This window comes from Mercenaria mercenaria, chromosome 11, assembly GCF_021730395.1.
Source record: "Mercenaria mercenaria strain notata chromosome 11, MADL_Memer_1, whole genome shotgun sequence".
In the NCBI taxonomy this organism is placed as follows: Eukaryota; Metazoa; Mollusca; class Bivalvia; order Venerida; family Veneridae; genus Mercenaria; species Mercenaria mercenaria.
In genome coordinates, this window is record NC_069371.1 from 76647355 (window position 1) to 76785578 (window position 138224).

Sequence of the window (138224 nt, forward strand, 5' to 3'; positions counted from 1 at the left end):
CCGACAAAGAGGGATAAAATAACTTGGAAAAGGAGATTATACACAGTACAGTTAATATGCATAAACTTGTTAATTTTATGTTTACATGATCTATATGTACTATTCGTTCATGCTTTCAAACATGAAATTTGGGTCAAGTATACCTTTAAAGACATTTCAAACATGAAATTTGGGTCAAGTATACCTTTAAAGACAAATCAGAAAGATCATGCTTTAAGCCAACTGCCAGCCATCTATACTAAAGCAAAGTTGAACAAGATACTTTGAGGTCGTATATTTTATTTCCAAACAGAGTGATTATCTGAAACAAATCTCTTCTATAAAACTGTACAAAAATAAATGTTTGTGACTTATACAGAATAAAAACCACAATATCTTAGTATGTATATCACAGGTTTTGTCAATTCAACAGTGAACAGTATCAGTAAAATAAATGACCAAGTTTGATACAATCTGTATTTTCTTTTTCCAGTTAAAGGAAACTGAGCAAAAAGTGGACCCCTGACGAAAACACGTGTCCTGTCTTTCAAATTCATACTTTCTTATACAACCAATATACAATCAATACATTTCTTAACTGCTTATACCAACTAATTTACAATTCATAGCTCCTTATACCACTCATATACAATCCATACTTCCTTACACCACTCATATACAATCCATACTTCCTTATACCACTCATATACAATCCATACTTCCTTATACAACTAATATACAATCCATACTTCCTTATACCACTAATATACAATCCATACTTCCTTATACCACTAATATACAATTCATACTTCCTTATACCACTAATATACAATTCATACTTCCTTATACCACTAATATACAATCCATACTTCCTTATACCACTCATATACAATCCATACTTCCTTATACCACTCATATACAATTCATACTTCCTTATACAACTAATATACAATTCATACTTCCTTATACCACTCATATACAATTCATACTTCCTTATACAACTAATATACAATTCATACTTCCTTATACCACTAATATACAATCCATACTTCCTTATACCACTAATATACAATTCATACTTCCTTATACCACTAATATACAATCCATACTTCCTTATACCATTCATATACAATTCATACTTCCTTATACCACTAATATACAATTCATACTTCCTTATACCACTCATATACAATTCATACTTCCTTATGCCACTAATATACAATCCATACTGCCTTCTACCACTCATATACAATTCATACTTCCTTATGCCACTCTAATATACAATCCATAGCTCCTTATACCACTCATATACAATCCATACTTCCTTACAACACTCATATACAATCCATACTTCCTTATACCACTCATATACAATCCATACTTCCTTATACCACTAATATACAATTCATACTTCCTTATACCACTAATATACAATTCATACTTCCTTATACCACTCATATACAATTCATACTTCCTTATACCACTCATATACAATCCATACTGCCTTCTGCCACTCATATACAATTCATACTTCCTTATACCACTCATATACAATTCATACTTCCTTATGCCACTAATATACAATCCATAGCTCCTTACACCACTAATATACAATCCATACTGCCTTATACCACTCATATACAATTCATACTTCCTTATATCAATACTTCCTTCTATACAAAAACACAACTTTTTTATAACAGCATGCTGGACTTCACAATATCAAAATTGTGACAATGTCTCTTCAGAATAACAAAAAACAACTTAAAACTTTATCAGTAAGTAAGTGCAGAATTCCAAAACCGTCTCATGTCAAGAAGCAACTTGATTTACATTTTCTACATTTTACCCTGTTTAATCACTTGCCTTGTGCATGGGGTAAATTAAATTCTAAATAATGCAATTAAGAAAAACATCGCTAAATTCTTAAACATAATTAAATTCTTCGTAAAGAATCAATTAAGCACTGTGAATGAGGTAAAGCACACAGTTTGTTTCTTAAAAACTAAACAAGATAAACAAACACAGTTATAAAAAAAAAAGAGGTAAACAACATAATTACCTACAGCCTAATAACAAAACCTCTCCGGAATGTCTCTTTGGTATATTAACAATTATCTCTCTGACATAAATAAAAGTTTTTAAGCTTCGTCCTTGCATGTCAGGCGCACTCGCTTACAAGACGTACCTCAACATCTGACACATAGTTTTTTGGTAAACATAAAATTATCACAATCATTTTTATAAATTATGTTTATTATAAGTGATCTTTAATTATCAACTTGACATGCAATATTCTGACATAATAAAGTAAAAATCCTTGTTTAGGAGGGATGAATTACAAGCAAAATCAACATTCTAAATTTTATGTCTTCATTCCATTGTATTCCTCTATATAGAAATAAAATAAATTTCATGTCAAATCAGGCGTATACAGTAGCTACCTGCTTGGCAAAAATGCCAAGGCTCGCCCAAGTTTGTCATGACAACGGTTTACAGCATTAACAATTTCGAAGCAGGTTAGGTTACATCTCCAAATAGATATGCCAAAATACATAAGATATATGTTCTACAATTTAATCATTTCCAGGCAGACTGTGGCCCCCTTAAACCCCACTTATTTGTGCCCACAAATCCATTAGGAGCTGGCTACATCCCTGACAGAACCTCCTGAGTAGCTTTAATGTACAGAAAGAATTCCAATTGCATCGCCATAGCCACGTAAACTTGAAGTAGTTTTTTTTTTGTTGGGTTTAAAGTTGCACGGACACAGTTATAGGTCATCTGGTAGAGGAAGACCTAAGGTGCCCCTCTGTGCATAACTTTATCATGGGGGGACACTTGCCTAGAACCTAAATTCCGTAAGCCAGTTGAATGGTTTCCTCGCATGAACAATTCAACATCCAAGAGCGAGGCTTGAACCCATAATGGTGAGGGGCAAGTGATTTGAAGTCAGCAACCTAAAACAACTCGGCCATGGGGACCCCGTGCGCTTGAAGTGGGCCAATGATGACATTAAACACGAGCCAAGAGACAGTGAGGTACTGGCGGTATCCCCAGTATGGGTGAATCTGCCCCAGAAAAAAATCAAGGATGCATATTGTGCAATGTAACATATACTTGAGAACTAAATTAAACTACTATATGAACAGACACAAAAGTATATTTAAACAAATGCAGTAACTTTTGAAATATACCAGGTACAAGTTTTTGAGTGAAGCATCTACAAAAAACATCTCTTAAAAATTTTCTGTAAAAATACTAATACATAAAATCATAATCTTGAAAAGAACTTAATACAGATACACTGGTACTTTCAAATAATATCTGGAAATGAACTAAAAATGCTACAAATGTGTAAACATTAAAACCTGAATAATTAATAATTGATAAATTCCCAACACATATATTAACAACAGTCTGAAAATCTTGATTATTTCATAAACATACACAAACCCTCTCATAGAAAAAACATTCAAGATAAAACTAACAACCTTCAATCAAAGGTCCAAGCTTGTCTTTCGATGCAAGAAAAAAATGACTGTCTAATTATTCTAAAGTGAGTATTGCTAAGAACATAGAACACTGGTATAAGGCTATTTCTGGTGCATACATTCCCCCATCTCTACAAAATAGATCTCTGACAATAAATTCAACTTAAACAATCACTTTTTTCTACAAACACTGCACAATTTTTTAAAAAAAGAGCTGCAGAAATGATTTAATGTAATATCCCTTTATTTGCGGCAGGAAATTACATGTCTTTAAAAACATACCACTATTCGGTGCCGTAACTCCTGTGGCCTGTTGAGTAATATTACTGTACTTTTGAGATATTTTTGCACGGTCCTATTTTGAATGATTAAACACAGAAACAGTACAGTCAGTCAGGCTTAGCTAGTGTAATATTTGCAAATTAAACGTACAGTTGGAGTTTTATATCTCTCATATTCCCAGGGACCTAGTGTTTTTCTTTGAGACTGAAATTATATGCTGTGCATGTATGTTTTGCTGAATGTTTTGTCACAGCCTTAAATACATTTACATGTGAACACGACATATATAGAGAGTATTACACGAGTGTCTTTTCATATTGAATTTGTTAAGAGTTGAATATATAATAATAAAATGCGAGACTCTGCGAAGCATTTTATCGATTTTTTTCATCAAGATTAACAAATTCAATATGGAAAGGTACAAACATATTATTCTTTTCATCACATGCTAGCTCATCAAAATTTCTTCTTTCTTTACCTATTATAGACCAAGTGAATTTGACCAACATCTCCTATACTAGTAACAACATCAACATAATTTTGGTTAAGTTTGATGCACTTTCTCTATATCTTTGTCACTTCTCAATTGATCTGATTCAAACTTATAATAGCTGCTCAACATCATCACCTGCACAAATACATGAATTATGCCCCTTTTTTTACTTTTATTTTCAGGTTTGAGTTTGATGCACTTTCACTCTGTTTCTTTTATAACTTAATGGATTTGATTCAAATTGTACATAGTTGTTACACATCATCACCCACATCATACGACACAAGGTCCATAACTGTGATGTCAGTTTTTCTTGAATTATGCCCCTTTTTTACATAGAAGTTTAGTTTTTGATAAATTTTCACTATAAATTATTTCAACAGGGATTTGATTACTTATATTATACTTGCTGCACATTATTAGTCACAATATATGACACATGGTGCATAACTCTTGCAGAATTATTCCATGTGTTCCTTTTATAATAAATTAATGTACCTCTATTTCTGTTATTATTACATTCATTTGACACAGACTCAAGCCATTGTCCAATATCGTCATCCACATTGGAGTCATTAACACTCAAGATATCTCTCCAGTTTCCTCTGATGTGCCGTTTCCCTATCCAGCATCAAAATAATCAAGTGTGCTGTCTCCTGTGACAGATCTTAATAGCTCTGGCGGCCCTTAAAAGGGCCCAAGTAGATCTATATGAATGAACTGTAGAGATGGCCATGCCAAGGTGATACTGACCTGGTTTGGAGTACCGTAATTCTGACCAGTAGTTTCAGAGAAAATGTTGTAGGACAATGGACAATGGACCATCCATCTATACCAATAGCTGGTCCTGAACAAAGTAAAGGTAAGCTAAAAATAATATATGAGCCACACCATGAGATATCCAACATAATGCATTTGCGACCAGAATAGATCCAGACCAGCCTGCGCATCCGCGCAGTCTCGTCAGGATCAATGCTGTTTGCTTTCAAAGCCTATTGCAATTAAAGAAACCAATAGCAAACAGCATTGCTCCTGACTGGATCCATGCTGGTCGCTAATGCACTATGTTGGTTTTCTCATGGTGTGGCTCAAATATATTAACTGAACGTTATCAATCATGAGGTAATCATGTGTTTGCACTGGTTTTTAATTTGAGCCGTGTCATGGGAAAATCAACATAGTGGCTTTGCGACCAGCATGGATCCAGACCAGCCTGCACATCCGCGCAGTCTGGTCAGGATCCATGCTGTTCGCTAACAGTTTCTCCAATTCCAATAGGCTTTAAAAGCGAACAGCATGGAGCCTGACCAGACTGCGCAGATGCGCAGGCTGGTCTGGATCCATGCTGGTCGCAAAGCCATTATGTTGGTTTTCTCATGGCACGGCTCATTTGTACTGTGTTATTGCATTGTTTGTAACAATGCTGTAGCAACATGGCAGTTATCATGTCCTTAACCTTTAGCCTGCTGATGGCAAGTGATTTTACTTTTGTGACCGGTGCAGTCCAAGATGAGCCTATCCATACAGGCTCTTCTTGGTCTGTACTGTTCGTTGTTTAGTCAGTAAATTTTGAGTGAACACTCCTTCGAATAATAAATGGTCTTGTCCAAATTGAATGAAGGACCAGTCCATTTTAGAAATTTAGCAGGGTAAAGGTTAAGATGTCTGTCAAGTATAAACATATTCTCAACAATTTCTCAACATTTCACAAAGGTGGAGAATGAGTAAAGGTTTAATTTGTATGAATTTATTACAGTATGACTGTGATGAACAGCTGAACCTTATTTTGATCACTCTTGAGCCTGCTTCCTGGAAAAACCAAATTTGGGCATCATTTGATAACGTACAGTCGTGACCCCAGTGCAGCTGGAACACACAACTTCTGAGATGATAGGCTAATATCTTAACCATGTGACCTCCACTCCCTGCATATGTGTTTCTAGGCGCTCCTTACCGAACTCGCCCAATGGAAATAAACCTACCTACAAACTTTGCCTGTCCATTTCATTATATCCCATTATGTTAAGTATACAGGCTAAATTTTATCCAGAAATGTAAAATTAGTCACTGCAAAACAAAATGCAGTGGGAATATTAAGAAAAAAAATCAGAGTATAATTTTGAAAGCAACTGTATCAAAAAATTCTATTTAGCATTGTGTTCACATGTTTCAACTGTATGCAAATTATCTGTATGCAAATTAATACACAACCGCTGTCATTATAACACTGGCCAGATAGTTTTAATAATACCTGGGAAAAAATAATATGTGTCTGCATGTATTGTACTGTAAAACTGGAAAGTTTCGAATAGTTTATTTTTTGAACACAAATCAGTCCTTTAGCCCCACACTTCAAAATGCCATTTTTGTTTTTTGCAGAAATAAAGATGTTTTAAAAAGTCATATATTTACTTTAAGCAATAGTAAAGATTTTGAAAGCAAAATTACAGAACAAAAAATAAACAAATATTACAAATAAATACAAAAAGATATGACCTGTGATTCTATGAAAAATTTCTTAAATTATTCAATGACTAGTTATGAAAACCCCTATGGGCACCCCTGCCCATATTTGAGTCTCTTCCCCTCCCAGGCCGATTGTCCCTTTGAAAATTCCCATAATGCTTTCCTGACCTTTGACTGTACCCCCTACCTCTACTAAATTCAGTATCATGATGGTCCCTCCTATATGAAAAATCATCTTGAGAACCAGTCACATGTTTTTTCTTCTTGTGATCAACATGTGTCCAGTTCTCACCTGGTGACTGATTCTCATTGTTATTCGATTCATGCAAGCTGTCAGATTTGTTACGAGATATAGCCTGATCAGACTGCTCTGAAGTCACAACATTGTCATTTATAGTCATTTTAACCATTAAACTTGGGCAGGTTTTATTATGATTATCATCGTCCGACTCTGGTTTCACATTGTCTGAATATTCCTTTTTAGGAATATTTTTATTATCACCTGTATTAAATCGGAAATGAGTATATTCTTTATCGTAAGTTTTATCAGGGGAGCTAACTGAACGTCTAACAGGCAATGTCGAACGATTAGTCTCCCTTTCAATTACATGTTCGCTACTAGCACCTTTACTTTCATTTTCATATCTATTTCTAAAATTTCTGTTTTCATGGTAATGACCTCTCTGATCTCTTCTTGGAAAACGACCTTGACCTCTACCTCTCTGGTAATTATCGTTTCTTCTTTCATGATAATGTTCTTTATTATTATTCTTCTTTGATATGTCGCTTTTTACATTGCCCCTATTATCAGTGTTCCAACTCCCGCTTCTATTCCTATTTTCGTATCCCCTATTATCATGGTCTCCATAGTGATATCTGTGACCCCTAAATCCACGACCTTGGCCTCTTGCACCAGCATCAGACCAACTTCTAGTCCTACTTCCATCATGTACAAATTTATATCCTCTATTTCTATTCTTTTCTCTTTCAGAAGAATTAAAACCTTTGTTTCCATGGTTACCAAGTTCATCTAAAGAAGCTTTACATTTTGTACAAACTGAAGCATATGTCTCTGTGGACTTAGCAACATGTTCACTGAAACCACTCTCAGTACTTTTTGATGATGATGAATCTGTCAAAGAAAAAGTGACCTTTGACTTTTGGCCTCCAGTCAAGTCTGATGTTCCAATATTAGGATCTTGTTGTTCAACATTTTCTTCTGCATCGGGTAAAACAGCTAGTGGTGTATGACTAGAATGGGGTATCTGTCCTGGAGATAAATAACCTGAAGTTTGACCTTGTAACAGATGACCTTCACTTGCACTTGAATGACCTCCCTGATACCATGGATACATGTGTTGCCCTGGTGACACCTGACCAGGAGACTGGTATGAATTCTTACTACCAATAGAAGCAGGAGAGGAAGGTGATTTTGTAATGGTTGCTGGTGACAACGGTTGCCCAGTCTGCACTGACTGACCCTGTTGCCATGATGATAGCTGCCCTGGATTCTGATGATTTAAGGGAGCATGTAGTGTCATGGTGGTACCAGGAACATGTCTAGGTTTAGGGTTGTCAAGAAATGATGGACGTCTTCCAGCAACAATACTGGCCCAAACATCTGGAGAACCTGAAACATAAACAGAAACCGTTATCAACTGACACTAACTACCACTATGTATGTATTGTTATCATGAAGTCTTGGAAGATTCCAAATCTGGGTCATGTGGGGTCAAAAACTAGGTCACTAGAAAGCTTTTATACACTCTAGAGGCTACTTTTTTGCTCCATTCTTCCCGAAAGAATACTTTCTGCTAGCAGATTAAAAATAAAAAATAAATTCATTAAAGTTAATTAAGCTTTAGACAGGCTGACAGACTTTTGTCAAGTAATGGACTTGTATCAATTCTCATGTTTGTTCACACTTTTATATTCAGAAAGTACTTGAAAAAATTTTCTGTTAGATTTTCACTTCAGGCATTTTCAAAATTTGACTTTTTAAAACTGATTGCCTCAAATCATATTGTATTTGTAACGGCAACTGGAGAAGTGTAAGTTCCTTAACCCTTACCCTTCTAAATTTCTATAATGAACTTGTCCATCTTTCAATTTGGACAGTACCATTAGCTGTTAAAAGTAGTGCTTACCAAAAAGATACTGACTGAATGGCGATCAGTGCAGACCATGATCAGACTGCATGGATGTGCATGCTGATCTTGGTCTGCACTGGTCGCAAAGGCAGACTGAGTTGGGTTTAGTTGGGTTTTACGGCGAATTGACACAAAATGGTCATATATCGCACAGGCAGAATTACTTGCCGCCAGCAGGCTTAAGGGTTAAGTTATGATAACCTCAGTTTAGACTGAAAATCAATTAATTCTTGAGCTTGCGGCAGTTGTGAAACTTACCTAATGAATCACACAGTCTTTATCAAATGGAACTTTGAAAGAGGAAGATTTATTATCAAAACAGCATTTTAAAATATTTTTACCTTAAAGGGTGTAATAACATTTTTGTAAGACAATAAAACATAAATTTTTAACAGGGATCAAGCTCCTTGTTTTCTTAACTAAATCTCTTACAGAATATATGAAAAGTGAACAAGAGCTGCTATAAGAAAGCAACATTCAACTATTCAAGAACTTATTACTAAAAAGGTTAACTGAAAAAAAATGGAGCATAACTTTATACAAATGCAAAACAGAGTTATGGAACTTGTGCAGTGCATGTCAGATCATCACAATGAACAATTGTACGAAGTTCCAATTCATTCTCAAAAGCGGTTACCTAGATACCAGCCAGCTTACAAAAAAAAACTTAAAACAATCAGAATGTTGATACAGATGCCGATGAATAAGTACGAGCAAAAGCTCCATTCTCAGAAAAATTCCAAATATCTGAGCTAAAAATGTGAAAAAATATTGTGTTAACCCTTATCATGCTGGACACGATTGATTCTGCCTTTGCGACCAGTGTAGATCATGATCAGCCTGCACATCTGTGCAGTCTGATCATGATCTGCACTGTTCGCCATTTAGTCAGTATCTTTTTGGTAAGCACCCCTTTTAACAGTTAATGGTACTATCCAAATTTAAAGATAGACAAGTTCATTATAGAAATTTAGCAGGGTAAGGGTTAATGTGATGAACAACCATTAAGTGTACCGTATTCAAATCATACTACATGAAACTTCATCATCATATTTCTATTATGCCTGTAATTCTTGCTCCGATACAAGTATCCGGCATCACTCTGGAAAACAGTCGGGGTTTCTACAGAAATAGACTGAGGGCTTAATTAATCATGTCATCACATTTATATCCTTAGATATGTCAAATTACGTGAATAATTATCTCAGAACCTGGGTTTATCGTTGATCCCTCTCAGTATGTATCCACTCAAGTTGTTTCTGAGATTACGGGAGAAACTTTAAGGACCTTAGCTCCAGGATTCTATGCTATAAAACTTGAAATAAAAACATGGCTGCTGAATATTTCATACAATGTAAGGTAGAAGTTTACCACAGTTCATGTTTCTTCATGTCAAAATGTAACAAGCTTCATCATAAAAATCTGACTCTTTACATTGTCACCACTTTAAAGAGTACAACAAATAACTAAATGCTTTAAACTTTGCTTCTCTTAAATATCTGTATTATGTTTAAATGAAACTTTGAACTTTTGTATTTCTAGAATCCTCTAGGGTGTCTGTGGCTAAAAACTGAATTTGGTTCCTGAAATAGTGTGACATTTATTTCATGTTCACTATTATGGTCACTGTAAAAATACTGGAGTTCATTGCACTCTCACCAACCTCCCAAGTGGAAAAATGGCAGGTGCTTCTTCAAAATACAGCTCTCTGATTGGCAAGTTAGAAATCTTGATGCCATGATGTTAAAATTATAAATATATATTATCAATCACATTTTGACCATACCAAAAAATAATAAGATAGTTATGAATCATAGACACTGACTGTTCATGTCTCCATTTCATACAAAGCTGTAACAATTGAGATGCAAATTATATTATTTCAACAGGTATCCAGACACCTTAACATGTACAGGGAACACTAATTCCACACTAATCTATGCAGGATGTATATTATAATATCTTGTACCAAACATAAAGTCTTCATTTTGGGAAACCCCTCGGTTTTAATCTGCCTGAATTAGTGAAGACATATTCAAGATGCTGGTTAGAGACTAACTTCTTGCCGTGTACAAGCTACTCCAGGGTACTGCCTACTTATTGCTAGACTTGATGGCTTTGTATTCTAAGTAGAAGCACTATAGGAGGATTACTGGAGATTTTCCGCAGTCTACACTTTATCTCTAGGTATCTTTGTATCGAAAGGTCGTGAAACAAATGAAACAATTGAAGGAAGGTCTGGGGTGTATCCGGAACAAAAACACAAAAAAATGGAAAATTGTTTTTTAATACTTTTTTGTAATAAAGAGTAAATTTGAGTTTAATGATGCATTTGTAATGCATGATCATCAACCGGCTAACAGCATGCATGCAACAGATTTATGTAATTTAATTCCCTTCTGGATAAATTTATCTCAGGAAAAAAATGCTTTCTCGGTAACAATTTTGTCACTGAAATTTCATTTGTACGCTATTATTAGAAACATGCAGTTAGATTAAAGCAAAAAAAAGTTGACAGTTAATTATCCATTAAACATAAAATGCAAGCATTTCTCAAATTTCTTATTGTCTGCAAAAAATAAAAGTTCTCTAATGTTTTCTGATGTAAGTTACTTTAAACCCTTACCCTGCTAAATGTCTATATTAAACTTGTCCATGATTCAATTTGGACAGGACCGGTACTATATAATTGGCCATTAACTGTTGAAAGGGGTGCATACCAAAAAGATACTGACTGAATGGGGAACAGTGCAGGTCACGATCAGACTGCATAGATGCAGCCTGATCATGATCTGTACTGGTTGCAAAGGCAGAATCAATCGTGTCCAGCATGATAATGGTAAAAACCTCTCGTAAAGAAACAAAAATTGGAGGTATTCTGTGAATGCCTTTGGTGAATCTGTCACAGGAAATTTAGCCCTGCCAAAAGGTTCAAACTCTCATACGCCAGGACATGATGCCTTAATCTCTCACCATCCTCTTGTGCTGTACAAACTATCTTTTAATTGTTAAGCAAGTGTGTAATAGAAGTTTGAATAGGCAGAACTGTGTAACAGACCAATAGCTCGAAGTCCACAAGACCAATCATTTCAATGATCAATGGCATATTCAGAGGGGGTGCAATGCGTGCGAATGCACCCTCATTGTTTGCAAAGTCTGCAAACTTTTTTCCATTAACATACTTTTTATGCTATTTCTATGTTTTCTTTATTTTTTTCAGCTCGCTTCACACACAAACGTGAGTCATCATAATTATATGAATAGTTTGCATGACCAATGATATTTAAACTGCGGTAAAAGTCTGAAAATCAGGTGCAACCCACACCTGCAGAGAGAGAACCCCACTCTGGCACCTACTTCCCCACCCCCACATGCCCATTCACGGTTCATTATTCACACCCCCTTCCAGAAAATCCTGGCTATGATGCTGCACAGAATCTGTATTGTATAAGGAACGACCCTCCCCTCATCCAAATCCAGTAGGATCACAGAGGGCTTAGACCCCAATCTGACATGAAGTTGAACAAATCTTACAGTCTGAAAAAAGGTCATTACTCTACTGCTGATACCCTTTACTGACAGAGACACTTCATTGCCTGCTGACACTGCTCCTATATGATATATGGCAGATTCTTTGAAGAGAACAGCTTTTTTAAATAGACATGATTTTTCAATTTAGAGCTACGAAGCATAATTAAACCTCAAACATGAGACAAAGAAACATGTCAAAATTGATCCATTTCAGGATGCTATACAGCTGTATAATGACACTTAAGTATGTAACTTTATCTAAACAACAACTCAGGGGAGTTCAAACTTGTCTGAAGAAAGCATTAGTATTATTTTTAATGCAATTCCCCTAAGTATAGTCCTAAACTTCTTTCAAAACTCAACCTCAATTTTTAAAAAAAACTTTTTTGGAACAATAATAATTGAGTCAGTACTTATTTTTAGATCATTAGGGAGTACTTTGTACAGGGTTTTCCTTCAAACTTATGGCAGGCATAAGTGACATTTAAGAAGGTGAAAATAGGTTGGGAAAATGGGACTTGACTACTCAGTTTTTAACAATGTTTCTAAATGGTTGCGATCTTAGTTACTTAGAAAAACAAGAGCTGTCAGTGGACAGCCTGCTCGACTATTCTCAGTGCTTGATATTATAATATATAAGCAATGAGTAAAACTTTAACATCACAATAAGCATATTCTAAGTCGAAAAGGGGCCATAATTCAGTCAAAATGCTTGATAGAGTTGCCTCCTTTTTACAGACTGGGGTCATGATGGTAAACAAGTATGCAAAATATCAAAGCAATATCTCAATGGACTTGAAAATATTTGGGGTGGTACGCAAACTATAACATTTATTCTAAGTCGAAAAGGGGCCATAATTCAGTCAAAATGCTTGATAGAGTTGCCTCCTCTTTTTTACAGACTGGGGTCATGATGGTAAACAAGTATGCAAAATATCAAAGCAATATCTCTATGGACTTTGAAAATATTTAGGGTGGTACGCAAACTTTAACATTTATTCTAAGTCGAAACGGGGCCATAATTCAGTCAAAATGCTTGATAGAGTTGCCGTCTCCTTTTTACAGACTGGGGTCATGATGGTAAACAAGTATGCAAAATATGAAAGCAATATCTCAATGGACTTTGAAAATATTTGGGGTGTACGCAAACTTTAACATTTATTCTAAATCGAAAAGGGGCCATAATTCAGTCAAAATGCTTGATAGAGTTGCCTCCTCCTTTTTACAGACTGGGGTCATGAAGGTAAACAAGTATGCAAAATATGAAAGCAATATCTCAATGGACTTTGAAAATATTTGTGGTGGTACGCAAACTTTAACATTTATTCTAAATCGAAAAGGGGTCATAATTCAGTCAAAATGCTTGATAGAGTTGCCTCCTCCTTTTTACAGACTGGGGTCATGATAGTTAACAAGTATGCAAAATATGAAAGAAATATCTCAATGGACTTTAAAAATATTTGGGGTGGTACGCAAACTTTTACATTTGTGTGACGCTCACGCTAACGCTCATGCTCGCGCTACGCCGACGCCGGAGCGAGTAGGATAGCTCCCCTATTCTTCGAATAGGCGAGCTAAAAACTAGTCCTGTCTTGCCTTAACCCTTACCATGCTGGACAAGACTGATTCTGCCTTTGCGACCAATGCACATCATGATCAATCTGCACATCCGTACAGTCTGATCAAGATCTGCACTGTTCGTCATTCAGTCAGCATCTTTTTGGCAAGCACCCCTTTTAACATTTAATGGTACTGTCCAAACTGAAAGATGGACAAGTTCATTATAGAAATCTAGCAGGGAAAGGGTTAAAACCAAAGTAACATTCGGTGAACTTGAAGTGATGTTTTGTGACCTTACTATACAAGTAACAACTGACCTTAAATGAAAAGTTCCATAGTAAAACCCCTATTCACCACTACTGTTACCCTAGCAACCAAACTCAGCAAAACTAATTTGACATATATTTATCGCTATCAAATTCCAAATTTTGTTTATCAACTTAAATTGAATGGTAAAAACCACTTGTATAATCTTTAGAAAAGAGAAATACTTCAGCACAAAAAAAAAACCCACATCTATACAAAAGATGCAAAACATGAATGGAGTTTCAAGTCTTCAAGATCTTAATACTTGATACACCCTGCTCACTTAAAAACATGACTCAAGTATTCATTTATAAAAAAAAAATATCTGGAGTTTTACCTTACAACATTGGGAGACAGAGCTAACATAGTTGTGATAGCATCTCAAGGTTTTATAAATCATCTATCTGCCAAAGCTAGTGTAATCTCTCACTCACTCAGTGTTCTAGCATGTTCCAACATTTTAATGAACATTTTCTAAACTGCCTACTCTGCTACCTGCTGTGGCCAGATAAATTCTTTGATACATCACTGATACATCTTTTGAAACAAGCTTGCAAATAGGAAAATTGGCTAACCTAAATTTCCCTCTATTAGTTTCTCACCAAAAATAAAACTATCCAGAAAAAAAAATAGAATCACAACAGTTTTGTCTAATATGTTGGACTCGGCTGGTTTTTTTTTTCTCAACTTTATTTCAGTAGTCAGGAAACATACCTGCCTTTCTAGATCACAGACCAGTACAAGCTTGTTTTTTCCATGTAGGATGAATGACTTCATGGGTCACTGTTAAAAAAACTACCTTTTTTCAGACCAATCATGTCATTGCACAACTTCAAGACCGAGCCATGAATCAAACAGTCAAATGTTGTGGTCCAAGGTAATAAAATTGAGTTTGCGGACCAGTCTAAAACCTCTGGCATCTGATTGGCTACTTCTGAGAATAATTATGAAATTGACCAATGACAATGTTGTATTCCGAGACTGGTCTACAATTTCAGATTTTTAACCCTGGACCCAGGTAATTAAAATTGAGTTTGGAGACCAGTCCAAAAATTCAAGCATCTGATTGGTTAAAACTTCAATTTAAGGTTGGGTCATCCCAGAGAAAGCAAGTTCAGATGCTACCAAAACTGAAACTTGCAACCTCTTTATTGATGGTCTAGTGTTAACTGAGGCAGTCATGCGATACGACTGTAATGAAATAGGCAGGCTATTAAAATCATATACATAATAGGGAATAACTTAATATGCCACATGGCATGCAAAAATTGGAAGCAAAAATATTTTCATTAAAATCATGACAAAAGAAGAATGAGTTAATGAAACAGAGTCTGTAGCTGAAGTTTTATAAAAAAAAAACTTGGAATTTACCCAAGAGTCAATATGAGCCACGAGAAAACCAACATAGTAGCTTTGCAACCAGCATGGATCCGGACCAGCCTGTGCATCCGCGCAGTCTGGTCAGGATCCATGCTGTTCGCTAACAGTTTCTTTAATTGCAATAGACTTTGACAGCGAACAGTATGGATCCTGACCAGACTGTGCGGATGCGCAGGCTGGTCTGGATCCATGCTGGTCGCAAAGCCACTATGTTGGTTTTCTCATGGCACGGCTCAATATTATGTTAAAGAATCATAATGCCTTTTTCATGTGAGTGCCACAGTTTTTTATAACAGACATAAAATACCCTAATCTGTGGTTAAATTCTATTTTTCACAAAAGTTTTCTCACACACATGTCAACTGTTTGAATATTGACTGATACAGTAGACAGTTTTTCTGAATCCAGTGTTTTTATTACCTCCCTTTATGGTTCTAACTGTGTATATTCATGCACAGTATTGAAAGCAGTGTTTTTCTAACCATGTAGGTATGCAAAACATCTGTTTGGACAACTGCTTTATCTATTTTTAACATAAAATTATACAAGAGCTGTCTGTAAGACAGCACGCTTGACTTTTCTCAGTGCTTGACTGTGAATTAGAGCTTTGCCAGTAAAAACTCTAACCCAAAAATTCTAAGTTAAAAAGGGGCATAACTCTGTCAAAATTCAAATCAGAATTATGGGGATTGTTCCTCCTGGTGTAGACTTTGATAGTAAATAACTACTTTAAGTTTCAAGTCAACAGCTTTGATAGTAACAGAGATATCTGACTTTAAAAACTTTAACCAACAGCGACAGTGACGCCGACGCTGGGGCGAATGCAATAGCTCTACTTTTTCTTTGAAAAGTTGAGCTAAAAAGCCTTATGAAACATTAAATATATAAGTTTTCATCCATAATAAACCAATATTTCTAGAAGGCATAATCTCAAGCAGTTGCAGAATGGTAAATATCACATTACTGGAAAGCATTAGAATTCAAATATTTCCTGGAAAAAAAACATGCAGCATATTATGTTTTTATTTGAAAATAATTCTTTCCAATCTAAAATATTTTTAACTGCTACTTGAGATTACAAAGTTGAAAATTAATATATCTTTTATAAGCCCTACTTATCTCTACTGCATGGTTTACAAGCTAAAAATATTCTTGAGGGATAAAAATATTTAATAAGCCTGCGGCACTTACAATACACTTCAGTTCAGGGTTTGGTTTGGTTTTTCTTTCTTTTTTTTTTCTATCTTATATTAGAAGTGATTTTTTTACATGTAAAAACATATAAAATTTATAGCATAGACTCTTGGCTGTGTAAGCAAATTCATGCTATTTTGATCCATCCTTTTCTCTAGTTTTAAATATTTCTGGTATGATATACATGTTCCTCAAACTTTTTATTATAAATGTAAATTATCTTTTCTTATTTCTGGGTACTTTAACTGTTAACAGACACATGAAATTTGTAGTATGTTACAAAAGCATTCTAGAGCTTAAATCTTGCTGACACAAAATAATGTTGTCTTCCCTTACCTATGATTAAACAAAAGCGTCACAATCACCATATATTGCTCACTCAAGGTTCATAGCTTAAAACTGATAAAACAAAAAACAGTTCTGCCATTACTTACTTTGAAAACTGACCTGCAGATTCAGTGGGGAAGATATGTGAAGGTTTTCCATACAACCATATACAGAAAATAGATCTGCCTCTTGGCAGCATTTTTTGTGTATATTCAAGACGGCTTTTAAGAAATTTTGTAGTGTTGTCCAAGGAACATTTCAGTGAAACTATTTTAAATTTGGATGAGGTTTTTGAGAAGATAGTGTTTTGACTAATTTTCTATGTTTAGCTCTGGTGACCGCGTTTTTATGACAAGTAAGAGTATTATGAAAAATCTTGGTAGGCCGTCAGTCAAGGAACATTTCCATGAAATTATTCCAATATTGGACTAACAGTTGAGGAGAAGATGCTGTTTAGAGAATTTTCTATTTTAAGCTTTGGCGGCCATGTTATTATTTAATGAAATGGAATGCTTGAAACAAACTTGGTAGAACGTCACCTATATAATATTTGTATAAAGTCAGGCGAGCAATGACTTTTAGGAGTTCCACTATATACATACAGGAAAAGTGATGATGCATTCTAAGGGCCATTTTTTCATGAAGAATCTTTGTAAAAGATCACCAAAGAAACACTCTGTGTGAAATTACTTTAAAATCATCCTAACAGTTTCTGACAAGATTTTTTTAAGTTCTCACTATGTACATTTAGGGACACTGGCAGCCATGTTTTTCTACAAAACTGTATTAAATGTTTAATACTTGCCTTTCTTCTCCGGAGTTGTTACAGGAATGAATGTATTTCTGTCAACCCAAGCACCTTGTAAGTGTGGAGTACTTTGGCTTGGTTTTATTTCCTTTTTGGTAATTGTTAATGTTGGGGTTAGACTAGACTCTTCATTGACCCCGTTTAATGTCAAGGCCACAACCTTTTGACCTGCATTAGCACCACTAGTGTTAAGCTGGTGTATATATCTACAAGACTTTGGCTTCTTCACTTTGTTCTGAAAAACAGATTTAAAAACTTTGTAAAATAATGCTGAATATCTACGAAAAGAAAGGGCAATTTCAAACTGCAATGAAATTATTCCAGAAGTTCAAAATTTTGAGAATTTATTTTGTTTACAACTTTCAGTAGAATCAAGTCCTTTTGCTTTGAAATTTCATCTCAATTATGAGTTGTTAGTTTCATAAAAGGAGTTTCTGCAACAATCATCTTTGATAAAGAATACAGAACAGTGGCGCACTCAACATGTAAAGCAGATAAAATACTAACCAAGATGTATCACAATAATTACAGAATCAGTATATATATAATGTATCACACAAAATTTCAATATATAACACCTTTTTTCAAGACAAACACCTTAAAAAGGTTGTTTACATATACATGTATACAAATATATAAAGGCCGCCATTCCTGGGCACCAAATTATCCTCTACCGATGTAGATACAGAGCGATCTGACCAGAGGGACAGAGCAAGACAAAGCCATCAAAACAGAGAGACATAAGACATTTTAGATAAGGGCATGTCAGTCCAACTAGGCCTAGCTGTTTGTGAAAAGACAGCCTGGTTCTTTAACTTGCCCAGTGTAAAGCACGGATACACATAGTGCCTACTTTCTTGAAAAGAACAAGCACTGACCTCTTATTTGGATGGTAACAGTTACGAGCATCCCAGAAATTTCCAGCGCCTTGACCTGGATTTGAACCCCAAACTTTTGTAATAATGGTTCAGCCCCTTACCACCTGACCACATGAAATCTTTCATAGATATGTAACATTTCAAAGTCCACTTAGATAAAAAATTTACCTCAAAATTTACAATACACTCCACTTGCATATCTTTTTCTATCCCAACACTCCATTTCTCCATTATATACGGGGGATGGGTGACCTTGAATGACCCCTGGTGCCCTTTATATGTGAAGGTCACATCCTTTATACATGTAAGGATGTTAAAGTCTTTGTCTCCAACATCACTGTCATCGTTATCATCATCATCGTCGTCTATTTCCATGTACATCTTCCATTTATGCTCCTGCAAATAAAATAACTATACAGATAAAAAAATAAATTGTTTTTGTTATATACAGGCTCTTAGACAAAAATAACTGTTTCCATGCATTCTAATATTGTAATAATGCACTGTTCTGCAGCAGCTGCTCATTATGGGACTTAAAGGGCAAGGAATGCCTGACAATAAGTTAATTTTATATGAAAGCAATTCTCAAGCCTTTTTATAACACTGAAAGAATTTTTAAAATCGGACCACTATTGAAAAAGATATGGCAATCTAAAATTTAGGAAAATGGCTGCTCATGGAGGCAGCCATTTTAGTGTGTTTATGACGTCATTTACACACTGCTGAATTCTTTATTTAGCAAATAATCTTTTAAATAGATTAAATTCATATGCACATTTCTTGAGTGTAAGATGTAAAACATGGTAATTTTTTTCGTTATAACTGGAAAAAGTAGAGAAATTATATTACAGAAATAAGTAAATACAGTTCAATTATGTATCTAGAATTCAATAAATCTGCCATTTTGTTTTTTGTTGCCATGGAAACAAAATGGCTGCCATTTTTATCAAATATTTAAATGCTCATAACTCTCTCATTTTTAAGCCGACTTTGAAAATTCTTTCACTTCTTTAAATGATTTAAGAAATCCTAGCAGATGGAATTAACATAAGAACCAAGTTGCCTTTCCATTTAACAACTTCCTATCATAAACCAAAGGTGGAGGACAAAATCATACCATACACAAAGCAGAAGGGTGGTGTACCATTACAAATTGTATTTGACTGTTCCAACAGCCTTTTTCATGTTCTGATGACAGAGAACAAAATCTGCATGTACGACTGCCACAATGTACCAACTGTAAAGCACACCTCAACTTAATCAATATAGATCAATTACAGTAATGTTTGAGGAATGATAATAAATTGAACATTTTAAGCACTACTGTGACATCATTAATATCCATATGGGAATTATTTTCGTAGATTTCATGGTTGCATTAAATGAAGTATCTTATAATCCCAATTAAAATTCTCATTTACTTCATCTTCAAAACAATTTGAAATTTGCAAATTCATATCCTCTTAAATAGCTGTTTTGGTCAAAACCATGATATTTCATGTCCACATAATTAAAGGATTAGTTATTAATCCATGGAATGATCATTACATGACTAAGTTCCAAAACAAGCATTCACATTCTAAGTATAAATAAACGCTACAGAAGTATAGGTATGGACTTACTGTTTTTTTGTTTGTTTTGGGTTTAAAGCCATTTTTCAACAGTATTTCAGCTATGTAACGGCGGACATTTAATCTAACCTGTGTTCCTGGATTCTTTGTCAGTACTGATGTATGTTCTCCGCATGTAACTGCCAACTTCTCCACATGAATCAGCGGTGGAGGAGGAATGATTTGAGACACAATGTCTTTTATCAAATCGTCATGGAGAACATATGCCTCGCCCAGGGTTCGAACTCACGACCCCAAGATCTGTAGATCTGCGCTCTCCCTATTGAGCTAAGCGGGCGGGAAGTGAAATCATTTATTTTAGTTGGCACGGAACTTTGTGCTTTTGGCCAACGCAGCCATTTTGTGGGGATATGAATTCAATGAAACATAATATGAAGCGGAATAATAATTTTGTTTGTTGGGGTCAAATTTCGTGAACTGACCCAACCATGAAAAAAATTGTCCCCCACAAATATCAGTAATTTAACAGTAGCCACTGTTTAAAATCGTTGGCATACATAATCACCATCAAAGAGCCTAAATCACATTTATTTGTATTTAAAAATGGATCTAGAACCAGACCCCCTGCCCATTTTTATATTTGTAGCATCATCATATTGGCTAGGTTCCTGAATAGACAATTTGTTTAAAAACAACAACAACAAAAAAAACCCCCAAAAAACCCCACCCGCCATAAATTTTCAAGTCCATGGAAAAAAAGTACATAAGTATTAAGAAATTGATACAACACACTGGTGCATTATCAAGTAATTCTGAAATCATGCTTTTCAGTTAACAATAAACAGAGAAAATCAAGTTCACAAAAAACTTACTCCAGCTAAGTAATGTTTGAAATAAAATCGAAATAAAACAAACATAAAGCAGGTCATTTCAGAAGTAGATCATGTGTTTTTGATTGCCTTTGGATGCGATTCAGTCCCTTGACTTCTGCCATTATGGTTTGTAATTCCAACCCTCTTACAATAACCCTCATAGCTTTATGTTAATCAGCATGCTTAATGTCTGTTTTAATATTCGCTAATTGACTATGATGGATTGTTTCTTTCTAATGCTCTTTCACTTCAATATATTTGAAGTTATTTCTCTGTTCTGTTACAAATGTGATGTCTACAGTGTCTATAACTTGCTCACCTGAGTTACTGTGAGTTACAATGAAGGCCTGGACCCACAAACATCTATGTTTGAAGTCTCAACCTTCAACTTAGACTTTAACCCTTAGCCTGCCGGCGGCAAGTGATTCTGCCTTTGCGACCAGTGCAGACCAAGATCAGCCTGCACATCCGTGCAGTCTGATCATGGTCTGCACTGTTTGCCATTCAGTCAGTATCTTTTTGGTAAGCACCCCTTTTAACAGTTAATGGTACTGTCAAAATTGAAAGATGGACAAGTTCATTATAGAAATTTAGCAGGGTGAGGGTTAAAATTCTTATTTTTTTTGCCCTATATTAATGAAACTTGGCAAAAATATGGCACATGTGACAACAAAACACTATGCAAAGTTTCAGCAATATACATTTATTACACAGGCTTTTATAGCATATTATAGGTATTCTTAAGCAGTGGTAGCTATTTTAGAAGTTATGACCATAATGTCTTTTCCTATTGTGGGCATTTAACAGAATATAGTTATGTAAATTCATGAATGAATACTTCTGTTGAGTAAAATATGATTCTAACCTTAATTCACATGCAAAATACGTAGTTATATTCTACATTTAATTGAATTTAAAAACTAGAAGATGCTATTGTAGAAAAGCACATGTCTCCCCCAAAGCATTATAGTAATAGGCAAGAGGGGACAAGAGTGAAACTCAAAGAAACACTGATGGTTGGCTTAGTGACTGAAATGCAATAGGGATCATCTAATGGCATGTCCAATCATCCTGTGAAGTTTCAACGTTCTGGGTCAAATGGTTCTCAAGTTAAGGATCGGAAATGGTTTTTCATGTTCTGGCCTGTTTGACCTTGACCTCTGAAAGAATGGCCTCAAGATTAATAGGAGTCATCTACTAGGCATGTCCAATCATCCCATGAAGTTTCAAAGTTCTGGGTCAAGTGGTTCTCAAGTTATGGATCAGAGTTCTGGCTCTTGTGACCTTGACCTTTAATCAAGTGTCCCAAAAATCCATAGGGGTCATCTACTCTGCATGTTCAATCATTCTATGAAGTTTCAACATTCTTGGTCAAGTGGTTTTCAAGTTACTGATTGGAAATGGTTAGGAGTCATCTACTTCATAAGCCCTATCAACATATGAAGTTTGAAGATTCTAGGTCAAATGGTTCTCCAGTTATTGATCAGGAACGTTTTTCAATGTTCTGGCCCCTGTGACCTTGACCTTTGATCAAGTGATCCCAAAATCATTAGGGGTCATCTACTCTGCAGGTCCAATCATCGTATGAAGTTTCAACACTAGGTCAATTGGTTCTCCAGTTTTAGATTGGAAACGATTTTCCAATTTCTGGCCCCTGTGACCTTGACTTTTGATCAAGTGACACAAAAATCAATAGGGGTCATCTACTCTGCAATGAAGTTTGAACATTCTGGGTCAGGTGGTTCTCCAGTTATTGATCAGAAACGGTTTACTATGTTCAGGCCCCTGTGACCTTGACCTTTGATGGAGTGACCAAAAAATGATAGGGTTCATCTACTCAGTAAGCCCTATCACCCTATGAAGTTTGAAGGGTTCAGGTCAAATGGTTCTCCAGTTATAAAAACAATATGTCTCCCCAAGCTGGGTGGTGGGTGGGGGGGTCTATATCAAAATATGAATGTGTTTCACTACACTGTATATTCTTCCTTAAGGTTTTGCAGTATATCACAAAACAACAGAAAATTTTAGTAAACCCAGTAAACTAACATCCTGACAAACAACTTATCTGTACAATACATGTTTTCTGTCCCATATAACTGGATACTTAAAATATTCTAAAAGAGTTGTCCCCCTTTGAAAAAGAATGCCATTTGTAAAGAAATAAATGTAAACAATTGTCAAAAACAATGTTTTACATAGTTATGTTAAGTTTAAACACTGGCTCATTGTTGCAAATGCATCAAAATGAAGAAATGTAACACCTTTTTAAAAATGGTGAGTTTTTAAAGGTGTTGAACTGTCCAGAAGTGTGACCCCTTCATGCAGTCCCTTTCCGAAATTCAATACATGTATGAGTAAATTGACAATGGTTTTGTAGAATAATATGCATGTTTTATATGCTGTTTAATTTTCATGTAAAACAATGCTTTCTTTCTATGATTTGGTAAAGTCGAACTTTTTTCTCCGAAACATGGACCAAACTCGGCCACTATGAATAATAAAACACTCTCACTTTTGAACATTAATACATCATAGTATGAAAATTAATTTTGTTGCTTTCAATTCTTTTCCTCTCACTGTATGAAAATCTCCCCAACTGTGGTTAGACTTTAAGTGTCCCTATATAGAGCTTCATGAAAATAGACATATTCAGCAAAGAATGATATTAAGGCAATATCAAGTTCTTGTATAAAAAAGAACTAAAATGAAATTTAGTCTGGCTACAGACTGTGTCATGAATATTTATATCATACTTAATATACCCTAGCTACTCCTTTTTAGATAAAATTACATAAAAATTATGATTTCAAGAGATGTAATTTCTAACTTGAAAATCCATTTTATGATAATAATGGTAAAGTTATACAATAAAATTGTTCAAACAAATTATGCAGTACAGATTATCGGTAAATTTCTGCATATTATGCCAAGAAAATGATAAAATGCCTTGTTCATTTCATAGATTTATACCAAATTTCGCAAAAAATCAACAAAATTATTTAAGGAAAAAATTAGTTTTGCTATAGTTTTTTCTCTATTCAGAGTACAGAATGAAAAAAGGATTGTGGAGAACTTAACAATACAAGATTTTTTTCCTGGGGCAAAACAAAAGGGGGAAAGCAACTGACTGGAAGTTTTACTTCTCAACACTACTCAACCTAATCTATAGAGTTCTTAGAAAGAGCTACTTGTGTTGGAGTACCAGTTCTTGTACCACTTCAAACAATGTATGTTCTTCTTTCCAAAACTGTTCACAGACAAATAAAACTATATTTATATCAGCATCAGTTCCATATTTAAGGCAAGTTTTGACTAAACTTTTGGTTTTCTGCATTTCAAATTACATTTCATTTATTTATTTATTATGTTGGGTTTTACGTCGCACCAACAAAATTATAGGTCATATGGTGACTTCCTAGCTTTGATGGTGGAGAAAGACCCCAGGTGCCCCTCCGTGCATTATTTCATCACAAGCGGGAACCTGGGTTGAACTACCGACATCCCATAAGCCAGCTGGATGGCTTCCTCACATGAAGAATTCAACGCCCCGGGTGAGGCTCGAACCCACATCGATGAGGGGCAAGTGATTTGAAGTCAGCGACCTTAACCACTCGGCCACGGAGGCCCCTAAGTTAGATTTCACCTTCAATTGTTATGTTTGAATTATTGCATGTCAAATGGTATTAAGCATACGAGTACCCTTGTTGTTTATCAGTTTTAGAACAGCTTTCCCTCTTCAAATTGCTTGTAGTCATAAAATAACCCCTATACCTGATAGCTGGAGGTGTTGGTTTATGGTCAGTTGTCTATAAACTGGAGAAAACTGCTAGTATTAAATAAGAAGAGCTAAAATAGTATACATTAAAACATATTTAGCATGAAGTACTTCCCAAACTCCAATTTATATTAATAAAAACAAGAGCTGTCTGATGACAGCGCGCTCGACTATTCGAAGAATTGATCGAAGAATGGGGTCAAAATATTTCCAAGGATATTCAGACAAAAGAAATAAATAGATCAGAGAAACAATGTTCCTGTATTATTTTGATTTCGATAAGTCATGCACTAAATGGCAATATATGAGGCAATTTCAAAGTCCAAAACGGGCCATAATTCAATCAAAATAGTTATGTACTTTTGCCTACAGATGGAAATCATAATGATAAACAAGTGTTCAAAGTTTAAAAGCCATATGTCAAATAGTTTTGACAAAACATGGACTTGTATGAAAACAGAACCAATTTCAAAGTCCAAAAAGGGCAATAATTCAGCCAAAATAGATGACAGAGTTATTTTCTCTTTCCTACAGATAGAGACTATTATACTAAACAAGTGATAAAAGTTTCAAAGCCATATGTCAAACAGTTTACAAAAAATATAAACTGGTACGAAAAACTTAACCAAGATTTCTAAGTCAAAAGGGGCCATAATTCAGCCAAAATCCTTGATGGAGCTATGTACTCTTGCCTATAACTGGACATGGTGACGGTAAACAGGTGTTGAAAGTTTCAAAGCTTTATCTCAAAAGACTTTGTCAAAATATGAACTGGTACGAAATATTAACCAAGTTTTCTAAGTCGAAAGGGGCCATAATTTAGCCGATATCCCTGATGGAGTTATCTACTCTTGCCTATAACTGGCCATGGTGATGGTAAACAAGTGTTGAAAGTTTCAAAGCTTTATCTTAAAAGACTTTGTCAAAATATGAACTGGTACGAAAAACTTAACTATGATTTCTAAGTCAAAAGGGGCCATAATTCAGCCAAAATCCTTGATGGAGTTATGTGCTCTTGCCTATAACTGGCCATGATGAATGGTAAACAAGTGTTGAAAGTTTCAAAGCTTTATCTCAAAAGACTTTGTCAAAATATGAACTGGTACGAAAAACTTAACCATGATTTCTAAGTCAAAAGGGGCCATAATTCAGCCAAAATCCTTGAGGGAGTTATGTACTCTTGCCTATAACTGGCCATGGTGATGGTAAACAAGTGTTGAAAGTTTTAAAGCTTTATCTTAAAAGACTTTGTCAAAATATGAACTGGTACGAAAAACTTAACCATGATTTCTAAGTCAAAAGGGGCCATAATTCAGCCAAAATCCTTGATGGAGTTATGTGCTCTTGTCTATAACTGGCCATGATGATGGTAAACAAGTGTTGAAAGTTTCAAAGCTTTATCTCAAAAGACTTTGTCAAAATGTGGACTGGTACGAAAAACTTAACCAAGGTGTGATGCCGACGCCAACACCGACACCGACGCCGTGGTGAGTAGGATAGCTCTACTTATTCTTCGAATAGTCGAGCTAAAAACGACTTCATGGGGAAAAGTTCGGCATTTTTAGGATTTCCCTTTGATTTTTCATTTTTTTTTAGAATTTTAGCTAAACTGCAAAGAAGTAGGAATTTTAGGGATGCTAGACAGCCTGTAAGTACTTTCTGCCAAAAAAAAAGATATGGTCATGTGTTTTATTTCTGCTAGACAGATTCGAAAAATTTGTCCTGCAATTAAGTTTCATAATGGCAGTCTATGAGAAAATCACCATTTTGATGATATTTTTGTGTACAGACAAAATTCTACAATAATAATAATATTAATGATATTTGGACTTTTATGGAACTTCTAGACATATTGCCTTTCTTTTGGTTAAATAAAATTATATTGTTTGTGTGCTTTTTTTTTTAGAGTCTGCCCACAACTGAAGAGATAAACTAAATTCAAGCTGATTTTATGACCTTAGAAAGATGGAAACATTGCCAGTTTCATCAAATTAACACAAAGTTTGCCATTTACTGTAAAATCATTTAATTTCGTGGGCACGAAATTTTGTGGTTTTGGTCAAAACGGCAATTTCGTAGGGATATGAATTCTTGGATTTCAACTTTTGAACTTAAAATGAATGGGAATTTTACTTGTTCATTGGGATTAAATTTTGCAGTTTGACTTAACCACGAAATCCACGAAAATTAGTCCCCCACGAATATTAATGATTTCACAGCATTCATGGTTTGATGTACATGTCCTTATGCCAGATCCCAGCTTCATTGTATGTTTAACAGACAAATAATGTTACACCATGAATGCCGGTTTTTCAAATGTGCAGAACTACTGACAGTGTATCTGTGCATTTTTTCCACTTTTTCCTTCCTCTCAATCTAATTTCACCAACATTTAGGTGCTTACCTTGTTTGAATGCCCTAGTCTCAGATGATGGCCAAATATCAATGTTATCTTTACAGTATGGGATTCTTTCTCTTTTGTTCCTTCAGTCTTTGATACCTGTAACACAAACACTTTCATTTCACTACATATCTAACGTGACAGATTAGCTGAAACAAGAGCACCGCATTGCGGGTGCTGACGCTCATCTGATTTTTTTGGTGTAATAGAAATATTGTCCTACCCATGATTTTCTAAGTCTAAAAAGGGCCATCATTCTTGCAAAAGCAGGATAGAGTTATGTTTCTTGATGTACAGTGTCCACTTATGATGGTGAAAAACTGGTGCAAGTTTTAAAGCAATAGCTTTGATAGTTTATGAGAAAAGTTGACTTAAACATAATACTCAACCAAGAAAATAATTTTCTAAGTCCAAAAGGGGCAATAATTATTGCAAAAAGCAGGATGGAGTTATGTTGCTTGCTGTACAGGGTCAGCTTATGATGGTGAACAAGTGTTGCAAGTTTCAAAGCAATAGCTTTGATAGTTTAAGAGAAAAGTTGACCTAAACATAAAACTTAACCAATTTATTTTATTTATTTATTTTGTTGGGTTTAACGTCGCACCGACACAATTTTAGGTCATATGGCGACTTTCCAGCTTTAATGGTGGGGAAGACCCCAGGTGCCCCTCCGTGCACTATTTCATCACGTAGCGGGCACCTGGGTAGAACCACCGACCTTCCGTAAGCAGCTGGATGGCTTCCTCACGTGAAGAATTCTAGCCCAATGAGGTTTCGAACCCACATCGATGAGGGGCAAATGGTTTGAAGTCAACGACTCTAACCACTCGGCCACGGAGGCCCCAAAACTTAACCAAGAAATCTGATATTTTCTAAGTCCAAAAGGGGCCATAAATCTTGCAAAAAGCAGGATGGAGTTATGTTTCTTGCTGTACATGGTCAACTTATGATGGTGAACAAGTGTTACAAGTTTTAAAGCAATAGCTTTGATAGTTTAGGATAAAAGCTGACCTAAACATAAAGCTTAACCAAGAAAACTGATTTTCTAAGTCCAAATGGGGCAATAAATCTTGCATAAAGCAAGATGGAGTTATGTTTCTTGATGTACAGTGTCTGCTTATGATGGTGAACAAGTATTCCAAGTTTCAAAGCAATAGCTTTGACAGTTTAGGAGAAAAGTTGACCTAAACATAAAACTTAACCAAGAAATCTGATATTTTCTAAGTACAAAAGGGGCCATAAATCTTGCAAAAAGCAAGACAGAGTTATGTTTCTTGCTATACAGGGTCAGCTTATGATGGTGAACAAGTATTCCAAGTTTCAAAGCAATAGCTTTGATAGTTTAGGAGAAAAGCTGACCTAAACATAAAACTTAACCAGGGAACGCCGACGCAGATGCCGACGCCGACAACCGCTCAAGTGATGACAATAACTCATCATTTTTTTTCAAAAAATCAGATGAGCTAAAAATGTCTTTTCAGGCCATTCTCATAATAAAGGAGTACCTAGGATTTAAACAAGAGCAGTCACTATTGGTGACAAATGTCCCTAAAGCATGCCCAAGAATGCTACAGTTGTCTGTGCAAAATATGCCAGAATAGTTCAGGTGTGAATCATTTTGTGACCTTGACCCTGACCTAAGAGACCCGGGTCATAAGTGTGGCACATCTTCTCAATATGGTTAACATTTGTTTCAAATTATTTTCAAATCCCTTGATAAATGGCAGTTATGGACCAGACAAGAAACAGAACATGTTAACCTTTGACTTCTAAGTGTGACCTTGACCTTGGAGCTAGGGGTCTGGGTCTTGGGCAAGACACGTCATCTCATTATAGGGAACATTTATGCCAAGTAATTTTAAATCCCTTCATTGATGGCAGAGTTATGGACCGTACAAGAAACAGACCATGTAAACAGTAAAAGTTTCCAGTCAAAAGCTTTGACTGTAACGAAGATATCTGACTTTATTAAAAGTTTGGCCCTTTAAGGGGCCAGAACTCTGGAACCCATAACGGGATCTGGCCAGTTTTTGAAAGGAACCGAGATATTATGCCAATACAAGTTGTGTGTAAGTCTGATTAAAATTAATTGCAAAATGTGGTCTCTATCGTGTTCACAAGAAATTGTGGACAGACGCCGACGGACAACGGACACCGACCGAAGATGGGCAATCACAAAAACTCACCTTGTCACTATGTCACAGGTGAGCTTAAAACTAAACATTATTATAATTATATAGGTTTAAGCCTTACCATACTGAACATGATTGATTCTGTCTTTGAGACATGTGTTGATCATGATTAGCCCGCACACTTGTGCAGTCTGATCAAGATCTGCACTGTTCACCATTCAGTCAGTATCTTTTTTGGAAGCACCCCTTTTAACAGTTAGTAGTACTGTCCAAATTGAAAGACGGACAAGTTCATAATAGAAATTTAGCAGGATAAAGGTTAATCTATCTAGGCTGAAGTATTATGAAATTCCTAAATGAAAAATGTCTACATAAACAACACAGGAAAGATATATTTCATTTGGTTCCTTTGGTAGATAAACCTTATTATTATTTCATTTTGTTTTTTATACTTCGTTAACCTGCCTGTTGCATAAGAAAAAACATATAAAATACCAGCCACCAGAAATTACAAAAATATATTAGTATGTGAATCAAGTTCTAAGAACTCATGATTGCCTATCAGGCAGGTGTAATTATGGTCTTTCAGTCACCAATTATTTAATTTTCTAACATCTGCAACCAATTTCCAGGCTTTTAGGCATACAATACTGTTGTAAACAACAGAAAAATTTGAACAAAGGGAGACTACCTGTGCTAGAGGAGGAAAGTTAAGCAGTCTGTAGTTGTGGGCCTTGAGTAGCTCAATCTCTGTCTGCAAAGAAAACCAGAAAAAAACATTGCTTTTGTTAAACATAACTATCAGAAGGGCATAGCCTCAAAAGTCACTATTTGATTTATTAAAAACAATGCTACGAAACAGCTATAAAAAATCGTCCATAGAAATCTAGCATTTAAGGGGATAATAACATATCAAGAAAGAGTCATTACTCTATCAAATAATGTTCTTCTACCAGCTGTTGAAGACATAAAGAGCATATGACAGTTTGAAGCTATATCATTTACAAAATAATGATGTAACATTATGGCTGACTACAATATGGTGGCCTCTCATTATTTTGTAAATGGAATAGCTTTAAACTGTTTATACATGTATGCCATTAACACACTGAATATGCAGCTCAGATTCTAAAAATGGCTGAAGATGATCTGCATACAATTCAGCTTTTTTCAGTTTTAATGCCCTTTTTCAACAGCATTTCAGTTATGTTACGACAAGCAGTTAAGCTAACAAGTGTTCCTGCATTCCGTACCAGTACAAACCTGTTCTCCACAAATAACTGCCAACTTATTTACATGAATCAGAGGTGGAGGACGAATGATTCAAACACAGTGTCTTTTATCAAATTGTCATGGAAAACATGCTTACCCCCAGGATCAAACTCCTGACCCCGCAATCCATTGATCTGGGTTCTCGTCATTGAGCTAGGCTGGCAGGTATACAGTTTAGTAAAAACTGCATTTAAGCCAAATAACCAATGTTATGAACGTGAATCTCTGTTTGACATAAAACATGATTAAAAACTAGTTCTAATGACCTATGTTCCAAACGACTAACTTTTGCTATAACAAAAGTAACTATGTTTTAATAGTCTTGAAAAGTTTCCATTTTGCAGTTTCGAGGTTTTGGATTGACTTTGATGATATGATTTTTTCCACTTGTATGAGGCTTGAACCATCAGCTAAGAAGGGCAAGTGATTTAAATTCTGAGACCTAACTTCTTGTTCAAAGAGGCGAATACATCTAATTATCAAAACACCTCTTCTAGTAAGTAAAACCACATATAATTAAGACACTTACAAATAATTCAAATCTATGTCCGAGAGATTTGATACCCATATTGCTGAGATCACCTTGAGTGAGGTTCAGTAAATATTTCCCAGTTACATGATGATGTAGAAACATATCTGCATATTCCAACAAGTCCACATTGTGAGCTGTTAAATAAATACAATACATGTTTAACCTTTAGCTTGCTGGCAGCAAGTGATTCTGCCTTTGCGACATGTGCAGACCAAGATCAACCTGCACATCTGTGCAGTCTGATCATGGTCTGCACTGTTTGCTATTCAGTCAGTAAATTTTAAGTGAACACCCCTTGAAATAATAAATGGTACTGCCCAAATTGAAAGATGGACCAATCCATTTTAGAAATTTAGCGGGGTAAAGGTTAAAATAGGGCTGCTTTCTCTGTATGTTTTTCATGTATAAACATGATGAAAAGCTTAACCTTTACCCTGCTAAATTCCTAAAATGAACTTGTCCATCATTCAATTTGGGCAGTACCACTAATTACTGAAAGGGGTGTTCACTGAAAATTTACTGACTGAACAGCGAACAGTGCAGACCATGATCAGACTGCACGGATGTGCAGGCTGATCTTGGTCTGCACTGGTCGCAAAGGCAAAATCACTTGCCACCAGCAGGCTAAAGGTTAAACACCCTTTATAATTACTATTTTGACATTGAACCTCTATGTAAATGTAGACCTCAATTACTGTTCAATTTTAAGTTTGGAAGGTAAATATCACAGGCAGACTAAACTGATTAAAATAAATGAATAATTAATTACTTAGAGTTTTAAAAACTTTCAACAATTTTTCCATCATATCAATGAGTGTGAGCACAATGCTCAACTTTATAGTGCTGTCTCACTGGAATATCATGCTGTAGACATGTGACATCATTCCCCACCCAGACACTATACCGACACTGGGCTGACCAGTCTAACAACTAGCCTTTTAATGCTGAGCACAAAGCGAGGAAGCTACTAACACCATATCTCATGTCACTGGTATAACCTGACCATGGAGCAAACCCATGGACTGCAGTCATAGCGGGCACTCTACCACTAGGCTACCAAGGCAGTCTCTGTGACTGTTAAGTACTGTCCATTAAATGTATTCATCTCTATGGCTTGGCAGTAGAAGGAGTAAATAAAGCTGAAGTAATCTGAGCAATTTTATTCATTAGGAAAGAATGCACCTAAATACTAAAGAAATGAAAATATAAATTACTTAAGTGACTTTTAAAACATTGCAGCAACCCTATTCCCAGTCCTGATAGTAAATAAACTGGTGTACATTTATACTGACAGACCTTTAAAAGGTCAAAACAACAGATTACTTACCGAGAGACATTTGTTTAATCCACTGGTGCTGAAAATACAGGAAAAATAATAATTATAATAATATAAAATATCAAAGTTTACATATCCAGTTTAACCTGTATCAAACAGCCAGCCAAGGAATTGACACAGTCTGCCTATTTTAGGCTGGTGGCTGCTTAACAAAACTCAAAATTAGTAGAAATTTGGGAAGATAGCTCACTGGCTTCTTAAGAAAAGTGGATGTTTAATACAGTAGCTGCTAAGGAAGGTCCAAATGTACTAGATTAGATGCACAATGAAAATAATATTTAACAACAAAAGTGTTATTACCCTTAGCCTGCTGGCGGCAAGTGATTCTGCCTTTGCGACAAGTGCAGACCATGATCAGCCTGCACATCTGTGCAGGCTGATCATGGTCTGCACTGTTAATCGCTATTCAATTAGTAAATTTTCAGTGAAAACCCCTTCGAATAATAAATGGTATTGCCCAAATTGAATGATGGACCAGTCCATTTTAGAAATTGAGCAGGCTAAGGGTGAAAGATAATGCTTGATGACTGATCATATCTAAGGTAATGTTTCAGGAACAGTAAAAGAGTTTTAAGGAATAAGGTCAGTTATTCGGCTGAAAATGTGCTTCCATGGTGTAGTTGAAGTAAGTTCAAAGTAAACAGATCTTAATTTTCTCATTTTTTGCACAAATTTGTGTAGAACGAATGCTTTAATCACACTTTTTCACTGCTGGAATACATTTTGCATGAAATCAGATGGTTGTCATGTTAATGAAGTCGTTGTCTTTTATATGAAACAAAGGGATTTGAATTAATGACCTTTAACCTTATATACTGCAAACAAATTGGGATCATATAACACTGATTATACTGTGAAATCATTTTTATTCGCGTAGGACGAATTTTTGCATATTTCGCGCTAGAACCAATTTGCGAATTTAAGACCGCGCTGTTATAATTTTTTAATTTATTTTTTCATTTATAAATTGAACATGCGCGAATTAAAGCCCGCGCGAAACAGTCCTTTTTCATGTTTGCGCGAAATTTCATGCCAGCGAATTTAAATGATTTCACAGTAAGTATTTTACGACTTGAATCTACTTGTTCTGAAGCACACAATTTCATGTTAGGTTTAATATGAAAAGCATATAAAAATCACTATGTATTTCCATAGCATATTGCAGGAGCATGTTTTAATTCATTTTAACACACTGAACAAGTTATATGTCTTGTGAAATAACATCATGAATGAAGTGAGCTTTTAAGCAAATAAGGAGGGCTCAAAATGAATAAAAACATGCTTCAGCTACCAGGTATATTGTATCTGGATTTTACTACATCTTATGTGTAATATATTAAATCAAGTATTTATGGTCCCTTTAACCTTTAGCTTGCTGCCGGTGTAACAGCCCAGTTTTTCCCCCAGTCAGTTCTTTCCCCGGGGAAAAAACTGACTAGTCAATTCTTTCCCCCGGGGAAAAAACTGACTAGTCAGTTTCTTCCCCCCCTAGTCAGTTTTTTCCCCCCTTGGAATAAGTTTTCTGATAGGGAAAGAAACTGACTAGTTAGTCAGATTTTTCCCCAAGGAAAAAACTGACTAGTCAGTACTTTCCCCCTAGTCAAGTTTTCCCTTCAAGTACTGGATTCTTTCGGTATTGTTATTTGGAATACAAGTGTCTATTCATTTTCCATTTAAATTTCAGATGAAACGGGTATTGTTTTTCATTTGAATAATTCTATATGTTTCTTTTTTTGTAACTTTAATCAATGTTTTTTTTTGTCAAATCAAATTTTTAAACTTCTGTTTGATTGCCATTACTATTTAATATCTGTCAGTTGCGGGGAAGAAATTGACTGGTCAGTTCTTTCCCCCTTGCATATACTTGACCTATCAGGTGGGGGAAAAAATTGACCAGTCAGTTCTTTCCTCAAGCCAGTACTTGACCTGTCAGGTGGGGGAAGAAATTGGCCGGTCAGTTCTTTCCCCCCTAGCCAGTACTTGACCTGTTGGGTGGGGAGAAAAAATTGACCTGTCAGCTCTTTCCCTCCTAGCATATACTTGACCTGTCAGGTGCGGGAAGAAATTGACTAGTCAGTTCTTTCCCCCCTAGCATATACTTGACCTATCAGGTGAGGGAAAAAATTGACCAGTCAGTTCTTTCCCCCCTAGCCAGTACTTGACCTTTCGGGTGGGGAGAAGAAATTGACCGGTCAGTTCTTTCCCTCCTAGCATATACTTGACCTATCAGGTGGGGGAAGAAATTGACCAGTCAGTTCTTTCCCCCCAGCATATATTTCACCTATCAGGTGGGGGAAGAAATTGACCAGTCAGTTCTTTTCCCCCTAGCATATAGTCAAGTGGGGGAAGAAATTGACTAGTCAGTTCTTTCCCCCCTTGCATATACTTGACCTATCAGGTAGGGGAAGAAATTGACCGGTCAGTTCTTTCCCCCGTAGCCAGTACTTGACCTGTCGGGTGGGGAGAAGAAATTGACTGGTCAGTTCTTTCCTCCCTTGCATACACTTGACCTATCAGGTGGGGGAAGAAATTGACTAGTCAGTTCTTTCCCCCCTTGCATATACTTGACCTATCATGTAGGGGAAGAAATTGACCGGTCAGTTCTTTCCCCCCTAGCTAGTACTTGACCTGACGGGTGGGGAGAAGAAATTGACTAGGCAGTTCTTTCCCCCCAAGCATATACTTGACCTATCAGGTGGGGGAAAAATTTGACTAGTCTGTTCTTTCTCCCCTACTATTATACTTGAATTGTCAGGTTGGGGAAGAAATTGACTAGTCAGTTCTTCCCCACCTTGCATAAACTTGACCTATCAGGTAGGGGAAGAAATTTACCAGTCAGTTCTTTCCCCCCTAGCCAGTACTTTACCTGTCAGGTGGGGGAAGAAATTGACCAGTCAGTTCTTTCCCCCCAGCCAGTACTTGCTCTGTTAGGTCGGGGAAGAAATTGACCAGTCAGTTCTTTCCCCCCTAGCCATTACTTGCTCTGTTAGGTGGGGGAAGAAATTGACCGGTCAGTTCTTTCCCCCACCTAACAGAGCAAGTACTGGCTTAGGAGGGGAAAGACCTGACTAGTCAATTTCTTCCCCCACCTGAGAGGTCAAGTACTGGCTAGGGGGGAAAGAACTGACTAGTCAATTTCTTCCCCCACCAGACAGGTCAAGTACTGGATAGGGGGGAAAGAACTGACTGGTCAATTTCTTCTCCCCACCCAACAGGTCAAGAACTAGCTAGGGGGGAAAGAACTGACCGGTCAATTTCTTCCCCCACCTGACAAAGCAAGTACTGGCTAGGGGGGAAAGAACTGACTGGTCAATTTCTTCCCCCACCTGACAGGTCAAGTACTGGCTAGGGGGGAAATAACTAACTTATCAATTTTTTCTCCCTCCTGATAGGTCAAGTACTGGCAAGGGGGGAAAGAACTGACTGGTCAAATTCATTTCCTTACCTGACAGGTCAAGTACTGGATAGGGGGGAAAGAACTGACTGGTCAATTTCTTCTCCCCACCCAACAGGTCAAGAACTAGCTTGCGGGGAAAGAACTGACCGGTCAATTTCTTCCCCCACCTGACAAAGCAAGTACTGGCTAAGGGGGAAAGAACTGACCGGTCAATTTCTTCCCCCACCTGACAGGTCAAGTACTGGCTAGGGGGGAAATAACTAACTTATCAATTTTTTCTCCCTCCTGATAGGTCAAGTACTGGCTAGGGGGGAAAGAACTGACTGGTCAAATTCATTTCCCCACCTGACAGGTCAAGTACTGGCTAGGGGGGAAAGAACTGACTGGTTAATTGCTCCTCCCACCCCTGACAGGTCAAGTACTTGCTGGGGGGAAAGAACTGACCAGTCAATTTCTTCTCCCACCTAACAGAAGCAAGTACTGGCTAGTGGGGAAAGAACTGACCGGTCAATTTCTTCTCCCCACCCGACAGGTCAAGTACTGGGTAGGGGGGAAAGAACTGGCCAGACATTTTCTTCGCCCACTTAACAGAACAAGTACTGGCTAGAGGGGGAAGAAACGGTCAGTTCTTTCTAACAAGTACTGGCTAGAGGGGAAAGAACTGACCAGTAAATTTCTTCCCCCACCTGACAGGTCATGTATATGATAGTGGGGGGAAGAACTGACCAGTCAATTTCTTCCCACTTAACAGAGCAAGTGCTGGCTAAAGAACTGACCGGTCAATTTCTTCGCCCACCTGACAAAGCAAGCACTGGCTATTGGGGATAGAACTGACTAGTCAATTTCATTTCCCCACCCAACAGGTCAAGTACTGGCTGAGGGGAAAGAACTGACCAGTCAATTTCTTCCCCCATCTAACAGAGCAAGTACAGGCTAGGGGGAAAAGAACTGACTGGTCAATTTACTTCCCCGACCTTACTGGTCAAGTACTGGCTACGTGGGAAAAGAACTGACCAGCAGTAATTTCCTTACCTTAGAAGAAACTGAAACAGGAAAAAGGCAAATTAAAAATACAACAGAAATTAAAATAAGTTCATTTAAAAACATTTCTTTAATTTACACAAAATATGAAAATACATGTATTTCTTATTTTATATGCAATTTAAATGAAAACCGACTATCGGAAATGAAAAAAACAGGCTAGTTAAGAATAACCAAGAATAACCAGTTCTAATTCACTAACGGGAAATAATTGACTAGCCAGGAAAATTGATGAGGGGGGAAAGAATTGACTAGTTAGTTTTTTCCCCCCATAAGAATGATCAAGAGTAACCAGTTGCGATTGGGGGGAAAAAATTGACTAGGGGGGGGAAAGAACTGACCAGTCAGTTTCTTCCCCGGGGAAAAAACTGACTAGTCAGTTCTTTCCCCCGGGGAAGAAACTAACTAGTCAGTTTTTTCCCCGGGGAAAAAACTGACTGGGGAAAAAACTGACCGTTACACCGGCAAGTGATTTTACCAGTGCAGACTGATCATGGTCTGCACTGTTCGCTATTCAGTAAATTTTCTGTGAACACTGCTTCGAATAATAAGAGGTACTGCCCAAACTGAAAGATGGACCAGTCCACTATAGAAATTTAGCAGGCTAAAGGTTAATAAGGTCATCATGACATAGATAAAAATGTGCATTTCTAAAAATAAACATGGTACTAAAATAAGAAAAGGAAAGTACTACTTAATTAGACTAGAGTCAGTTCACAACTTACCACATCATATTCAGTCCAGGTGTTTACATCATGGGAATCAAGTGCCTGTAAAAGAAATTACATTATTCAACATGTAACCTGTACAACTTACTACCAAAATTTCATCTTAACCAAAGACAATCCTTTCTCTTCCAGAGTTATGGTCAGTTTGGTTCATAGTGTTATGACAATTTTTCACTCTTTGCATCATGCAACATCATAAATATCGTAATAAAACAAAGTTCTGTACAAGTTAATTGATTATATTGAAATTCAATATCTCCAACTGGATGATCTTGAAATTTCAAGTACATCAAAGAAATTTTAAGAAAAGTCTGTAAAAAGATCCTTTAGAAGCATAGAACGCAACCTAGCAACATAATAGTAGACTCGGTTTGTTCATGAGAGGTAATGATATATGAAACACCCCTCACCTTCCCTAGCACTGGCTTAGGCAGAACAAGCAGTTCTCTAGTAAAATTCTTTAGTTAAAAATCATTATTTCCCGTGATTCCAAAGGACCAGAAAATGTAACAACAATGAGTCTTAGTATGGAGACTTTTTACAGCCGCCAAACAAGTTCTGTTCAAAATTCTTCTAAATGGATCTGAATGTATTTTCTCTCTGTTTAAGTTAAATTCCGCAATTGTTTCAAACTTTATATCTATGATTTTCAAAACCTCTATATGGTATGTCTTGAGGGTTCAGTACGAAACTATTGTAACTGTATATAAACTAGAGCTATCACTGAAGGTGAGGAATATACTCCCCCCCCCCCCCTCCCCTGCATGCACTTACACAGTACATTGCAATCTGATGTACAAAAGATTGCATAATTATGTGGACTGTATGTATATAGACTCTATGTATATAGTAAAGTAACAAAAAACAAAGTCCCATAACTCTGCAGAATATTCTGAAAGAACCTAACATGCACCATGCACAAGTAAGGTTGGAACTGATCACTTGTGTGAAGATTCATTAAATTGTGTGCAATGGTTCGAGAGTTTAGGGGGGCACAGTATTGCATAATTATGCAGACTGTATGTATATAGTATGTTAACAAAAACAAAGCCCCGTAACTGTGCAGAACTTTTTTCTGAAAGAACCTAACATGCACCATGCACAACTAGGATTACTACTGATCACTTGTGTGAAGTTTCATTAAATTGTGTGCAATGGTTCGGGAGTTTAGGCGCGCAAAAGATTGCATATGCAGACTCTATTTATATACAGTGCATTCGCGGTGCTACGAATCGCAATTTAACGAAATACCGGTATACTACGAAAAGGTGTTGTGGAATGTATTGTTATGTCCTTAAAGCCTGTTTTCAACTTGTTTTAGTTGCGATTATACGAATACCTGTATCGTCTAAGTTTTCACACCTTCCATAACGGCGTGAAAAACGCTTAAGGGTGGAAAGTGTCACAATCAATTAGCTGGGCGTAAACAGTAACTAAAGTGAGAAAACTTAGTAATTAAATTCGAAATATATACGCTGTACACTATGACACAATTAAGTGGTTAATTTTTTCTCCTATAACTATCAGATCGGATGGCATACCAGCCGCACTTACTTCGATAACTATACGTCTCAAACAGTCACTGTATAAAGAAAATAAAAAAAATTCTAAGTCCTGATCGTCTGTAAATTGTCGTTTTATTATTCCGAAAAATTCAGTGTATGGTAGCTGAATCGGAATAGGCCATTGCGATTTTTGTTCTCGTGCAACAATGTAACCTGTCTATATTTTATGTACAGTGAAAAATGGTGAAGAAAAAAAAAACGATTTAAAGTTCTTGATACCATCTGAGTTCAGATTCTAATAAGATTTGTAGAAAACCCAGATGTACATATAAAATTGGTATACAACATGTTTAAATACCACTGGTTACGATGTGTAAATATTAAGGTACTGTATAGCGAAATTTCCTATACTGCGCTCGAACAAAAATGCGATATTACGAAAAAAACGGCCGGTCCCTTGGCTTTTCGTAGGATTGCGAGTGCACTGTAGTATAGTAACAAAAAACAAAGTCACACAACTGTGCAGAATTTTATTCTGAAAGAACCTAACATGCACCATGCACAACTAGGGTTACCACTGATCACTTGTGTGAAGTTTCATTAAATTGTGTGCAATGGTTCGGGAGTTTAGGCGCGCACAAGATTGCATATGCAGACTCTATTTATATAGTATAGTAACAAAAAACAAAGTCACACAACTGTGCAGAATTTTATTCTGAAAGAACCTAACATGCACCATGCACAACTAGGGTTACCACTGATCACTTGTGTGAAGTTTCATTAAATTGTGTGCATGGGTTCAGGAGATTAAGCGCGTACAAGATTGCATAGGCATACTCTATGTATATAGTATAGTAACAAAAAGCAAAGTCCCATAACTCTGCAATTTTTTTTTTCTGGAAGAACCTAACATGCACATGCACAACTACTCTTGTTACTGATCACTTGTGTCAAGTTTCATTAAATTGTGTCAAGGGGATGAGGAGAGTTGGTGCACACAAGATTGAGTCTACAGACGGATGGATGGATGGACGGACAGACAGACAACCTGAAACCAGTATACCCCTCTTACAACTTCGTTGTTCGGGGGGTACAATAATTAGAGATAGTAAACTGCTATGTACTTACTGCTACATAAAGTTGTTGCTCCAAATCTTTCTCTCTTGCCATCAGTTGTATCTCCTTTTCACGTAACTGTCTTTCTTTACTTGTTAACTGACTTTCAGCTTTCTTCAATCTACTTAAAGTCGATTCTATTTCAATTCTGTAACAGAAATCAATTTGCAACTGTTAGGTAATTTAACCTGATAATATTGCATGTTCTTGACCTAATAATTCTGTTTGTTTTTTTTGGTTTGTTTGTTTGTGGTTGGTTCTAAGCCAAACCGAAACAATAAAGGTCATACGGCGGCTTTACATCTTTTTAAGGTAGAGGAATACCCCAGGTACCACTATGCGTGTTACCCTACAGTCATGGTTGGGCACAAAGAACAACTGACTTTCCATTAACCAGCTGGATGGCTTTGTCCAATGACTACCCAAATGTAGCTTGCACTAACTGCAGTGAGGGGCAAATGCTTTAAAATCAGCAACCTTAACCTTTAGCCTGCTAAATTTCTAAAATGGACTAGTCCATCGTTCAATTTGGGCACAACCATTTATTATTTGAGTTCGAGCAAAGAATGTTGTTCAAATTATCCTAGTTCCGGTGAATGAAGTTGGAAAGTAGAATTTACTTGTTGCAGGAAAAGTATCCAGGGCTTCAGACCACAATAGCAAGGGGAAATCCCCACCCACAGGTGCTTAAAGAAATCACTATGAAGTCCAAATGAAAATGGTGCCTACTTACTGCCATATGTTCTTATGATCCAGAAAAGAATTGGTAACATCTTGCATTGACTCTGTAACAAAAATAATCATCAAAAGCACATACATTAAAACTCTTTTTACAAGATTACCAATTAGACATTAAAACTTTTTTTTTTTGGTTGGGTTTAACATCGCACCAAAACAGTTATAGATCATATTTGTTTGTTTGTTTGTTTTGGGTTTAACGCCGTTTTTCAACAGTATTTCAGTTATGTAAAGGCGGGCAGTTAACCTAACCAGTGTTCCTGGATTCTGTACCAGTACAAACCTATTCTCCGCAAGTAACTGCCAACTTCCCCACATGAATCAGAGGTGGAGGACTAATGATTTCAGACACAATGTCGTTTATCAAATAGTCACGGAGAACATACGCCCCGCCCGAGGATCGAACTCAAGACTCCGCGATCCGTAGACCGACGCTCTACCAGTTATAGGTCATATGGCGACTTTCCAGCTTTGATGGCGGAGGAAGACCTCAGGTGCCCCTCCATGCTTTAATTTAATCACGAGCTGGTACCTGGGTAGAACCACCAGCCTTCTGTAAACCAGCTGGATGGTTTCCTCACATAAAGAATTCAAAGTGCCAAGTGAGGCTCAAACCCACATCAGTGAGGGGCAAATGACTGGAAGTCAGTGACCTTAACCACTCGGCCACGGAGGCCCCTGACATTAAAGTTATGTACTCTTGCCTAAAACTGGACATGGGAATGGTACACAAGTGCTGAAAGTTTCAAAGCTATACGTCAAAAGGTTTTGTCTAAATGTGGACTTGTATAAAAACTGAAACAATTTCCAAGTCCAAAAAGGGCCATAATTCAGCCAAAATACTTGACAGAGCTATGTACTCTTGCCTACACATAGAGTCTGTTATAATAAGCAAGTGATAAAAGCTTCAAAGCCATATGTCAAACAGTTTACACAAAATATGAACTTGTAAAAAAACTTAACCAAGATCTGTAGGTTAAAAGGGGTCACAATTCAGACAAAATCCTTGATGGAGTTATGTACTCTTGCCTAACACTGGAAATGGTGATGGTACACAAGTGTTGAAAGTTTCAAAGCTATACGTCAAAAGGTTTTGTCAAAATGTGGACTTGCACAAAAACTGAAACAATTTTCAAGGCCAAAAACGGCCATAATTCAGCCAAAATACTTGACAGAGTTATGTACTCTTGCCTACTGGTACAGACTGTTATAATAAACAAGTGATAAAAGCTTCAAAGCCATACGTCAAACAGTTTACACAAAATATGGACATGGTGATTGTACACAGGTGTTGTAAACTTCAAAGCTATATGTCAAAAGGTTTTGTCAAAAGGTGAACTGGTACGAAAAACTTAAGGTCACTTTTTAGGTGGCAAGGTGTGATGCCGAAGCCAACACCGAGTTGAATAAGATAGCTTTTCTTATTCTCCGAATAGTCAAGCAAAAAATGTAAACATGGCAAATCATTAATATGTGTGGGGAGCTAACTTTTGTGTATTTCATGGTTCAGTATATCCATAAAATTAAATACGAATGAAAATGTGTAACTCCTATTCCTTTCACATTTGGAATCTTAAATCTGTGAATTCACATCTTCACATAATTGCCAGTTTTGCCTGACTCGCAAAATTCTGTGTCCACAAAATTAAATGATATCACTGTATAAAGTCGACAAAGAATTTTATTACATATTTAAGTAGACACTGCTTACCATCTTCCAGTATGATGTCAAGTTTAGTGAGGATCTGTCTAAAGGACGGACGTTTTTTAGGCTCTAATTCCCAACACTGGGTCATTATTTTCCCAAAACACGGTGGACACTCGCTTGGTATCGTCAGCCTCTACAAATACATAGTCATATGTATCCTTATGAGAATTCATCTGGAATACTAAAGGTATAATTGTCTGTGACTTGTACTAATAATATCTGTCATGTGTTTACGAATCGAATAGAAATATCCGTCCCAAGGGCACCTGCGCATTGGGCGGTAATGAGGCTTGCCGAATTCCCACCCATGCGCAGGTGGCCGAGGGACGGATATTTCCATCCGATTCGTAAACACATGACTGATATTTTTTCTTGCATATCGTATACGTTAGCATTTTATTCTGGCAGACTTTTTTCTTGCATACCGTATTTTACAAAAGGTAGAAATAGTTTCTTTTTAGCACTCTTTCTTATAGTGGAGAATGAACAGAAAGCGCGGGAAAATAACGTCCACAAGCAGAAGTGACGTCATGATGTTTTGCGTTACGCACAATAACAAAGTTCCACTTTAGTTTTGTCCTTTGTAGCGTAATGTGGTTTTTATGGTAAACTAACATATTTTGAATCGAGAAATATACTATAAGGAACGGAGAGAAACTATCAAGGTACCTGCTTTTTTCGTATTTTACATAAACAATTTATTATGTGTGCATGAATCAATAGTTGTCATTAACAGCACGAGATTAATCTGGCATGGGGGATGCCAGATGGGTTTTACCGGCATGGGTAAAATCACCGGAAACGCCAGTCCTGTGTGCAAGAAACAATTGCCTAGCATGTCTAGAGTGGAGAAATTCTAAAATATTGCACCTTCCTATCTGAATTCCAAATAGTCTAAAAAAATAACAGCAAGGCAAAAATTACTCTAATAATTCATCAAATACAATTGATGTATTTTATCAATACAGTTAGCACTGATTTCTTGAGGTTGCAAGGGTATTAGCAAAACGCTCAAGTCATCCAGGCATTCAAGCCATCCAAATAGAGAAAATACAAGGAAAATTGCCAAGGACCAGGTGAATTGTTTGAGCAAGCCCTGTTGCTCCAGTCATCAATGCCAAAGCATGTGGTCCTTCACTGTACACAAAAATCACCCAAACTTAAAACAGTGAATAGGTTTTTCTCACAAGCCTTATTATTTTGAGATAATCCCATACTTGTCATCTCACACTGGTAATAGACTACTTTATTTTATACTACCTCTCTGTTCATCTACTGCGGCATTATTTATGCTTTGTTTATGCCCCATTTTACACTGTCAGATAAAATAAATCTACCATGCCAACTTAACTACGATAAAACGAAATCCCATCCTCAGTTTAAGGGAAGTCTGGAACTAGACAGGACCTTGTTTTTAGACAGAAATGTTAACCTTCTTAATCCCTAACTAAACGCTGTGATGGATTCACATTTTTTAAGTCGGACAGTCAAAAAATAACTAGAGCTATCACTAAAGGTGATGAATGTACCCCCGCATGCACTGACACAGTACATTGCAATTTGACGCAGACAAGATTGCATAATTATGTGGACTGTATGTATATAGACTGTATGTATACAGTATAGTAACAAAAAACAAAGTCCCATAACTATGCAGAATATTTATCTAAAAGAATGTAACATGCACCATGCACAACTAGGGTTGGTACTGATCACTTGTGTGAAGTTTCATTAAATTGTGTGCAAGGGTTTGGTAGATTAGGCACGCACAAGATTGCATATGCAGACTGTATGTACATAGTATGTTAACAAGAAACAAAGTCCCATAACTCTGCAATTTTTGTCGCTGAAAGAACCTAACATGCCCCATACACAACTACTGTTGTTACTGATCACTTGTGTAAAGTTTCATTAAATTGTGTCAAGGGGATGAGGAGAGATGGTGCGCACAAGATTGTGTCTATGTATATAGTATAGTAACAAAAAAACAAAGTCTCATAACTCTGCATTTTTTTTTTCTGAAAGAACCTAACATGCCCCATGCACAACTACTGTTGTTACTGATCACTTGTGTGACGTTTCATTAAATTGTGTCAAGGGGATGAGGAGAGATGGTGCACACAAGATTGTGTCTATGTATATAGTATAGTAACAAAAAAACAAAGTCTCATAACTCTGCAAATTTTTTTTCTAAAAGAACCTAACATGCCCCATGCACAACTACTGTTGGTACTGATCACTTGTGTGAAGTTTCATTAAATTGTGTCAAGGGGATGAGGAGAGATGGTGCGCACAAGATTGTGTCTATGTATATAGTATAGTAACAAAAAAACAAAGTCCCATAACTCTGCAAATTTTTTTTCTAAAAGAACCTAACATGCCCCATGCACAACTACTGTTGGTACTGATCATTTGTGTGAAGTTTCATTAAATTGTGTCAAGGGGATGAGGAGAGTTGTTGCGCACAAGATTGTGTCTATGTATATAGTATAGTAACAAAAAAACAAAGTCCCATAACTCTGCAATTTTTTTTTCTAAAAGAACCTAACATGCCCCATGCACAACTACTGTTGGTACTGATCACTTGTGTGAAGTTTCATTAAATTCTGTCAAGGGGATAAGGAGAGATGGTGCGCACAAGATTGCATCTACGGACAGATGGACGGACAGACAGACAACCTGAAACCACTATAGCCCCCCTTACAACTTTGTTGTCGGGGGGTGGGGGGGTACAATAAAATTTTACCTCTCCTCTCTCTACAACCAGCCAGGCTACCTGGAAGCCCTCTATACCATTGAACGGTACCTCGTGTGTCAGCAGTTCCCATAACACCTATAAACAGCTAATCATTGTCAGCAGTTCCAAACATAAACACTGATTTATATGTTCAATAAAGAAATAGCTTTTACGACTTTCAATAACTGAAGTTGTGAACATTTACTTGCAAAACTAATGTAAAGCAATTAACATTAATGAGGGACTAACTCTGTAAAGTCATCAATATTCATGGCAGAATAATACTGTAAAGTCATCAATTTTCATGAGGGAACTTATTTTTGTAAAGTCATTAATATTCATGGGGGGCCTTTTTTTGTAAAGTCATTAATATTCATGAGGGACTTATTTTGTAAAATCTTTAATATTCATGGAGGGGGGATTTATTTTGTAAAGTCATTAATATTCATTTGGGGGATTTATTTTGTAAAGTCATTAATATTCATGGAAGACTAATTTTGTAGAGTCATTAATATTCACGAGTGACTAATTTTGTAAAGTACTTAATATTTGTGAGGGACTAATTTTCATGGATTTTGTGGTTGCATTAATACACTAAATAAAATCCCAACCAACACATCCAATTTCTGTTCATTTTAACTTTGAAAGTTCAAACCCATAAAAGCATATCCCATGAAATAGCTATCGTTTTCGCCAAACTACGAAAATTAATGCCTATGAAATCAAATGATTTCACAGTTTACCTCATCAGTGTACAATTAAAATCACACCATAAAAATTCATTTATAAAGTTCACTTCATAAGTTTTGTGGAAAAACTGTGCATATCAAAGACTGCTGATACATACCACACCATAAGACCAGGTGTCACAGAACTCTGACACTGGCTGACTCTGTATAACCTGTTAAATATTACAAAATTGTATAGCTGAACCACAGGTATGAATCAAATATAGTACAATTTGAACATTAAAATGATATTCTACAAGTCTGCAACAAGAATTAACATTGCATTTAGAGCATTTACATATGTAAATGTCAAAACATGGTAATTTCTGTAAACGCATAATCTGGTTATTACTGTAAATATCACAACGTGGTAATGATTGTTTTGTTTTGTTCGGTTCAACATCACAATGACACAATTATTGGTGATACGGCAACTTTCCAGCTTTGAAGGTGTAGGAAGGCCCCAGGTGCCCGTCAGCTCATTATTTCATCATGAACGGGCACCTGTGTAGAACCACCGATCTTCCGTAAGCTAGCTGGATTGCTTCCTCACACAAAGAATTCAATGCCCCAAGAGAGGCTCGAACCCGCATCGGTGAGGGGTAAGTGATTCAAAGTCAGCAACCGTAACCACTCAGCCACAGAGTCCCCAACCCCAACGTAGTAATAACTTTCTGAAATCACTCGTTTGCAAATACTTAGGTCTACACTGAAACCATATGTATATTTTAACACCACCACTTTCAAAATAATGTTGCAATGAAAATTATTTTGTGTGAAAATTATCCGTTTATAACTTAACAGAATCATATTTACCTTTACCCTGCTGGCGGCAAGTGATTCTGCTTTTGCAACCAGAGCAGACCAAGATCAACCTGCACATTTGTGCAGTCTGATCATGGTCTGCACTGTTCGCTATTCAGTCAGTTAATTTTCAGTGAACATCCCTTCGAATAATAAATGGTACTGCCCAAATTGAACGATAGACCAGTCCATTTTAGAAATTTGGCATGGTAAAGGTTAAAGATAACCAATTTTGACAGTAACATACCTCAGGTGCCATCCATGGAAATGTTCCCGCAAGGGACATCTTTGTGGTGCCACCCATAAATTTTGACGCTCCAAAATCACAGATCTATAAAGAATGCAACAGAACTTCCATCATATCTATAAAAGCAGAAACTAGACTACATATCTTGTGGCCAAGATGCTGTATTTAACATAAGAATTAATTATTTAAGAAATAATGTATCTCATTTCATGATATGACTTTGAATAAAATAACTGTTCGCAGTTCAGATGGGAAGGAAATTTCACCCTTGTGATATAATACAACACACAATGATTTTATTTATTTTTTGCTTTTGTTGGGTTTTAACATCACACCAACACAATCATAGGTAATAAGGCGAATTCCCCACGTGCCCCTCCAGGCATTATTTCATCATAGGCGGGCACCTGGGTAGAACCATTGACCTTCCATAAGCCAGCCACATCGGTGAGGGGCAAGTGATTTGAAGAGCACTCAAGCAATATTCAGAAGTCTTACCTTACATATCCAATCTTGTGAAATCACAACTGAAATAATAAAAAACATAATTCCATTATCTATAATCACCTACAAAAAAAAAATTTCTTAATTGTTGAGGCATTTTTTCACTCAGTTTTTGGATTCACTAAAACAAATACCTAATTGTTTGAAAAATATTAGTTTTCGCAATTTCTACGAGGAAAAATATAGATACTAAAGACTTACAAAAAACATACAAAAGGGAAATAAAATTCTCACCATTTTTAGATTTAAGGTCTCTGTGTATGACCTTGACCGGAGATTCCCTGTGCAAATAATTCATTCCTAAAATAGTAACAAAAAGTATTCAAATAAAATTGTCACAATCATTGCTTCCTTCTTCAAATTCATTACTGTAACAGCCAAACTTCATCCATTCGAACTTGGATAATTCAAACACCACCCCTTCGCTTGAACTCATTGTCAGGTCCCAGTGATATCCATACATAATTATGTCTCCCCCAGGAGACATATTGTTTTTGCCCTGTCCGTCCATCCGTCCGTACGTCACACTTCATTTCCGAGCAATAACTGGAGAATCATTTGACCTAGAACCTTCAAACTTCATAGGGTTGTAGGGCTGCTGGAGTAGACGACCCCTATTGTTTTTGGGGTCACTCCGTCAAAGGTCAAGGTCCCAGTGGCCTGAACATTGAAAACAATTTCCGATCAATAACTAGAGAACCACTTGACCCAGAATGTTGAAACTTAATAGGATGATTGGTCATGAAGAGCAGATGACCCCTATTGACATTGGGGTCACTCCGTCAAAGTTCAAGGTCACAGGGGCCTGAACATTGAAAACCATTTCGATCAATAACTAGAGAACCACTTGACCCAGAATGTTGAAACTTCATAGGATGATTGGTCATGAAGAGTAGATGACCCCTATCGATTTTGGGGTCACTCCGTCAAAGGTCAAGGTCACAGGGGCTTGAACATTGAAAACCATTTCTGATCAATAACTAGAGAACCACTTGACCCAGAATGTTGAAACTTCATAGGATGATTGGTCATGAAGAGCAGATGACCTCTATCGATTTTGGGATCACTCCGTCAAAGGTCAAGGTCACAGGGGCCTGAACATTGAAAACCATTTCCAATCAATAACTAGAGAACCACTTGACCCAGAATGTTGAAACTTCATAGGATGATTGGTCATGAAGAGTAGATGACCCCTATTGATTTTGGGGTCACTCCGTCAAAGGTCAAGGTCACAAGGGCCTGAACATTGAAAACCATTTCCGGTCAGTAACTTGAGAACCACTTGACCCAGAATGTTGAAACTTAATAGGATGATTGGTCATGCAGAGTAGATGACCCCTATCGATTTTGGGGTCACTCCATTAAAGGTCAAGGTCACAGGGGCCTGAACATTGTAAATTATTTCCGGTCAGTAACTTGAGAACCACTTGACCCAGAATGTTGAAACTTAATAGGATGATTGGTCATGCAGAGTAGATGACCCCAAAGATTTTGGGTTCACTCTGTGAAAGGTCAAGGTCACAGGGGCCCGAACATTGAAAACCATTTCCGGTCAGTAACTTGAGAACCACTTGACCCAGAATGATGAAACTTCATAGGATGATTGGTCATGCAGAGTAGATGACCCCTAACGATTTTAGGGTCACTCTGTTAAAGGTCAAGGCCACAGGGGCCTGAACATGGAAAACCATATCCAATCAATAACTTGAGAACCTCTCAACCCAGAATGTTGAAACTTCATAGGATGATTGTTCATGCAGAGTAAATGACCCCTATTGTTTTTGGGGTCACTCTGTTAAAGGTCAAGGTCACAGGGGCCTGAACATTGATAACCAGTACCGATGAATAACTTGAGAACCACTTGACCCAGAATGTTGAAACTTCATAGGATGATTGAACATGCAGAGTAGATGACCCCTATTGATTTTGGGGTCAGTCTATTAAAGGTCAACGTCACAGTGGCCTGTTCATGTAAAATCATTTTTTGGAAATAACTTGAGAACTACTTGACCTACAATGTTGAAACTTAATAGGATGATTGGACATGCAGAGTAGATGACCCCTATTTATTTTGAGGTCACTTGATCAAGGTCACACAAGCCTGAACAGTGACTTGAGAACCACTAGGCCAAGAGTGTTGAAATTTAGCGGGATGACTGGACATGCCAAGTAGATGATCCTATTTGCAGCCAACCATCAGTGTCTCTTTGACTTTTGCTCCTGACCCCTACTGACTTCTTGCCTATAGGACTATGCATTGGGGGAGACATGCACTTTTTTACAAAAGCATTTTCTAGTTATGTATTATTTTTGATGACTCAATTTACTGCTAACTCAAACGAATTTTGCCGGTACCTCCGAGTTTGAGCAAACAAAGTTTGCCTCTAGAATACTTTTGGGTTTATCATCTTCCCAAAAGCTAACTGTAACAGGAAAGTTCAGGGAGGGAGTTCCAAAGCAATGTAGTAAACAATAATAACATAAATTTTTAAACTACTGTAAAAACATTTAATTTCGTGGGCATGAAATTTCGTGAAAACTTTCGTGAAAACTCTTGAAAAGTCAAGATATAAACCAACAAAGAAAATGTGCATCTCACAAGTCAGCAGCCATATGTCTCAAGATAATTTCTTTACTCAGAAACCACTCGACATAAATTAGGTTTACTGAATACCTGAGATATTCATAAACCTATCACAGAAAATGGAGAAGCAATTAATTTTAAGTTAAACCAATCCTTTACCTAGAGCTATTTCTTTGCCCCATTTCAATATCTGTTCAAAGTCGAGATGATTTTCAGGATTCTGAAGATATGCATATAGCGACCCATTACTGGCAAACTCTGAAACACAAATATTCACACTGAAAAATCATGACAACCCAAATAACTTACACTCACTTACTAAACGTATGTTTTAAATTGCTATCAAAAGTTTCAGCTAAATATAATTAAACCCACTATTACCACTGTCTGTATAGTTGTACCTCTATACTTTGTCAACGCTACCTATCCTTGTTTGAAATTTTGACTATTTAAACTGTTAAGGGGAAATGGGACAGTTGCCTATATGTATATAGGCAAAAATTTTCCTACAGGCAGAATTTCTTTAAACTTTGTGTACGGACTGAGAATCAAGTTTAAAACAGAAATATGTATTAAAAATCATAGGTACCCAGGCTTGATCTTGAATTATCTGCCCTTGAAAATCAGAAAATACAATAAAATTCAATTTTCAAGGGCAGATAATTCAAGATCAAGGCAAGAGAACTGTGTATTTTAAATTTTATTTCTGTTTCAGATTTCATTATCAACTATATACAAAGTTTAAAGAAAATCGGTTCATGGAAAAGACTAGGACTTTGCGGTATCATATTGTCATGTTCATAGTTCAGGACATTTGCAACAGTCTCTATATTGACATGGGGCAAAAAAATTTTACAGAAAGAATTTCTTCTTTAAACTTTTTTTCCCGACAGAGAATCAAATCAAAAACAGAAATATGAAATAAAACAAACCATAGGAACCCAGCCTTGGCCATGAATTATCTGCCCTTGAAAGTAGGAAAATACTGAAAAAATCTACTTTCAAGGGCAGATAATTCAAAATCAAGCCTGGGTACCTACGATTTTTGATACATTTTTCTGTTTTAAACTTGATTCCCAGTCAGTACACAAAGTTTAAAGAAATTCTGCCCGTAGGAAATTTTTTGCCCTGTATACATTATAGGCAACTGTGGCATTTCCCCTTAAAAGTAATCATTCAAGCACAAACTTGATTATGCACACATTTAACATTTTTAAATCAAAGTATTCATTTTTCAGCAAGACCAGCAATCCCAAGTTGCAACTTACCTGTAACTAAACAGTAGTTTGGTTCCTCTGTGACAGCTCCATAAAACTTGATGATATTTCTGTGAGATAATACACTCAACACCTGGGCCTGTAAATAATCAGACATAACAATAAATCAACCAGCCAGTGTCAGTATACAATGATTATCAAAACAGTTATAAAAGTACATAATGAGCAGCTCCTGCTGAGTTATCACAGGTGCATGGGTTGATATACACACTTGGACATGGTGATTCCAGTACCGGTATATTCCATCCTAAATATTGTTTACAGAGGCATAAAATATTAACTGACTGTAACCAGAATCTTCAACCTGTATCTTACGATCATATACATGTTTACCAAAAATGAACTCAATTCACACATCCTTCATTATCAATTTATCACAAGCACATGGATGGCTTGGATGTACAAACTGACATGGCACACAGTCGTACAATTAGTAAGGGGATATAATTAATGACTGACAATAACTTTCTCAAGTTCTCAAGGGTGTCAAACTTTAAGGCTGAATCACAAATTTGCATCTCACTTTACCTTAATAAAATTTTTCAAAATAGACCTCACCTCCTTATCAAGTACCAGCAGTTTTTTCACTGCAACCTCCATCTCGTATGGCTTCCATATTGCTCTGTACACACTACCAAATGTACCTCCACCTGCCTTCTCCAGGAAGAGTAGGTCATCAAACTCCACCTCACAGAAAACTGTTGCCATAGTCTCAGTATCACATGACCTAAAATATATCATAAAAAAATCTCAGTATCTTCTTCATCATAGTTAATGATATTCCTCTACATAACAAATTAAAGGGAGTGGACTCCAGATATTGGCTTAAAATGATCTTTCTTTAAAATTGAAGTTTGATCATATTGAACATTAGTTTCTTAACTATCTTAAACAATTTAAGATCTATCACTAATGGTGATGAATACCCCAGACAGCAGCTTATTGCCAGAGGAACAGGGGTATTGAAAATATCATATACTATTGCATTTGTATACTGTGCAGAGAGAAAATGTACAAAGATGCAAGAAAAACAAGGAGCTGCGTTCAATAAATGCTTGATGCCCCAGTGGCATCCTTGTCAATAGATTTTGCACCTAAGTCCAAAACGAGGTCAATGTCAAACTGAGGTCAGGTGATGTTTGAAGATGAGGAATGGTCACAGTTTACATCTGTATTAGTATCAATTCATTCTTGTAAGGGGTATTGATGCTAGACGAAACGGTCCCATTTGGTTAACCAAGAGATGGCCCATATAAAGCAACTTAAGTCCAAAATGAGGTCAAGGTCAAGGATAGAAGATCTATCCCGTAACTTAATTCAAGGCCACCAGACGGACCTGATCCTTCTGGACTTCTCTAAAGCATTTGACAAGGTTAACCATCTGAAACTTCTGTATAAACTTCATCAACATGGCGTTCAGGGCACCACGTTGCAATGGGTCAAGTCTTTTTTGATTGGCAGGCGCCAGTCTGTCCTTGTGAATGGTAAAACATCAGAAGAAGTTCCAGTAACGTCCGGAGTCCCACAGGGCTCCGTCCTAGGCCCCCTTCTATTCTTACTCTACATTAATGACCTGCCTGAAAATCTAATTTCACAGGTTCGGTTATTCGCCGATGACACTGCTGTCTATTTAACTGTAAATAGTTCTGCCCAAGAAAACCTCCTCCAGCAAGACTTAAATAGGTTACAGATATGGGAAAGTAAGTGGGACATGGAGTTCAACCCCTAAAAATGCACTGTTATGAACATAACAAGGTCAAAAAACCCTTTTAAATCAAAGTACACACTCCATGGCCAAGTCTTGGAAACAGTTCCTGATGCTAAGTACCTTGGGGGTCACTATATCCTCAGATCTAAATTGGAATAAACACATCAATTTAGTCACGTCCAAAGCTACCCGAACACTAAACTTCATTAAACGAAACATCCCATGCAAGAACCCAAAAGTTAGAGAAGTAGCTTATAAATCACTAGTCAGGCCACAGCTAGAATATGCTAGCTGTGTTTGGAACCCTTACATCCAAAAAAACATCCACCAGATTGAAATGATTCAGCGGAGGGCAGCGCGATGGGTAAATCATGACTACTCCCCTTACAGCAGTGTCACAAACATGCTATGTCAGCTGAGATGGCGTACCCTTGAAGATGGGAGATCTGATTCACGCCTCCTTATGTTCTACAAGATAGTGAATGGTTTGGTTGCTGTGCCACTCCACCCCTATGTCAGCCCCCCCATCCTGTCTAATAAGACATATGCATCCCCACTCCTATACTCAGATCCTCACTCCCTGTAATTACTATAAGTACTCTTTCTTCCCAGCCACCATAGTACTTTGGAATGCCCTTCCAGTACAACTTGTGCAAGCCCCCACCCTGAATCAGTTTAAGCAGGGTGTGACCAAACTTGTACACAATGCTTAACATGATAGACCTGTTTTTAAACTGCTTTTATCTGTAAATCCTTCTTGTTTTTAACACTATCAACTGTATTTATCAGTCAAGGGCGTAACTGTTTCGAGTTATCACAGTTTGTAACCCATTTCAGTTATTGCTTATACTTTCATAACTTGTTTCAGTTATCATAAAATATTACATAGCTCTCCTGTGCCAATTCCACATTTTGAATGTGACTAATGCAATTATTTCCCGAATCCTTGAACTTTTATCTTTCCAGCTATGCAGTAAAAATTTTTACGCAAGGCTGATAAAGTTTTACGCAAAAGGTTTAAAGCTATAAAACTCTTAACATCTCATTATGCTTATCAGGTCATGATGGGACTAAAAGAGAATTTGATTAACCACAGATTGCTACTTATTTCACTTTAAAGGTCACTTTGTGAGAACAGCAAAAAGACTTTTTTGAATAACTTACCTGAGTTAACTATGTTTTATAACTAATACAGGTTATAAAATGCTTGAAAAAGTAACTGAAACAGGTTACGTAACTTAAAACAGTTACACCCCTGACTGTTTATACTGCAATACACACCGTGTATTACTTTTATCCTCCTATCCAATCTACTTTTAACTTCTTGTACAGGCGCGCAGCTGCACATAATACTCGCAGAGAGGAGCGCTGCAGTATAAATAGATAAACTGAGGTCAGGTGATGTCTGAAGATGAGGAATGGTCACAGGTTACACCTGCATTAGTATGAAGTCATTCTAGTAAGGGGTATTGATGCTAGACGAAACGGTCCCATTTGGTTAACCTCGTACGGATGGACGGACAAACAGACGGACAGGACAATCACTATATGCCTCCCGCATCAGTAGATGCTGGTGGCATAAAAATGTTGCGCAAAACTGTATAAGATCTCCAAATTTCATTGCTGTATCTTAAAAGGAAGAAAGAAGAAACTAAGTTCAGTATGTCAAAATCAAGGTCAATGAAAGTCAGTTTTGAGATGTGTGTTCAAAATGGTACAAGAGGTGCAAATTTTATGGCAATATCAATATGCATTTTTGACTATTTCTGGGGCCATAACTCTGGAAATAGGGGGTGGAGCCAGGTGCGCAAGTTTATATCATATGATAAAAGACTCATGCAAGGTTTCATCAATTTATATAAAAAAAATTTTCGCTAGGCGCGTGACAAGGTGAAAATGTGCATTTTTAATATTTCAGGGGCCATAACTCTGGAAATAGGAGGGGCGCAAGTTCATATATTTTTTTGATAAAGACATGAGCAAGGTTAAACATCAATTTATATCAAATATTTTTTGAGCTAGGCGTGTCACAAACCTTTTTCAGATGGACTGTTGCACAGACGTTCTTAGGAACAGACCTTTATTGGGTATTTCTTTAGTTATAAAGTACAAGTGACAGAAAGGTTTTGACCAAAATGGGGGGTGTTTTGACTAGAGGTGCTTTGACTAGGGCACGTTTTGACTTGATACCGACAGAAAGATCATACCCAATATTAAGCAATAAGCAGGTCTAGGAAAGTGGAGTATTTACAGATTATCTGTAAATTTACAGATAATCTATAAATTTACAGATTTTTCAATCTGTAAATTTACAGATCAAGTGTTTAAAAACTGCTAAAATATATATTTAGACACAAAATCGCAGCTTGAAATTAATTGATTTACTTATGGTATGTATAAAAAAGGTAAGTTGTAACTTTCAGTCATTTCTGTTGACTTTGATTTTTCTTAAAATGCCAAAAACTCAAAGTCAACAAAAATGGCTGAAACCCACAAATGACCTTAATTTATGCATGCTGTAAATAAACCAATTAATTCCAAGCTGCGGTTTTGAGGATAAATGTAATTTCATCAGTTTTCATACACACAATCTGTAAATTTACAGATTGAAAAATCTGTAAATTTATAGATTATCTGTAAATTTACAGATAATCTGTAAATACTCCACTTTCTTAGAGTCTTTCTTAAGTTACTAACTTAGACCTGATAAGCAGTACATTCCCCGTTCCTATTGTCCTTGGTACCAAACGTTCTCTCGTATGCTCGGACAGAAGGACAAGGGTATCAAGTCAACTCGTCCCCAAGTCAACTCGTCCCCGGGCCCAGTCAACTCGTCCCCGATTTGGTCATTTCGTCCCCCAAAATTGGTCATTTCGTCCCCCTCATCATAAAATTTGGTCAACTCGTCCCCGATTTGGTCATTTCGTCCCCCAAAATGGTCATTTCGCCCCCCTCATTATAAAATTTGGTCAACTCGTCCCCCGTTTGGTAATTTTGTCCCCCTCAATATTTTAAGCATTTTTGCATTTTTATGATATTTTTGACTTTGAAAACTTGTATTTAAAATCATCGTGAGTTTTGAAGGAGTTATATTGGAAATAGTTAACTTTAAATAATTAGGTTTGATAAAATGATAAAAGAAATGTACTGAAAATGTAAGATAATTAACTGAAATAAAATATAAAAAATAAATACAATGCTCTTAGTATTAAAAATATAATATAATAGGAAATCTAATTAACTTTTTAAAAATCATAGTAAGAAAAGAGAGAGCAATAAATCGTTACCCCTGGTCATAATAAAAGAAAGTTTTATTTAGAAATACAATAAAGAATAAATAAAATATCTGTCACATGCTTATATTAATTTTTTGTCATTAAAGTAAAAAAGAAATACTTCAAAAGTAGGAAAACAGTGGTTTCTAAAAAAGTAGAAGGAGCATATACCTGCATGCGAAAGGTGTTAAAGGTTATTAATCACATTAAAAGGCGTTGATTGGGCTGATTGGAAGGTGTTAATGGTATTTAATTGCATGAGAAGTTGTTGATTGACCGGATGAAATGTGTGAAAATTTCCCCCAAGTAGAATTAAATGTGTTAGTAGTTGATTGGAGTGAGGAAATCATTTATTATAAAAAAAAAAAAAAAACGTTTCATAAAAAGTTTAATATTATTCAAGAGTTTGAAAATAAGCAGCATCAAATACGGACTTTTAAACAGCTATCATGTTGTCCAACATAGCAGACTTACAAAAACAAAACAGAAAAAACCCCTGAAAATCCTCCTTGTTAAATCGATCACTTTTAAAGCAAAAAGCTCTTAAAACAAACTTAAAGCATAGATATACTTATTTGAAAGAAAAAAACAGATTATTATCATACTTTGATTATTATTTTTTTTCAAAATACGTTTTAAAAAGGGGGCCGAAAAAGGGGGGACGAAATGACCAATTTGAAATCGCCGAGGGGGACGAAATGACCAAATCGAGGACGAGTTGACTGGGGGACGAGCTGACTTGGGGACGAGTTGACTGTAAATCAGGACAAGACCAAACCTATATGCCCTCTCCACTGAGTGGTGGGGGCACTGGGGGCACATCAGGTGGCTGGTGGATCTATGCCCTTGGCCGAACCCCTTTTGTCTTGATTCATGAAAAACAAAAGCAGACACTCTTTTCTAAAAATGGAAACCTATAACTCTTACAGCTGCTTCAGAATACGTGGGGATCACTTGGAGATAAAACGTGTAAATAAACAAAACAAAATTGGTGCAAAGTTCTACCCGGAAGTTAAAGACCAACTTACGATAAGCCGGTCATCGTTGCTATTTTGCAATATTTTTCTGCTTTCTTTGACAGATAAATCTTAAAATTTATTCAAAAATTATTTTAGGAACACTGTTTGTAAAACTTGGTATCAAATAAGTCTTAAAAGACACTGTATACTTTTTACATATTTTACGACAAACAAACAGTTGTCAAAAGAACACGGGACGGTTTGGATCTTTCGTTTATTTTTAGGTATGTTTGAGAATAGTTTTGATCTACTATTTCGATTGTATTCATGTTTTGTTAGATTATCACAGCACTGTATTGATTTTAAAAAATACAGGTTCATTTTAATTCACTTGCGTTTACTGAGTAAACATGCCGTTTTAAATCTATACTTGCGTAGTAGTCGGATGATGCAGATCTTCTTCAACTTCAGCGCTGATACTCCACAAAAACACTGTATTGTCCACAGTGGAGGTGCAGGGTGACTGTACATCGGCGGGGCCAGGTGTTCCCAAGTGTGTCGTCTGTGTTGTTAAAATCCCAAGCATTTGTGTGTTGTTAAAATCCTGAACATACATAGGGGCTAGTCGAACTAATCCGACGCATACAGTTTGTTTTATATTGTGACAGTGAAAATGTAACGCGGGGGCTGCAAATGTCAGAAATTATAAAGTTTTGTTTTGTTTTGTTTTATTCATTTTTATTTGTTTACGCTGCACTGCGTAGTTATGACTGTTTCCAGTCTTAACTAATCAATCGTAGGCCCAGCGAGATTTGAATTTTGAGACCCGTTGCCAGATACAGGTCGGCGCCTGGATCGATTCCAAAGAATTAGATTCATATGATATAATTAAAAAGGGACCTTAATTCAAGGCCCGGGTGTTAATTTTGGAACATGTCTGGGTCTTGGCTGGAGTATTTATTGTTATTGTATTGTTTTGTTATACCCCCCTAAACTGTGTCCAAATTTCCAAAATAATAAATAGGTTATGAAATATATATTTAAATTTATTAAATTTTGTCATCCAGGGTAAGAGCCGCGACTACCTTACTAACACTCCTGAAGCGCCTGAGAAAAACTGCCACTGACCATGAACTACATCTATACTCTTAAGCTTTATTTTATTAATATTAAAACTTTAAAAACATTAAAACTTTAAAAACACGTCTAAAACATAGCCTTTATATACGTCCGATTGTTGACAGTACACAGGTTATTGATAGATTACACGCCACGCCTACTGCATAAATGTGTCATTTTGATAAATATGCATATTTTATATTCTCGTAAACATTCAATGTGTTTCACCGATACCGTTTTACTATATTTTTAAAATGCTGTCATTTTGTCAGTTTTTAATGTTTTTCAGTTCTGTTTTTTGCACTTTATAGTCCAAAGTCTGAATTTAATGATTATATTGGTATTAGTTACTTTACATATTGCATGTAAAAGATATTTACGATCGCGCTGTATGAAATTTTGTGGGTTTTTTTTTATCAAAATTCGACTGTTTCTAAGTGATTTTGGTTATTTTAATGATATTATCTTCCTAAAAATGCTCTAGCAATATAGCTATATGTGTTCTTTAGCGATTCTGCAAATTTGAAGATGGAAATTATAAAGCAGCCAAGCTTGTCTAATATAGGGGCCTACACTGTACACTATTTTTAGACCACTTAAAACACACTCACAGGTGGCTGGACAGCGGCCTTCTAATTACTATTATGTGTAGGCACTGAATAAAGATTTATGGTGTTTTTACATATCAGGTTTGTACTTGTGCGAAACAATAAAACTTTCCAAATTTTTCATTATGTAAACATTGTACACTGGTAGCTGTTTAAAGATTGAGGGTAGAGATTAGTAGAAATGGCACAGTGACAATTTAAGAGCTTTGAAGGAATCAGCTGTGGTTTGTGTGTGCGACAGCAGACAACATGTTCCACTGACCAACTGTTCTATAGAAAAATGAATATTTAAAAGAATCCTTGGATGTGCCAATGTGTCTGAAGCTGTGTATGTTGCCATGTCCATGTCGCGTTCTTGAATCAGCTGGTATTAATAAATTCTTTTCCAGATATATATATAGCTAAGTACTACATGGTGGACAATTTTAAAAAACATTATTAAATGTAAAGGTACATGCAGCTACAATCATTTGGGTAAGTGTGACATAGCCTACAGATGTCGTTCCTTCAGATTAGTCATGCATCTGATTTTTGCACTTATCAAGACAAGCAGCAGTTATTTAAGGTATGAAAATATGAGTGGGGGAAGTGACATCCTCCTTGTGCAATGCAAATTATGCTCATCGAAGCATTATTATTCACCATTTTATAATCAATAATGAAGTTTGTCCTAAATGTTCATGGACTTGTCACTCGAATTCAGTTGGGTAACATGTTTACAAAGTCCACAGGTATGTTGAGGTATTTTTTTTACAGTCGCTTTGTGAAACAATGAACATAAGCTCTGTAAAGCCTTTTGAGCGACCCTATTTTAAGAATAGTAAACAAATTATTCCTTACCCCAAGCAATTTGCTGGTACCCATTTACAGCTGGGTCAACTGAGGCAACTGTGATAAAGTGCCTTCCCCAAGGATACACCGCAATGGGAGTAGCCAGCAATCGAACCTGGGGCCTTCACCTCAATATGCAAGCGTCTTAACCCTCTCGACTAATAAGACCATATGTATCATGCAGTGCTACACTCATTTATCTAATAAGTAGGCAACATTTGCTAAATTCTTTGTGTATGATAATGTTGCTGTTACGAAAAAGTGTCCATTCAGTCCATCAAACATATTTGCTTTATTTTTTAAAAATGTTTTAAAAAATTTCAGAATCTCTCATTTTTAATGAGCATGTGCGATGCAGAATAGATGAAAACTAGATCAGGATAAAAAATGCAGGATCAAAATGGACTCCTGTCTGAAGCTATGTAATGTCATGGTAGACTGGAGATCATTCTTCTCTCTACACATGGCACTTTTAACTATCTTTCCATGTGTTTGCAACTGCTAAAGTACATTTTAAATCTGATTGTGTTACTTAGTATTTTCTGTTCACCATTTGAAATTCCATCTTGTGCAACTTCATATTAGAAACTATCCCGATCACCACTAAGGTCAGTACAGAATGCACCAGCTTTTAATTTCTATTCAGTGCTTTTCCCCACTGATTTGGGAATGGGGCAGTGGCCTTTAGAATTGGGAAAAATTTTAAAATGTCTAAATTGGGAATTTAGTAAAGTTATAAACATCCCACTGTCTAAACGTGTGTTACACTTCTTCCCCCATTTTCATGATAAATTGAAAATTGTTGAAAATGTCATTTTTCTTTTATCAAGATGTTATATTATAATTTTAAAAGGAAAAATGGTCACAAATATATTAAGTGAGTATACTGTAATGTGTTTCAAACATTAATGGTTTCATAGGTTCTTGGTTGAAAAATTTAACTTTGGGAATTTTAGCTTTGACTTTGGGTAAAAGACATGTATGCTATTTTCCATTGGGATCAGGGCCAAATTTCCACCCCAAATTGGCCTGAAAAAAAAACAACAAAGCTTTGATATAACTCACGCAGTAATCTTGAGCAGGTGTAATATACTAGGAATGAGGTACTGTGTCAGAAAACAGTCATGTGCAGTATTTATAATTTAGCTATCTTGATTCTTTTTCTTTATGGCAAAATGATGTGAAAGAAACTGCATACTTATAGATAGCTTTGTGTTTGATAAGGTAGGAGATAGTTTTTAGCTTGACTATTCAAAGAATAGTCCGAGCTATTCTACTCACCCTGGCATCGCCGTCGGCATCACACCTTGGTTAATGTTTTGCATGCAAGTGCGTATAGCTATCATTTAAAAGCATATAGCTTTGAAACTAATTTTTTCTTTTTAATTGTCAACCTCACTGGGTCAAGTCCAATAACTCTGACATTTATTTTGGGCAAACATTCCCCTTTTAGACTTAAACAATCCTGGTTAAAGTTTTGCACGCAAGTTACTGGTAATATCTCCAAAACTAATGCCGACATTGATTTGAAACTTCATTTTTGTCTTTGGGGTTATAAAACTAGGTGATGGCATCAAGTCCCATAACTCTGACATGTATTTTGGCCAAATTATGCCCCCTTTTGGACTTAGAAAATCCTGGTAGAAGTTTTGCATGCAAGTTACTATAGATCCAAAATTAATGCAGATACTTGATTGAAATGCCTTCTATAGATATTTTAACATTCAGAGTAATATTCCTGCTTCTGGGACAACAATTCCAATAGTTAGGCATTGGCTGTCATATGGACAGCTCTTGTTCACTGTTAGTGTTTGATGGGGGGTGCACAATACTCCTGTTAAAGTCACTCTGTTTGAACAATTGATCATTGGTAATAAATATGATTGTAAGGTCTAAAAATGTACTACATTTCATAACACAATAAACTGTTGTATATGAGTTTGATGTTATTGAAATTTATAAAGCATTGATATTTGACAATTTAGTTAAACTTTACTAACCTTAGTCTAAATTAAAACTGGAAGAAACCATAGTTTGATGGAGAGAACTTAATTGCTTTCCAGAACTTGAGAAGATTCTACTAAACCATTACAGACCAATTCAGACTGTTGAGTTTGGACATATATTAGATATATCTAAAAAATTAATAGCCTAAAGATGTTAAGATTTTTTTATTTTATGATAATCCCTTGTTGGGCCCCAAATGTGACAGACTTAAAATATTTCATTACTGGCCTGGACTTCGTAGAGCGGACGCAGTGATCCAGTGGTAACACTGACTACGAAACCAGGGTCGTGAGTTTGAGCCACCGCTCCTCGAACATTGGGATAAGAGTCCCGCGTATGGGTGCTTTCACCTGGTACACTAAAGAATCAGGAAACCTTCTGAAATTGGAGCGTCCTGTATCTTGCACTAACATCCTACTAACATTACTAACAGTCTTCTGGAGGAGTCGCCCATATGGGTTACTGGTGGTGACTATAAATAAGCTTAATAGGTACATAAAAATGGACTCCCTCACTCCTAAAAAGGGCACTACCAACAAAATAACAGCTAAAGCTATAGCTGCCATCTAGGAAGATATTACTCTACCCAGCTGGTTATTTCTCTTGAAGCAGAGGGAATTGTTTGCTTTTGATGATATTTTATCGTTTTATCAGATTATGTTATCATTCCATTTAACCTAGATACTTACATGTATGTGAATCAAAGTGAAATGCATGCATGAAACTGGAAACTAGTATCTGCTGTACGCAATGGTCAGGCCAGAAAATTGCCAGTCAAGTATACAATGTTTCCTGATAAATTTGCAGTATTATATAAGTTGAGTTTAGACCACTATTTTTTTCTTCAGGGTAAGATTTTCCTATGTTTTCAAAACAATACTGAATGAAAAGAGATTGAATAAATTTGCAGATAAAGTGGTGACAATACATTAATTCAGGGAGAGCCTAAATTCAAAAAGTCCACATGTCGTCTTGAGGTATAGCTGTATTATTATTATACCAGTACCACCAGAATTATTTTCTTTAAGTTCATGTGGGAGGAAAAAGTAGGTCACTAGGTTGTGGTGGGTCTTTTATGGAAACTGCTTATTTATTTACACATTTCACACAATTTCAAATAATTATAAAAAGTCTCTTGAGATAAAGAAAGTGTTACTAAAATTCCCTTCTAATTTCCTTTATACTGACTCTAAACTTTTCTAAGATGATTTATCCTTCCTTTACTAATTAGCCTGTAGTTATTAAAGTTAGAATATTTGTATTTATGATGCAGAGTTTCTTGGCAGATGTTGTGGTACTGTGGAATTATGCCAACATTCCTTGATAACTATCTCACACTTATAGAAAGTGAACAGTGTTTACCTATTAGAAAACAATGGGAAATAAAAATATATGATGTGACTGGGTTAAATCATTGATTTAGATTATTATGAAACTTTGAGAAAAAAAGTAGTTCAGTTATTTCTATATATCTTTACATGAAGTTTCAGCAAAACCATATTACTATTATTATGTGTAGACTTGCTACCAGCTTGATAATCTCTTTTGTCATTCATTTTTCACCTTCACTATTTATTGAACATTCAATAATTTCTCAGCTGTGATTATATTCAGAGAACCTGATAAAGCAATTATTTGAACAGTTTAAATAAGGTTACTGCAAAACTACAGGACAAATTATTCAAATTCAATCACATTGTAAAACTCCTCTTCTAGAGAAATGGAATAAGCAGTGTGATATTTATTATGCCCCCCTTCGAAGAAGGAGGGATATAATGTTTTGCAGATGTCGGTTGGTCTGTCGGTCTTAGACCAATCGGTTTCCGGATGATAGCTCAAAAAGACAAGAACGCTTGCGCCTAGGATCACAAAAGTTGATAGGGAGGTTGGTTATGAACGGCAGGTGACCCCTATTGATTTTGAGATCAAAGGTCAAGGTCACAGTGACCTGGAAAAGTTAAACGGTTTCCGGACGATAACTTGAAAACGCTTGGACCTAGGATCATGAAACTTGATAGGGAGGTTGATCATAACCAGAAGATGAACCCTGTCAGTAGGTCAAAGGTCAAAGTCACAGTGACCCGGAACAGTTAAGCGGTTTCCAGACAATAACTTGAGAACGCTTGGGCTTAGGATCACAAAACTTGATAGGGAGGTTGGTCATGACCAGTAGATGACCTCTATTGATTTTTTTGGGTCACTGGTCAAAGATCAAAGCCATGAGGTCCTAATTGGTTAAATCCATTTCTGATTATTATCTTGAGAACTATTTGACGTTGAGCCTTCATATTTGATTGGATGTTTAGTTTCCTGATAATTTTGGGGTCATGAGGTCAAAGGTCAATGTCAGTTAGGGTCAAATCCATTTTAAAGTGATATCTTAAGATCTGTTTGGCCTACAGACTTCAAATTTCATAGGTTGATTGGTCTCGTTTAGTAGATGACCTTTATCAATTTCTGGTCACTGGGTCAAAGGTCAAGGTCACTTAACATCAAATTCTTTATAGATCAATATCAGCAAAACTGATTTACCCAGTCTTCTTGAGAAGATGACCCTTAATAATTTCTGGGTCACAGGGTCAAAGGTCAAGGTCACTTAGGGTAAAATCCATTTTAATTCAATACCTTTAGCTCTGTTTGACCTACCACCTTCAAATTTTGTAGGATGATTGGTCTCCTTTAGTAGATGACCCCTATCACTCTTGAACCTGGGTCAAAGGTCAAGGTCATTTAATATCTAAGGCTATCAGGGGGGCATATGTGTTTTTCAAACAGCTCTTGTTATAGTTTTATATGCTGGTTGTTCCGTTATAGTGACAAAGTGGCCAATGTATACCTTATGCTTAATGATTTCTGGATTATAAGGATCTGATATGTCTGCATGTGTAAGACAGGATTTCCCTAGACTAGCTATTAGACTGATAATAATATATTTCTACACTTTTCCCCATTTTTGTCTAATTCCATTTCATAGAGACAAAAGCCAGTCTATTTTAGAGATTTTACAGATTATGATATTGGACATAGGATGTAGACTAGCTCAGTTCACTACATTCAATCATTTATTTATTTATGCTGGTTTCACAGCGCACCAACACAGTATAGGTTATATGGCGCCAAACAGGACTACAAATTTTAGTTTCACATCTCATTTACATCGAAATAAAAACATGAGGTATGGAAACATTCAATCATAAAAATGTAAAAAGATATATCATAGTCTAGGATTTCCCCAAACCAAGGGAGAGAATGAGAAAATGAATGCGAATGTGGTTTTTTAGCCTCTCTGTCTCAAAATCTTGGAAAACTCCTGTTTTACAGAAACAGTCAAGTTAGATAATTTTCTCTTGCTTATCCTTGACATTTTCAGAGATATTTAAACTATAAGTTGTGGATGTGAATTCTTTATAAAGTTTATGAACATCATCAAATATCCTTAAAATTCTATTTAATGGTATCTTCAATTCATTTTGATAAATGGATATAATAGAACAGAAATAAAGATATCATTCAATAGATTTTGTGATATATAATAAAACTGGTTTTAAGATATCAAAAAAAATGTAGTATAGGTATCTTGATATCTTTAATACACTTTACAATGTACAAAGTGATAAATAATATCATGAAATGATTTTATGGTACTACAAAATGACACATAAATGAATAAATGATATATCATTTATTAGTCATTAGTTAGTCATAGTGATATCAAAAAGGGATTCAGGATATCAGTATCACAAAATAGTGGAACAGTTGTAAAATGACAACCCATAGATATTCATAAATATTCAAAAAATGATTTTAGGACATTTAATCAAATTAAAAATGTGTAAAAACCCCATATTTACAAATATCCAGAATTCCATTTTGTGACATCTGTTATTCATTTAATGATATTAGAAAGTACATTCAATTTGATGATATCAAAAAAACATCATTTGATGAGGTCTTAAAATATAATTAGTGATGTCATTAGATGCAATTTAAGATATCACTGAATGCATTTTATGATATCATAAAATGAATTATTTAACATAAATAATTATCACTGAAGTGAATAGCCCGCTTAGCTTAATAGGGAGAGTGCATATCTATGGTTCTTGGGGTTGGAGTTTGATCCCCTGGCGGGGTGTATGTTCTCCATGACAATTTAAGAAAAGACATTGTGTCTGAAATCATTTGTTCTCTGATTCATGTGGGGAAGTTGGCAGTATTACTAAGCGGAGAACAGGTTTGTACTGGTACAGAATCAAGGAACACTGGTTATTAACAATAATAATAATAATAAGCTAACTGCCCGCCATTACATAACTGAAATACTGTTGAAAACAGCATTAAATGCAAAACAAACAAACTAAATTGAATAAGTTGTAAAAATGCAGTCCACATAATGATATACTACTACACCTGGACAATATAGGTTTTCCCTCCTAGAGTTTCTCCTACGTTACCTTTATATGAAGGTTCATCTGTATTTGCAATGTTTGTAAACACACCTGGCCGACATATTCTGAAATCTACGCCTTACTTCTCTTCTAAGCATGTGATTCCATTGGCATAGAAATAGAACTTTCTGTTTTACGTTGTGCAGCCTGAATGGCATAAAAACTGTCTGAGAACTTTTGTTTTACGTTGCATCACATATTCACATGCTTGTGTCGTGTTTATGCTTTGGAAGTCGAGTAAGGATTAGTTTTGAAAATTCTGTTTTGACAATGGATTAGGAAAAGAAAGTTTGATCAATTTGAATATTAAATCGATTATAATAATGTAGTTAGTGAATTGTTTCTTCTTTCTGTTACAGAATTAGGAGATTATACGAAGTTTTACAGTATCTGAACTGAAAATGTGACGGGCCAGTGTTAGAGCAGGATGATGGTACCGTGGCAGTTTGAGGTGAAAAAATTAGATAAAGTTTGGACTTAATAATAAAGGTAAACGTTGCTTTGTTATTTTGCCTATCAAGTTACTGCTGTACTCTTAAAGTTGGCTGAGATTTGCATCCTACATGTACCGTTGGGCAGTCATATACTCTGAAGATTTTGATTGGCTGACTGATTTATTTTGGTTTATAACTGTTCTCACTTACCATTGCAAGCACTGTACTTGTTGGAGTATACCCAGTTGCTGTGCACTACGTAGAGATTGTGAGTTTGATCTTCAAGCTGCTTTTTCTGAAACTGACCAACAAGATTATGTATTATGCTGAAGAGTTCATTCTCCACCTTTGTTTTTTGTGTAGAAGTTGTTCAGTATTTGTATAAACTTAGCAGGGTGATTACACATGAAAAGTCCAGGAAGATTGTCAGATTGTCAGATTAACATTTCATTTTGCCAAATACAGCTAGACACTTTGTCTGTATAAAACCGAGGATTAGTTGACAATTTGGTTAATATCTTAATTAAGTCTAAAACCGTGTCACTAGGTCATATCTTAGAAAACCTTTGTTAACACTGACGGCTTGATCTTCATGAAACTTAGTCGGAATGTTTCTTTCTTTAAAATCAGGGTTAAGTTAGAAAGATCCAATAACCTAGTTTATGACCATAGGTTAGATCAGATCATAGAAAAATCTTGTTAGCAACCCAGAGGTCACATTTTCAACCTGATCTTTATGAAACATTCAATGACTGTCTTTTCATAATCTAGGTCAGATGGAAAATTAGTTTAAAAACTAGGTCATTAGGTCAGATCACAGTATAACCTTGTACTAAAACTAGGGATCTCATTATATACATGCTCATCATGAAACTTTGTCAGAATGTTTGTCTTCAAAGAATAGTTCTAATATGAAAGTGGATCATCTGCGGTCAGTAACTAGGTCACATGATCAAGTCATAAAAAAGCTTGGTTACATCCTAGAGGTCATATTTTCTACCTGATTTACATTAAACATAGTAACATAGTTTGCCTAAATGAAAACTCCACAATAAACTATATACTCAGTCTGGATTATATTGGGGTAAGGACTGTAGTTCAGGTGGGTAATACAGGGTCTTCAAGACCCTCTTGTGCTTTTTTAAAAATTTTGAATTGGGATTTTGCAATTTTATCATAACATCATGAGAAAGATTCATATGAGCCGCGCCATGAGAAAACCAACATAGTGGCTTTGCGACCAGCATGGATCCAGACCAGCCTACGCATCCGCGCAGTCTGGTCAGGATCCATGCTGTTCGCTAACAGTTTCTCTAATAGCAATAGGCTTTGAAAGCGAACAGCATGGATCCTGACCAGACTGCGCGGATGGATCCATGCTGGTCGCAAAGCCACTATGTTGGTTTTTCCATGGCACGGCTCATATCTTTATTTCATTTACACACACAAAAACCTAACTTATTATATGCTTTTACTCTGGATGTGTGAGGTGAACACAGGTTAAACTGCTTGGCTGTTTTTTGATGAATTTTACACAGTTATTTTTCCTTAGACATATATCTTAATTATTTATATAGAAACCATTTAAAAGAGTTCCTGCTAGAACAACATCTGTTTCTCTTTTATTTTCTTTGTTAATCTACATCCCATCTTCAAGTGCTTTTGTGATTGATTGGTAATATAAAGGTAGGAAATATATACCTTTAATTAACCAACTTCTAAATGTCTGCCAGCTAGACTTGTATTATTCCTGTAACTGATATAGATCTAGTAATAAAATAATTATGATTACATTAAATTAATAAAATGTGGAAATGTCTGCCAGATATATCTATGGTTTCGCTTCTATTTTTGTGTTTAACTTACCACTGTAGGTTCTATGAAGTCATTTTTAGCTCGAATTTTTGAAGAAAAAGTAGAGCTATTGCACTCGCCCCGGCATTGCCATGCTGTCGCCATCTTAAAAATAGTTATTTACTCTGATTTGAATTTTGACAGAGTTATGCCCCTTTTTAACTTTAATTTTGGTTAAAGTTGTTGATAAGGTCAAATTTCTCTGTTACTATCGAAGCTTTTGATTTGAAACCTAAAATAGTTATTAACTATCAAAGTCTACACCAGAAGAAACAATCCCCATAACTTTGATTGAATTTTGACAGAGTTATGCCACTTTTTAACTTGGAATTTTTTGGTTAAAATTTTTGATAAAGTCAAATATCTGTTACTGTCAAAGCTTTTGACTTGAAACTTGAAATAGTTATTTACTATCAAAGTCTACACCAGGAGAAACAATACCCGTAACTCTGATTGAATTGTGCCCCTTTTTAACATAGAGTTTTTTTGTTTAAGTTTTATGAAGTTTTTACTGGCAAAGCTCTAATTCAGAGTCAAGCTGTGAGAAAAGTCGAGCGTGCTGTCTTACAGTCAGCTCTTGTATTCTTTTGTTTTGTTTGGTTAAAATGAGTGGGTGCAATGTTTATTTAAGAAGTGTGTTATTGTATACCAGTATTCTTTATTAATTTCAAGTTATCATATCCCATATTCTAACCCCATTTTATCACACAATTAACCTCAATGTGCTATTTTCACACAATAATGTCATTCTTGGCACTTATTTTTATCTTTAAGAAAGACAAAACGAACTCCAGAAATAAAGAATGTCAGTTACCTGCATGATTTGAAGTATTTTCTAGGGTGTGTTATGTATATTGTCTGTTACTGCTGTTCTTTTTCTGCCACATTGTGTCAAGATAAATTAGCTAGAATGATGTCTACAGGACAAATAAAATTGTTCTGTTGGTTAGGGTCACATGCTGCTATTCTGTTTCTGCCACATTGTGTCAAGATAAATTAGCTAGAGTGATGTCTACAGGACAAATGAAGTTGTTGTCTTGGTTATTGAAAGACAACCTTTTTTAACACAGTAGAATATTATGTTGCATATTTATGTCTCCCTTACAGAATTTATAAAACTAGAGAAAGCTTGGGCATATGATGATCAAACTTCATAGGGTGATTGGCATTAATTAACTGACCTCTACTGTTGCTCAGTAGGTCAAAGGTCAAGATCACAAAGACATTGAGAGTGAAAACAGTTTCAAATCAATAACTGGAGGATGCGCTTCCAAAAGATAATTTCCTGTTTTCAGTAGATGAGTGTGTAAATATGTCAAAGGTCAAGGTCACAGTGACCATAACATTCTAAAGTGGGTTCTTGTAAAAAGCCAGAGAATGCATAGGGCTTGAGAGCCATCCAAATACCATAGCTATTTTACTGACCAGCAAAAATTCTTATAATTACTCTAAACAGTCACATTAAGTGTAGCATTTTTTGTGGTCAATTAAATTGATTTCTATGAATAATGATTATGATATTTGAATAAGGTTTAATAGACTTTGGAATTCATGTTTACAGTACTATGCATTTGGATTTTTGTGGGGGTGGGGGGAGGTGTAGATGGGGGTGGGAGTAGAAATTCAAGTGTACACACCTGTACTAAAAATGGACTATATATTATATAGAAATAATCATTCTTTGACCATGCAGCCCCTGGTTTACAGACAAACTTTTTTAGTCCAAACATTTATGATATTTTTGAGTCATACAGTTATTTGTGTGAAAACAGTAAGCCATTGTTGCAAGTTGCTATACAGGTTTTTTCTAATTTCCATTTTGCATGCTTATGTAAAAATAAAGTTTCCAAATATAACTTTATGGGTACAGAAATTCCGTTATTACCTGGATAAATTTTTTTTTATGTATGTGGTATAGAATAATTTGTTATTCCACAACAATGGTTCTTGGAGCACTAAACAATTAACTTGTACTTGGCCTTAAATATTACATTTCTCAGTAAAGCTTTATCACTGTGTAATTATGCATGGAATCTCTGTGACTGTAGTGTGCATGTGGTGTGCAGTATGCTCAGCTATACTGCAGGTATCTGTGAAGGTGCTGTGCAAGATTGTCAGTGCGCCTAAGCTGCAGACATGAGTAGTTCTAATTCCAGGCATTGCCTGTTCTCTGTTTGTTTGTTTTGGGTTAAATGCTGTTTTACAACAGTATTTCAGTTAACCTAATATGTGTTCCTGGATTCTGTACCAGTACAAACCTGTTCTCCGCAATAAATGACAACTTCCCCACATGAATCAGAGGTGGAGGACGAATGATTTCAGACACCATATCTTTTATCAAATCGTCACGGAGAACATATATGTCCTTCCCAGGGATCAGTAGATCTATGCTCTCCCTACTGAGTTGAGTGGGCGGGTATGATAGACATAGAATAATTTTTATGAAATTAAAGATTAACAGTAAAACCTCTGCTTAAGAACACCTTATAAATAGAGGCCATTACTACCAAACTTGCTTATAAAGGCCACTATTTTCCCTTCTCGTTTAACCATATATGGTGTAAATTTATCTGTGTTTAGAGACCACCTGTCAGCAAAGACCACTTTTTTCTTGTCTTGTCCGATTGAAGGGTAGTCTTTACAAACAGCTAGGATAAACTTTGGGCATTTTAAAAAAAGATGTTAACTGTAACCATTTTGGATACTGACAAGCAAATCATGTTATATGATAAGTTTAACTTAACATGATATTTCAGCAAAGATGGAGGATGATGATGAGGCAAACCGCAGCTACTCCACACAGCATATAGATGATTTATTGAGATGTCCAATATGCCTGGACAGATATAGGACACCAAGACTGTTGCCATGCCAACACACCTTCTGTCAGTCACCTTGTCTAGAACAACTCGTTGACAGGTAAAAATTTTCAGCTATATATAACATTGTTAATGTCTGCCCCATTCAGTTCTCTAACAAAAAATTCCAAACACTTGGATAAAAATCCAGGGTATGGGTACTTTACATGTGGTATGCTGCAGAACCAGGAAGGCTTCTTAAATCAGAGTCACCCTCTCCCAACCACCCTTCCCCCCTCTCTCCCTCCTCTCCACTAATAAAAGTCTTCATATTTCATTGATGCATCAGTGCCGAAACCAATAGCAGAAATGTTCCGAAAATGGTGATAACTTCCTTATTTCTGAACAAAATGTAAAAATTACGAGTATGAGCACTCAGTTTCTTAATTACATTTATGATTTTCTATCAAATTATTATGGTTTATAAAAGGTTATTTTCAAAATTTTTGATATGGAGAGCAGATACATTAAAGAATGAAAAATCAGTGTGGGATCACCCTCACCCATACCCTCACCCTGCATTTTAAAGCACAAATTCAACACAAAGCCCCTTATTCAATGTGACTGTTTTATCTGACATGGTTAACATATGCATAAACTCCAGGAAAAAATAATCTAAACCGATAAACTTCTCTGTTGGGATTTTTTTTGTGTAATTGTGCTTAATTTAATTAATTGATAATATTGCAAGACAATAGAGAATGTTCTTATTTTTTCAGACAAAGCCATTTTGTGGATATATTAATCGCTTGTTGCAATAGTTCTAGTTCAGTACTTCTGAATTGCTTGATGGATGTTCATGAATCTTAGAAGGAAGGCCAAGGTCAAATGAGCAATTTAGGGTCATCTTCTTATTAAAATATCACATTATCACATTATACCTGTAACAACTTTTCTTTTTAACTGCAAACTATATATAAAAAGTATTCCAAAAAACTTGTACTGATATTCTTATTTTTTTGTAGATTTTACCATATAAAATGCCCAGAATGCCGTGTAGAACACAGAGTACCTTATGCCGGTGTGTCAGCTTTTGCGATTAATCGAACTTTGCAGAACTTCTTAGACTTGCCTGTGCAGGCACGCCAGCTTCAGCAGGCAACAAGTCAGCCAGCAACAAATGCTGCAGAAGGCAGAGTTTCGGAAAGGCCTCCAGCAAACAACACAGCCAATGAGAATCAGCCACAACAAAATGAACAAAGTCAAAGACGTCCACAGAATGTTCCACCAGTAAATGAAACTCCACGAACTGGTTGTTCAGCATGTGGACGCCAGCTCACATTGTCAAGGTGTGCTCACTGTGATAACGTACTATGTGATACGTGTAAAAGATCTCACATTGAACAACTTAGACTTGATATAAACAGATTAGTTAGTCAGTTACGAAGAGGTATACCATTGTTTTCTGATGCTGTTAGCGTTATTGAGAACAAATCTGAACAACTCCACCAGAGAGCTGAAGCAGGTAAAGCCGAAATAACAGAAATGATAGAACGATATATTTCAGAGTTGAGAAACAGGCAGAGATTATTGCACAGTGAAGTACAGATGTGGCTGCTGGGTGAGATACGATCTTTGCGCATGCTACAAGAAAATGTAGAGGTTGAATTAGCCAGCACAGCTAGCTTTTGTGATTCCACAGATTCAGTGCTGTCTCGTCCAAATACAACAATTCCTGATGAAGATTTGGTAGATCTGAGACGTCAATGTGTAGAACACATGGAGATCATTAGGACATATGAAGATGGGAATGGAATCAGGCTGCCAAGAGAAAGAAGGGTAAGATAGAAGGAATGTCACCTTATTTCACAAAATGTGTCAAGAGAAGGTAACAAATTAAAACCTGTATTATGTCTACCACTTTAATTTTTAGCTCACCAGAGCCAAAGGCTCAGGGTGAGCTATTAGGATCACTCACCGTCCGTCGTCCGTCCGTAAACTTTTACTTTAAACGACATCTCCTCATAAACCGCTAGGCCAATTTCATCCAAACTTCACACGAATGTTCCTTGGGTGAAGCTCTACAAAAATTGTTCAAAGAATTGAATTCCATGCAGAACTGTGGTTGCCATGGCAACCGAAAGGAAAAACTTTAAAAATCTTCTTCTCAAAAACCAGAAGCCCTAGAGCTTAGATATTTGGTGTGAAGCATTGCCTAGTGGACCTCTACCAAATTTGTTCAAATCGTGACCCCGGGGTCAAAATTGACCCCGCCCCAGGGGTCACTTGATTTTACATAGGAAAATCTTAAAAAATCTTCTCAAAAATCAGAAGCCCTAGAGCTTAGATATTTGACATGTAGCATTGCCTAGTGGACCTCTACTAAAGTTGTTCAAATCTTGACCCCTGGGTCAAAATTGACCCCGCCCCAGGGGTCACTTGATTTTACATAGATTTCTATAGGAAAATCTTCAAATTTTTAAAAAAAATAAACCAGAAGGCCTAGAGCTTAGATATTTGACATGTAGCATTGCCTATTGGACCTCTACAAAATTTATTCAAACATGACCCCGCCCCATTGGGTTACTTGATTGTACATAGAAAAATCTTCAAAATTTTCTAAAAATAAACCAGAAGACCTAGAGCTTAGATATTTGACATGTAGCATTGCCTAGTGGACCTGTACAGAATTTGTTCAAATCATGACCCCCGGGGTCAAAATTGACCCTGTCCCAGGGGTCACTTGATTTTACATAGGAAAATCTTCAGAATTTTTCTAAACATAAACCAGAAGGCCTAGAGCTTAGATATTCTACATGTAGCATTGCCTAGTGGACCTCTACAAAATTTGTTCATATCTTCACCCCCCTAGGGTCAAATTGACCCAGCCCCAGGGGTTACTTGATTGTACATAGGGAGAACTTCATAAATTTACTAAAAATAAACCAGGAGGCCTAGATCTTAGATATTTGATATGTAACATTGCCTAGTAGACTTCTACAAACTTTGTTCAAATCATGACCCCGGGGGTAAAATTGGCCCCGCCCCAGGGATTACTTGATTGTACATCGGAAAATCTTCCAAAAAATTTCTAAAAATCATCAGTTTGACATTCGAAACATGTAGCTCATATTTCTCAGGTGAGTGATCCAGGGTCATCATGACCCTCTTGTAATAAAAATGGATTTATCTCAGTAAGTATTTATAGGACTCATTTGAAATTTCATTATTGTTATTAGTTGGACTGAGACAATCAGGGTAGATAACTACAGACTGATTTATGTCAGATTACATCCCTTTGTTTCTAATTAAAATGGGTGTATCTCAGTAACCAATGAATATACTGATTTGAAATGTCCTTTATGCCATCAGATGGACTCAGACAACCAGGGTAGATAACTTTTGACTGAATTTATGACAAATTATTTCCCTTTATTTTATGTAAATGAATATACTTCAGCAGCATCTAATGAGATTGGTTTTAAATGTTATTTAGATCTTCCAGGGTAAGAAATAGTCATGCTAGTACAAAAATGCAGCATTTGAGCCTAGGACCCTCCAACTCCATATGGAGATTGGCCCTGACTTGTATGTGACCTATAGATCAAAAGGGACTGTAACAGGAGAATATTTTTGTCCTGATTATATTTAGTGTGTATGCCTATGTGATCTATGTCAAAACTTGATCAGCAATGGTACTCAGGTGAGCAATATAGGGCCATCATGGCCCTCTTGTCTTATATTTACATCATTTCTGCATTTACATAGAGAAAACCTATGAGGCATGTGTTTACAGTTTCAAATGAACTCGCATAGCTACAATGTCAAGTAAAGGAGGAGATTTCCAGAGGTCACAGCACTTAATTGGCTATGATTTGCATGTTATCAGATGAAATTAATACATTTTATTGGATGATTAGAACAGTACTCATGGAAAGCATACATTGTGAAGTTGGTATATTTTTTGTTCTAATAGCTGTATTCAGTTGATGATTTTATTGTTTCAGAGATCTTTGACTTCAGAAGAACAAAACATTATATCAATTTAAATAATGTGAAAGAAGGAGAAAACAGACCTTGAAACATAAGAAATGAAGCACAAGTTTAGTAATTTACATTTGATTATGAAATATATGGTTGTTTACATCATGTTTAAAGTACATGCGGAGGCCATAAATTTCATATCCAAATGTTAACTACTAAACTGCTCTATTTCTTAAGTAAATAAAAATTGAACTTAAAATATTCTTAGTCTACAAACTCAGTATTGCCTGCATTCATAACATCGAGACCTTAACAGTTTTTACACCTTGTTCTGAATTACCCCAAGGCTAGTAGTCCTTCAGCTCAATAACTTTCCTGGTATAGCAAGAATATTTTTTTCTTCTTTGTTGGATCCAGGTTGAAGTAAGTTTTGAAGGGAACAGGTTCTCACAAGCTATATCAAATTTCGGGGAGCTCTCTGTTACTGAGCGAGATGAAGCTAGCAGCAGCGATAACTCTAATGTAGCCTCTGATCCTCCATCTATTACATCAAGGTCATCATCCTCGAGAGAATCCTCACCAGCTGTGGTTGCTATGGGAGGAATAAGGACTACAGATGCATCACCGCAGTTGGTTTCTATGGGAGGTATGAGGACAAGGGATTTGTCTCCAGCAGCGCCGGCTCGGGCCACAGGAGCACAGCCGTCACTTGACACAGCTCTCATGGCAATAGGTATAATTTGTTCACTTGTTGATGTTAAATTTTTAAGTCAAACCAACAAAAATTTAGATGTTACGATGACCTTGCAGTCTCAAGCATCATTTTAGGCATGGGCAAGGGTAGAACCATTGTCCTTCCACAAACTTGCTGGACGGCAGGTCTCAAACCCATACAGTTGAGAGGCAAGTGATTAAAAGTCATTGATCTTACCCATCAGCCACGGAGGCCCCCATGCCAGTATGTAAGCTATGACTGACACCAAAATTCTGTGATAGTTTTGTATCTATCTCAGCTTAGAACTGCTAAGATATTGTTAATATTTTTGCAAAAATGTTTGGATACAATACTACGATGCAAGCAGTGAAAGTGATAATTAAATATCTCATCATATGGTTTCCAGTTGTATTTATGTCAAAAGTAAACATTAAAAGACAGTTACAGTTGTTGTGACATTTAAATGATGCATATGTACACTAGCTTATTTGACAACATTTGTCTAGTGCATGATAAATGGAAGCTAAAAGTAACAGTGATTTAAAATCTTGTCTTGCATACTTTTGATTATTTTGTAATGCTAGACAAATTACCTGTTAGGATTATTTGAAGACTGACTATTTATCTAAATAGATACTTTTTACCTAGTTCAGCATCATTTTTAGCATGGCTGTTTAGATGAAAAGTAGGGTTGTTGTACTCACGCTAGCTCCACCTTTGCATTCAGGTTAAAGTTTAATAGCAAGCTTCTCAGTTTCATTTTGCGATCTTCATAACTACTGCCCCTATTATCATCAAATCCCCATAAGGTTTGATTTTGGTAGAGGTAAGGATCAAGTGATTATAGGTCAAGGTCACTTGTGTCAGATAACATAATGTAATGGTCTTGGTATAAGTTTTATTGCAAGCTGTTTCACAGTTCTTCACAATTACTGTCACTACAATACAGACAGGTCCTGGTAGGGGTCAGACATATAGTATTGGGTCAGATGCCTCAAAGGTCAAGGTGCCTTGTGGTCTGATTTTGTAATAGTGTTTTTTAATGTTTTATATCGAATATTTTACAATTTCATGTTTTGTCTTAACATATACTATTCCACCCGCACCACTGACTTGCATTTTATATCTCATATTGTATCATTATTCAAGAAATTAATTATCTTCATATAACCAAAATATTGTTTTGCTAACATGAAGTTTATGAAAGTTTTGTTTGTATCAGTAATTGAACTTTTGAGTGATTTTTTGTATGTGTGTTCATGATGAATCACAACACTTCCATCAGGAGTAGGTATTTATCAGATATTTACAAGCATAGACGTCTACTAGTTTACATCCCTTGCACAATCACAGTACAGTGAAAAAAAGGAAAACAGGCCTAGACACATTATGAGCCGCGCCATGAGAAAACCAGCATAATGCGTTTGCGACCAGTCTGGTCAGGATCCATGCTGTTCGCTAATGGTTTCTCTAATTGCAACTGGCTTTGAAAGCGAACAGCAAGGATCCTGACCAGACGGTGCGGATGCGAAGGCTGGTCTGGATCCATGCTGGTCGCAAACGCACTATGTTGGTTTTCTCATGGTGCGGCTCGTATAAAATTTTGTTCACAATAGAGATTATTAGGATACATCTATATTCATGATTACACTTTGGATCACTGCTTCAGATCTTTGTCAGCTTATTCACTAAAAAATTTTTAACCATTCAGTAATAAAGCGAAGTATCACTCCACATATTTTAGTGATGATACCACCACTACTGCATATTTGCTTGTAACAATATATTACAGGATTAGTAAAAATTTGATGATATTGATCTGCAGTACCTATACCTATGATATTTAATCATTGACATTTATGTTCACTTAGTGCTTACTGCATGTTAGATTTTCACTGAAGGTATTTTCAAATCCAAGAAAGAGATTTTTTAGTAAAATGTAAAATTTATATAATTTGATAAACATACTTTAGTTATGAACAATGGAATTATATATGTCGACATGTATTTATATTGACAATTATATGTTTAACTAAAATCTGTAAAGATCCTTCAGGTCTTTAATTTGATGCTAAAAACACAAAGGACTGGTCCAAAATAGAGAGTATACATTATTACATGGTCGGAAAAGCACTACTTTCATTGTTATATAGTACTATATAATATAAAATCCATAAAGAATGATTGATTCAATAATATTTTCAACTATGTTGATCAAATTTTCATATCTTTGACAAATATCTAAGACATCAATAACTGCAATTAGAAAAAATGCAATAATTTTATATATTTTATGTTCTTAACAAAATGGAATGGCAATCACATTATAAACAAAGATAATATGATCATTTAAACAGCTGTAACCACATATAATTTATTTAAATAAGTGGACAAAATGTGCTATGCATTATCTTTTGTTTGAATATTTTAAGGTAGCAGCTCAAGGGTAGCTGCCAGGCGTGAGGAGAGAAGTGCTGGTATAATGGGAGGAGGTGGAGCTTCTGAGGCACCTGAAACTTCAGGCACTGCCCCTAGAGCAACCCCTAGAGAAAGATTGGCAGGTTTGATGGGAGGAGGTGGAGGGGGAGTAAACGTAAATCCTTCTCCACGTGCACAGAGAAGAGAAAGAACTGCTGGTCTGTTTGGTGGTGAAAGCTCCTCAAATGATTCAGGTATATAATCATTAATGAATACAGATGTTTTTATGTCAATTCTATTTTGAAATGCTTAATATATGACCTGGTTTTATACTGCTTTTATTCATTTTGGATTTTTAGCCCACCAGCAAATAATGTGCTTAAGATGAACTAACCGCCTCGGTAGCCTAGTGGTAGAGCGTCCGCTTCGAGTGCGGGAGGTCGTGGGTTCGATCCCCGGCTGCGCCATACCAAAGACGTAAAAAATGGTACTAGTAGCTTCCTCGCTTGGCGCTCAGCATTAAGAGGATAGTGCTAGGACTGGTCAGCCCGGTGTCAGTATAATCTGACTGGGTGGGGTATCATGCCACGCGTCTATGACGCGATATTCCAGTGAGGCAGCACTATAAAGTTGGGCATTGTGCTCACTGCTACAAGTAGTCACCGTCGTTTATATGACTCAAAAATTGTTGAAAAAGACGTTAAACCCGAACACAAACAAACAAACAAATTAAGATGAACTGTTGTGAGGCCTATCCACCTGTCCGTTGTCTGTCCTTCAACATTTTTTCAAATGAAATCTCCTGTGAAACTATTTGTCAGAAGTTGATCGAACTTCGACTGGATGTTCCCATTAGTGGTCCACTTCCAAAATAATTCAAATGGTTCTGCCTTATTACACATAAGGGTCACCAGAGCTTAAAATATAGATATATGCGAGCAACAACTAAACATCAGGTTCTTTTTTCGAATAATTTCATAAAAGTGTTACTTTGGTGACCATCTACCAAGATTGTTCAAAATGTTATAATTATCTTCCTGTCAGAAGCTGCTCCCCTGAGTTTAGAATAATTTCACACAAATGATTATTTGGTGATCATCTACCAAGATTAAAAAAAAATGTTCTTCTCTGAAAAAAGAGCTGCCAGAGCACATGATCATGTTCCACTATATGTGTTTACCTGTTTAAGTTGAGCTCTGTAGGGTCATCGTTGCCCTGTTCTTAAAAATCACATTCACAAAGCTGATTGAGCCAGGCACTTTGCTCAATAGAGAGAGCGCAGGTCAGTAGAGCACTGGGACTCGACTTGACATTTTGATAAAAGACAAAATACCTGAAATCATTTTTCCTCTTGTATTTTCTCCTTGACAGTGTGATAGATCATAGAAGACATAGTGTCTGAGGTCATTTTGCCTACTATATCTGAAATAAATCTTCCTCTCGTAAGTATTCTGTATATTCTCCAAGACTGTTTGATAGACGACACTGTCTGACATCATTCTTCCTATTGTTTATTCCCCATGACAGTTTGAAAGACATAGTGTCTGAAATCATTCATCCTGTTGTATGTTGACCGTGACAGTTTGAGAGAAGATACTGTGTTTGAAATCATTTTTAGCTCATCTGATTTTTTGAAAAAAAATGATGAGTTATTGTCATCACTTGAGCGGTTGTCGGCGTCGGCGTTGCCTGGTTAAGTTTTATGTTTAGGTCAGCTTTTCTCCTAAACTATCAAAGCTATTGCTTTGAAACTTGGAATACTTGTTCACCATCATAAGCTGACCCTGTATAGCAAGAAACATAACTCCATCTTGCTTTTTGCAAGATTTATGGCCCCTTTTGTACTTAGAAAATATCAGATTTCTTGGTTAAGTTTTATGTTTAGGTCAACTTTTCTCCTAAACTATCAAAGCTATTGCTTTGAAACTTGGAATACTTGTTCACCATCATAAGCAGACCCTGTACATCAAGAAACATAACTCCATCTTGCTTTTTGCAAGATTTATTGCCCCTTTTGGACTTAGAAAATCAGTTTTCTTGGTTAAGTTTTATGTTTAGGTCAGCTTTTATCCTAAACTATCAAAGCTATTGCTTTAAAACTTGCAACACTTGTTCACCATCATAAGTTGACCCTGTATAGCAAGAAACATAACTCCGTCCTGCTTTTTGCAAGATTTATGGCCCCATTTGGACTTAGAAAATATCAGATTTCTTGGTTAAGTTTTATGTTTAGGTCAACTTTTTCTCTTAAACTATCAAAGCTATTGCTTTGAAACTTGCAACACTTGTTCACCATCATAAGCTGACCCTGTACAGCAAGCAACATAACTCCATCCTGCTTTTTGCAATAATTATTGCCCCTTTTGGACTTAGAAAATCATTTTCTTGGTTGAGTATTATGTTTAAGTCAACTTTTCTCATAAACTATCAAAGCTATTGCTTTAAAACTTGCAACAGTTTTTCACCATCATAAGTGGACACTGTACATCAAGAAACATAACTCTATCCTGCTTTTTGCAAGAATGATGGCCCTTTTTAGACTTAGAAAATCATGGGTAGGACAATATTTCTATTACACAAAAAAAATCAGATGAGCGTCAGCACCCGCAAGGCGGTGCTCTTGTTTTCTCTTATACCGAGGCTTTAAAGTTCAACTGACTTCTGCTCACTTGCTGATGTGGGTTCAAAATCTTGTTTAGAATGTAGAAATTAGTCAGGTGAGGAAGCCATCCAGGGTCAGTGTTTATTACCCAGGTTCACACCATACCTGCATTAATGCCTACTGGGGCACCAGGGGTCTTCCTCCACTATTTAATGAAAAGTCACCATGTAAACAGAATCAAACCAAGTCTGCTATTATTTTGTTTGGGTGTGTTCTGTGGTTCCAAAGGATCTCCTTACAAATGGTCTTATAATTGTGTCGGTGTAACAATAAACATAACAAAAATAAACAACACATTCTTCCTGTTCTTCTTATTCATGGATTACTTTGCAGGTACTTTGGGAAAGCAAGTTATTACTGGTACAAAACCTAGGATTACTGGTTAAATTAATCGAAGTACAGTTGAAAAATTGCGCAAAACCCAATTCCGATACTAATACTAACTATACAAATTCCAGTTGATAGATAATGCGTGTTGAAAATATCAGGATTATTGAAGAATTCTTGTCCAATATTTAACTCGTATAATATTGTCCTGTTTCAGGGCCAGGTTCTGCAGACAGTACGCCTCTGCAGAGAAGACGAAATTTATCATGGGAGTTACCTCTTGACTTCTCATATCCACCTAGAAGTGATATTCGGGTTGGTAATGGTAACCAGAGCAACACAAACACACGCAGAAGCTTACAGGAGAGGCGTAGGCATAACCTGTCTGATTCGAGATTATTAAACAATATTGGAGCAAATGCTAGACAAGAAGCGGCAAACCAGTCTAGGAGGAGAAGAAACAGAAGTGGGAACCAGACTTCTCAGAACTCTTCACAACAGGAAGCTGTTGCAAGCACAAGTGCAGAAAATTCGGATAGACCTCCTCCTGTTGTAAGAAGTCGCACATTCACACGAGAAGAATTCCAGGCTATAAGAGAAGAAGACAATGCTTCTAGGGCAAGCTCTGCAGATTCAATCAACAGATCAAGGGAAGCAGTGACATTTTCCATAAATATTGGTCAAAATGGCGATGCAAGCGAAAATGAGGAGACCACGTATCGTGTTACCGCAGTAGATGGGGGTGAAAGTGTAAGAGTGAATGTGCCCAGAAATAATTACCAAGACAAAGGAAGAGCAATTATTCGATTTGGCACAAGAGGCAGTAATGAAAGTGAATTTGTTTGGCCAAGAGGTCTAACAGTTTCTAGGTCGGACCAGGTTTATGTTGCTGACAGCAGTAACCATCGAGTACAGGTGTTTGATAATATCGGCAACTATATAAAAAGTTTCGGTTCCTATGGACAAGGAGATGGTGAATTTGACTGCTTAGCAGGAATAACAATGAATACAATGGGTGACTTTCTGATAACTGACCGCTATAATCATAGAGTTCAAGTGTTTGATTCAAATGGAAATTTTACATTTACTTTCGGAGAAGAGGGCAATGGCGATGGTCAGATGTGTTACCCATGGGGAATTGCTTGTGACAGTATGGGTTTTATATACGTATGTGACAAAGAAAATCATAGAATTCAAGTCTTCCAGTCGAATGGTGTCTTTGCAAGAAAGTTTGGCAGGCTTGGAAGTCAGAATGGACAATTTGAAAATCCACATTATCTAGCGATCAGTTTAGACAATAAAATATATGTGAGCGACAGTAGCAACCATAGAATCCAGGTCTTCAGTATGTACGGTGATTATATTTTCCAGTTTGGTTCCGTAGGTACGATGCAAGGACAAATGAAATATCCTAAAGGCATATCGATAGATGAACAAGGATTTGTAGTGGTTGCTGACAGTGGAAACAATCGGATACAAGTGTTCCGAGGAGATGGGAGATTTTATTGTATGTTTGGAAGTTACGGGAGTGACAATGGTCAGTTTAAGGGACTGGAGGGTTTGGCTATTCTAGGGAATGGAAATGTTGCTGTAAGTGACAGGGAAAACCATAGAATTCAGATCTTTTAATGTGATAAATGACATTCTAAAACACGTTTACACGTTTTTCGTTAGTTCAAACTTTGTCCTTAGTTTTTTGAGACAGGAGACAAGACTAAACGTTGATACTTAAAGCGATTAAATGCTATGTTTATGCTGATGCATTGTAAACGTTTTGTAAAGTGGGTTTAAAATTTGATTATGCCTAAAATATATATGTGTTCATATTTTGCGTGCATATGATGTGCATAAGTTTGATGCTAGGTGTGAAAATGTCATAAAATTCAAATTGTTGTAATATGTTTTGCCAATTTGAAAATGGTTTATCATACATATTTATGAGACAGTTATGTTTTTGTTGTTACTATTACATTAAAGGCCTAGATTTTGGCAGTGGGCCAAGGGATTTCTGTCTTCACCAGCACAGTTGGGGGCTAATGACCATCACAGTATGGTTCCAATAAACAAGGGTCAATGTTTATTGGAGAGTAAGTCTACCTTACAAGTCTATCAGTTAGTGAGAAGGGGAAACAATGTAAATTATTTTAAATTGATATAATTGATAACTTTTAAAGTTATACTAGTTTTGTTTTTTTTTTTGCATTTCTGTGTAAAGAAAAATATTTGTTGATCAAACACAATAATAAGATAATCAGAAACTTATTTTCACAATAATGAAATAATGATAATTTAAACTTACTTAAAGAAATATCCAAGTTTTTATTTTTTCAATGTTTGTCTGGAGAATTGTGAGATTTCAGAAAAGTGTGACTTTCACTCATATAAAGCTTGCAGAATACTGTAAATAACATTTGTCTAAAAATTGAAAACAGTATGTGCATTTCAAAGTTACAAAGCAAAGCATGAAAAAAGTCATTTTTGGCAACATACTGAAAATGAAAATTCAGTATAGATGGAACACAATAATTTGAAGTTCAAATAATGTTGATTACATGAATACAAGAAACCGAGTTTCCAATTAGAAAAATATTGTTTGTCAGCACAAAGAACTCATGAAGTTTTCACTATACTTGTGTTTTATTATCATTATTATTTTCAATATTATTACTGTATCTTTAATCATCCTTTATGTAATATAATAATAATAATAATTATTATTATTTTTATTATTATTATTATTATAACATTAAAGTAATAGTTATTATCATCTATATAATATCAAAATAATAATTAATATTATTATCGTTCCACATTCACTGAAGAAAAATTAATTTCTTTCAACTCCACTGCACACATCTTCATGGTCTAGGGGTCCCTGCTGTGCTAATTGCCCTCTAATCAGTAACGGTTACATAATCGCTGATAAGCAGCAGATAAGATGGGAGCTGTATATTGGATTTGGACACTTATATAGTAGTGAATCTAGGCCTTTAAGCTGTTAACATTATTTACATCAGATGTATTTCATAGTTTGTACCAAAAGTAAATCATGTTAATGATTTTATGATCAAAAGGCTGTGTTAAAGATTCAGTGTTAGTCGGGTGTTTGATGTTTTTTCCTTTTACTTATTACTCTGTTCTCTCTGATATCCTAAAATTTTAGCAACTGACTGAAATACTTTTATTCAGGTCTTACTCTGTACCTGACAATATTTATTGCCACGTTCTTGTTATTCTTACTCTTTATACTGACATTTAGTCCTGCCTGTAACATTCGTGAGAATGTTTGGCAGTATGCGAGATAGGTAGATAAATCAAGTGTAAAGTTTTGTTGCATGAGATAACGTGTACTGGAGATAAAATAATTACACCAACACTAATTCTTCCCCACATGTTTTATTTTATTCATGTACAAAAATTTGACACCAATTCAAAGTATCTAACTACAATACCTTAACATTGAATATTGATATTCCATTACTGCTAGTCGATTTCTTGACAAAGTTATGGATCTTTTACTAGGTTTAATTTGTTCTTATTCAGGCAAACAAATTTACAAAGTAATGTGTCAAAAAGTGTTTAACACATAATCGCGGTTCCAAGCATGAAATTGGAAAAAATCTGAACATATTTTGATTGAAATAAACAATTCTGTAATATTCAGTCAGTAACCCAGAGTAATATATATTGATTTCATGATATGTATCTTCCTTTTTTGAAAATATAAAAAAAAAACAAATAATAGAACGAAACTTTTGATGGTACATATATAATTTCACAAGAAATATTTCGCAATTGCAGCTAAAATTAAAGATCCAAATATTTCTTTGACTTGAAATCGGATAAAATGCAAATATTTAGCAAACACTTTACAGCCAGATAAGCCTTTTACACATTAATCAAATTATAACTATTTTCAATATCCCGACAAGTAGTTAAGGACTATATTCATGATGAGAACAAAATCATATACAACATGATGTAAAAATTAACCTTTCTGGTATGTACTCACACTTGGTGTTTGATTTATGATAATATCTGTCATTTGTTGCCTTTGCAAATGTGTTCCGTTATTGTTTCGTCTGCTTGCCTTAAATTACTTTATCTACTTCAATAATAATGTCTTCCAAACTAAATAAGTGTGAATGAGGAGTTTATAGTCCTGCCTGTTAAAGTGTTTTACTCATGTAGGCACAATGTGCGTAAGGCGAACAATTGTGATCTCCCTTTGTCCTTCTCTTTGCTTCATCCCTCCTTAACAACATTCTAAATGTCAGAGATTTTGCCTGATGTAAATAAAAAGCTCAGAATGTTTGCCTCAGTAAAATTTCGGGCATGTAGAATACTGATGTTGATTAGTCCCAATAGGAAGTGATGGTTTTTTATGCCCCCGAAGGGAGGCATATAGTTTTTGAACCGTCTGTCTGTCTGTCGGTCTGTCAGTCTGTCGGTCTGTCGGTCTGTCAGTCTGTCCGCATTTTTCGTGTCCGGTCCATATCTTTGTCATCGATGGATGGATTTTCAAATAACTTGGCATGAATGTGTACCACAGTAAGACGACGTGTCGCGCGCAAGACCCAGGTCCGTAGCTCAAAGGTCAAGGTCACACTTAGACATTAAAGGATAGTGCATTGATGGGCGTGTCCGGTCCATATCTTTGTCATCGATGGATGGATTTTCAAATAACTTGGCATGAATGTGTACCACAGTAAGACGACGTGTCGCGCGCAAGACCCAGGTCCGTAGCTCAAAGGTCAAGGTCACACTTAGACATTAAAGGTTATTGCATTGATGGGCGTGTCCGGTCCATATCTTTGTCATCAATGGATGGATTTTCAAATAACTTGGCATGAATGTGTACCACAGTAAGACGACGTGTCGCGCGCAAGACCCAGGTCCGTAGCTCAAAGGTCAAGGTCACACTTAGACATTAAGGGATAGTGCATTGATGGGCGTGTCCGGTCCATATCTTTGTCATCGATGGATGGATTTTCAAATAACTTGGCATGAATGTGTATCACAGTAAGACGACGTGTCGCGTGCAAGACCCAGGTCCGTATCTCAAAGGTCAAGGTCACACTTAGACATTAAGGGATAGTGCATTGATGGGCGTGTCCGGTCCATATCTTTGTCATCGATGGATGGATTTTCAAATAACTTGGCATGAATGTGTACCACAGTAAGACGACGTGTCATGCGCAAGACCCAGATCCGTAGCTCAAAGGTTAAGGTCACACTTAGATGTTAAAGGTCTTTTTTCATGATAGTGCATTGATGGGCGTGTCCGGTCCATATCTTTGTCATTCATGCATGCATTTTAAAATAACTACGCATAAATGTGTGACACAGTAAGACGACGTGTCACGCGCAAGACCCAGCTCTGTAGGTCAAAGGTCCTAAACTCGAACATCGGCCATAACTATTCATTTAAAGTGCCATCGGGGGCATGTGTCATCCTATGGAGACAGCTCTTGTTATATAATCAAATTTCCCCCAAAAAAGCCAGACTGGTATCCCAGGCTTGCTTTTGGAGTGTTTTACAGTTCAGGTGATGTTTAAGCTTGGTGTGAAGGGTATCCGAGTAGATAATGTTGCCGACAATCACTTACTTATAACATTGCATGTGTTAGAATTATTTTATGTGAGGAAGCTATCTAGCTGGACCATGCCTTAATGCCTTATAATTCTTAGAGGGGACCTTGGGTCATAAAAAGGTGGAAAGTCAGAATATCATCTATAATTGTGTCGGTGTGAAGTATAACTCGACAGAAAAGAGCTTGATATGTCTTTTTAGTGTTTTTTGTAATGCATATGCAGACTTCAGGCAGCCAAACTACGTAATATTGTATTGAAACTTCACTAAAGGCAACCTTCTCCACAAAGTTACTTATAGATCTCTTGTTTGAAATTAATTCGTCTGCAATATTAAACCTGTCTTCTATATTTTCAGTTTCATTTTGTTATGGGCTAACATTGCGATGCATGGCTGTGTTTGAGGTACTCTGTGCTTCCGGGAAATGGGAAATCTACCATTACCTTTTTTTGGGTGGGGTGGGGGTTACACAAGTTTTACATTACTTTAATGAAAATGTTCGACTTTGTGAATGTAGAATACCCAAGCGCACTGTGTTATGGTGGATGTTTATATAAATGCTAATCCGAATAAACCAGTAGATGTTATATCCTATTGGATACAATTGCCTATACGAATATTATTAACGATCCGAGTCATTAAAATTTTCCTGTGATTTACATATTAACACATTAAACAAGGTTTTTATGTCAGTTTCGATTTATTGATTTATTTGATTTATTCCAAAATGTGAAGAATAGAATCTATATACGTCATTTGTTATGAGTTATATAGCTGGGTATGGGCAGGTTTGGTCATTATAGTTTTGTACACATTTTGCTCATTATTTATTTTGCTTAGTTCCGTCCTAAGTTATTGTTTATTTTAACCTTATTACGTTTATAATTATCTCATTTTGATCCGTCCATTATATTAAGTTATTTTTCTGCAAATTTCCTGGTTTTGTAATTCCATACATGCTAAATGTTTCTATTTTTCAAAATTATGGTTACTAAATACATGTATTACGTTTGTAAATATTTCCTAAGTATTGCTAGAGAAGGGGATAACAGATCTTTTAATATGTTATGTTTATAAACATTGTATTGGTCAAGAGAGGGAAATGTGAGATCTTCTCAACATGTAAAGTTTGTAAACATTGTGCTTTTATTGCTAAGAGAGGAAAATGTTACTTCTTTTTATAAACATTGTGCTAGTAATGTTAGGGAAGGGAAATTTTAGATCGTTTCAGCATATTATGTTTGTAAACATTGTGCTAGTATTGTTAAGGTAGGAAAATGCTTAATCTTTTTTTCAGCATATATTGTTTGTAAACATTGCGCTAGTATTAAATGCTAAATCTTTTCAACATATTATGTTTTTAAACATTGCTGTAGTATTGTTAAGAAAGAGAAATGTTAGATCGTTTCACCATGTTTTTTTCGTAAACATTGTGCAAGTATTGTTAAGAGAGGAAAATGTTAAATCTTAAAACTTGTTACGTTTGTTAACATTACACTAGTATTACAAAGAGAGGAAGATGCTAATCATATAAATTAAGTTTACCTCAGTTGGTTTGTTCTAGTCCTTCATTTTTTGCTTTGAGCGTTTTTTTTCTGTTAATAGAGGAACGTGTGGAGTTTCTCACCCTTACACCTTTATAAGTTTTTACGTCTGTGCTTTGATTTATTTTTTATGCTTATTCAGACAGCTTCATTTTGAAATTCATGTATAGCCTTTATACTAAAACGCTTTTATTTATTAGTGATTAAAGCAAAACACATTCCCAAAAATTGGACACTTGTAGGTGAAATTATCTTTAATAGCCATTTTTACCTTTTGTAGATGTTTTTCGCAGTTCAAATAAGCAGATTGTGAGTTACCTGGGTGTAAGATTAGATCCATAAAAACATATTCTTGTTGTTTTGTTAGCCTTGTTGCAGATACCATAAAGATATTTTGAACTATAATATTATCTTTATAAATAAAATGGGCATTGTTAAATGATACCGTTGTGTTATATTTTTCATCTCAAATATGAACGAGATCGAGTCGTATATGAACAAAATTGTATAAAAAACGACTACAAGCGGAAGTTTACACATAGTCAACTGGTTATTGCCACTCCGGGTTGCGTTCCAATAAAAGGAAGATCTGTAAACTGATGCATGCTCCCTCTACATGTCTTAGACATAAGAAATGTGCCAGTTTTTGAACGAAAGTCCTATGAGTTGTTACAATGCTATAAAATTAACACTAGCCGATGTAGGTTCAAGCTTTGCTTTGGGTGTACAATTTTTCATGTGAGGAAGCCAACCAGCTGGCTTACAGAAAGTCACTCACTACTTAAATAATACATAGTGCGGCACATGCCAGAGGGTATTTCTTCTTCAAATGCTAGAAAAGAAACCATACTGTCTAAATGGTGTCATTGTGACGTAAAAACCAACAGAAGCAAAAACAAATGTAAAATTAAGTAAAAGATTATCTAGAATCGAGTTATGTTTTCATGCCTTGCTCATTGATATCATTGTTCATTCACAAACCCAGAAGTTCTGTAACACGACTACAACCGGAAGTTTACACAACTGGTTATTGACACTCCGGGTTGCATTCCAATTATTGGAAGATCTGTTAACTGATGCATGCTCCCTCTACATGTCGAGATCGAGTCGTATATGAACAAAATTGTACACTAACTCACGACTATAACCGGAAGTTTACAAACTGGTTATTGCCAACCCGGGTTGCATTCCAATAATAGGAAGATCTGTAAACTGATGCATGCTCCCTCTGCATGTCTTAGACATAAGAAATGTGTCAATTTTTGAATGAAATTCTTTTGAGTAGTTACAATTCTATAAAACTGTTTGTTGACACCCGCCGATGTGGGTTCAAACTTTGCTTTGGGTGTACAATTTTTCATGTGAAGATGCCAATCAGCTGGCTTACAGAAGGCCACCCACTGCTTAAATAATACCCAGTGCGGCACATGCCAGATTGTCTTCCTTCTTCAGATGCTGGAAAAGAAACCATATTATCCAGATGGTGTCATTGTGAGAACCCAACAAAAGGCAAAAACAAATTTAAAATTAGGTACAAGAAGGGAGATAACAGTTATTTAGGAGCGAGTTAATTTCTTGCTCATTGATATCATTATATTCATTCACAAACACAGAAATTCCAACTGAAGCTGTAGATGTATTTTGTGATTTCGTGATTTATGTCAATAAGCCAGTACCGGAGTTGTCTTCGGGGATACATTTGACAGTGTATAACTGAAATGGATGATATCTAATTGCAAAACTGACAAGGGAAAATATAACATAGAAGAAGACAAATTATGGAAACTGAGGAACGAAGAAACGTGATTTGTTTTGTAATTACTTTTCCTCTGAGGGCAATGGGTTTCTATAATACGAAATGCCACCAAGGCAAACAAGGTCTAATGTCCCCTTAGAGCAAACATAAAGTGATACTTATTAGCTCTTGTCACTAGCTGAAGGAAGCTTAACCGGGTTTATAAAGGTAACTCATGCCTTTTTTTTCAATACATGGGTCCATGATATTTCTATACTTGACAGCATATTGAAGGCAAACAGAAAGAGCTTGTTTCATCCAATTAAATCTTGCTATGATAGTCACTATGACTATATGTGAAGTCGCGAAAACATGTGAAAAATTGTCTGATCTTTAACCTGCACATGAAACTTTTATCTTACCTTGTCCGAAATAAAAAAATACATTTAGAAACAAAAGTGAAATATGACATTCAGTTAGGGGGCCGAGTGGTTACGGTTGGCGACTTCATGTTCCATTACTGCTTATGAACAGACTCAATCAAACCGAGTCTGCAATTTTCACTGTTTGCTTTGTTTTCGGTGCTTCCGAGGGATCTACTTTCCAGATTTTATTCAAATCATTTGCCCCTCACCGGTGTTGGTTTGGAACTTCTTTCTTGTTAGGAAGACGTCTATTGGAAGGCCAGTGGTTCTACCCAGGTGCTGATGCCTGAATAACACCAGGAGGGGGCAGTTTGGCTCTTTTTTTTCACCCTAAAAAGCTGAAAGCCACCATATGATCTGTATTTGTGTCGGTGCAATGTTAAACCTAAACAAACACAAAATATACATGAAAACTAACGTCAAAATTTACAATTAGATGGACGGTGAGCGAAGTACCAATGTAGCATATAAAACTTCGATGAAATTAAAAGGAACAAGACAGCAACAGTGATTGAAACACAAGTTGTGATATGAAAAAGTAACATGGCGTCTGTACTCAGTTCTCATATTAGGTCTGTACATATTTCTAGACAGTTTTCATATTGCATAAAAAAGAGACAATCGGATTTGATTGTCTGTCACCACTAAAGCAAATACTTAATTTAATCTGCCTCTGTTTGATCTGATATAAAGTCTAGACTTAATTAATCAGATTTCACAGCACTGGATTGACAGCGCGAATGAATTCGAAATAACTATTCAAAATGCTGAAACTTATAATAACCTGCCGCCATTTTGTTTTAACGCAGTCCTACAGCCTTAGGAACTTTGTCGAATAGATCTACAGATAAGGTAACACTGGAACGTCCCTTGACACATCTAGAACATGTGGCTTAAAAACCTAACGCTAGTTTGAAGGAATATTAATGGTTCTTGTTTTTTTATTAGGATTAACGACACACCGACACAGTAATAGGTCATATCGCGACTTTCCAGTTTTTGAAGGTGGAGGAAGACCCACGGTGCTCCTCCGTGCATTATTTTATCACGGGCGAGCACCTGAGTAGGACCACCGACCTTCTGTAAGCTAGCTGGATGGCTCCTTCACATGAAGAATTCAACGCCCTGAGTGAGTCTCGAACCCATATCAGTGAGAAATAAGTCATTCGAAGTCAGTGCCCTAAAACACAAGGCCACGGAGACTATTAAGAATATTAATATATGAAGCATAAATGCACAAATTTATTGATGCCTGAAGTATTTCAAAGCGATTCAGATGTTTCCTGATCAGAATTGATACTTTGTTTGATCCTACGGTGGTATGTTTAGGTCACACCCTTATTCCTTGAGATTAAATTATCTTGAGCGTTTGACATAATTTGCCGCATGACATCTTATATCGGGCGCTTGGTATCTTATTTTGAGTGCACGAATATTATGTCGAACGCTCGAGATAATTTAATCTTAAAAAGATCAGTGTGTCCTAACAACATACCACCGAAGTATCCTCACGGGTAAATTAAATTTCCCTCGAAGCAGTAATGCAGACTTAATCAGCTAGAAACTTGAGCCATGCAATGTCGTATGCACCTGTAAAATTTAAAATGGACTGGTCTATTATTCAATTTGGGCAGTACCATTTATTATTTGAAGGGATGCTCACTGAACATTTACAGACTGAATAGCGAACAGTGCTTGCACGGACGTGCATGCTGATCTTGGTCTGCACTGGTCACAAAGGCAGAATCACTTGCCGGCAGCAGGCTAAAGGTTAAACCAATACACAGGTTTAAAAATAGTTTTCGAATAAAAAGATAACATTTAAGCTTCATGGCGTATTTTAACAATTTTATTATGAATAATCTTGTAAAAGGGAACATTTTATTTAGGTAACGGACTTTGGCCAGATATGCACTCCCAAAGCTGCATACCTCCAAATGTATGTCATTTTTTTTAGATCTAGAAAAGGCTTTCATTAGTTGGCAAAAAGAAAACAAGTGATTCTGTGCATTTTAGTACTTTTTTTTTGTTTTAAATCAATCAAATATGCAAAATAGAAGGAATTTGGCTTTTGATTTTATATGTTACCCATTAACACACATTAAAATATCTACCTAAATAAAACTGCTTTGTCACTTTCGATATCTAATGTCAATTGCTATCTGTTTAAAAAATGAAATTTTAATGATCAAATGGAGGCATGTCCCTTCAAAGACTTGAGATATAATCAATAAGGATACGTTTTATACTAAAAAATAAAACTTGAAGAAACGTCATACGGTTTTGTTTTGAAATTTTTGCCCTTTATTAGCTCATAGACTATAATATATTTTTTAGTTATAATTCTTTTTAATATTTCAATTCTAGTGAATGGAACCCTTCTATACATGTAGCATATTTTTAATATCATATGATTATTACAATCATTTCTATGAGAAAATATCCAGAACAGACTGGCTTTTCACTCCTATCAAATAACATTAAATGTATTTTACGGAATGTTTTTTTTTTATTTTGAGTCTAATGCCTGGTCTTCTTCCTTTAGAAAGTCAATGATCATTTTTCTCAGGGGATTCCAATGACAGTAACGATGCGTAGAATGAATGGAATCTAACAGTAATACTGACAGCAGATAATAATGCCATAGACTGGTAAATCGGGAAACCAAATATCATGAGACAATGACTTTGTGTTATATATATAAAACCAGGTAAAATAAAGGCATTCAAATGTATTTTATGAGAAAATGATGCAGTTACAATTTGACTTAGTTTGTTCTGTTTGTCCACTGAGACACAATTTGACACTATTGAAGCTTTTAACGGAACCTCAAAGTACCTTGATGATATTTTAAATATGGACAACCTATATTTTTCAGAAAGGCCGAAACACATTTATCCAAAAGAGTTACAGCATAACAAGGCTAATACCTCAACAGATTTAGAAGCGCCATTTTTGGACTAAACTTTAACAATTGTGAATAGTCATTTAGAAACAAATATATGATAAAAAGAACTATTTCAATTTTAAAATTGTCAACTTCCTCAACCTTGATGGAGATGTCCCTCGAGCGACATCATACGGCGTATATATTTCATAACTTACTCGTTCTCAAGACTTTGCTCAAAGTTTGAGAAAATCTTCATATCATCAAAAAGTTATTACAACAGGGTAACCGAGAAGGTTTTCACTAATTTTTACTACAGATCGTCCTAACTTTTAAAGAAATATAACACAAACCTTAAAACACTTTTAAAACTTGGTCTTACACACCCGGTATACTATGAGAATGTAGTTTAAAAAATTCGGAAAATTAAACATAATGCTAATTGTAATCAAATACTTGTATTTGTAAAATGTGTAAAAAGATTTGTCAAAAGAGGATACAATGCGAAAATCGTGAAGCACAGTGCACGTTTGATGATGGACCCCTCTACATTTAGTTTTCTATTTAATGGTGCAAAGACTAATAAAGTGTAAGACTCCTTGATGCTTTTCTCCTTAATCTTACAAGAAAAACGAACGGAGGGAGTGGAATTTCGTCTTGCAGCTTGCTTAGTCGTGCCCATGAAAGTTAGGCTTTTGGTGCTCTGACTTCAGACAAGTTGTTGAGTACATTGGTGTAATTATACCTTAGATTGACCCTATTTATTACGTTTTACTTTATATGATCTGATATTTTGTCACTAATGTTAGAGCCTTTCTCAGCGAGGAGTGATTTTAACTGCACTGTCTAACTTGTTGAAAATAGGGTAAGTGCGAGGTTGGCATGCCCTAAACGCGTTTAAATCCCCAGTTTCCTTTATATAGGTTACTGACCGTTACAAGGCGGTGCCCTTATTTTCAACTTGTTTTCTGTCTGTCTTGTATTTTGTGTTGCGTATGTTGTCTTGTTTGTTGTTAGCGTTTCTTTCCTCTTTTCCCCCATTACCCACATCGTCCCACTTCCCCATTGCATTTGTGCTCCCTTGCATTTGTACCCGTCTCCTTTTACTATGGGTGAGTAGTCGTGCCTACTTTTGGCGCCACCCATCCTTGGGCGGTGCCCTACTGTTGTGTTTCCTGCTTTTGTGTGGTGTGTGTGTGTCTTGGCTGGTGCCCAGCTGTTACGTTTTCTTAATTTTCTCTTTGTTTATCTGTGTGTGTGTGTGTGTGTGTGTGTGTGCGTGCGTGCGTGCGTGCGTGCGGGGGTGCGTGTGTGTGTGTGTGTGTGTGTGTGTGTGTGTTTGTCTTGTATACGTGCGTGTCTGCGCTGCTGTGGTTTACGGTGTAGGGAGACTGCGTTTTAGGAACGTGGCTTTCCCTGTTGAATATTCATCCTTTCTTTTCTCACTATCCCCCTGCACCCGACCCTTTTATCTACCCCTTACCCCCACCGCTTTTTCTCTTTTTTCATGTAATTAAAATGTACTTGTTGGATTTTTGAAGCAACCCGTCTACAATATTTTCCGTTACAGCTTCTTTTTGTTGTGGGCCTACTTTGCGATGCATGGTTCTATGGCTGATTTGTGGTGCTCTGTGCTTCCGGGAAATCTACCCTTATCTTTTATCTTTTATGCTTAACATATATCAAAAACGACGAGTTCAGAGTGAATTGCCCTTTGCTGTATGTCGAGGTTTAGCGATTTTGTTTTTTTGCATAATGTAGATTTCAGGAATCTGTTATCTGTTGATATAACAACATTTTTGGAGATTTGACACTCTTACACTTGATTATAGAATAATTAAACGCTGATAAAACTTAAAGATGACATGCTTTTTATAGTGAATGGACGGTTAATATGCTATATATGGGAAGTAAAAAGTCGCTAATGGACTTGTCTTAACATCAACCCATACAATAAGAGTTTATACGTGGTCATATATATCCCTGAGAAATGCTGAGGACTGGTATGAAATAAAAGATAAGACTTGACAATGTTATTCCCAAGAGCAGATTGTTCCGAGTATTTCTAAATGATTTAGTTGTTTCCGCGGTCAGCTGTAAACCGTGACCAGCAGCTGCTCCGGAGACATTTGCTGTCGGTCATCTCCTCATGGTGATGAATAATATATTAAATTAATGTTCAGATAAATCTCTGGCACAGACTGATGTTGTGAATGTTATCTGGAATTATACAGTATGCCTTCTGGTCAGCCAGACAAATTATAATTACTCATCATGCTTCCAGGTCAGCAACATAGACTTTTCAGAACTTGTAGCTCTCTCTTTTTACCGAATAAAGAAATGCTCGCCATCCTCATTGTTTAGAAATAGTATATCACAGTGATTTGTCGTTGAATGAAACCATTGTTGGGAGTTCAGATGCGAAGGAATTATATCACGGGGGCGCAGCCCTAATCATATAATAATACGCATCTAAGCGAGAAACAATGATTTTACTTAAGAGCATACCGGTATCACTGTTTGAGACATTTTATTTCGATTTCAATACCATATCAAGGATTATTATGTACATCGCTGACGATATCCACCAAATATTTGCCTGTTTTGTGTGGGTTTCTTTTCCAGCCGACAGCTATGATGTGACGTTTGACACTGTGACGTACAAACAGTGAATTATTTAGGAAATAATCAAGGGTTTCGAGTGGTTTGTGGCCACAGGAATTGAACCATGAGGCGTTAGCCCGAGTGGTTTAATACCTAAGCATCTGAATGATGAACCGTGGTAAGTAAGACGTTAGCCACAAGAAGGCTTTGATTGTTTTCATTCTTTCATGCTCATTTAAATATCTTTTATTGATAAAATCAACGGCTCTCATTCTACACTATTTCGCACACGTCCGTTACTTTTCCGGATGCTATGGTTTCAAAGGCAAATTATGCGAAATCGTCACAGACATTTATGTGAAGGACACATATGTACATCAGTATTTTAAATATTCCTCATCACAACCGCGGAATACCATTTAGCAAGACTTAAGGGTATAACCAGAGTGAAAAAAGTAATGACAGTGTTATGTTACCGTTCACTGTGTGTTACAACCCATTATCACCGAACATAGTGCCTGATGTCCACCACGCCTAGGGATGCGGCTGCCACAGAGGCCAGAAATCAATAACGATGAGTAGTGGTGTAAGTCTTTTGAGCTGCATTTTTTTCATTTCGACTTTCCATGAAAATATTTTGGTGCAAGCATACGTGTAAATGCCTAAACAATCCTGGTCGCCAACTTTGCAAGTATCAAGTCTGTCCGTACGTCTACACCGACGTTCTGACCCTCCAAAGGGACCCGGGTATAGTCACGTAAGATAAACTTTACCGCAGAGGGCATTTTTAAATGATGCCCATCCCGCCGAGAAGTCAAAATATAGGAAAACGTTTACGACAGAGGAAAATTTGGTGTAAAAACGTTTATTTTGGCTGTTTGTTTCGCTTTTAAGACTTGGGAGGTCATGGCATCATTTGCAGTATGCATTGTTTATACTTATGTTTAATATTGGGCGATTTTCAATGGCGAACACAGCTGTAACACAGTGTTAATCAGTCTAGATTGAACTTCTATCTATCTCCCACGTTGCATTCTATCTGCTACATGTATAGATTGGTTCTGCTGCTGTAAATGTTCATTTTGTAAATTCATTTCTGTTTCAATTTCTTTTATGATGAAATATACAGAAATAATGATATCTTAAGTCTTGGTACTTGCGTTCTTGCAGGATTCAGTGTTGAAGTTATGGTTAATATTAGATATTAAATCGTTTTGCATTTATAATATACAGCTTTCATTTAAATACACATCAGATCATATAGTTTATCACAGTTTGTCGTGTAGTATATTTAAGCATATATATTTGAAATATATGAGAATTGTTTTAAAAAATGCTAAGACACTGATTTGCAGCTTACGCTAAAGAGATTGACCATTTAGTTACAGGGAATTGGAAACAGATGAAAACATTTGGAATGCTGGATATAGGACAAAAAACATATACTGACGTGATTCTAGACGAAGGTGAAATGCTTATTTCTAGCGACCAGCGTGTGGGCATTTATCGAAGTTACATGGCAAAATATCAAAATTGAATATATCTTTAAAGTTGTCAAGAGAGATCGATCAGAATGAAATCTTCATTTCAGATAGTAACTTGGAAAATATCAGGTGGTTTAGTTATTTCCATTGCATTTTGATAGATCTCTCTTGACATGACAATTAACTAAATGGTCAATCACTCCAGTGTTAACTTCAAAATCATTGTTACAGTAATAACACATGAACGCCTTCATCTTTGGTTCTAAAATTGAATACAAGATCAATTGTTTAGAACATTTCTGTAAACGATTAATGAATAACAGCTTTATTTAGAACCGATTACTTGACTTATGCCACTGACAGCAAATATATTTAATTTTTCTAGCCTAACTGATCTTTTAGGCCTATGTAGAACTATGTTACTATCAGTGACTTCTTAGTATGAATGCTTGATAATGCGAAACATTTAGATATTTGATATTAACCTATATTCAACACTGAATCCATCAAGGACGCAAGTACCAGGACTTAGGATTTCATTGCTGGTGGCAAAGGTCTGTATATTATGATAAAAAAGAAACAAGAATGATTTTACGAAGACTTTCAGTGGCAAAACAGCTCTATACATGTACAGTATCAGATTGTATGCAATGTAGGAGATATATATAAATACAATCTAGACTGATTGCAAAACGATTTATCATTTGATATAAACCGTAAATTCAACACTGAATCCAGCAAGAACACAAGTACCGATACCAGCAGGACTTACGATATCTTTGTTTCTGTATATTTCATGATAAAAGAAATTGAAACAAAATTGAGTTTACAAAACGAAGACTTATAGTAGCAAAACAACGTCGGAGATAGATAGAAGTTCATTCTAGACTTATTGACACCATGTTAAAGCGGTGTTCGCCATTGAAAATCGCCCATTATTAAATACAAGTATAAACAATGCATACTGCAAATAATTCCATGACTTCCCAGGTCTCAAAAGCAAAACAAACAGCCAAAATAGACGTGTTTACATCAAATTTTCCTCTGTCGTAAACGATATCCTATATTTTGACTTCTCGGCGGGATGGGCATCATTTAAAAATGCCCTCTGCGGTAAAGTTTATCTTACGTGACTATACCCGGGTCCCTTTGGAGGGTCAGAACGTCGGTGTAGACGTACTGACAGACTTGAAACTTGCCAGGATTATCCCCAGATGATTGATCGTTTGTCGTTTGAGGTAAATTCGATCAAATTATTTTGTAAACACTTCGAATTGGGCCGTTGAATATGATTTTCGCATCAATTTTAATAAACGTCCAATTTAAACAGCAAAGTTGGCGACCAGGATTAATCATATAATATGTTTAGGCATGTACACGTATGCCTGCACCAGAATATTTTCATGGAAAGTCGAAATTAAAAAATACAGCTAAAAAAACTAACACCACTACGCGCCGTTATTGATTTCCTACCTTTGTGGCCGGTGTGGTGAACATCAGGTAATAGGGTGTGTAGTTGCTCTGGGATTTGTTACAAATATAGAACACCAGAGGTGTCAAACATTAAACCAATTGTTGCGTTCAAACGTCCACAGAACATAAAGACCATGCAAATGCATTAGTAAAATCTAGATTATCGGAAAACAACAATATCAATTTCAGTCCTATTAAATGTAGCAGATGTAGGTTACACATTATTGTAACATTGTTGAACAGTAGTTCTGTTACCGGTGACATGATACTGACTGTACATCTAAAATATTATTTACCACATTTCATGCCAAAAAAAATGTCAGAAACAGTATGTTTGTCAGATAAATCAAAATGTATCGAAAGGTATGAATAGCCATAGCTATTATATTAGAAACTTCTAAGATCCAAATTACTTTTCTCACGTTGCAGCACGTTCATGGGTCCATCACATTCAGTTGACGGTTCTTCGTCTGTATCATTTGACAGTGTTAATGACAAATTTGGTCGCTTGTGTAAAGAAACTTTTGGGATACATAAATTACAAACCTTGTATCCAATCTAGTATCGAACATACCAGGTAGCTGTACGCTGTCACTGCCGAGATCAGGAATAAACCAGGATGTAGATCGCTGTCATTTCCGAGGACAGTGATAAACCAGAAAGTAGTAGGCTGTCACTGTCAAAGTCAGTAATACACTATGACGTGTACACTTTATCACATGTTTGACGTCGCGGGAGTGAAATAAAGCCATTACATAAAATTGATAATACGCTAATGTAATAAAGCTATGACGTCGACGTCCTTTAATAAGGTATAGGAGACGATGGTCAAATCGACTTGGTCTATAATAGGTAAATAATAAGTTTTTTTATGTTTTGGCAGGGAAAGCTAACATATGATAAAAAAGAATATAACATGTGTGACTTTTCAAATTGAATTTATTAAACTCGTTGAATAAAACTTATAAAATACTCGACAGAGCCTCGCTATTTATGATTTTATTAAACTAGTTTAAAGTGGCATTATGCGCATCTTACTGCACATAGTGTGTTTTTAGTGAATGTTTTATAAAAGCAATTTTCGGTTGCTGTGCATTTAAATGTGTTACATTAACGTCAATGCCGCATAAGTATTTGAAGTTGATTCTTTAGAAATAAAGAAATCGGACTAATAAAATAATAGTTCTTTTCTTCAGTCTTCTACGCAATTATCTCTCTTACCTATAGGTAGAGATTTCTGAAGTTGAAGGGAAGCAACTCCTGCGTGCAGTTTGACCTTTCTTAAAAAGACTGCCCCAGTCAAAATAAGAAAAGTCATATTTGGAAAGTTATTACTTCGTACTGGTAACAGGAAGAGTTTGGTATATTGGGTTAAAAGCTATAAATTTCTCCGTCCTTTTTACACAGACATCGATTGCAGCTGGATTTCATGAAAAATGCGTATAATTCCACTTTAATAAAAAGACACTCGTGTAATATCCTCTATTACACTGCCCAGGTCAGTAATAAACCAAGTAGAAGCGCGCTGTCACAGCTGAGGTCAGTAATGAATATAAGAAGAGCATATTTTCATGACTGAAGTTTTACTTTCGTTTCGCGAAATATGCACAGTTTATGCAGCGGAGATCTTGCACAAGTTTAGGAGCGCAGTGTTATTCCGCGAAAGAACGAGTGCATGTTTGCATATGCATAGCTATGATTAAACATTATTTTTACATTCTCCTTTTCACTCATATAAAATAATGTGGATTTCCGACATTTAAACTAAGTATCTGCAACTAATTAAACTATCATAAAAGTGAAAGATGCGCTCTGGATATCTTTAAGAAGAAGGAGAAGATATAATGAATTATTTCACGCGAACTTGAACCAGTTTAAAAACAGTCGTGTATATTCTTATAGTTTGTGCTGACGTAAAAATGTGTGTTCCTGAATAAATGTTGATATATTGCAATGTTGTTTTACACATTTACGTGACATAAAGCGTTTTCACAAGTACAAAGGACCCAAAGTACTACCAGATAAATACATAAATACAGAAGCAAGAACAGATATGATATCTCTTCGTGACTGATTGATAACTTGAAAGTGATTGTCTTTGTCATATAAATGTAAGGCTTAGACTGCTTTAGACTATTATTGAACTTACTGTTACTGTTATATCAAATCACCTCTATACAAAGCCTCTATATGACGTATCGATATTGTTATGTCATTAATGACACAAACTTCGTATCGGAGATGTACGTAGATTTACGTATCTAAGCTTATAACCTGTTCCACTTAGTGCAGAAAGTTCGATATTGTTGATTAAGTTTTTATTACACCCGCTTAATTTCGGAAATGTATGATAAAGGTCACATCTGTTTATTCAACTAAGCGTATAACCTGACCCACTTTGTACAGAAAGTTCGATATGCAACGGGGATTACAAATATACTTACACGGGGTTCACTTCCAGACAATGAAGCGTCACAGACGTAGTTGCACAACAGCAGTAATTGAAAACAGGATATTTTAGGAGATTGTTGTACTAATTCTGATTAGATTAATGTTCCTACTTCGCGAAAAAGTTTAAACGTGCCTATCCATTGGAAAGTGATTTCATTTCCTGTCTAGGAGAATTGCCTTGTACATACATGATGGACCTTCAACTATTTGTTGCAACAGAAGTAAACAATCGTTATTTTTCAAATGCTTGTAACAGTAGTTTGCTTCGTTTATAATTAAAATTCCCTTGGATGTTATTTATTTGACCTTCCGCTATAACTCAAGCTGTGCGCTTAAATGCCCACTTAGCACTTCCATAAAAAGGTAAATTGGACTTTTCAATCATGTCAACAGAAGTATGGAATGATACGCTAGAAAAAATCATTTTTAAGTGATTGAACGCTGACAGTTCAAATAACCTGACTACAATAGATTTTGATTGAGCATTAAAAGTAAATACGCTGAACGTACTAGGATTTATTAGATAGGGGTAGATACATCATATAAGCCGTGGGAAAACCAACATAGTGGCTTAGCGACCAGCATGGATCCAGACCAGCCTGCGCATCCGCGCAGTCTGGTCAGGATCCATGCTGTTCGCTTTTATAGCCTACTGCAATTAGAGAAACCTTTAGTGAACAGCATGGATCCTGACCAGACTGCGCGGATGCGCAGGCTGGTCTGGATCCATGCTGGTCACAAAGCCACCATGTTGGTTTTCTCATGGCACGGCTCATATTGTCTGACTGATCGATTACAAGGCAAATAGGTCTTGCAATACTTAATCGGTATGGCAACATATGATATCCTGCAATTACATTTGTCGGACTATATAAACATCATAAATTTAAAGAAGTAGTGATGCTATAGTCAACATTATTGTGAATAGCTAAGCTTAAACAAAGGGGATGAGCATTCAATTGTTTGTAGTCGATATATTCTAACTAGTATGTATGTAAGTAGATATTTTACTGCAGTGGCATGTGTAAGTGTCATTTAAGTCAGCTACTCTATCACATGAAATTAGAGGTTATCAGTATATCTAAAAACATTTTAAGAGCAACTTGAAGACACGAAAAGAAAAGGTTTAGCAAAACATGACTTTGATAGGGATGTTACGTACTTTCAAACTTCGTCAGATTCTAGGTCAAGGAAAATTTCCATGCGTTTTCTGGGAATTTTAAAAGTTTAATTAAAAGTGCCAGCTCTGTTGAGACACATTGCACGTTTGGCGTTCAGCCGTTTTACACTTGGGCACTACGCTTTCGTCCTTGATTGTATTGGACTACTCAGTGGTATCTTTGATTGAGAATACAATAGCCACATAATTAAATTAGACACAGCGGCTAATTACCGAAAGCGTATAACAAACAATGAATAATTATCTATTCCCAAGGGAAATCTAGACTCTAATTTAGTTCGAAATGTTCCCAATTGTCAACTCATCTAGAATAAAGCCATATGATTGCTACTAAAATAAGGTCTATGTGAATTTATCATGTTCTAAAATTGAATGAGGTAATCAGTTTACAGTTGAATATGTTTCTATCAACTTTAAAAAAAATTAACAATGCTGTAATGATCATTTAATCATAACTCATTTTGTTTCACAAGCATTGGCACGCAAAATATGATGATATTTGACATACCATGTCTCCTAACTCATTTACCTGTTTAAGACAATCAGATATCGTCTATTGAATCAGTATTACACAGTAACAAAGATCTTCACACAGTCATGACAGCGGCTAAAAAAGACATAGGTTGGAACGCAAATATAACCCTATATTTTTACAAACATAGATCCTATTTCGAATTACATCGAAGTATTTCACTATTTTTTACTTTAAAGAGTTAAATGGTTTCTAGGATAATTAGCACAGCATCAATATAAACTAATACATAATTGATTAACAACCTTTTAGCGTAATAATGATTTTCTTGTATTGATATTTAATATTTCATAAAATATTAAATAATGATTTGGTTTTTGGTATTTGACGTTTTGTATACTTTTTATATTATCACTGCCCTGTCACATTTATTTTGGGTAAGGAAACGAGTGCGTTACAGGCGTGACACGTCTAACATTTTGGTCCGAGAGCTCACGGACTTTTATTGCAACAATTGAGGCCAAAAGAAGTTTATACATTTTTGGAAACAATATTTCATATCCTCCATGAAAACCCATTTCTTAAGTGTCAAAGCCGTGCCTATCTATATTTTGTTCATTTATGTTTGTGATAGAGGAGGTAAAACTCACTTGTAAAAATTTAGGGGGTAGGGTAAAGTTTACGTCTACTAGTTTTTTCAATGTTTAATTACAGTAGCTATATGATTGTCAGTAAATGTATATATGTCAACCAATGTCAGCAAAAAGAAATTCATCAAAAAGGAATGAAGGGCAAACTTGATATTTAAGGTCAAAGGTCAAATTTATGTACAAATCACAAAAATTGGTATATTTGAAATTTATTTTTATTCTTAAAAATTAGTTTGTTATCATAAGTCACTCAGTTTTATATATGTAATGTGTATATATCAGTCAAAGTCAGAAATGCAATCTTATTGCAAAACGTCAAGGTCAACCCTGATAATTGAAGGTCAAAGTTATTTTCATGCAAAAATATGAAAATGTTACATTTACTTTTTCTAACGTTTTTAATATGTATTCACATTGTTAGTCACTAAAGTTAATTCGTTTTAATGTCTGTATGTCAGGCAAAGTCAGCATTGCAAAGTTTATCCCAAAACTGCCAAGGATAAAGCTTATATCAAAGGTCAAAGGTCAAATTTGTGTGAAAAAATGCATGAATAGTTTCCTTTTTGAAATATAACAGCTATTTCTGATCATTATTTGTAATTGCTCGTGATTTATTTTAATGTATATATGTCCCATAATGTCAGTAATAAAGATATCGTCTAAAATCAGACAAATTCAAATGTGATATTAAGGGTCAAAGGTCATTTTCAAGAAAAAGAATGAAAAAATAGCTCTTTAACTTTTCTTCTTGTTACATATATTTTGTCGATATTAATCAACAATATCAGTTCATTTTAATGTATAAAAAGTAAGCGATGTCTGGTATGCACATATTATTGCAAAATATTCAAGGCCAATCATAATTTCAAAGGTCAAAGGTCAAGAAAGTGAGTAAAATGTTGCAATAATATCACCTGTTTGTAATAATTTTTATTGTTTAAAAATATTTGATTTGTCATTTTAGTAACTGATCGTTGTTCATTTTACTGTATATATGTCAGACGATGTCATGGAAGAGAAAATAAGTCAAGGTCGAACCTGGTGTTAAAGGTCAGGGGTCATTTTTTGTGTAAAAGATCAAATTTACCATACTTACTCATTACTTTGTTAAAAAAAAGCGCTTGTTAGAATTTTCTGTTAGCAATTTATTTTAATGTTTACATGTCAAGCAAGGTAAGGAATGTAGGTCTTATCCAAATAAGACAAAGCCAAACCAATTATCAAAACTCAAAGGTCAAATTTGCGTGAAAATTAGCCAAAAAATCAGTATTTTTGCAATGATTTTTCATTATTTTTTGGGGTATTTCAAAACTATTAACTAATTATTATTCGTTTTAAAGTATATATAACAGATGATATCATTCTTGAAATAATAATGAAAAATTAGTCAAAGTCAAATCTGACATTAAAGGTCAAAGGAGAGGGCCTTCAAAAAACTCGCCATTATGAAAAAAAAAACAGGCTGGAACAAGTTGGGGAGTAAATGCAAAGATCCTCTGCAAGTCTACACAGGCAACGTACGGCCCATAGCAGAGTACGCATCCACCTCATGGGTAACTGCTTCCAAAACCAGTAAAGATAAACTGGACAAGCTTAAATTTCAGGTCTGAGGATAATCCCGGGGCAATGAGACAACTCCAATAAAATAAATGGAAAAGACAGCCAACCCTGAGCCATAAGAGACAAGACGAGATTACAAAGCTTTTGTGCATACAGAGAAGGCAAAGAGACAGCCACTCACTCAAAACACAAGAGCAGAACCAAGGACAGACTGAAAAGACAGAGTCTTAACCATATCGTCAAAGAACTACAAAAAGGGAAAGCAGCAGCACTGGACACAGTGGCAGAGCCGCTCGAGCCCAATTAATGGATTCCCAGACAATGTGCTCCTAAGATCAGATTGGAGGTGCCAGGAGTAGAAGGAAAGGGAAAGCAACATCAGGCTTACCAACAATCTCTTACGCTAGAAATGATCAATAACCGCTATCCAGCACACTCTTGGATCCAAGCATATACCGATGGATCAGTGGAAAAGGCAGTTCAGAAAGCTGGGAGTGGTGCCTATATCAAGTTTTCAGACAGCTCCTCCTTTATACTCTCTCATCCAGTCGGCAAGAGATGCTCCAACAACAGATCCAGATACAAGCCCTCACATCAGCGACACACGAACTGTATGAGCGAGGAGCAAGAGATGCTCCAACAACAGATCCAGATACAAGCCCTCACATCGGCGACACACGAACTGTATGAGCGAGGAGAAAAGGGACAATATATTCCTAACAGACCCCAAGTCACCTCTTCAGGCTCTCTCAGCAGTTTCATCAGACAACTTAATCAGACAGCTGTTGAAAAACATCAATCTCCTGCCTGAGAGCAACAATGTAGCATTTCGATGGATTCCTGCACATGTGGACATAGCTAGAAATGAAGCTGCCCACAAACTTGCAAAGACAGCAACCAGGCAACTACAGCCCCAACCTCCAACTTCATACAGAGAAGCTCAGACTCTATGGAAGAACAGCTTTGCGTCAGACTGGAATAACATAAATGGAGGTTACCTGCCAAATCAGGACTGTCTACACAAGCTGAACAGCCAATTAACTGCCTTCCGTCTGCGCACTGAAGACTGTGGCCTGAGAAAACATATGAAGAAGCTGGGAGTTGCAGAGAAAGCTAAATGTCAGTGCGGATCAGAGGAACAAACACCGTTTCACATTTTGCAGATCTGTTCCTTTCTGGAAGAAGCACGCCAGAAAGTTTGGCCAACAGACATCCCGTTTGAGACCAAGCCGTGGAGTGATGCCAGCGACCTGCAGAATCGGTGCAGTTCATTGCCGCATCTAATCATAAGATATAAAACGGCCATAAGAAGATGGAAGGCAGTAAGGAAGTAAGTAAGTAAAGGCTAACATTAAAATGAATTAACATCAAGTTATAACAAGATATGTTTGAATAAAGAAATAAAATAACAGTGTTATCTTTTGAGTTTATTACCCAAAACTGAATTTTAAACTTTAACATCAGGGCTGATCTAGACTCATGACTTATGATCTCTTCATTGTTGACATTGACCCATATATATATACATGCATGAAACTTCAAGGAATAACCATAAGATATTAATAATGACAAAATACATTTAAACAATGAAATGTATTGCATAAATGCTTTTTTTGCTATCTTTCACACAAATTTCACCTTTTACCTTTGATATCCTTTACCAATCACTGTTTTTGAAATTAGATCTGCATTGCTGACACAGATTTACAAATAAACATAAGACAAAATTATTTTCAATGAACAAAATGACAAGATAATTTGTAACGAAGAAGAAATTAAAAATGCTGTATTTTGAATTTTTACATGAAAATGACCTTTGACCTTAAATGTCAGGTTTGACCTTGACTTATTTTTCATTATTATTTCAACAGTAATATTGTCAGTTGTATATACTTTAAAATGAATACTGATCAGTTTTACTAGTAGTGACAAAAATAACCTACACAATAAAGAAAAATCATTGCAAAATTCTTGTTATTTTGCGAATTCTTACACAAATTTGACCTTTGCCCTTTGATAATAGGTTTTCCTTTGACTTATAAGAATAAGACCTACATTGCTGACCTTGCTTGACATGTATACATTAAAATAAATTGCTAACAGTGAATTATAACAACAAGTTATTTTTCATCAAAGTAGTGAGTAAGTATGGTAAATTTTGTGATTTTTTATACAAAAGTGACACCTGACCTCCAATACCAGGTTTGACCTTGACTTATTTTCTCTTCCATGACATCGTCTGACATATATACAGTAAAATGAACACGATCAGTTACTAAAATGACAAAACAAATACCTTTAAACAATAAAAATTATTACAAACAGGTGATATTATTGCAACATTTTACTCTCTTTTTTGACCTTTGACCTTTGAGATTATGGTTGACCTTGAATGTTTTGAAATAATATGTGCATACCAGACATCGCCTAACATTTATACATTAAAATGAACTGATATCGTTGAATTATATCGACGAAATATTATCAACAAGAAGAAATGTTAAAAAGCCATTTTTTCATTCTTTTACATGAAAAAGACCTTTGACCTTAATATCACATTTGAACTTGTCTGATTTCAGACGATATCTTTATTACTGACATTGTGGGACATATATACATTAAAATAAATCACGAGCAATTACTAATAATGATTAGAAATAGCATTTATATGTCGAACAGGAAGCTATTCATGCATTTTTCACACAAATTTGACCTTTGACCTTTCATATAAGCCTTACCCTTGGCAATGTTGGGGTTACATCTGCACTGCTGACTTTGCCTGGCATACAGACATTTAAACAAACTAACTTCAGTCGCTAATAATGTGAAAACATATTAAACAGATTAAAAACGTAAAGGTAACATTTTTCACATTTTTGCATGAAAATGAACTTTGACCTTCAATTATCAGGGTTGACTTTGACGTTTTGCAATAAGATTTGCATTTCTTACTTTGGCTGATATATACACATTACATAAGTAAAACTGAGTGACTTATGATAACAAACTAATTTTTAAGAATAAAAATAAATTTCAAATATGCCAATTTTTGTGATTTGTACATAAATTTGACCTTTGACCTTAAATATCAAGTTTGCCCTTCATTCCTTTTTAATGAATTTCGTTTTGCTGACATTGGTTGACATATATACATTTACTGACAATAAGATAATTACTATAATTAAACAGTGAAAAAACTGGTAGTCATAAACTTTACCCTACCCCCTAAATTTTAACAAGTGAGTTTTACCTCCCCTATCACAAACATAAGTGAACAAAACATAGATAGGCACGGCTTTGACACTTAAGAAATGGGTTTTCATGGAGGATATGAAATATTGTTTCCAAAAATGTATAAATTTCTTTTGGCCTCAATTGTTGCAATAAAAGTCCGTGAGCTCTCGGACCATTTCGTCCGCCCCTGGGCTGTCTGTACCATTTATGCATCATTTTAAAACTTACAAGCAGGTACAATGACTCTGATTTTTGTTTTTATAAAGTTACATCTGTTTTTCTACACTTGTAGCAAATGTCATGAAAATGCAAAACTGGCATAACTCTGTCAGGAATAATGATGAGGTTATCTTCCTTTTCATACCTTTTACAGTTTTAATAAATTTAGGCGGAAACGTCGACATTAATGAAGGTAATGTTTAATTTAAAATAACCGTGAAATAAAAGGTGATATAACACATCCAAAAACTATGAGGCCTTTTGCACAAAAGTGTCTCTCTTTCTAATTGGACTTACTAGTACTTTTTCACATATCTTATATTTAACAGAATGGCATTAAATCCAATGGAATTCAATGTAACATGGTATAATGGTACATGGCATTGTGAGGAATTGAAAGATATAATAACCAGAAGTCTGAACTGAATCATTATAAAGTTATCTTCATTTTGTAATTGCTAGGTAAACAGTTGTGAGATCCACAGCGGTCCTTCGTGTTATGATATTTACAGCAAAGTACCCCCTGAACCATCAACGAAAATGCTTCAAAATGAGTGAAACACATCGAGGGCTGAGCGGAAACTATTGTATCTTGTTCTTTATTGATATACAGTTACAATAGTTTCGCGCTCAGCCCACGACATGATTCTTTCGAAACAATAAAATGAAATGATGATTTAACTCAGCATTACAAATGCCTGCTGCCAGCCTTCTCTTCTTGTCTTTAAGTGATGAACTTCTAGTTTTGATGTTCATAAACTTTGTTGCAGGGACTCAAGCGGACAAATAGAACGATTGTTATAGTGTAAGCCATGCAAAAAGTGTGAATGAACAATTCACAAAGGGTTTTAAAGAATTGTAAGCTATGTTTCTGTTGAAAGACCTGTTTAGTTTTTCTTTCACTTTAAAATTTTATGTTGGCTTCAGGTTATGGTCAGTTTAGAGTTATTCCCCTTAAATATTCTGGAATAGGTACCGTTTCTAATACAAGACGATTATGTAAGAATCTTGAACTCAATTTTGACGGACTGAGCTGTTTCATCATTTGCAAACATTAGAATATTAATATTTAACAATCAAAACAAAAATGCCCTATTACGTCATAGTCAGTATTTCTTTCCTTTAAACTGATATGACGTGACGTTTGACACTGTGACGTACAAACAAAACAGTGAATTATTTAGGAAATAATCAAGGGTTTCGAGTGGTTTGTGGCCACAGGAATTGAACCATGAGGCGTTAGCCCGAGTGGTTTAATACCTAAGCATCTGAATGATGAACCGTGGTAAGTAAGACGTTAGCCACAAGAAGGCTTTGATTGTTTTCATTCTTTCATCTCATTTAAAAATCTTTTATTGATAAACCCAACGGCTCTCATTCTACACTATTTCCCCAAAACGTCGTTACTTTTCCAATGCTAGTTAAAAGGCAAATTAGCGAATGGGTCACAGACATTTATGTGAAGGACACATTTTGTACATCAGTATTTTAAAATTCCTCATCACAACCGCGGAAATACCATTTAGCAAGGTTAAGGGTATAACCAGAGTGAAAAAAGTAATGACAGTGTTATGTTACCGTTCACCTGTTTACAACCCATTACACCGAACATAGTGCCTGATGTCCACCACGCCTAGGGATGCGGCTTGCCACAGGGGCCCATAAATCAATACGATGAGTAGGGGTTTGTAAGTCTTTTGAGCTGCATTTTTTCTTTTTCGACTTTCCAGAAAATATTTGGTGCAAGCATACTTTAAAAGCCTAAACCAATCCTGGTCGCCAACTAAAATAAAGAAGAATTCAGCTGTTTAATTAGACGTTTATTAAATTGATACGAAAACATACTCAACGGCCCAATTCGAAGTGTTTAAAAAATATTTTTGATCGGATTTACCTCACACGCAAACGATCAATCATCTGGGGATATCCTTTTCAAAATTCAAGTCTGTCAGTACGTTCTACACCGACGTTTCTGACACTCCAAAGGGTTCCGGGGTATTGTCACGCAGGATAAACTTTAAACCCCAGAGGGCATTTTTAAATGATGCCCATCCCGCCGAGAAGTCAAAAATAGGATATCTTTACGACAGAGGAAAAGTTTGTGATAAAACCTTATTTTGGCTGTTTGTTCGCTTTTAAGACTTGGGAGGTCATGAAATCATTTGCAGTATGCAATTTTTATACTTTTGTTTAATATTGGGCGATTTTCAATGGCGAACACCGCTGAAACACAGTGTTAATCAGTCTAGATTGAACTTCTATCTATCTCCCACCTTGCATAATATCTGCTACATGAGGGATTGGTTCTGCTGCTGTAAATGTTCATTTTGTAAATTCATTTCTGTTTCGAATTTCTTTTATGAAAGAAAAATACAGAAATAATGATATCTAAATCTTGGTACTTGCGTTCTTGCAGGATTCATGTTGAAGTTAAAGGTTTAATATTAGATATTAAATCGTTTTGCATTTATAATATACAGCTTTCATTTAAATACACATCAGATCAAAATGTTTATCACAGTTTGTCGTGTAGTATATTTAGCAATATATTTGAAATATGAGAATTGTTTTAAAAAATGCTAAGACACTGATTTACAGCTTACGCTAGAGAGATTGACCATTAGTTTTCATGGAATTGGAAACAGATGAAAACATTTGGAATGCTGGATATAGGACAAAAAACATATACTGACGTGATTCCAAACTAAGGTAAAATACTTATTCCTAGCGACCAGCGTGTGGGCATTTATCGAAGTTACAGGGCAAAATATCAAAATTGAATATATCTTTAAAGTTGTCGAGAGAGATCGATCAGAATGAAATCTTCATTTCAGATAGTAACTTGGAAATAACAGGTGGTTTAGTTATTTCCATTGCATTTTGATAGATCTTTCTTGACATGACAATTAACTAAATGGTCAATCACTCCAGTGTTAACTTCAAAATCATTGTTACAGTAATAACACATGAACGCCTTCTTTGGTTCTGAAATTGAATACAAGATCAATTGTTTAGAACATTTCTGTAAACGATTAATGAATAACAGCTTTATTTAGAACCGATTACTTGACTTATGCCACTGACAGCAAATATATTTAATTTTTCTAGCCTAACTGATCTTTTAGGCCTATGTAGAACTATGTTACTATCAGTAACTTCTTAGTATGAAAGCTTGATAATGCGAAACAGTTAGATATTTGATATTAACCTATATTCAACACTGAATCCATCAAGGACGCAAGTACCAGGACTTAGGATTTCATTGCTGGCGGCAAAGGTCTGTATATTATGATAAACAAGCAAATTCGATGAATTGGAATCCCCCGACGAAAGGGTCAGAGTTGAGGAAGGGCAAAAAAATATATCCAGCAAAAAGTTAAGAATTTTACCAAGAAGCAAATAATTTCATTAGTCAAAATCAAATTAAAAGAAAATGAATGGTTTGTTTGGGTGGGGCTGGGAGGGGGGGGTGAGGATACAACAGTTTACATGTTGATTATAAATATTGATAGAAAATGAAAAATGAAAAAAAAAATGGTGGGGGTGGGGGGGGTGGGGGGGGACCAAGGTAAGGTGGTGACCAGGTGTAGGTACACAACATCACATGTTTATAATAAATGTTCATGGAAACGAATGAAAGAAGTTTAATGAAATTCTTCCAATTGGTTGGGTTTGTTATGTACAGATCTGTGGATTTTTAATCAATTAAAGGGCAATAACTATATGGAAAATTGACCAATCGAAAAAAAACCTTGAAGGGCATCGTCGCAGTATCTTGTTCATGTCTGTTTTTAAGTTTGATGAATTCTACCTGCTAGTTACAGAGAAATGGCTGCAGACGGACATTTTTCATTAAATCAAGGCAATAACTCTGCGGAAATTGACCTATCAAAAAAAAAACTTGACGGCATCAGCACAGTATCTTGGTTCATGTCTATTTCAAATTTGATGAAATTCTACCTGTTAGTTACTGAAAATAGCTGCAGACGGACATTTTTTATTAAATCAGGGCAGTAACTCTGAGGGAAATTGACCAATCAAAAAAAAAACTTGACGGGCATCATCGCAGTAATGTTGGTTCATGTTATTTCAAGTTTCATGAAATTCTCCAAGTAGTTACTGAGAAATGGCTGCGGACGGACGGACTGACTGACGGACTGACAACGCCATTTCAATACCCTCCTCCCGATTTCATCGGCGGGGGATAAAAAGAAACAAGAATGATTTTACGAAGACTTTCAGTGGAAAAACAGCTCTATACATGTACAGTATCAGATTGTATGCAATGTAGGAGATATATATAAATACAATCTAGACTGATTGCAAAACGATTTATCACTTGATATAAACCGTAAATTCAACACTGAATCCAGCAAGAACACAAGTACCGATACCAGCAGGACTTACGATATCTTTGTTTCTGTATATTTCATGATAAAAGAAATTGAAACAAAATTGAGTTTACAAAACGAAGACTTATAGTAGGAAAACAACGTCGGAGATAGATAGAAGTTCATTCTAGACTGATTGACACCATGTTACAGCGGTGTTCGCCATTGAAAATCGCCCATTATTAAACACAAGTATAAACAATGCATACTGCAAATAGTTCCATGACTTCCCAGGTCTCAAAAGCAAAACAAAACAGCCAAAATAGACGTTTTTACACCAAATTTTCCTCTGTCGTAAACGATATCCTATATTTTGACTTCTCGGCGGGATGGGCATCATTTAAAAATGCCCTCTGCGGTAAAGTTTATCTTACGTGACTATACCCGGGTCCCTTTGGAGGGTCAGAACGTCGGTGTAGACGTACTGACAGACTTGAAACTTGCCAGGATTATCCCCAGATGATTGATCGTTTGTCGTTTGAGGTAAACTCGATCAAATTATTTTGTAAACACTTCGAATTGGGCCGTTGAATATGATTTTCGCATCAATTTTAATAAACGTCCAATTTAAACAGCAAAGTTGGCGAACAGGATTAATCATATAATATGTTTAGGCATTTACACGTATGCCTGCACCGGAATATTTTCAAGGAAAGTCGAAATTAAAAAATACAGCTAAAAAAACTAACACCAATACTCGCAGTTATTGATTTCCTACCTTTGTGGCCGGTGTGGTGAACATCAGGTAATAGGGTGTGTAGTTGGTCTGGGATTTGTTACAAGTATAGAACACCAGAGGTGTCAAACATTAAACCAATTGTTGCGTTCAAACGTCCACAGAACATAAAGACCATACAAATGCATTAGTAAAATCTAGATTATTGGAAAACAACAATATCAATTTCAGTCCTATTAAATGTAGCAGATGTAGGTTACACATTATTGTAACATTGTTGAACAGTAGTTCTGTTACCGGTGAAATGATACTGACAGTACATCTAAAATATTATTTACCACATTTCATGCAAAAATGTCAGAAACAGTATGTTTGTCAGACAAATCAAAATGTATCGAAAAGTATGAATAGCCATATATCATAGCTATGATATTAGAAACTTCTAAGATCCAAATTACTTTTCTCATGTTGCAACACGTTCAAGGGTCCATCACATTCAGTTGACGGTTCTTCGTCTGTATCATTTGACAGTGTTAATGACAAATTTGGTCGCTTGTGTAAAGAAACTTTTGGGATACATAAATAACAAACCTTGTATCCAATCTAGTATCGAACTTACCAGGTAGCTGTACGATGTCACTGCCGAGATCAGAAATAAACCAGGATTTAGTTCGCTGTCATTTCCGAGGACAGTGATAAACCAGGAAGTAGTAGGCTGTCACTGCCAAAGTCAGTAATACACTATGACGTGTACACTTTATCACATGTTTGACGTCGCGGGAGTGAAATAAAGCCATTACATAAAATTGATAATACGCTAATGTAATAAAGCTTTGACGTCGACGTCCTTTAATTAAGGTATAGGAAACGTTGGTCAAATCGACTTGGTCTATAATAGGTAAATAAAGTAGTTTTTTTATGTTTTGGCAGGGAAAACTAACATATGATAAAAAGAATATAACATTTGTGACTTTTCAAATTGAATTTATTAAACTCGTTGAATAAAATTGATAAAATGCTCGACAGAGCCTCGCCTTTTATGATTTTATTCATAAAGACACTCGTGTAATATCCTCTATTTCACTGCCCAGGTCAGTAATAAACCAAGTAGAAGCGCGCTGTCACAGCTGAGGTCAGTAATGAATATAAGAAGAGCATATTTTCATGACTGAAGTTTTACTTTCGTTTCGCAAAATATGCACAGTTTATGCAGCGGAGATCTTGCACAAGTTTAGGAGCGCAGTGTTATTCCGCGAAAGAACGAGTGCATGTTTGCATATGTATAGCTATAATTAAACATTATTTTTACATTTTCCTTTTCACTCATATAAAATAATGTGGATTTCCGACATTTAAACTAGGTATCTGCAACTAAACTATCATAAAAGTGAAAGATGCGCTCTGGATATCTTTAAGAAGAAGAAGAAGATATATTTAAATTGAGTTATTTCACGCGAAATTGAATCAGTTTAAAAACAGTCGTGTATATTCTTATAGTTTGTGCTGACGTAAAAATGTGTGTTCCTGAATAAATGTTGAAATATTGCAATGTTGTTTTGCACATTTACGTGACATAAAGCGTTTTCACAAGTACAAAGGACCCAAAGTACTACCAGATAAATACATAAATACAGAAGCAAGAACAGATATGATATCTCTTCGTGACTGATTGATAACTTGAAAGTGATTGTCTTTGTCATATAAATGTAAGGCTTAGACTGCTTTAGACTATTATTGAACTTACTGTTACTGTTATATCAAATCACCTCTATACAAAGCCTCTATATGACGTATCGATATTGTTATGTCATTAATGACACCAACTTCATATCGGAGATGTACGTAGATTTACGTATCTAAGCTTATAACCTGTTCCACTTAGTGCAGAAAGTTCGATATTGTTGATTAAGTTTTTATTACACCCGCTTAATTTCGGAAATGTATGATAAAGGTCACATCTGTTTATTCAACTAAGCGTATAACCTGACCCACTTTGTACAGAAAGTTCGATATGCAACGGAGATTACAAATATACTTACACGGGGTTTACTTCCAGACAATGAAGCGTCACAGACGTAGTTGCACAACTGCAGTAGTTGAAAACAGGATATTTTAGGAGATTGTTGTACTAATTCTGATTAGATTAATGTTCCTACTTCGCGAAAAAGTTTAAACGTGCCTATCCATTGGAAAGTGATTTCATTTCCTGTCTAGGAGAATTGCCTTGTACATACATGATGGTCCTTCAACTATTTGTTGCAACAGAAGTAAACAATCGTTATTTTTCAAATGCTTGTAACAGTAGTTTGCTTCGTTTATAATTAAAATTCCCTTGGATGTTATTTGACCTTCCGCTATAACTCACGCTGTGCGCTTAAATGCCCACTTAGCACTTCCATAAAAAGGTAAATTGGACTTTTCAATCATGTCAACAGAAGTATGGAATGATACGTAAGATAAAATCATTTTTAAGTGATTGAACGCTGACAGTTCAAATAACCTGACTACAATAGATTTTGATTGAGCATTAAAAGTAAATACGCTGAACGTACTAGGATTTATTAGATAGGGGTAGATACATCATATAAGCCGTGGGAAAACCAACATAGTGGCTTAGCGACCAGCATGGATCCAGACCAGCCTGCGCATCCGCGCAGTCTGGTCAGGATCCATGCTGTTCGCTTTTATAGCCTACTGCAATTAGAGAAACCTTTAGTGAACAGCATGGATCCTGACCAGACTGCGCGGATGCGCAGGCTGGTCTGGATCCATGCTGGTCACAAAGCCACTATGTTGGTTTTCTCATGGCACGGCTCATATTGTCTGACTGATCGATTACAAGGCCAATAGGTCTTGCAAAACTTAATCGGTATGGCAACATATGATATCCTGCAATTACATTTGTCGGACTATATAAACTTCATAAATTTAAAGAAGTAGTGATGCTATAGTCAACATTATTTTGAAGAGCTAAGCTTAAACAAAGGGGATGAGCATTCAATTTGTAGTCGATATATTCTAACTAGTATGTATGTAAGTAGATATTTTACTGCAGTGGCATGTGTAAGTGTCATTTAAGTCAGCTACTCTATCACATGAAATAAGAGGTTATCAGTATATCTAAAAACATTTAAGAGCAACTTGAAGACACGAAAAGAAAAGGTTTAGCAAAATATGACTTTGATAGGGATGTTACGTACTTTCAAACTTCGTCAGATTCTAGGTCAAGGAAAATTTCCATGCGTTTTCTGGAAGAATTTTAAAAGTTTAATTAAAAGTGCCAACTCTGTTGAGACACATTGCACGTTTGGCGTTCAGCCGTTTTACACTTGGGCACTACGCTTTCGTCCATGATTGTATTGGACTACTCAGTGGTATCTTTGATTGAGAATACAATAGCCACATAATTAAATTAGACACAGCGGCTAATTACCGTGGGCGTATAACAAACAATGAATTATTAGCTATTCCCAAGGGAAATATCTAGACTCTAATTTAGTTCGAAATGTTCCTAATTGTCAACTCATCTAGAATAATGCCATATAATTGCTACTAAAATAAGGTCTATGTGAATTTATCATGTTCTAAAATTGAATGAGGTAATCCGTTTACAGTTGAATATGTTTCTATCAACTTTAAAAAAATTAACAATGCTGTAATGATCATTTAATCAAAACTCATTTTGTTTCACAAGCATTGGCACGCAAAATATGATGATATTTGACATACCATGTTTCCTAACTCATTTACCTGTTTAAGACAATCAGATATCGTCTATTGAATCAGCATTACACAGTAACAAAGATCTTCACACAGTCACGACAGCGGCTAAAAAGACATAGGTTGGAACGCAAATATAACCCTATATTTTTACAAACATAGATCCTATTTCGAATTACATCGAAGTATTTCACTATTTTTTACTTTAAAGAGTTAAATGGTTTCTAGGATAATTAGCACAACATCAATATAAACTAATACATAATTGATTAACAACCTTTTAGCGTAATAATGATTTTCTTGTATTGATATTTAATATTTCATAAAAACATTAAACAATGATTTGGTTTTTGGTATTTGACGTTTTGTATACTTTTTATATTATCACTGCCCTGTCACATTTATTTTGGGTAAGGAAACGAGTGCGTTATAGGCGTGACACGTCTAACATTTTGTCCGCCCCTGGGTTGTCTGTACCACTTATGCATCATTTTAAAACTTACAAGCAGGTACAATGACTCTGATTTTTGTTTTTATAAAGTTACATCTGTTTTTCTACACTTGTAGCAAAATGTCATGAAAATGCAAAACTGGCATAACTCTGTCAGGAATAATGATGAGGTTATCTTCCTTTTCATACCTTTTACAGTTTTAATAAATTTAGGCGGAAACGTCGACATTAATGAAGGTAATGTTTAATTTAAAATAACCGTGAAATAAAAGGTGATATAACACATTTAAAAACTATGAGGCCTTTTGCACAAAAGTGTCTCTCTTTCTAATTGGACTTACTAGTACTTTTTCACATATCTTATATTTAACAGAATGGCATTAAATCCAATGGAATTCAATGTAACATGGTATAATGGTACATGGCATTGTGAGGAATTGAAAGATACAATAACCAGAAGTCTGAACTGAATCATTATATATATATATAATATATTAAAGTTATCTTCATTTTGTAATTACTATGTAAACAGTTGTGAGATCCACAGCGGTCCTTCGTGTTATGATATTTACAGCAAAGTACCCCCTGAACCATCAACGAAAATGCTTCAAAATGAGTGAAACACATCGAGGGCTGAGCGCGAAACTTTTGTTTCTTGTTCTTTATTGATATACAGTTACAATAGTTTCGCGCTCAGCCCACGACATGACTCTTTCGAAACAATAAAATGAAATGATGATTTAACTCAGCATTACAAATGCCTGCTGCCAGCCTTCTCTTCTTGTCTTTAAGTGATAAACTTCTAATTTTGATGTTCATAAACTTTGTTGCAGGGACTCGAGCGGACAAATAGAACGATTGTTATAGTGTAAGCCATGCAAAAAGTGTGAATGAACAATTCACAAAGGGTTTTAAAGAATTGTAAGCTATGTTTCTGTTGAAAGACCTGTTTAGTTTTTCTTTCACTTTAAAATTTTATGTTGGCTTCAGGTTATGGTCAGTTTAGAGTTATTCCCCTTAAATATTCTGGAATAGGTACCGTTTCTAATACAAGACGATTATGTAAGAATCTTGAACTCAATTTTGACGGACTGAGCTGTTTTAACATTTGCAGAATATTAATATTTAACAATCAAAACAAAAATGCCCTATTACGTCATAGTCAGTATTTCTTTCCTTTAAACTGATAAGGAATGATACATGATAAATATTACCATATGAGCCGCGCCATGAGAAAACCAACATAGTGCAATTGCGACCAGCATGGATCCAGACCAGCCTGTGCATCCGCGCAGTCATGATCCATGCTGTTTGCTTTCAAAGCCTATTGCAATTAGAGAAACCGTTAGCGAACAGCATGGATCCTGCGCTGGTCTGGATCCATGCTTGACGCAATCGCACTATGTTGGTTTTCTCATGGCGCGGCGCATATCTGTACTGAGAAATGAATTATGTTCACAGAAGGGACTTGCACCCTTTTTATAGGCACATCTGTATCCTATTTGTTTAAGTGGTAATGTTCGTTCGTCATATACTAAAGTTTAACCAAGATGGTACTGTATAACCAATGGTAATGTTCGTTCGTCATATACTAAAGTTTAACCAAGATGGTACTGTATAACCGTGGAAATGAAACGGTTTGAAATATATATATATATATAATTACCTAGCCTTTAGCCTGCTGGCGGCAAGTGATTCTGCCTTTGCGATTCAGTCAGTAAATTTTCAGTAAACACCCCTTCGAATAATAAATGGTATTGCCTAAATTTGAAATTTAGCAGGGTAAAGGTTAGTATGAAATACAAGTAAAATTATGTATCCAATCATCTGACAAGCTACAAGCTACAAAACAGAACACAACCAAAAGCTTATCTCATGGTACATTGTAATCACAAAATAATATTGATTACAGCCTTTCTTGACCGTATTTGATTAAATCATGATTAAAGTAATCAGGAAAAATATTCATTATAAATGACTAAGTTTGATTTATGAAAAATATCAATCAATTATTAATCGTTACCCCATGTCATGGAGAAGATCCATACCTTTGCCGTGAATATTTATATAATAAACGCTTTTTGTTACATGTCCAACATTTTAAGTAAGATTTAAAAGAATAACATTTAATTTTATGAAGGGAAATTCAGGTAAATTAAACAAATATAAAACATCACTCAGACTGAACAAAAAAGGTACAATGAATATTATTTAGGATCATTTTAACCCTTTCAAGCAAGGCTTTTATTGGGGATATGAATAACACATTTAATGATAGCTCTAGTTTATAAGAAATGAATGTAAGAGTAAAATTTACAGAGTTACAAGTCAATATGTCATCGTGAAGTTCCTTTTACCTATTTGTTGAGTATTCTACTTTTATTCGCCGTTTCTGAAATAGTCTTGCTTTTATTAACCGTTTCTGAAATAGTCTTGCTTTTATTAACCGTTTCTGAAATAGTCTTGCTTGTCCCATATGCGTAATGTATACCATCAATAATTAGTAGTATTGAAAACAGTACAGTACTATAAATAACAGTATATTATGTACAGTGTTCCATACGTTTAATAAAATATTTAGTAGAATCAAATGCTTGGTCATTGAGGACAAATTCAATTAACCCGAAAACGCAGTTGTCACTCTGAATTCTGAATGCATATGAAAAGCTATTTTTCTTTCCAGAATGTAGGTAATAAAAACCTATACACCGCGCAGTTGGATAACTTGTAACAACTTCAAGATTTTAATTAATTTTAGTGTCAAGTGATACCAAAATATCAAGAGGTAGTATGATTATTATTTCACTTAGTTTTAAAGAAGAAATCAGTATTCATGAACAGATGCATTCAAAGCAAGTATTCTATTATTTGCTCTGTTGAGATTGTTGCTTGCAAATGATCTTTTTAAAAATTTTATTACTCGATTTAATGCGATTTTATAGTCCGTTACCGCAATGCTATTATTTCATCTCGTCTCAAGAACTGTTGAATTTGTCAATACTCAATCTGATTGCCGTCTCCTTCCACAGCGTACACTATTAACGTCTTAAAAAAGATTAAGAATGTTTCCTAAGGGAAATTAAGAATTGATACTGCATTTTTCTAAAACGAATATCCCCTGTAAAATGTTGTTTCTGCCATCGAGCATCATACCTTAGGAATCTATAACATCGCCGTGAAAGTAAATTTAGACATGCTGATACTGAATTATGGTTTTATTGGATGAGATGCACATTGTCTTGAATTGGAAGAATGAAAATATATTAAGGATTGACGTTTTATTTTATCATATGTGTACTCTATTTACATTATATAAACATGCGAAAAAGAGCTTTATTAGTTGCAAAAATTGTCAACCGTGTAAATCGTGACTTTTAATGTGAATGCTCATGTCGTTTAACACATGATGTTATAACCTTTTAGAACTATTTCTATTACTAAAATTCATAACCTAGTGCTAGCGCATCCACTCCGAGTGCAAAAGAGGTCGTCGGATCAATCTCCTGTCAACTCATTATTTCTATTACTAAAAATCATAACCTAGTGCTAGCGCATCCACTTCGAGTGCAAGACAATCTGACTAAAGTACATCTCCTGTTACGCTACGCATAGGATCTGACAACGAGCTATTGATGGCCTCGTTCTGACAACCCTTCCGCTAGCCAATCAAAAGCTAACTTACAACATTCTGCAAGCTTTAAAAAGCCTTGGTTTTTGATATCAACAATTTTTATGTCGAAAGATGTCAGATAGCCGGTTAGCTCAGTCGGTAGGGCACTTGCTCTGTAAGAGAGAGGTCCCGGGTTCGAGCCCTGGATTAACTGCAAATTTTTCTTACTCTTTGACATTCGAACAAGTTGTCTGATTGGTTCAAACGAAAATAGATTTGCGAAAATAAAAATAGCAATATTGGAAATCCAAAATATACAGAAGACGAATGTGAATGGGTCGTTCTCAGATCTTCGTTTAGAAGATCAAGTACCTTAGTCAGATTGAGTGCAAGAGGTCGTCGGATCAATCTCCTGTCACCTCATACCAGTAGCTACCTAGCTTGAAGCTCGGTATTTAAATAAAAACCGGCTTCTCTTCTCTCATACCTGTCCCATTTGATTTACATATAACATAATGAATACACACGAGTTTTTGCCAGTGTTGTTATATTTTCTGGTCCTGTGGGATCATGGAGTACATTCACTTTTACTGTAATAAAATTTCACTTATGCCAGTGCTAGAGGACATGAGTGGTGTTGCACATTTCATTACCTCATTACCTCTCATGAACAAACAGTCAAACCGAGTCTGTTATTATGTTACTTGGTTGCGTTCTCTGCTTCGAAAGGATATTTCACAGATTTTATTTGCGAAAAGTCAAATTTGGTTTCTGGAATTCTAAGGATATGGTCCTGGATCGTATGTTTAATTTACCGTGCTAGAAATCTGCCGTTTTAAATAAGAATTAATATTTCGATATTCCCGCCAAAAATAATCTTTAAATAATAAGCATCAGTTTAACAAACTAACGAACTAATATCTAAATATAGAAGGAAAGATATGATATATACATGTAATTGTAAAATTGTGAGCAAAACTAAATATGACTTGAATGTAAGAGAAACAAGAAAACGTATATACCAATAGTTTTCTAAATCACTGTATTTCTATTTTGAAGGCACCTTCATTCAGTCATCATTTGAAACTGAAAATAAGAGGTTTTGGCGTTGCCTGTCAGTCGACCTAACACAGGATCGTGTTTGCAAAATTGAACCATTTAAAAACAGTCGGGTATATTTTTATAGTTTGTTTGTGCTGATGTAAAAATGTGTGTTGCTGAACAAATGTTGAAATATTGTAATGTTATTTAACAGATTTTCGTGATATGAAGTGTCTTCACAGTTAAAAAATAACCTAAAGTACAACCAGTTAAATAAAAAAATTTAAATAAAGTTGTAAGAAACATATATGATATGCATTCGCGACTGATAAATAACTTTAAAATGATCGTCTACGTAATATAAATGCAAAGTTTAGACTGCTTTAGACTAAAGTTTACGGTTCTTTCCTTTGTATATTACCAAAAGGCAATAAATTTCGATATTGTTCATTACGTTATTTATTTCGGAAATGTATGATAAAGATCACATCTGCTTATAACCTGACCCACTTTGTACAGTAAGTTCGATATGCAACGGGGTTTACAAATATAATTACACGGGGTTCACTTCCAGACAATGAAGCATCACAGACGTAGTTGCACAACTGCAGTAATTGAAAAACAGGATATTTTAGGAGATTGCTGTACTAATTCTGATTAGATTAATGTTCCTACTTCGCGAAAAAGTTTAAACATGCCCATCAATTGGAAAGTGATTTTTTTTCCTGTCTAGAAGAATTGCCCTTGTACATAGATGGTGGTTCCTCAGCTATTTGTTGAAACAGAAGTGAGCATTGATGTTTGTAATAGTAGTTTGCTTCGTCAAAAATCCCGTTTATATGGTGGCTGATTTGTACGATTTCGTCGAAGCAACACAAGGAAAAAGCACCAATATGCTTATACGTAGTACTTTATCTATTAAATGTGTTAATTCAGAAGTGCCAAATGTTTTTCATATGTGGAAGATGCTTTCCTTTCGCAAAATACATTACTCTAAAATACAATAATACCTTAAATGCTCGATGAATTCCCTGTAAAAGCAATTTTCGGTTACTGTGCATTTAAATGTGTTAAATTAACGTCAATGCCGCATAAGTATTTGAAGCTGATTCTTTAAAAATAAAAAAATCGGACTAATAAAACAATAGTTCTTTTCTTCAATCTTCTACGCAATTATCTCCCTTACCTAAAGGTAGAGATTTCTGAAATTGAAGGGAAGCAACTCCTGCGTGCAGTTTGACCTTTCTTAAAAAGACTGCCCCAGTCAAAGTAAGAAAGGTCATATTTGGAAAGTTATTACTTCGCACTGGTAACAGGAAGAGTTTGGTATATTGGGTTAAAAGCTATAATTTTCTCCGTCTTTCTTTTACCACAGACATCAATTTCAGCTGGATTTGTACTTGAAAAATGCGTATAATTCCACTTTAATTGCCCATTAATCACTTCCATAAAAAGGTGAATGGGAAATGCAAATACAAAGACATGTCATCAGAAGTGTTCAATGATACGTTTATACGTTTGAGAAAATCATTTAAGTTATTGAACTCTGACAGTTCAAATAACCTGAATACAACAGATTTTGATTGAATATTAAAAGTAAATACACTGAACGTACTAGGGCCTGATTAGATAAGGATAGATGCATCACATTGTCTGACTGATCGATTACAAGGGCACTAGGTCTGGCAGAGCTTTATCGGTATGGCAAAATATGATACCTCGCAAATTGATTTAATGGACTATATAACCTTATTCTAGACAAAGGGGAAGAGTGTTCAACCGTTTGTAGTTAATGAAATCAGATAGATATATAAAATATGTAAGGTAAGTAAATAAGTAAGTGCCCCACTTTGTTTCTAAATGCGTTCGTTTTATACTTGTTATCTATTTGGTATTATTTATTCCACATTTTTTTTGTATATATCTATCGTTTCCACATGTATGCATACGCTGCTGTAGGGCTTTGTTTTTGGAGCATTCGTTCTGAGAACGTGGCTATTCCTGTAGGATCCTTGAACCTGTTCTTCATCATTGAAAACTAGTTTTGTGAGTTTTATATACAGTTGGTATTTGTTTCAGTGAAAAAGAATTGAAACATCTTTCACAAGTGAACACTAGATTCAAGAATTGCAAGAGTGACATAGCCATGAGTGAGAGATATTTTGATCGTATACATGAAACAAACAAATTTTCTTTTTATTTCCTGTTTTGACTAAATTCATCCATTTTATAATTTCTAACCAGTGAAAGATACATTTGATATTTTTCACTGTGAAAGGACCAAAATATATTCAATTCTAATATTTCTACTATTCACTGAAAACATGTAATAAAAGATTGTCATTGTGTTCATGCAAAAATAGTTTTAGCTGGTATAAAGGTGGTAAAGGTTTTTCTATCATATATACTGATTAACAGAGTGGTAACATTATTTTAAGTCTGAATTTTTCTGAGTATTTTTTCAGAATCTTCTTTTTCATTCTTGGTGATACATGAAAGTACTGGAATCATCCGTGGTGCTTTAAACAGTGAGATGTCTGAGGACAGGGCAGAACCTAAGTAAAATCTTTTTCAAAACCTTTCTTGTACATTGTATTTCTTAATACCAAAATATTACAAGTTTGGACATTAAATATTCGATGGATTTACGTTAACATTTATCTTTAAAGAGAGGATTTATATTCTTCGGAAATACTAAATTTAATTTGGATTCTATATGAAGTTTGGAATTAATACTGATTGGATTTAAATTTGATTAGAACAGGACTATTTTTGTATATTTTAATAGTTAACATTTTTAAGGCATTTGAATTGTTGTTTTTCAAAACTGACTCTGTTACTGTTAATGGTTTGTTTTTCTGTTACCTTCAGTATTTTAAGTAACAAGCAGTTGTTACCCTTAGACGTAATACACTTTAGATAGTTTTATTTTTGCTTCATGTTATGGACAGTTTAGAGTTATTCCCCTTAAATATACATGTAAAGGTACCGTCTCTAATACACGACGATAATTTAAGAATCCTGAACTTAAATTTAACGGATCGAGCTATGTCATCATTTGCAAACATTAAGATATTTTTATTTACGAGTCAAAACGAAAACGACCTGTTACTTCATACATTAAAATTTAACCACAGTTGTAAAGGTTTAACCAGGAACATGAAAATGTGTTATATATATGAAATATATATATAAATATATATTGTTTATTGAGCATTGTTTTATTGAATTTATGTAACCAATTATCTGAACATGTACAAAATAGAGTTCAGAGAAAAGGTAATCTCATAGTAATCACAAAATAATATTGATTACAGCCTGTTTTGATCGTAATTGATTAAACCACGATTAAAGTAATCAGAAAACATGCATTATTAATGACTAAGATTGATTAATGGGAAATATTAATCAATTATTAATCATTATGTGTCTTGTACTTACTTTTTACATGTCCAACATTTTACGAATGAGGAATTTTCATATAAATTGAATAAACATAGAATATATCTCTGATTGAACATAAAAGTTACAGTATTATTTATCACCGTTTCAATTTTTTCAAGCAAAGCTTTTGGTGGGGGTATTAATCACACATTTAGTGATACCTCCAGTTGATATTTAACACTTAGTATAAAAAGGAATTAAAGATCTAATTTTGCAGTTATACAAGTCAATATATTATTTTGGAGGTCCGTTTACGTTTTTGTTGTGTATTCATCTCTCATAAATAGTCTTGCTTGCCCCATATGCGTTTGGAAGATGATGATCAAAGGTACAAGATCATCGATTTTTCCAATAAGGCTTATCAGCAGTCTGTGATGTTTAGTACATATTGTTGAACATGCATCAATAATTGGTAGCATTCAGACCAGTACAGTACTATAAAAGAAAGTCATATTGTGTCCAGTGTTCCATACACTTAATTTCTTATAAAAAATTATTCGAAAACGCAATTGTCACTCTGGATATATATCAAAAGCTACTTTTTTTTTAGAATGTAGGTAAACAAATCTATATAAAGCCATGAAACACTTTATAACGCTTGTTGAATAACTTGTTTGAATAAATTTTAATGTCAAGTGATACCGAAATATCAAGACGAGGTATGATTTCATTTCCTTTTAAAGGACAAAATTAGTATTAATGAACAGAAGCATTCAAAGCAAGTATCATAATTATTTGCTCTGTTGAGATCATTGCTGGCAAATGATCTTTTTAAAAGATTTGATTACGGGCTTTAATGCGATTTTATAGTCCGTTACCGCGATGCTATTATTTTATCAGGTCTCAAGAACTGTTGAATTTGTTAATACTTAAATCTGATTTGCGTTTCCATCCACAGCGTACACTATTAACGTCTTAAAAAAGATTAAGAATGTTTCCTAAGGGAAATTAATAATGGATACTGAATTTCCTAAAACGAATATCTCCGGTAAAATGTTGTTTCTGCCATCGAGCATCATACCATCGGAATCTATTACATCGCCGTGAAAGTAAATTTAGACATGCTGATACTGAATTATGGTTTTATTGGATGAGATGCACATTGTCTTGAATGGGAAGAACAAAAAGAAATTAACGATTGACATGTTACTTCCGCACGCCATTTTCCCATAAATATCTGTACATTAATTATATTATATGAAAATGCGAAAAGGAAACTGACTAGTACATTTTAGTGTAAATGTTCATGCCGTCTAACACACGATATTATAACCTTTTTGAACTTTTTCTATTACTTAAATTCATATTCCAGTGCTAATGCATCCGCTTTGAGTGCGAGTGGTCGTCGTTCAATCCCCCGCCGCGTCATGGTGTACCAATATCTCCCTTGCTTGACGCTTGGCATCAAAATAGAAGCTGTCACCTCTTCTTCCGTGCCGTAGTGGCGGCGATTTCCGTCAGGAATAAGATGTCGAGAGTTATAAATATAAGTTGCAGACATTGTTTCACAATCGACTGAAGATAAATTAGAATAAAACTGCTACTAAAAGTACGGTATTCTTTATCATAACATAACATAACATAACATAAATTTTATTTGTCTTAAGCATGAAAAGCTCATCGACACAACAAAAAAACATACAAACATAATTTTGTGGCATGCGTAAAATACATATTCATGTAAAATACATATTCATGTAAAGATGCGAGAAAAATCAAAATTAACATAAGCATAACACAAAGTATGAATTTTAAGATGTGAGAGTATATTCAAAACACGAATGAACATAAATAGACTAATATCTAAGTGACCTCTGGTCTAACATTAGACTGTCTTAATTTAAAAGCTTTAGTAATATATAATGCAAGTTTCGTTAATGTATTCTTATTTGTCGAGTTTAATAATTCCATGAATTTAAAAACACTTGGATTTTCAGAGAAATATTTACTAATATATTTTTGGCGCAGTTCTGCATAACAGCTACACTTTAGAATGAAGTGGAACTCGTCTTCCAAATCATTAAGGTCACAAAAAACACATTTTCTTTCCTGTCTCGGTATGGGGTTTGCAGAATGTCTGGCTTTTTCAATCATTAAGTCATGAGAACTCAGTCTTATTTTAAGAATAGCCCTTCTATAGTTTATATTATTCAAAATTTTCAGATAATCTGACATTTCAAACACCTGTTTTAACTCTTTGTACATATGTAACGATGGGTGGAAGTTCATATTTTCTCTCCATTCATTTATGAATGTGTCTTTTAGTCGTTGCCTTAATACTGGTATAAACTGGTCCATGTTCACTGAACTGGGGAAAATCCAAACGTCACCAAATCCTATTTCGTTCAACATATTTCTCACTTTTAGAGACCAATTATCAATTCCTCTGTTCGTTAAATCTAACTGGCGTGACAGAATATTTGTCAATATACAATTTTCTCTTCTTTGGTGTATTTTTAAAAAGTATTTAATAATTCTTATTTTGCGTTCAATGATTAACGGCACACGGCCAGATTCTCCATACAAGCGTAGGTTGCTAGTTGACATTTTAGCATTAAAAGTCCACTTCAAAAACTTTCTGTGTACGCGTTCTATACATTCAGCGTTTGAGAAACCCCAGATTTCGCTTGAGTATGATAGAATTGAAGATACATACGCGTCAAACAGATTAAACATGATTTCTGTCGGAACAGTTATATCTTTTATAATTGAGTAGAGCGATCCTATTGCTTTTAAGCCTTTTCCCGCCAGTGTACTAATCGCTGTTCGAAATGAGCCACCGGATGTCAAAACCAATCCGAGATAGTTAAAATGGTCAACAATTTCTATTTCTATTCCATCGTAGGTCCATTTCTCTGAATTTCTCAAGGCGCCCCCTTTTCTAAAGACCATTATTTTAGTTTTTTCGACATTTACAGTTAAGCTCCATTTATCACAGTACCGTTTTAAGTTGTCCATTGATTGCTGTAATCCCGTAATTGTATCAGAGAATATAACAGCGTCGTCGGCAAACAATATTAGATACAGAGATAACTGATCTAGATTTATACCTGAATTAAGGTTTTCTTGCAAGCTAGTTTCTAGATCATTGATGAATAAAGAAAATAGAAATGGCGAACATATTTCTCCTTGAAATAATCCAATATCGTACTCGAAAAAATCCGACAAGTTATTAAATTGTCTAACACATGATTTTACATTTTGATACAGGGAGCGTATGATTTGTAACAATTTGCCATCTATTCCATTCTTTATCATTTTTATCCACAAGGAGGATCTGTCAATATCAAATATTTGGTTGTTAAACGTCTAGATGTTTATGTTATTTTCTTTTGTTTGTTTGTTTGTTTTATTTGGTGTAATGTCGCACCGACAAAATCTACAGGTCAGGTACTTCTGGTATTGATCTTACTGATGAAATTGCTCTATAAAATGTTTCAAAAGGCATTAGTATACGTACTGTCAGAGGAATATATGGATCTCAATATAACACAATGCTCAACATATCTTCGGCCATATATCCATATTAGGTAGCATCTATTTTAATACTAAAACATTCAACACAGTCTTTTTCTTATTTCTCATATGTTTTAACAATCGAATTTAGGAACTTTAACAAATAATTGATCTTCCTGTAGAACATCATGTTTTAATAGACAAGTTTGGAAGGTGATATACACCCCCTCCCACCAAAAAAAAAAAAAAAAAATGCGTAGCTAAAGTGAATTAAAAGACGTTATACTTCCTAATTGTCGATGTCATTTACAGTATCATAGTTGTACAATCCAAAGAAGTATAAAATACATTTATTTTTATAGCTCTTTGTACAATCTGACTAAAGTACATCTCCAATTAACGCTTCGCTTTGGATCTGAAGACGTGCTATTGATAGACTCGTTCTGACGACCCTTCCGCTAGCCAGTCAAAGCCTTGCTTTCAACATTTTGAAGTTAAAAAATCTATATTTAGCCTGGGTTTTTCATGTTTATTAGTTTTTTTTAGTTTTATTTATTTCCATCCAGAAGGTCTGAGACCCATGAGGCAATACATAGAGGATATTACATGAGTATCTTTTCATATTGTATTTATTAAACGAGTTGAATAAAATAATAAAATGCGAGGCTCTGCCGAGCATTTTATCAATTTTATTCAACGGGTTTAATAAATTCAATGAGGAAAGTCACAAATGTAATATTCTTTTTATCACATGTTAGCAATTCGCGTCATAATGCCAAAAATTCTACTTTCTTTTACTATAAAAAGAAGTAAATTTGACTAACGTTTCCTACACTATAAACGACGTCGACGTCAAAGCTTTATTACACTAGTGTATTATCGTTTTTATTTAATGGCTTTAGTACACTCCTTCGGCGTCAAACATGTGATAAAACAATATGTATAAATATGGCAACATGTAAAAGAAGTATATATCCTAATGACATATGTAAATTTCTCATAATACTATTATTATTTAACACACTTATCTGCCAGCAACATATTATCCAATAAGACAATATGAATATACATGCAAATACCAATTCACACACAATTTGAATTATAACACTCTGTATATCACACGTACAAAACGAATATTTTCTAGTAAAATGTTTTCATAAATGTTTCTGTCATTTCTTAGATTCCAAAGTTCCAGATCAACTCACAACTTGCTCGAAATCGAAAACTTATTATGACCACCACATCATGGCTGCGCCTTTGTATTTTGAGAGGTATCATATATCACGGTACGGACTTGATGCTTAATCCAAATCCAAACAAATAAATATTATTTTAAGAACATTTATTTAGATCTACTCAAAACATTTCAAATAGGTACCTATTCGAAACCAGAAAAAAATAGGCCAAAAAAAAAAAAAAAAAAAGATAGAGTTCAGAAATATACTTTTCCACAAAAATTAGAAATGGCTACCTGTCTTTACATAAAGTAAAAATAATAAAATACAAACGAAGTTGATTGTAAAACAAACATACATATCAGTCGATCTTTTGTAAAGTTCACATGCTTCCCACTTGAAAACTACAGCTGTAAAAATGTTTTTCCTGTCCCAACTGCTTTAAGAACTGCCTTGAACGAACTTTTCCGCGTTTCAAGCTCGTGCTTATATATATAGAAGATATTACATGAGTGTATTTTCATATTGAATTTATCAAACTCGTTGAATAAAATAATAAAATGCGAGGCTCTGCCGAGCATTTTATCAATTTTATTCAACGAGTTTGATAAATTCAATGAGGAAAGTCACAAATGTAATATTCTTTTTATCACATGTTAGCCTTTCTTGTCAAAAAAAAATAAAAAATATCGATTTTCTTTTACTATATAAACAAGACAATTTGACCGTCGTCGCCTATAGTATAAATGACGTCGACGTCAAAGCTTTATTACACTAGTATATTATCATTTCTATTCAATGGCTTTATTACACTCCAGCGACGTCAAACATGTGATAAATCTACACATTCATTGGTTTAATCTTTATGGCCATATAAACTTTATGTTCGTATTAATTGTAGCTGTAATTTTTTGATCTGTTGAATACACAATTACTCGATTACACATGTAGATCAACTCCATTCTAGATTATTGCATTTAGTAAATACAGTTGAAATTCAATATCTCGAACTCGCCTGTCTCAAAATTCCAGCTATCTTTAAGACATCTTAAAGTCCCGTCTCTTAAACACGTGCACAAAATATCATTTTAAGTCGTATTTCGGTTATCTTGAAATAAAACGTTCGTTCCTTGTAATAGCAAGTAACAATAAATTCATGTACGAAAAACGTATGACCTTATTCACTTTCGCATATGCTGACTATACTTCTTATGAAACTAAAATAAGGAAATGTCACGTCTGAAGTAAGTTGTTCCAACATTTTTCAACCTTTAACCTGCTAAATTTCTAAAATGGATTGGTCCATCATTTAATTTGGGCAATACCATTTATTATTCAAAGGGGTGTTCACTTGAAAATTACTAACGACCAACAGTGCAGACCATGCGCTGGTTGCAAATGCAGTATCACTTGCGATCAGCAGACTAAATGTTAAGATAATTATGCTTAAAATTAACGAGAAACGTTTTGTTTCTTCAAAATGTGTTACTGTCTGGAGTTCGAAATATATGTACATGTTCTATCAAAGTGGGGGAAAACCTGCATCTAAACAAACTGATTTAAGGTATCCGATCCACAAATAAATAACATTTCGATGCATGGTGACCCCATGTTTTTATGGTATCATTTAAAAGAGTTTTGTCTGCTGAACAAGAATTATTAAATAAGATGACCATAATAATATGCACGAATCGCTACAGTCATGTTTTTTGACTGCGAAATGATAAATCTTACACTGTAATAACTGGATTTCTGTTGACGTATCATTGAAAACTATAAAGAAAAAAAAAGAAAATTCTGTGACATATTTTGTCATGTAATTTATATTTTCTTTTTCAGTAGACTGAGCTTACCAGGCATAAATATTTGATATACTTTAATAGCAGGGTTATATAGAACTTGCTTATTTATGGACCGGATACCTTAAATGATCTGGAAAAATTTATGATGACACTTTTCTTTTGCTGATATAAATAAGAAGTACCTACCAAAGCTATATATAAAAGAACAAACGTTCATTTTTTTTCAAATTTTCAAAGCCTTATTTATGAATATAAAATACATTATTTTAAGATGCTTGATGGGTAAAATGATGTATTAACGTCATAAAGATATTATTTAGACTAACCATGAAAGTAAAAAAAATGACACTAAAACAAATAATTGAGAATTATGGTTTTATTCCAAAACGAAATATGTGTTAAATATTTCAAGAGACTTTAAAATAGGCGGTCACAGTGGCACGATCTTTCTTGAATTGTCGATATGAATTTGTCAGTACTCTGACACTGCGATTTTCTGCTACCGTACAAACAATATTAACGTCTTAAAAAGGATTAAGAGTGCGTCTCTCGGGAAATAGAAAATGGATATTGGGTCTTTGATGACGATGTTATGTATAAATGTTGCTTCTAACACCAAGAACCAAAGCAATGATGTGCAGTTAAATATACAAATTTGCAAATTCCATTTGATAAACAATGCGCATAAATCAAGTATTATATTATATTATATCTATTTCTTACCATGGTTAATACTTCATTGCATCATTCAAACGTGGGTTAATCGGTAAGCCTTCAGCAAATCATGAAATTGCCAATGGAATTGCTGTATTGAATACAACCTAAAACACGTTGATTACCAGTGCGTCGGTTTGGGATGTGCTTTAAACCTTCAAATACCTAGTAACCCTGGGGCAACCTGCACTGCTTTTGTAAACATAAGCACTAGATAATTTTGTATTTTTTTTTCTAAATTCGTGCCACTAAAATAAACATTATGTATTAATTCTTAGACAGATTTTTTTCAGGTTAAATCAATGAAACAGATAAGCGAAAAAAGCGATTAAGTTATACACCTACAGTTAGTATTAAAATATTTGTACACTCATAAATACCTAAAAGCTACCAAGCCAAAAATCATCAGTAAGAACAAGCTAAGGTAATGTTATGGGAAAAGCAATAGACACTGCAAAATTTTCCTATGCATAGTTAATTAATGATTAAGCATTGTTTCTTATTTTAAAAAAGGAAAAAAATACTTGACCGGAATAAAATTTGACATTCATAAATACAACATGAATCGAATCCCTCGTGAGTGAAATCATATTGGTACAAAAGGTATGCATTGTAACGAATCTTGTAGGATTTCAATACAATCAAAAGCAAACATGTAATCTGCTAATGTAGACAGACACGTTTGGCACGCGAAGAACTCCATTGGGACTGCAGCACACAGATAAGGAAATATTCTGCACGAAATAATCATTTTCGTGATTACACATTTCACCATTTGCATATAAACACAAAGTAAATAATGCAGTGGCCGCAGAAAATGCAAACAAATGTCTAACTAAATTTTTATAGAGTTTTATTACTAGAGTGATTCGTTACATTATGTCAATCATAGTAACAAGCGAAACAAAGGCATATATACCTTGAGGTCACTAGGAAATGCTCGATACAGGACAGATAATTGAACATTTTTATTCCCAGAAAACTGGAAACGTTGAAGGTATAGCTAAGCATAAAATTTACAGAGTTAATAACAGAGTTAGTACTGAAGATGTCAGAGCTTTTGTAAGCTAAATTTTATTACTATCATTTGATCAACATTTTTAGTAAAATAGTTTCTTCCCGGTTTTTCATTCCAAAGAACTCATAAGTATGGTAAAGGGACAAAGGTCATTACTATAATAAAAAATATATAATAAATATAGCAATTCAAGAGAGAATGTTTAATTAGTTATTGTACTAAATTTCAAAATTAAGAGGTGTTGTCGTTGATCACACACATTTAACCGCCCATCTTAACATTATGGTATGTCGAATGTATATGTATCACTGATGGATTGACACATCCACGTAACAGATATTCGTCGAAATTTAAATAATCCATATCTAAATGACAGTGGAGTATCATATTAATGTGGAAACGGACAAAATAATGTCAAAAAATCAAAACATTTATTTGTAAGTATTGAACACAAGCCAAAACTTTCTATAAAACTTTTTTGCCTTTATAGTTATCCGGCTACAATAACAACATTGCTAAAGAATAAACTCCTTTTATGTTTTTTGAAATGTAAAGCAAATATCCAATTAACGGTAAAAATTCCTTTAGCACATGCACTTTGTTACAGCAAAAAATGTGTATGTATGTTTTTGTACGTATGCATATCTGTATGTCTGTATGTATGTATAAACTTCCACCGTCGCTGTTAATTTGTGAGACATGATAACAGATATTTTAGTACATTTGTATTTATGCAAATCTTATGTGTATTGGAGTTCGGATATGTATATGAAGAGGCATTGTAACCAACTTTCCTGGTCTTTTCTGGTCCAGATCAGTTAAAAGAAGTTTAACAAGAAATATCTTTTAAAATGATGGTCGGCGAATTGTAATAAAGAAAGAAGTTTATGCATTTTTCATCTAACATTCATCTTTCATCTAACATTTTTCAAATTGCAAAACTAAACACCGCACTTTAACAATTTAAATGGTTCTCTTTTAATTTTTCGCAAAGATTTCGTAGGGTTGCAATTTTGTTTCGTTTATCCTTAGACGAATAATTACAGCAGTAGTTTGATGAAGATTCATGAAGTCATTCAATGTGTTTATATTTTTAGTTAAATTGGTCCCTATCCCCATTTGTAACAAAATAGCAGGAGACCTTACGATATTGTTACACATCGAGTTTGATAAAAATCCATTACATTTTAGTGGTTAATGCGAAGAAAGGCATATCTACTTTTAGCTATAGAGGTCCCTAATAGGGCCCAAGTTCCTATATAAATAAATTTGGAAGAGGACCTTATAATGATGCTCCAGACCAAGTATGACAAAGATCCACCAAGCTGTTCATGAGACGCTGTATAAAGGCATTTCTAGTTTTAGCTCTAGCAGCCCCTAAAAGGGGTCAAATGTCCCAGCTGAACAAAGTTGGCTGCAGGCCTAATAAAGATGCTACAAATCAAGTTTGATTAGAATGCATGAGAAAAAGTCAATTAAAGGATTTTTTTATTTATTATTTTTATTTATTTCTAAAATAGGCAAACTGTTCCCGCTTTAACAAATGCATATTCGCTATTCATGAATCTTTGGACAATGACGTCACACCTATAAAAAGGTGAAGGTCAAGCAAAACATACAATTGTAATTATTTCAATATTTCTGTTTCATAAGCAAAGTTTGACCGTAGTCATATCACATAGATAAACTGTATGCAGCGTACCTTCATTTCAGTGTAATGAGATTCAGTCATTATATAGCATATATATATAATAAAACAGATTTCAACTGAGTTCAATATTTGCATACCATACTAAAGAAAAATATTCATATATAATAAATCAGTTCAATAATTAATAACAAATATATCAAAGCAAACAAGTACTCATTTTAATATGCAATCTGAATAAGTCACAAAAGCAAGAAATCTTTTCATATACAGACGACAATTGTAACAAGGAAAATCTTTTAAAAAGCACTTCTCTACATAAAGGACTCTTATCACACCCTTATTCATGTGATACGCAGACCGTATTCAGCTCTTTCTTTAATTTGATGTATGTTGGTATTTGAACAGGTTTTTATCATATTTATTAAACTTACTTATCATTTTGAGGTATATCAATATTCTTGCTAAATATACTGAGCCAAAGTTAGCTTTAAAACTGTGAACAGCGTCGTTTAGGATAAACGCTTTGTCTACATATCACTCAGCGTAGCACAATCAACAGAGTGAAAGAAATTGACACTCTCGTCCAATCAGGCAGAGTGCTGCATAAATCTTCCATTTTGATAATTTATCTATAATGCGTTATCAAGTAGTTTGATTTGCAAACTGAAGTCACGTGGCATAGGTAACGAGAACGAATTTAGACGGCGTTCGCCGAAAAAGAGCAACTACCTATTTGTGAGACAGTATACCTAAGCTGTTTCAACGATTTGAGAATATAATATTATGCAGATGTTGGACCTGTTTCAATGTGTAAGGCAGCTGGGACGTGTACATAAAGAAACATTGAAACCAACTTTAAGTTGATAGATTTGTTGTATGATATCTACGCCCATCTGTACTGTTAGACGCTTACCCTTAGGGTTCATATAAAACTGTGTCTCTGTGTATCTCTGTCTGTCTGTCTGTCTGTCTGTCTGTCTCTCTCTCTCTTCTGTTGATGTATCATTTTGACCTTTTCAGATGTCCCCTCGCGTAGACTCAGTCTTGTTATATCGTTTGGTGCCATGAAGTTCTTTTGCTCTGTCTAACAGAAAAGTGCTTAAGCCGGAGCTAAATGGCATGAGGGGTGTTTCAGATACTTTTTCCACTCATTTACAGACGTTATCAAAGTCGATATTGCTATCTTTTCGATAAGTTGCGGTCTGTGCTTCCAGGATATCTCCTCATAGCTTTGACTGGTGTACGTTTTGTGTACTCGATACTCAATGGTTACTTCGTTGATTTCTTGTTCTTTACGTCACGCTTGTAACTGCATTCGTGTCTTACTTAAAGCATTATTACTCTTGAAACAGTGGCATTTCTACATTTCAATAGTAAGAAAATGTTCTGCATGAATATGACGTTATCTCAATTTTGAGTTTTTGTTACTAATGCAAGTAGTTATTTGTTGGAACAGCCCATCAATATATGCAAATTGTTGATATAAAGCATAACCGTAATCTCTACAATGAAATTATTTTCAAATTACCCCATAACCCATTATTGCAGATTATATTTTGGTCGG

At 35.4% G+C, this 138224-nt stretch overlaps 2 protein-coding genes across 3 annotated transcripts; one reads left to right on the forward strand and one right to left on the reverse strand.

Annotated features, from left to right (window-relative positions):
- Positions 1-264: 264 nt before the first annotated feature.
- LOC123532890 (uncharacterized) lies at positions 265-57868 on the reverse strand. 2 transcript variants are annotated; one of them, XM_053517803.1, is made up of 20 exons: positions 57842-57868; positions 52412-52580; positions 51845-51932; positions 50736-50834; positions 48227-48292; positions 47987-48015; positions 47489-47572; positions 46557-46610; positions 45719-45805; positions 42976-43105; positions 41260-41311; positions 40539-40674; positions 37903-37947; positions 32731-32758; positions 31401-31537; positions 30291-30353; positions 27471-27566; positions 19017-19244; positions 17968-18205; positions 265-8344 (listed from the first exon to the last, which is right to left on the reverse strand). In XM_053517803.1, exons 2-20 carry the CDS (start codon positions 52559-52561, stop codon positions 6783-6785), a joined length of 3372 nt encoding a protein of 1123 aa, XP_053373778.1. In that variant the 5' UTR covers positions 52562-52580; positions 57842-57868; the 3' UTR covers positions 265-6782. The 2 variants fall into 2 exon arrangements, with proteins under 2 accessions (XP_053373778.1, XP_045170421.2); XM_045314486.2 differs by having other exon boundaries at positions 57764-57862.
- Positions 57869-66889: 9021 nt separating this feature from the next.
- Positions 66890-89579, forward strand: LOC123532448 (RING finger protein nhl-1-like). The gene is made up of 7 exons (XM_045313882.2): positions 66890-67045; positions 67168-67297; positions 71853-72015; positions 72920-73733; positions 76296-76611; positions 79026-79265; positions 82218-89579. The coding sequence occupies exons 3-7, from the start codon at positions 71858-71860 to the stop codon at positions 83627-83629; spliced, it is 2940 nt and encodes a 979-aa protein (XP_045169817.2). The 5' UTR covers positions 66890-67045; positions 67168-67297; positions 71853-71857; the 3' UTR covers positions 83630-89579.
- The last annotated feature ends 48645 nt before the right edge of the window (positions 89580-138224 follow it).

Coding starts and splice junctions, on each gene's coding strand:
- LOC123532890 (XM_053517803.1), bottom strand. CDS start 52,561: ATGGCAACAGTTTTCTGTGAGGTGGAGTTTGATGACCTACTCTTCCTG. Junction 48,293..50,735: donor GGGCAAAGAAATAGCTCTAG/GTAAAGGATTGG, acceptor TTACTATTTTAG/GAATGAATTATTTGCACAGG. Junction 18,206..19,016: donor AGTGTATTGTAAATTTTGAG/GTAAATTTTTTA, acceptor TCTGTTTTTCAG/AACAAAGTGAAGAAGCCAAA.
- LOC123532448 (XM_045313882.2), top strand. CDS start 71,858: ATGGAGGATGATGATGAGGCAAACCGCAGCTACTCCACACAGCATATA. Junction 72,016..72,919: donor CTAGAACAACTCGTTGACAG/GTAAAAATTTTC, acceptor ATTTTTTTGTAG/ATTTTACCATATAAAATGCC. Junction 76,612..79,025: donor CACAGCTCTCATGGCAATAG/GTATAATTTGTT, acceptor GAATATTTTAAG/GTAGCAGCTCAAGGGTAGCT.